The 137,002-nt window shown below is 52.5% G+C and overlaps 5 protein-coding genes, 1 non-coding gene and 1 pseudogene across 17 annotated transcripts; 4 read left to right on the forward strand and 3 right to left on the reverse strand.

Moving 5' to 3' along the window:
• Positions 1-1,356: 1,356 nt before the first annotated feature.
• Nppb (natriuretic peptide B) lies at positions 1,357-17,022 on the reverse strand. The gene is made up of 4 exons (XM_070036948.1): positions 17,014-17,022; positions 2,656-2,894; positions 2,288-2,537; positions 1,357-1,592 (listed from the first exon to the last, which is right to left on the reverse strand). The coding sequence occupies exons 2-4, from the start codon at positions 2,878-2,880 to the stop codon at positions 1,576-1,578; spliced, it is 492 nt and encodes a 163-aa protein (XP_069893049.1). The 5' UTR covers positions 2,881-2,894; positions 17,014-17,022; the 3' UTR covers positions 1,357-1,575.
• Positions 17,023-22,448: 5,426 nt separating this feature from the next.
• On the forward strand, positions 22,449-22,564 carry LOC138838491 (U5 spliceosomal RNA). Its single transcript, XR_011375628.1, has one exon. It is a non-coding gene; the product is annotated as a U5 spliceosomal RNA (small nuclear RNA).
• A 5,960-nt stretch (positions 22,565-28,524) lies between these two features.
• Positions 28,525-35,106, reverse strand: Kiaa2013 (KIAA2013 ortholog). The gene is made up of 3 exons (XM_070037389.1): positions 33,926-35,106; positions 31,436-32,289; positions 28,525-29,232 (listed from the first exon to the last, which is right to left on the reverse strand). Exons 1-3 carry the CDS (start codon positions 34,956-34,958, stop codon positions 29,215-29,217), a joined length of 1,905 nt encoding a protein of 634 aa, XP_069893490.1. The 5' UTR covers positions 34,959-35,106; the 3' UTR covers positions 28,525-29,214.
• A 5,241-nt stretch (positions 35,107-40,347) lies between these two features.
• Plod1 (procollagen-lysine,2-oxoglutarate 5-dioxygenase 1) lies at positions 40,348-72,689 on the forward strand. 2 transcript variants are annotated; one of them, XM_070037390.1, is made up of 20 exons: positions 40,348-40,497; positions 42,345-42,392; positions 48,366-48,457; positions 49,653-49,783; positions 50,205-50,368; positions 52,911-53,023; positions 54,330-54,393; positions 56,054-56,151; positions 56,464-56,565; positions 57,119-57,250; positions 58,821-58,942; positions 61,501-61,605; positions 61,957-62,082; positions 62,335-62,476; positions 63,972-64,085; positions 64,596-64,661; positions 65,360-65,464; positions 66,969-67,115; positions 68,318-68,443; positions 71,862-72,689. In XM_070037390.1, the coding sequence occupies exons 1-20, from the start codon at positions 40,422-40,424 to the stop codon at positions 72,015-72,017; spliced, it is 2,229 nt and encodes a 742-aa protein (XP_069893491.1). In that variant the 5' UTR covers positions 40,348-40,421; the 3' UTR covers positions 72,018-72,689. The 2 variants fall into 2 exon arrangements, with proteins under 2 accessions (XP_069893491.1, XP_069893492.1); XM_070037391.1 differs by lacking the exon at positions 42,345-42,392.
• A 3,035-nt stretch (positions 72,690-75,724) lies between these two features.
• LOC138838187 (ATP synthase subunit gamma, mitochondrial-like) lies at positions 75,725-76,898 on the reverse strand (annotated as a pseudogene).
• Positions 76,899-81,027: 4,129 nt separating this feature from the next.
• Mfn2 (mitofusin 2) lies at positions 81,028-108,313 on the forward strand. Of its 4 annotated transcripts, none has more exons than XM_070037393.1 (19): positions 81,030-81,119; positions 81,542-81,610; positions 85,690-85,868; positions 88,245-88,380; positions 93,197-93,359; positions 94,126-94,250; positions 95,580-95,688; positions 95,822-95,929; positions 96,728-96,881; positions 97,095-97,162; positions 97,278-97,399; positions 99,697-99,823; positions 100,198-100,302; positions 100,524-100,626; positions 101,019-101,239; positions 101,986-102,141; positions 103,233-103,429; positions 104,110-104,244; positions 106,546-108,313. In XM_070037393.1, exons 3-19 carry the CDS (start codon positions 85,694-85,696, stop codon positions 106,613-106,615), a joined length of 2,274 nt encoding a protein of 757 aa, XP_069893494.1. In that variant the 5' UTR covers positions 81,030-81,119; positions 81,542-81,610; positions 85,690-85,693; the 3' UTR covers positions 106,616-108,313. The 4 variants fall into 4 exon arrangements, with proteins under 4 accessions (XP_069893495.1, XP_069893494.1, XP_069893493.1 ...); XM_070037392.1 differs by having other exon boundaries at positions 81,031-81,119; positions 81,525-81,610; XM_070037394.1 differs by lacking the exon at positions 81,542-81,610 and having other exon boundaries at positions 81,028-81,119.
• Positions 108,314-111,648: 3,335 nt separating this feature from the next.
• Miip (migration and invasion inhibitory protein) lies at positions 111,649-120,867 on the forward strand. Of its 8 annotated transcripts, none has more exons than XM_070037403.1 (11): positions 111,649-111,761; positions 111,906-112,029; positions 113,167-113,349; positions 113,582-113,935; positions 114,543-114,627; positions 118,538-118,646; positions 118,730-118,779; positions 119,125-119,254; positions 119,647-119,743; positions 120,259-120,393; positions 120,608-120,867. In XM_070037403.1, exons 3-11 carry the CDS (start codon positions 113,203-113,205, stop codon positions 120,650-120,652), a joined length of 1,152 nt encoding a protein of 383 aa, XP_069893504.1. In that variant the 5' UTR covers positions 111,649-111,761; positions 111,906-112,029; positions 113,167-113,202; the 3' UTR covers positions 120,653-120,867. The 8 variants fall into 8 exon arrangements, with proteins under 8 accessions (XP_069893504.1, XP_069893499.1, XP_069893501.1 ...); XM_070037398.1 differs by having other exon boundaries at positions 111,680-111,761; positions 113,029-113,349; XM_070037400.1 differs by having other exon boundaries at positions 111,718-112,029; positions 113,163-113,349.
• Positions 120,868-137,002: the final 16,135 nt, after the last annotated feature.

Genomic DNA, 137,002 nt, shown 5'->3' on the forward strand with positions numbered 1-137,002 from the left:
CCTCCCCTTCATTAAGATGCCTTCAAATCTTCCAGAAAACAACAAAAACAAAAACCCACAGGTTTTGTGGTTTTCCTTTTTATTTGTTTATTTATTTTGTCGGTTGTGGGGCCTGAACTCTGGCCTGGGCGCTGTCCCTCAGCTCTTCAGCTCAAGGCTAGCACTCTACCACTTGAGCCACAGCGCCACTTCCAGCTTTTTCTGCTTATGTGATGCTGAGGAATCAAACCCAGGGCCTCATGCATGCAAGGCAAGCACTCTACCACTGAGCCACCTTCCCAGACCTTTTGGGTTTTTTTTGTTGTTGTTGTTCTGGTCCCAAGACTTGAACTCAGGGCCTAGACACTGCCCCTGAGCTATTTTGCTCAAGATTATCTCTCTACCACTTAAGCCACGGTGCCACTTCTAGCTTTCTGTTTTGTTTTGTTTTGTTTTGTTTTTGGGTCCGGTTGTGGGGCCTGAACTCTGGGCCTGGGCGCTGTCCCTCAGCTCTTCAGCTCAAGGCTAGCACTCTACCACTTGAGCCACAGCGCCACTTCCGGCTTTTTTCTTTTTGCTTATGTGGTGCTGAGGAATTGAACCCAGGGCCTCAGGCATGCAAGGCAAGCACTCTACCACTGAGCCACCTTCCCAGCCCCCACTTCCAGCTTTCTGTGGTTAATTGAAGATGACAGTCTCATGGGCTTTCCTGCCTGAGCTGGCTTTGAACCACAATCCTCAGATCTCAGCCTCCTGGGCAGCTAGGATAACAGGGCTGAGCCAACGGCATCCAGCTCATTTTTTTCTTTTTCTCTTTCTTTCCTTCCTTCCTTCTTTCTTTTTTTCTTTTCTTTCCTTTTTTTTTTTTGGGGGGGGGGGGTCCAGTCATGGAGCATGAACTCTGGGCCTGGGCGCTGTCCCTCAGCTCTTCAGTTCAAGGCTAGCGCTCTACCACTTGAGCCACAGCACCACTTTCAGCTTTTTTCTTTTTGCTTATGTGGTGCTGAGGAATCGAACCCAGGGCCTCATCATGCAAGGCAAGCGCTCTACCACTGAGCCACCTTCCCAGCCCTCTCTCTCTTTTTTGGGGGGGGGGGCCCAGTCGTGGGGCTTGAACTCTGGGCCTGGGCGCTGTCCCTCAGCTCTTCAGCTCAAGGCGAGTGCTCTATCCCTGGAGCTACAGCGCCACTTCCGGTTTTCTAGTGGTTTATTGGAGATAGGAATCTCACAGGCTTTCCTGCTCGGGCTGGCTTTGAACCGCGATCCTCAGATCTCAGCCTCCTGAGTAGCTAGGATTACAGGCGTGAGCCACTGTCACCCAGCTTATTAAGGGCTTTTTGTATACACAGAAACATCCATTTCAAGTAGAAAAAAAAAAAGGTTTGTGATGCTGACTTTATTTCACTGTGGAAAAGTTTGTGCTCCAAGGTAAGAAATCATCCAGTAGAAAACAGACAAATAAATACATAAATAAATAAATAAAAATAAATAGGAAGTTGATTCAAAGGGTGGGCGTGTGTCCTGGCTCAAACCGGGCAGGGATGGAGCAGGAGCCTCTCCAGAGTCAGAAGCCTACGTGTGCAACCAGCACTTCGCCTAATTCCGCTTCAGCACTGTGGGGGGGAAAAGAGAGGGTGAGAAGAGCCTCTGGGGGCGGAAACTGAGGCAGAAGCTGAGATTCTCTTGTACATCCTTTACCCCAAGCTGATCTGTGTGTGTGTGTGTGTGTGTGTGCGTGTGCGGTGGGGCTTGAACTCAGGGCCTTGCATCCTCCATGAACTCTTTCCTTCACTTATGCCACACCTCTACTTCTGGTTTGTTTGGGGATTTTTTTGTTGGTGGTGGTAGTGGTTAATTGGAGAAAAGAGTCTCTCGGACTTTCTCCTGCCAGGGCTGGCTTTGAACCGAGATCCTCAGATCTCAGCCTCCTGAGTAGCTGGGATTCCCCGTGTGTGCCACCAGCCCCGGGTGCCCCAGCTGATCTTGGTGCTCAAGGCTCTACAGTGACTCATCTCTCGGCCCTTCGTGGAATCCTCGCTGTGAAATGGGATTCCTTGATGATCTTGGCTCTCGGCTTTTGAGGATCTAGACAATTTAGCAGACGTGGAGAGGGAAAATAGGGGAGTCTTTCTCCTCCACGGACGAGCGTGCCAGGCAGTGGCTAGACACCCCCTGCAGAGCTCTGTCCCTTCTGAGGACAGGAAGCCGGAGAGGGATGGCAGAAGGTAGGTGGGGCCTGCGTCCTATTTTCTGAAGGTTTCCCACCCTGGGAGGTCAGGCCTGGGAGTAGCACCCGGTGGACACTCACCATTACAGCCCAGCCCAGTGGCAGCACTGATCCGGTCTATCCTCTGCCCGAAGCAGCTTGAGCTGAACACCTTCTTAGATACCTTCAGCCCCCGCAAGGCCCGGTAGGGGCTTCCTCTGTGCCCAAGGTGACCGTCCAGGGCGGCCTCCCCGGATCCCGAGGGGCCTTGGGATTGTTGGAGAGGTTCCACGGCCATCAGCTTGGCCTCCGTCTTGGATGAGACCTGGCTCCTCAAACGATCCAGCAGCTCCTGTGGTGGGCGAGGGAGCTGGGGGCCTCAGCACCACACCCTTGGGCTGCCCCGCCCCTCCCATTGCTTAAGAGGGAGTCAGTCCCAGGCCAGTCCTCCACGATCCCTCTGGGCTCACCTGGATTTCCCACAGCTCTGAGTCCTGGCCAGAGGCCACCAGAGGGTGAGACCGGCCTCCCAGAGGCATCCAGGACAAGAACAGGAGCAGCAGGATGGCCACAGAGGGCGCCGATGTGGAGAGGCCCATGTTGCGGGAGGGCTGTGCTGGCTGGTCCCAGGACCCCTGTGTCTTCTTCCAACTTCTCAGGGCGGGCTGCAGCCCTTTTATTGCAGGTCTGTGCATCGGCCAGCCCTTTCCTGGAGGGGAGGGGGAGTTATCTCTGATTTATCAGCCACATTCCCGCAGGCTGAGCTCAGGCCCTGAGAATGCACCACTCCAGGCCCGACTGCGAGGAGCACTGTGGGCCGGGGGTGGCGGCTGGGGCGATCAGGCCTTGTATAGAAATGGGCTGGGCTGGGCTGGGGGGGAGGGAGGAAGGGACAGGGCTCCTCCATCTCTTGCTTCTTTTCCTGCAGAAATCCGGGGGCCTCTCTGTGGCATTTTCTCCCTGTTCTTCCTACCCTAACCATAGCTTGGAGTGGCGGGGAGCACCCCAGGGGTTCCCAGGAACAACGGGAGTGTGGGGGTGCAGGGGGTGACTCATTCACCACAGCCCCAGCCAACACCTTCTACCACCCGTCTGTCTCCCCTCCCAGTGAGTGTGGTTTTGTAGGTTTGTGTTTCTGTCAGTCATGGGGCTTGAACTCAGGGCCTGGACACCGTCCCTGAGCTCTTTTGGCTCAAGGCTAACACTCTGCCACTTTGAGCCACCGGTTTTTTCGGTGGTTAACTGGAGATAAACCTCTCACAGACTTTCCTGTCCGGGCTGGCTTTGGACCGTGATCCTCAGCTCTCGGCCTCCTGAGTAGCTAGGATAACAGGTGTGAGCCACGGGTGCTGGGTCCCTGGCCCGTTTGGAAGGCGCCCCTCACTCAGCCAGCCCCAGGTTTGCTCCTGCCCCGCATGGCGCTGTCCATGGTGCTGACCGCCCCGAGCGAACTTGGCACAAACTCTGAAGATCTCCATCTCCCCACCAGATTGTCAGGCCAGAGAGACCCATGTGCTGCGAAGGGGGCAAAACAGCACTGGGACCTCACCCTGCTGTCCCTGACCACGTGCTGTGACCCTCTCCAAGGTCAACTGATTACAGCCAGAGGATGACCAAGGACTTGTAGAATACTGACCCTTCTGCCCCTTACTGATTTGACTGGAATTCTGACAGCACAGCCTGGAGATGAGGTCATTCAGGAGGCCTTCCACATGCCAGCCTCTCCTCCCTTCCCCCCCCCACCCCCAGCCAAACTCTCAGTGGAATTGGAAGGGATGGCTCTCTCTGGGACGCCAATAGCCCTTCCTACCCCTAGACACCCAAGACCCCAGTTAGGCCTGGGCTTCCCATCTGTAATTAGAAATGAGGCTACGAGCTAGTTGTGGTGATGCCCACCTGTAATCCCAGCACTTGGGAGGCTGAAGCAGGAGGATGGGGAGCTGGAGGCCAAGCCTGGGCTACATAAAGATCTGGTTTTCATTAAATAAATATACACATTTTTAATGAAGCCAGGGGCTGGGAAAGTGGCTCAGAGGTAGAGTGCTCGCCTCATATGCATAAAGCCCTGGGTTCGATTCCTCAGCACCACATAAGCAGAAAAAGCGAGAAGTGGTGTTATGGTTCAAGTGGTAGGACACTAGACTTGAGCTGAAGAGCTGAGGGAAAGTGCCCAGGCCAGAGTTCAAGCCCCATGACCAACAAAAAAAAAAAAAAAAAAAGGAAGAGACACAGAAGATATACCCCTTAAAAAAATCAAACCTGGAGCTGGGAAGGTGGCTCAGTGGTAGAGCGCTTGCCTTGCAAGCATGAGGCCCTGGGTTCGATTCCTCAGCACCACATAAGCAAAAAGAAAAAAGCCGGAAGTGGTGCTGTGGCTCAAGTGGTAGAGCACTAGCCTTGAGCTGAAGAGCTGAGGGACAGTGCCCAGGCCCAGAGTTCAGGCCCCACAACCGGAGCCCCCCCCCCCCCCAAAAAAATCAAACCTGACCTCACCATCCCTTCCAGAGAATTTGTGTTAACAAAGCACGTGGCAGCGGTGGAGAACTAAAGAGAGATGGGTTGGGCAGAGATGGGCAAGGAAGTGGCAAGAAAAAGCGGACCCTCTAAGAAAATCGTAACTTAAAAAATTAGCATCTGGAGCCAGGACTGTGGCTTAGCAGTAGAATGCTTGCCTAGCGCGCATGAAGCCCCAGGGGAGCCCATACATAGAAACAGCCAGAAGTGGTGCTGTGGCTCAAGTGGTAGAGTGCTAGTAGCCTTGAGCAAAAGAAGCTCAGGGACAGTGCTCAGGCTCTGAGTTCAAGTCCCAGAACTGGCCAAAAAAAAAAAAAAAAAAAAAAAGAGCTTCTGTCAGGTGCTGATGGCTCACATCTGTAATCCTAGCTACTTAAAAGGCTGAGATATGAGGATCATGGTTTGAACCCAGCCCAGGCAGTCTATGAGACTCTTGTCTCCAATTACCAGCAAAAAGCTAGAAGTAGAGCTATGACTCAAGTGGCAGAGCACTAGCTTAGAGCAAAAAAAAAAAAAAAAAAAATGTTCAGGGCCGGGCGCTGGTGGCTCACGCCTGTAATCCTAGCTACTCAGGAGGCTGAGATCTGAAATAGATAAATAAATAAATAAATAAAAATAAAAAAAGAAAGTTGAGATCTGAGGATCGAGGTTCAAAGCCAGCCCAGGCAGGAAAGATCATGAGACTCCTATCTCCAATAAACCACCAGAAAACTGGAAGTGGCGCTGTAGCCCAAGTGGTAGAGTGCTAGCCTTGAGCTGAAGAGCTGAGGAACAGCGCCCAGGCCCAGAGTTCAAGCCCCATGACCGACAAAAAAAAAAAAATGCTCAGGGACAATACTCAAGACCACCAGGCCAGCACACACACACACACACACACACACACACACACACACACACACACACACGTGTATGTTAGCATCTGAAAGACATTGAATGAAAAAGTACCACTATTATTCCTCATTTTTCAGACAAAGAAACTAAGTTCACATGAATTAATCTACCTGTGTGTGTGCACACACACGCATGCCAGTACTCTACCACATGACCCTTCTTGTCAGTTTTTTCAAGTTAATTGGACACAAGAGTCTCACAGACTTCCCTACCTGGGCTGGCTTTGAACTGTGATCCTCAGATCTCAGATTCCTGAGTAGCTAGGATTACAGGAATGAACCACTGGCTGTGAATGAAGAAGAGAGAAAGAATGTCTATGAAGCCTGGGGAAGGAAAGGAAAAGCCAATGAATGATCTCTCTCTTTCTCTCTCTTCCCTTTTTCCCTCTCCCCTTCTCTCCTTCCCCCCTCTTCCATTGCCATAATCTTCTAAGAAGGGATTCTACCTATATTGACCCCATAACTGACATTCTGATGGCATGCTAGAAGTCCCTGGATCCAGCAGTACTTGAAGCTAGATTACTTTGGACTTTCAAATTGTCCTGGGCTGACTAAACCAACTTCATTAAGTTAGCTTTCTGTCACTTCCATTTCCCACCTTCTTCCCCAGCAGTGCCCGGGAGGGACAGCCCGCCTTGTTCTCAGAACTGCCTGTCTTGTTTGGGAGAAGCCGCCGTCTCTGCCCTGGGTGGCAGTCTCAGCTCTCAGAATGTTCTGAACATTTTCTCATTTAGCTCTCATCTCTTGCCGTGCTTGTGAGTCCTCTGAATGCTGACAAAAAAAAAAAAAAAAAGAAGGGAGGGGGGAGGCTGGGAAGGGATATGAAGGATAAACAAAGGAGGAGGCTGCAATGCTTGGTAAGAAATGTACGCATTATTCTGCCCATGTAATTGTAACTCCTCTGTACAGTATGTTCACAAATAAAATTAAATTAAATTAAAAAAAAAAAGAAAAGAAAAGTAGAAAATATTCTTAATAACTAGCTTTCCAAAAGAGCTGCAAGAGCAGACAGAAAGAGCCGGAGCGTGGCTGCTTCTTCTTTTTTTTTTTTTTTGTCAGTCATGGGGCTTGGACTCTGGGCTTGGGCGCTGTCCCTGCGCTCTTCAGCTCAAGACTAGCACTCTACTACTTGAGCCACAGCGCCACTGCCAGTTTTCTAGTGGTTTATTGGAGATAAGAGTCTTACAGAATTTCCTGCCCAGGCTGGCTTTGAACTATGATCCTCAGATCTCAGCCTCCTGAGTAGCTAGGATTACAGGCATGAGCCACCGTGCCCGGCGGAAGTGTGGCTTTGTTGGTGGTGTCTTCTGTGTTTTTCTTTAAGTCCAGTCGGCAGGAGAGCACTGAGGGTTGGAGGGACAGGTAGAGGAAGTAGAAAGCCTAAAGTTTGACTTCCAGTTTCATCTGCCCAAATTGGGCACCCAGACGTCTCCCCACGAGGCCTAAGTGAGTTTATTCATATGAAGAGGTTGGTCCCAGTTAGCCTGAAATGGTGGAGAAAGGTACTGGGGCTTCAACTTGGGGCCTGAAGCTCTTACTTAGCTTTTCCATTCAAGGCCGTTGCTCTGTCCCTTGAGCCACATCTCTATTTCTGGCTCTCTGCCAGTTATCTGGAGATGAATCTGAAGATTTGTCTGCCTGGACTGACTTTGAACCCAGATCCTCAGCCTGGCGGGTGGAATGGCTGCCCTGCAGGACCCAGTCCATGCCTTCAGATGGGTAGGGAGTACCTGCGTGTGGCCAGGAGGGGGCGCCCATGAGACCTGAGCACACATAGCCTGTTCCCCAGGGAAGGCAATGGCCATCCTCCCATCCTCCTCCTGGGTGGCCAGTTCTAGTCCATCCGGGTGCTGGTGGCTCACACTGGGGATCCCAGCCATGCTGGAGTCTGAGATCTGAAAAAGCCAGAAGTGGTACTGTGGCTCAAGTGGTAGAGAGCTAGCCTTGAGCTGAAGAGCTGAGGGACAGCGCCCAGGCCCAGAGTTCAAGCCCCACGACCAACTAAAAAAAAAAAAATTAGGACGTGACCACGTGCATGCGTGCATGTGTGAACACACGCATGCTGGTACTGGGGCTTGAACTCGGCCTAGACACTACCCCTTAGCTTTCTTGCTCAAGGCTGGTATCTACCACTTGAACCACAGTTCCACATGTAGCTTTTGGCTGGTTCATTGGAGATAAAAGGCTCACAGACTTTCCTGCCTGGAAAGTCTTTCACCCTGGATCCTCAGATCTCAGCTTTCTGAGCAGCCGGGATGACAGGCGTGAGCCACTGGCGCCTGGGCTCTCTGGACAGTTCATGGTGTCAGGATCCCTGATGTGCAGGGGTGAGGGGTGGAGGCAGGCAGGCCCCAAGATCAGGCTCACGCTCATGAATGGCCTGGACTGGGGACACACGTGAGGACAGAGATCATGAATGGCTGTCCTGAATGTCCACGCAGGGTATTAATAGAGCTCTTTCAGAGGAGGACAAGATGTACCAGAGCAGGGCCGGGTGTCCCGGACGAGGCCCCATGACCGCCCCGCCCTGGGCCTCGGGGAGACACGGGCAGGGCCGGCGAAGGGACCATGTCTCCATTTCAGGAGACGCAGGGCTTTTGGGAGAGAGCACTTCCTGCCATTCCTCCAAGCAGCCAGCCTCCCCCGCGGCCTCCCGCCTGGCACCCGGCAGTGGCTCCACACCCCGTCACCTGCTGCCCGCTCCAAGGGAAGGCCAGGCTTCCGGATGCCAGCCCCATCCCCAGAGCCCCCCTCTGCCTGTGCCAGTTTGGGGCAGACTTCCTGCCAGTTTCACCAGGAAAGCGCTCTCTCTCTCTCTCTCTCTCTCTCTCTCTGTCTCTCTCTCTCTCTGTTCTCTCTTCCCCTTGAGGGTAGAAGAGGAAATGAAAGAAAGCACTTTATGGGGTACAAAATCTCTGGTTGTTGGGAGGGCCACAAAACTGAAGACAGATTGGAGGGTCTCAGGCTCTAGGAAGGAAAGGTCCTGAATTCCTTGTACCTGCTATGACCCCAGCGCTCAGACAGCGCCTGGCATACAGTAGGCACTCAATAAATAGAGTTGTTGAATGGACACCAGGCGCCGGTAGCTCATACCTGTAACCCTAGCTACTCAGGAGGCTGAATCTGAGGATTGTGGTTCGAAGCCAGCCTGGGGCAGGAAAGTTGGTGACATTCTTTTTTTTCTTTTTTTCTTTTTTTTTTGGTCATGGGCCTTGAACTCTGGGCCTGGGCGCTGTCCTTCAGCGCGTCAGCTCAAGGCAAGTGCTCTACCGCCTGAGCCACAGCGCCACTTTCAGTTTTCTAATGGTTTATTGGAGATAAGAGTCTCACGGACTTTCTTGCCCAGGCTGGCTTTGAACTGTGATCCTCAGATCTCAGCCTCCTGAGTAGCTAGGATTACAGGTGTGAGCCACTGGCGCTCGAACCAAGGACAATCTTTTTTTTTTTTTTTTTTGGTTCAGTCGTGGGGCCTGAACTCTGGGCCTGGGCTGCTGTCCCTCAGCTCTTCAGCTCAAGGCGAGTGCTCTACCACTTGAGCCACAGCACCACTTCCGGCTTTTTTTCTTTTTGCTAATGTGGTGCTGAGGAATTGAACTCAGGGCCTCATGCATGCAAGGCAAGCGCTCTACCACTGAGCCACCTTCCCAGCCCCCAAGGACATTCTTATCTCCAATGAACCACCAGGTTCCGGGGACCTCGCCTCAACTCAGTCTCAGTCTAACTAACTGCAGAGGTCCTGCTTACAGGCAAGGCCACACACAGAGGTTCTGGGCAGACACAAATTTGAGGGACATCATTTGCTGTAGTACAAGACTTCTTTCTTTCCTCCAGTGAGTGTGTGTGTGTGTGTGTGTGCGCGCACACACGCGTGCGCTGGGACAAGGACTTGAACTCAGGGCCTTGTGCTCATGCTTGGCTTTTTCAATCAAGGCTAAGACTGGACCACGAGCTCCATTCCACATTTTTGGTGGTTAATTCCCTTTAAGCGCATAAGGGTCTTGCAGGGTCTTCTGCCTAGTCTGGCTTTAAACCTCCATCCTCAGACCTCAGCCTCCCGAGTAGTGTGGTGTGATTACAGGCATGAGCCCCTGGCATCTGATTTTTCTGTTTCCTGTTTTGCTGTCGTGCTCTGCCTGCTCTTCCCATGCCTTATATTGGCCACACTGCATCTGGAACATCATTCCAGGAAAGAGCATTTCAACAGAGGACTGGAGGGTGGAAGGCAGGCCCGAGGAAGAGCGGGCCTAGTTCCTGGCTGCCCAAGGCTGGTTGCCTAAGCAGACTGGGAGATCTTCACCAGCAATGCATTCAACAAAGGCCTAATACCCAAAATATAGCAGGAGCTCAAGAAGCTAACCTCACCGGGCACCAGTGGCTTACACCTATAATCCTAGCTACTCAGAGGCTGAGATCTGAGGATCGTGGTTCAAAGCCAGCCCAGGCAGGAAAAGTCCACGAAACTCTTTATCCCAAATAAACCACCAGAAAAACAGAAGTGGTGCTATGGCTCAAGTAGTAGAGCACTCACCTTGAGCTGAAGAACTGAGGGACAGCACCCAGGCCCAGAATTCAAGCCCCACAACTGACGAAAGAAGAAAAGAAAGAAAGAAAGAAAGAAAGAAAGAAAGAAAGAAAGAAAGAAAGAAAGAAAGAAAGAAAGAAAGAAAGAAAGAAAGAAAGGGGCTGGCAAGGTGGCTCAGAGGTAGAACGCTTGCCTTGCATGCCTGAGGCCCTGGGTTCGATTCCTCAGCACCACATAAGCAAAAAGAAAAAAGCCAGAAGTGGCACTATGGCTCAAGTGGTAGAGCGCTAGCCTTGAGCTGAAGAGCTGAGGGACAGCGCCCAGGCCCAGAGTTCAGGCCCCATGACCGGACCCCAAAAAAAAAAAAAAAGAAAGAAAAGAAAAGAAAGAAAGAAAGAAAAAGAGAGAGAGAGAGAGACAGAGAGACAGAGACAGAGAGGGAGGGAGGGAAGGGAAGGGAGAGGGAGGGAGGGAGAAAGAGAGAAAAGAAAGGAAGGCAGGAAGGCAGGAAGGAAAAGAAAAAGAACCCCTCCCAAAGCTAAGAAACTATCCACTAAATGGCAAAGGAGCTAAGGAGAGACTGCTCAGCAGAGGTAAGAATGGCAAAGAAACACAGGAGGAAATGCTCATCTTCCCTAGCCATAAAGGAAATGCAAACTAAAACTACTCTGACTTTTCATCTCACCCAGTTTTAGATTGGCCAGCATCATGAAATCCAACAACAAATGTTGGCGGGGATATGGGGAAAAGGAATACTACTGCACCGCTGGTGGGCATGTACGTGAGTACAACCACTCTGGACAGCAGTCGGGAGGTTCAACATAGACCTTCCCCATGACCCAGCCATTCCACTCCTGGGCATCTGCCCTGAGCATTATGAACCAGGATATGAAGACAGCTGCACAAACATGTTCACTGCTGCACTACTCACAATAGCCAAGCCAGGGAAACAGCTCAGAGCCCCGCAAGAGATGAGTGGATCCAAAAACGTGGGACCTAAACACAATGGAATTTTACTCATCCATTAGAAAGAGTAAGGTTATGTCATTTGCAGGGAAATGGATGGACCGAGAACAAGTCATGTTAAGTGAAGTAAGCCAACCTCAGAGAGACAAGCTGTGCATGTTTTCTCTCCTATGTGAAAGCTAGATCTAAAATGCACTGGGACAGGACAAATTGTACAGGCCTCTAGGCATCCACACACAGTGAGACCAACGGAGGATGCGCTTAGCAGAGGAACACAAAGGTGTAACTCCCCTGAATATTTAAAAATACTCTTCATCAAAATGAATTCCAGGAAATGGAAACGATGATTTTATTGTTGTTGTTATTGTTAGTTTTATTGTTTTATTTTTAGGGTATTATTGTTTTATTTTTAGGGGCCGAGGCAGGCACAGAAATGGAGGAGGGTGAGCAAATGCAGGCATGGCTTGGTGCCAGTGGCTTGGGCCTATAATCTTAGCTACTCAGGAGGCTGAGATCTGAGGATAAAGGTTCAAAGCCAGCCCGGGCAGGAAAGTCCATGAGACTTTTGGTTTTTTTGGTCGGTCATGGGGCCTGAACTCTGGGTCTGGGTGCTGTCCCTGCGCTCTTCAGCTCAAGGCTAACGCTCTACCATTTGAGCCACAGCACCACTTCTGGCTTTTTTCTTTTTTCTTATGTGGTGCTGAGGAATCGAACCCAGAGCCTCAGGCATGCAAGGCAAGCGCTCTACCACTGAGCCACCTTCCCAGCCCTGATAGGTTTTTATTGGTGGGATGATCATGAGTGGCTTTGTCCTATGAGCTCATCATGATAAGAAAGTCTTTCTGGAGGGGGGGGGGTTGGGGAAATAAATGAATTGTCTCACCCTACACATGGGTGATAAAGTCCTGGTGACTTCCAGAGAGAAGCAAAGCTGGAAGAAGGGAAAACAGAGCCAGCTGGGGACAAAATGGAGTTGGTGCAGCCCAGCCCCGGGCTGGGGCTCTAGGCAAAAGGTCATTGTCCTCCCTCACCATTTCCTGCTGCTAGTGGCAGCCGAGGAATCAGAAGTCCTCAGAGAACTTCATTTCCTGTGCCTCTTGGGAAAATGAGATCAGTCTGAAAACAGACAAGTCCTTTAGTGACTAATGTGCTAACGTGCAGTTCAGCACCAACATTTTCTCCCTCTCCTCTTCCCTCCCCTCCATCCTCCCTTCCCCCTTTCCCCTCCACCTCCCTGCCTGTCTCCTCTCTCTGCTGATACTAGGGCTTGAACTCAGAGCCTAGGTGCTGTCCTTAAGCTTTTGTACTCAAGGCTCGTGCTCTACCACTTGAGCTCCACTTCCAGCTCTCTTGGTGGTTTCTTGGAGAATCCTGTACCTGTAATCCCACACTTGTAATCCTAGCTACTCAGGAGGCTGAGATCTGAGGATCGTGGTTCAAAGCCAGCCCAGGCAGGAAAGTCCATGAGACTCTTATCGCCAATGAACCACCAGAAAACTGGAAGAGGTGCTGTGACTCAAGTTGAGCTGAGGGACAGCGCCCAGGCCCAGAGTGCAAGCCTTAGAACTGACATACATAAATATCAATCAATCAATCAATCCTCACACTTTCCTGCCGGGGTTTGGCTTCAAACCAAGATCCTCAGATCTCAGCCTCCTGAATAGCTAGGATTACAGGTATGAGCTACTGCCCTGGTACCTGCTTGCAAACAATCTTTGATAGGCTGGGAGCCAGCGGCTCACATCTGTCATCCTGGCCACTTAGGAAGCTGAGGTCTGGAGGGTCTTGGTTCCAAGCCAGCCCAGGCAGACAAATCTATGGAGACTCTTCTCTCTAATGAACCAGCCAAAATCAAGAAGGGAAGGTGTGGTTCAAGTGGTAGAGCACTAGCCGTGAGCAAAAAACGCTACACAAGAGGCCCTGAGTTCAAGTCCCAGTATCAGCATACAAAACAAAGTCTTTGATGAGAAAAAAAAAAAAAGGAAAATCCAGCCCTGAGGCTCAGCTCCTCCCCGCTGTGTCTTCCTGTCCAGCCTCCCTGCGGCGGGGAGCTGGCGGGCCAGGAGAGACTCTGTCTCCTCCCAGCTTCTGACTGTCAGCGCCTGCCGCAGCCACAGGATTGAACTCTGTCACTCCACAGCTGATAAAGCCCTGCGGCCGGAGCGCTGAGCCGGGCCTCTAGGCCTGGATAAGCCGGAGCTGTCAGCTGTCAGCACGTGCCCGGCCGGCGCCTGCTCTGCCCATCCTTTCTCCTGTCCACCGCTCTGAGCTTCCTGCTGTCTGTTTACAGCCCAGCTCGGCCACCTTGACACGACCCGCAGCGTCCACCCTGGCCCTGGCCGGATGGGGAAGAAGTATTTCCCCACTGAGTTCCTGGTTCCCCGCAGCGTCTGCGTGTGACCACTGGAAAGGAGTGAACCCCAATTGCTCTTTGTCGTGGGGGCGCTCAGCAGCCTCGGGGTCCTCCCTAAGGCGTCTGGCAAAGCTGGAAAACACTGGCGATGTCTGAAATATCATCACCACGGTGGTACAGAAAAACAAGTGGCAAGCCAGGTGCTTTTGGCTCACGCCTGTAATCCCAGCTACTCAGGAGGCTGAGATCTGAGGACCTTAGTTTAAAGCCGGCCTCAGCAGGAAATTGTGAGAGTTTTATCTCCAATTAACCACCAGAAAACTCAAAGTGGCGCTGTGGCTTGAGCACAAACACTCAGGAACGGTGCCAGGCCCTGAGTTCAAACTCGCTGACCAATAACAACAAAGGTGATGGTGTTCTCATCTGAATCACACTTGGGCCTCTAAATGCCTCTCCCTCAGGGATGCAAAAGCCAATCCAAAGCTGGGCATCAGAATCTCATACCTGTAATCCTAGCTACTCAGGAGGCTGATTCAAAGATCTTGGTTCAAAGCCAGAGCTGGCAGGAAAGTCTATAAGACTCTTTGTGTTGTTGTTGTTGTCGGTTGTGGGGCTTGAACTCTGGGCTTGGGCGCTGTCCCTCAGCTCTTCAGCTCAAGGCAAGTGCTCTACCACTTGAGCCAGAGCACCACTTCTGTTTTTTTTGGTGGTTTACTGGAGATCAGAGTCTCACAGACTTTCCTGCCTGGGCTGACCTTGATTGGTGATCCTCAGATCTCAGCCTCCTAAGTAGCTAGGATGACAGGTGTGGGATTATAGGTATAGGATTACTATGTCCTGATGCCGGTACCCTGGATATGCTTGTTCTAGAAAGGACACACGTCTCTACAGTGGTCATTTCCTGGGCACCAACTCTGACCTGGGCTCAGTGCTTCTTCCTCGCCATATTTCCACGATGTGGCTGCCAGAGGGAGGACAGGACCATTACCAGCCCCATTTGACAGATCAGGAAATTGAGGCATGCCCAAGGTCCTTGTGATGGGCTACACTGGGTCTCTAAGCTGGGTACTGGTAGGTCATCTGTGATCCTAGCTGCTCAAGAGGCCGACATCTGGAGAATCACGGTTCTAAGCTAGCCTGGGCAGAAAAATCCAAAAGGCTTTAGCTATCGTTAATCAACAAAATGCCAGACTGTAATTGCAACTCATGTGGTAGAGCACCAGCCATGAGAAAGAAAGTTAAGGGAGAGCGCAAGCCTGAGTCCAAGTTCTGGAAACAACAAAATAATAATAATAATAATAATAATAATAATAATAATAATATAGGCTGGGCGCTGATGGCTCATGCCTATAATCCTAGCTACTCAGGAGGCTGAGATCTGAGGATCACAGTTTGAAGCTAACCAGGGCAGGAAAGTCCATGGGATTTTTATCTCCAATTAATCACACACACACACACACACACACACACACACACACACACACACACACACACACACACACACACACACCAAGTGCTTCTATAGGTCAAGTGGTGAGTGCTAACCTTGAGCAAAAGGAGCCTAGGGACAGCACCTAGGCCTGGAGTTCAAGGCCCAGGACCAGCAAAAAGAAGCAGCCAAAAGTGGCACTGTGGCTCAAGTGGTAGAGCACTACTAGGCTTGAACAAAAAAGAAACTCAGGGAGCCTCCACCGTGATCATCCTGATGCCCTGCAGCCAGATCATCTGCTCACCAGTAGCAGGCCCACCTGGGGCTGCTGCAGGCCGAGAGCCCCAGGGCGACGCCCTGACGCCCAGGGCCTGAGCGGCACTGCTGCCTCCCAGCACTGCGAGCACTGGAATCTGAGTGAGTCACGGCTGCACTCCAGGGAAGCGGATGCGAGTCCCGCCCTCCTCCTCTGGGGACCACAGGCAGTCAGCTGAGATGCTGGGGCGCGGGGGGCCCTGCCCGCAACACTGTGACCTCATAACACCCATTCAGGACGGAGAACCATCCAAAAACTAAAGCAAGCAAGCAGCTCAGGGGCAGAGCTCGGGCCTTGAGTTCAAGGCCCAGCATGGGAAGAAGAGAGAAGGTAGGGTAGGCGCTGGTAGGGGAGTTGTTAGCTAGCGCTCAGGCTCGCATTTGAATCCCACCTCTCCCACCCCCACCAGCTGTGTGAACCTTGAGCCCATCACTCGGGGGCTTCCCGGCCTCAGTTTTCCCAATCTGTCAAGTGGGAGTTTTGTGACTGAGACGGGCTGTGCAGTCGATCCTGGCGCCCGGGCGCCTCACCATAACCCCGCGGGTACTGTGAGCGGCCGAGATCCCACACCAGCCTCCCGGTCTCCACCCGTGGCGGAGAAGAGTCCCGGCGCCCCTTGGGTGTCCCCCCTGGGCTGCGACCAGAGCCGGGGCTGAGCAGGGGAGAGGCCCCCGGTGTCCGCGCCTCTCCTCACATGGCTTTGGAGGAAGTCACCGGGGAAAGTCAAGTGCTGTCAGCAGCTCCGGTGCATTCCTTGGATGCTGTCCGCGTGCCATCCGGGTGATGCAGGGCCAGCCTGCCACCCAGCACTGACCAGCACCTGGCCAGCACGGGGCCAGCACGGGGCCAGCCCGCTGCGGGCCGGGCTGCCGGCGGCGTGGTGACTGCACACGTCCGCAGCGCCCCCGCCTCCCCACCCCTCCAGGACGCCAGCCCCCCCCCCAGGAAGCCCAGGAAAGCTGGGAGAGGAGTGGCCAGGCCCACCGAGGACAGAGGCCCCTAGAGAGGCCGGGCCCGGCCCCACCCGGCCTGCTCCCCGGCTCAGCTCAGCCAAGGCGGTCAACCCTGCGAACGCCCTGTTCTGAGTTGCCTGTTCCCTTCCACAAAGGGAACCCAAAGGTCCCTGGCCTCTGGGATCTGTAAGTCAAGAAAGAGAGAGGAGGCTGGGAAGGTGGCTCAGTGGTAGAGTGCTTGCCTGGCAAGCATGAGGCCCTGGGTTCGATTCTTCAGCACCACATAAACAGAAAAAGCTGGAAGTGGTGCTGTGACTCAAGCAGTAGAGCGCTAGCCTCATAGTTCAAGCCCCACAACAGAAAAGAAAGAAAGAAAGACAGACAGACAGACACTAGGCGCAAGTAGCTCACGCCTGTCATCCTAGCTACTCAGAAGGCTGAGATCTGAGGATCACGGTTCAAAGCCAGCCTGGGCAGGAAAGTCTGTGAGACTCTTATCTCCAATAAACCACCAGAAAACCGGAAGTGGTGCTGTGGCTCAAGTGGTAGAGCACTCGCCTTGAGCTGAAGAGCTGAGGGACAGCGCCCAGGCCCAGAGTTCAAGCCCCACAACTAAGGAAGGAAGGAAGGAAGGAAGGGAGGGAGGGAGGGAGGGAGGGAGGGAGGGAAAAGCAGCGAGTGTGGATCCTCTGTGTCTCCCCCAGCCCCCTCCCGAGGGCCCCGCGCCTCGGCCCTGTCCCCTGAGGTTGGAGCACTGTAGTCTGGCCTCGTGATGAGCAGAGCAGTCTTGGGCCGGGGCCGGCCGCAGTCACAGGGATTCCTGGTGGTCGCGGGGACGCACAGCCAGCACCGTCCACGTCCGCCCCGTCGCCCCGCTGAGCTCACCGGCCAGGACCGCGGCCTCCGGAGTCACGTGCCCGCCCCGCTCCAGGTCTTCTTAGGAACCAGACTCTAATTTTAGTGTCCGGTGTCCCCACCTCTGGAGAGCCGCCACCTTCCCAGGGAAACGGAGCCCGCCAGAGGCCCGGGCCGCCGCCCCTCCTCCTCTTCCTCCTCCACCTCCTCCCCAGCATCCTCCCTCTCCCCTCCATCTGCCTCCTCTTCTCCATCCTCCCCTCCTCCTCATCTTCCCCCTCTCCTCCTCCTCCTCCCCATCCTCCTCCTCCTCCCCCCTCCCTCCTCCTCCTCCCACTCCTCCTCATCTTCCCCCTCTCCTCCTCCTCCTCCCCATCCTCCTCCTCCTCCTCCCCCCTCCCTCCTCTCCTCCATGCTGGGGTGATCCGAGTCCAGTCTCAGCCCTGGAAATCAAGGCTGTGTCAGCAACTCTGATTTCTGCCCGGAGGAGTGGGGAGAGGCTGGGGGAGCCCCGGAATCCCATGGCCCTGTCACACCAGTGGCCACTGCGAAGCTAGCCTGGACGTTTGCTGTGGTGTCAAGGGCCGCCATGAGCTGTCCTCAAAACCCTGCTATGGGCTGGGCACCGGTGGCTCACGCCTGTAATCCTAGCTACTCAGGAGGATGAGATCTGAGGATCCTGGTTCAAAGCCAGCCAGGACAGGAAAGTCTGTGAGACTCTTAACTCCAATTAGCCACCAGAAAACCAGAAGTGGTGCTGTGGCTCACGTGGTAGAGCGCTCACTTTGAGCTGAAGAGTTGAGGGACAGCGTCCAGGCCCAGAGTTCAAGACCCATGACCAATAAAAAGAAAAACAAAAACCCTGCGGTGGCCCAGAGATGGAACCCAAATTTGAACTCAGCCCACATGGTCCCCCGCCCTTTGCTCGTTCCAGGGCTCACCCGACTGTCTCAGGAACTAACAGCGGCATTGCCTCTGTACTGGCCCAAGCCCCTGTCAATGAAGCCTCTGCTCACATTCTCCAGTCAAGCAGACCAGCGAGGTTGTTACAATGGCCTAAGATCACAGGGCAGATAGAGCCAGCCCTGAAGTTCTACTTCCCAGTGTGGGATTCCTGGATGGAGCTTACGCCTCAACCAGAAATGATGGGGCTAAGACAGCTCACGGGCCAGCCCTCACCCAGCAAGGGAGCCTCTTCCCAAGCAGCCAGATGAGCATGTCATGCGTGCCCGCACCTGGGAAGGCAAAGCCAGCAGCCCCGGCCTGGTAACAAGCCCAGATCCTCAGCAGCAGGACAAGAGGCCTAAGGAGCCCAGTGGCTGAGCCATCAGTGGCCAGGACACCATCAGGGGACACAGATGCTGCCTTAGGATCCATATTCTTGGGCTGGGAAGGTGGCTCAGCAGTAGAGCGCTTGCCTTGCATGCATGAGCCCCTGGGTTCGATTCCTCAGCACCACATACACAGAAAAGACCAGAAGTGGTGCTGTGTCTCAAGTAGTAGAGTGCTAGCCTTGAGGTGAAGCGTTCAGGGACAGCGCCCAGGCCCAGAGTTCAAGCCCCATGACCACCAACAACATAGACACAAAGGGAAGAAGCTAGCCAGGCACCCATGGCTCATGCCTGTAATCCTAGCTACCCAAGAGGCTGAGATCTGAGGATCAGAGTTCAAAGCCAGCCCAGGCAGAAAAGTCCATGAGACTCTTTTTTTTTTTTTTTGTCGGTCGTGGGGTTTGAACTCTGGGCCTGGGCGCTGTCCCTCAGCTCTTCAGCTCAAGGCAAGCGCCCTACCACTTGAGCTACAGCGCCACTTCCGGTTTTCTGGTGGTTTATTAGAGATAGGAGTCTCACGGTCTCTCCTGCCTGGGCTGGCTTTGAACCGCGATCCTCAGATCTCAGCCTCCTGAGTAGCTAGGATGACAGGCGTGAGCCACCAGCGCCCGGCTTTCCATGAGACTCTTATCTCCAATGAACCATCAAAAAAGCCAAAGTGGAGCCGTGGCTCAAGTGGTAAAGTGCCAGCCTTGAGTGCAAAAGCCAAGGGACTGTGCCCAGGCCCTGAATTCAAGCCTAGGTACTGACACAAAATTAAATACATGAAAAGGACGGCGGGGTGAGGGTGGAGAAGGGCAGCCTACAGCCCTCAGCACCTGCCCCAAAAGCTGGAGGTGGAGACCGACGCAGAGGGCAGAGGCGCTGGCCGGCATGTGACAGAAGGCCTTTGCGACACTGTGGTGGAACGCGGAAACGCAGGGTCCACGACGTGGGGTGCTGGTGATGGACGGATCCCAGTGTCACACCCCAAAGCCTCAACCTGGGCCGGTCCAGCCTCAGGCCACCTTCTCCCTGCACGGGCTCCCCCCCCAACCCATAATATTCTGCTGCCCCTGAGCCAGGTGCCCTGGGCACCTACTTACCAGTGGGCCCTGTCTGACCTTTCCAAGAGACCTAAATTGAAATCTTCCCCTGTGTGTGTGTCTGTGTGTCTGTGTGTGTCTGTCTGTGTCTGTGTATGCTGGCACTATTGCTTAACTCACGGCCTTAGCTCTCCCTTGGCTTTTTTCCCTGCTCAAAGCTGGTGCTCTACCACTTGAATTATGACTCTGCTTATAGCTTTTTACTGTTAATTGGAGATAAGAGTCTCCTAGATTTTCTCGCCCAGGCTAGCTTGGAATCTTGATCCTCAGATCTCAGGTTCCTGAGTAGCTAGAATTATAGATGTGAGTGTGCCCAACTAAGCTGGTGTTTTGTCTTTTAAAAAAGGCAGTTCGGGGCTGGGAAGGTGGCTCGGTGGTAGAGCACTTGCCTTGCATGCATGAGGCCCTGGGTTCGATTCCTAAGCACCACATAAGCAGAAAAAGCAGGAAGTGGGGCCGACGCTCAAGTGGTAGAGTGCTAGCCTTGAGCTGAAGAGCTGAGGGACAGCGCCCAGGCCAGAGTTCAGGCCCATGACTGACCAAAAAACAAAAAACAAAAAAAGGGGGGTGGGGAGGGAACAAGGAATGTGGCTTAGCTGTAGAATGCTGTCCTAGCATGCATGAGACCCTGGTCCGATTCCTTGGTACCACATAAACACAGAAAATAAATAAAAATTATTTTAAGGGCCGGGAAGGTGGCTCAGTGTAGAGTACTTGCCTTGCATGCATAAGGCCCGGGTTTGATTCCTCAGCACCACATATAAGCAGAAAAAGCTGGAAGTGGTGCTGTGGCTCAAGTGGTAGAGCGCTAGCCTTGAGCTGAAGGGCTGAGGGATAGTGCCCAGGACCTGAGTTCAAGCCCCAGGATTGGCAAAACAAAACAAAAAACCAAGAAGGTAGACACTCATGAAGGTAGATTACTCATGTAATCCTAGGTATTCAGGAGGCTGAGATCTGAGGATTTACAGTCTGAAGCCAGCTCAGGTAGGAAAGGCCGTGAGACTCTTATCACCAATTAAGCACCAAAAAAGCCAGAAGTAGCTCAAGTGGAACAGTGCTAGCCCTGAGGGTGAAAAAAAACGCTAAGGGACAGCGCCTAGGGCCTGAGTTCAACTCCAGGACCGACACACACAGACACACAGACACACAGACACACAGACACACACACACACCACCATCACCAACATCACCACCACCATCAACAACAAGAGACCGACAGGGAGTGGTGGATTTGAACCACTGATTCCACATCAGAGGACCACCTCCTGCAGAGCCCAAGACCAAGATCTCCCATGAAGAGTCCCCTGCTTCCACTACTGGCCGGGGTAGGGGAGAGGGAGACCCCAGCCTGGCCTGGGGTGGGGTCACTGCCCTATCTTTTCACTTATGGCCGGCTGCTCTTTCCTAAACCAAGCCACAAGCCTACAACTGGGATGAGGAGTGGGTCTTCAGCGCCCCCTGCTGGAGGCGGGGAGGGGCTGGTGTGTGTGTGTGTGTGTGTGTGTGTGTGTGTGTGTGTGTGTGTGTGTGTGTGTGTGTGTGTGTGTGTGTGTGTGTGTGTGTGTGTGTGTGTGTGTGTGTGTGTGCGTGCGCGCGCGCGCAAGGTTTGAACTAGGGGCCTTGTGCTCTTGCTTAGTGCCTCTTTCTCTCTCCCCTCTCTCTCTGTGTCTCTGTCTCTATCGTCCCCCCCAGCTTTCCCTCTCTCTCTCCTGCTCTGTATCTTATTTCTGAGCTAGGCCCTCTTACCTTTGCCAGAGTGGACCCGGCACTGGACATCCTCTGCTCCTGAGCAGCTGGGATTACAGGCGTATGCCACCCTGCCCCTCTTCAGCTGGGATTACAGGCCTATGCCACCCTGCCCCTCTTCAGCTGGGATTACAGGCGTATGCCACCCTGCCCCAATTCACCACCACTCATGGGGGCGCCGCTCCAGTGCAGGAATGAGTGCCGCTGAGGGGACTGGAGGAGGGGAACGGGGTGGGGTGGGGTGGGGGCTCACAGGGCAGATCAACCCTCCATGGGGGAGGGAGGAGAACGCGGGGAGGGGGGTTTTGAGGTCTCGCAGTGGGTTTCCGGACATTTTGGAGGTACTTGTCCAAGATTTGCTCAGTGTTTTTCTTTCCTCTCCCCGAATCCCCCAACACACACATAAAGTTCAAGGAGCTGAACAGACAAGGTCCCGGGGGTTCCCAGGACAGGAGGAGGTGCTTGGGGGGGGGCCCAGCCAGCCCTCTCCTCTGACACCTGCTGAGACTCTAGGGGGCTTTGCCTGGGTCAATGTCCCCCGCTCCCCCCCATGCCTGGCCTGCCCGCCACTTCCTGTCTGCCCCCATCCCCCTGCCCCACCTTTTACTGGGCGAATGGGGGTGGGGTGGGGGGCTTCTTCCCTGCTTGGACTTCCCAGGCCTGGATTTCTCTCCCAAGCCTCCTCCACTCTGGGCAGAAAGGCGCCCCACGCGGTTCTCTACCTGCCCGCCAGGAGGCTCACCATCGCCTGCAGCAGGCCAGAGGTTTCTGCTTCCTAAAGCGGCACCAGGTGAAACCAAGGTGGGGCCCGGGGGGACACACCCCTTCGTTCACTCCGAAAACCGCTCCGTGTCTCCCGGAGAGGTTAAAAACCCGCCTGCAGAGACCAATTGGCCTAAAGCCACCTGCTCGCCAATTATAAACTTATAACTAGACTTTTCTCCCAGGGCCAGGCTCCGGTGCCCAGCCCGCGCGGCCTGGCTCTGCTCTGCCCCTAGTGGTGGCGGCCGGTCTAGCAGGGAGTCACGCGAGCGCTTTACGGCATTTCCGGAAACGGGAGTCTGGAGAACGAAGCCTTATTTGCATACCCACAATGCATTGCATAAGTTATTTCCTACTTTAAAGTTACTCGATTCTCCCTTTCGCTTTCCAATGATTTTTTTTTCACAAAAATGGAATTCCGGTTTTGTGTTTGTCTTCGGAATAAAAAGGCACATGTCACTATTTCTTTAGCAAAAATAATCACCATTAGAGAATTAGGGCTATCGGTTACCCGAGGACTAAGTGCTCAGCTGCAGAAGGCATACTCTGGTTTCTCTTCAGATCGTATAAATCTTTCGCCTTTTACTAAAGATTTCCGTGGAGAGGAACAACTCTGAGTCTTAAACCAATTTTTTGAGGCCTTGTGCTTGCAAGGCTGATCATGATGTTTAAAGATAGACTGGTTCTGTGCTCTGGTAGGGCCTAGTGCTGACCTTGAGGTATTTGCGTATTCCTTGTTTTTAGGAAAACTGGATAAGAAGCTCAAGTTGAGGTGTGGTATGGTTGTAGAGACTACTAGCTCATGGAGTAACTTGAGTTTGAGTGGTGGTCGTAACATATAATGGCATGGTTGTAGAGACTACTAGCTAATGGAGTAACTTAACTTTGAGTGGTGGTTGTAACATATACCTAGAATACAGCAAAGCTCAGGAATAAACAAAGAAAACAAACAAGTGAAGTTGAGGTGTAATTGGAGAGGTAACAGTAGTAACCAAGAAAGCAAACTGAGTAAGCAAAAGGCTGAGTTCAAAATTGAGGGAGAAGGTAGCTGGTGCCTGTACTCTTAGCTCTGCTGGAGTCCTGGCACACGGAGAAAAAAAGCAAAGACAAATTTGAAACTAGCGGATAGAGGGCAAGCAAATACTACAGTCCATTTTGGACAACAGTTTGGGCCACTGTGTGTGTGCATGCTCAGCCATAAGGGAAGCTGGGAAGTGTAGTCATTCAAGACAGCCCAGGGACCTGCGGGTGATGGAGGTTGCACGTTAAGGAAAAGACCTGTTAGGGTAGGAGGAACTGAGCCGGTTTTCAGGCACCCCCAGGCTCGGCATGGGAGCCGCAGATGAGGGAGGTACACAGTAGAAAGCATGGCTGTCCCATCGGGTGGAGCAGCGCAGGAGCAAGGTGTCTCCTGAGTTTTTGCCACACCAGATGCTTGCCTGAGTCTTTTTTCGTGGAGCTAAGGCACTCACGGAGATGACAGATGCCAGGAGAGCTGGGGACTCTTCAAAGTTAATTCACAGGCCCAGCAAAAGCATCTTTTAAGTTGCCTTTTTACAGAAGACAATCCCTCCCAAAGCCTCTCTGTGAGCTGTCAGGTCTGTCCCTGTGCTGGCCCTGGGATGCCCGGTTCAGAAAACCAAGCCCAGGCTTGGGGATCCTGCGCTGAGAGCCAGCTGCCCATGGTGGCACTCTCCCCTTCAAGCAGAAGAGAGTGATTTCCCCTTCTCTCCCCTGGGCCAGGGGCTCCAGCGCATGACCAACTCTAGCCTGGAGATCAGCCTGTCCCTCACAGCTAAATGCTGTGGTCAGTGCTTTCTTTGGGCTCAGGTCCATGTGGGTTCTCAAGCAGGGGTGAGGTGGTTGTGTTTGGGATCTCCTCGGAAAGCTCTTAGAAGTTTCAAATTAAGCTGGACGCCGGTGGCTCACACCTGTCATCCTAGCTACTGAGGAGGCTGAGATCTGAGGATCATGACTTGAAGTCAGCCTAGGCAAGAAAGTCCATGAGACTCTCATCTCCGATAAACCAGATAAACCACTAGATGTTGGGAGCCGACAGTAAAGCTCTAAGGTCATCTTGACCCCTGTGCTCACTTGAAGGCATGTACAAGGAACTGGCTTTCATGAAAAACTCCAGGTGCCCGGGATTGCTTTGCTATGTCTGCAGAGTTTGTTTTACTTTCTACCAGTTGACCTTGTCTTATTTTTACTGCACTTTGTTTTTATTAAAATTTTCCTTGTTTTTCTGCACTATGGTAACCTTATGTTACCTCTTGACTTCTAATAGTATATAATAGGGAAAGTTAAAAATAAACGGGGCTGTAGTCTTGAGCTGCAGCCTCCAGATTCCATCCTTTGTCTTATGTCTTTATTTTTCCGCATCCTCACCCTCTAATTCAGGATTCCCTTTCGTTGCCGGCAGGCTCCGGCAACTAGAAAACCAGACGAGATGCTGTGGCTCAAGTGGTAGAGCACTAGTCTACAGCTGAAGAGCTGAGGGACAGCGCCCAGGCCCAGGGTTCAGGCCCCATGACTGACAAAAAAAAAAAAAAGGAATTGAATTAATAATTAGAATTTCAAAATGACCAGTTATATTGAAACACAAGTGCACACCTAGCTTTTTTTCTTTCTTTTTTGCCAGTCTTGGGGCTTGAACTCGGGGCCTGAGCACTGTCCCTGGGCTTCTTTGGCTCAAGGCTAGCACTCTACCACTTGAGCCACAGCGCCACTTCCTTTTGGCTTTTTCTGCTTATGTGGTGCTGAGGAATCCAGCCCAGGGCTTTGTGCACTCTACCACTAAGCCATATTCCCAGCCCCACACCTAGCTTTTAAAATGACCTAGTATAAATGAGCACTCAAAGCACTGCTTCTAAGTATTCTTGTTTTTTGATTTTTTTTTTGCCAGTTGTTGGGCTTGAACCTGGGGCCTGTCCCTGAGCTTCTTTTGCTCAAGGCTGGCACTCTATCTTGAGCCACAGCATCACTTCTTTTTCTTTTTTTCTGGTCACAGGACTTGAATTCTGGGCCTGGGAGCTGTCCTTCGGCTCTTCAGCTCAAGGCTAGCACTCTACCATTTGAGCCACAGCACCACTTCTGGTTTTCTGAGTCGTTTATTAGAGATAAGATTCTCACAGACTTTTCTTGCCCAGGCTGGCTTTGAACCCCAATCCTCAGATCTCAGCCTCCTGAGTAGCTAGCATTACAGGTATGAGCCACCGGTGCATGGCTTTTTTTTTTTTTTTTGTCGGTCATGGGGATTGAACTCTGGGCCTGGGCGCTGTCCCTCAGCTCTTCAGCTCAAGGCGAGCGCTCTACCACTTGAGCTACAGCGCCACTTCCGGTTTTCTGGTGGTTTATTGGAGATAGGAGTCTCGCGGTCTTTCCTGCCCGGGCTGGCTTTGAACTGCGATCCTCAGATCTCAGCCTCCTGAGTAGCTAGGATTACAGGCGTGAGCCACCAGCGCCCGGCTTTTGTTTTGTTTTGTCAGTCATGGGGCTTGGACTTTGGTCCTGGGCGCTGTCCCTCAGCTCTTCAGCTCAAGGCGAGCTTGAGCTGAGCTTGAGCCATAGCACCACTTCCACTTCTGACTTTTTCTGTGTATGTGGTACTAAGGAATCGAACCCAGGGCTTTATGCATGCTAGGCAAGCACTCTACCTACACTAAGCTACCTTCCCAGCCCCTCTAAGTATCATTTTTGTTTCAAAGGCAGCCGGGCTCCTGGGAGAAATAATCACTGTGGCTTCTGAGGGACAGCCAGGAGCTAAGATGGGATTTATAATGCTTCTCTGTAGGCAAGCCAATAATTAGTTTATCCTGGGAGAATGCAGACCCTGCTTGACACCTCCCCCCTTCCCTGTCCCAGCTCCACTAACAACCTCCCTGTGACGATCTTGTTCAGTGGGTCTCAGCATGGTAAAAGGAGGTCATACATCATCCTCATTTGGTTTAGGAGGAAGCTATAAAGATTGGCTGAAACCATCACCCTTTGGGGAGAAGTGATCACTGCCCCCAACAAGGGCTGGCTGCTGAGCGAGCCTCCTGCCTCTGGGCGCTTGGGTTACAGTGTACCATCACCGTCCTGCCTGTTATTACCTCGAATGTCATCATTGCTGTGAACTGGAGCCCGCGACCCCTTGCCCTTAGAGGTCAGAGCTGGGGGTAAATGAACCCCAGCTCCCTCCCCTTACCACTCACCTTCTCTTACAGATGTGGCTCCTGACAAACAGATACTTGATACTTGTCTTTTGCATCCCGACCGCCCCTCTACTTCTGCTCCCCATGACGATCAGCAAACTGCTCACCCTCAGCAGGCTGCTCTAGGTCCCTGGACTTTCACCAACTGAAACTTCTGGTTAATCATTTGGCTCAGCAGTGTCCACTGAGAACCCGGCTCTTAGGATGGTGGCGGGGACAATGCTCCTGGTGCTAGGGCTTGAACTCAAGGCCTTGTACTCTTGCTTTAAAACTTTTTTTTTTTGGCCAGGTACTGGTGGCTCATGCCTACCATAGCTGCTCGAGGCTGAGATCTCAGGATCGTGGTTCAAAGCCAGCCATGGCAGGAAAGTCCAGGCGACCCTTATCTCCAATTAACTACCAGAAAACCAGAAGTGGAGCTGTGACTCAAAGTTTAGAGTGCTGGGCTTGAATGGAAAAGCTCAGGGATAGTGCCCAGGCCCACTTCAAGCCCCACAAATAATTTTTTTTTTTTGTGGGGCTGGGAAGGTGGCTCAGTGGTAGAGCGCTTGCCTTGCATGCCTGAGGCCCTGGGTTCGATTCCTCAGCACCACATAAGCAAAAAGAAAAAAGCCAAAAGTGGCACTGTGGCTCAAGTGGTAGAGCACTAGCCTTGGGCTGAAGAGCTGAGGGACAGCGCCCAGGCCCAGAGTTCAGGACCCATGACCGGACCCAAAAAAAAAAAAAAATTTTTTTTTTGTTTTCAAGTCAGGCATGGTAGCTAACATCTGCAATCTAGCTATGGAGACTAGAATACTGTTTCAAGTTCAGCCAGGCCAAAAGGGAGATGTCACCTTAACAAATAACCCAGGTGTGTTGGCACAGACCTGAATCCCAGCTACACGGGGGGCATGGGTAGGATTGCAACCCAGGGCCTCCAAAGGCAAGAGGCCTCTGTGGGGGGCGGGAGGGGGGACAAAACTAAACGAAAGGCCTGGAGATGTAGCTCAAGTTGAAAGTGCTTTAAAAAAAAAATCCAGACACAAGCAGCTCATGCCTACAATCTTAGCTGCTCAGGAGGCTGAGATCTGAAGTTCTTGGTTTGAAGCCGGTCAGCGTAGCAAGTGTGTGAGACCCTCCTCTGTGATTAACCAGCAAAAAGCCTAGAAGTAGAGCCGTGGCTTAACTGGGAGAGCTTTTAGGATAAATCTAAGGGACAGTGCTCAGACCCTGAATTCAAGCTTTAGTAGCTGTACACACACACAGACACAGACAGACAGACACACACACATTCAGCTATTCATTTCTTAGGCACCAGAGACACAGGTTCATTGTTACAATGGGAGTCTACACACTGGGTTCCAAGTTCAACAGAGAGCCGGAGCCACACATGGTAGTTCCTGGTGTCTGGCAGCTTGCAGCCTGGTGGAAATGGAGACCACGTCACCACCCTGCTGCACCCGACGTTCCCATCCCCACTCCCAGAGAGGAACCAAGCCAGCCTGCACCCTGGGAAGGGGCGCTAGTCAGCGCTGCAGTGGAGGGCTGAGGACGGAGGACGAGGTCAGCAGGGAGCCAGCAGGCGAGCTTGCTCATGCCCCTCACCGCTCTCCCCAGCCACAGCACGCGCTCCTCGGGGAGCACACTGCGCTCCCTAAGTCATGACTTTAAAAAGGCCTGGGAAGGGCTGGGAAGGTGGCTCTGTGGTAGTAAAGTGCTTGCTCAGCACGCATAAAGCTCAAGTCCTCAAGTACCACATACACAGAAAAAGTAGTGGTGCTGTGGCTCAAGCGAAAGAGTGCTAGCCTTGCGCAAAAGCAGCTTAGGGACAGCGCCCAGGACTGGCAAAAATAAATACTTTTTTTTTTTTTAGGCTTGGGCTGGGTGCCGGTGGCTCACATCTGTCATCCTAGCTAATCAGGAGGCTGAGATCTGAGGATCAGCAGTCCACAGCCAGCCCAGGCAGGAAGTCTGTGAGACTCTTATCTCCAATGAGCCACCAGAAAACCAGAAGTGCTGTGGCTCACATGGTAAAGTGCTGGCCTTGAGCTGAAGAGCTTGGGGACAGCGCCCAGGCCCAGAGTTCAAGCCCCACGACTGACAAAACAAAAAACAAAGACAAAGGCCTGGGACACAGGACTAGAGAACCTGCCTCAGGGGCGGCCGCGGAGTGGACAGCCCTTCTCCCCTAAGGGGAGAGACTGCTTACTTCTTCCCATGGCTGCCTACATCTAGGAAAACCCCCAGAGGACCTGGGGCAGGGAAGAACCCCGCCAGCCTGGAGAGTGGCGGGCAGCACACCTACAATGGCTCCTTTGAAGGACAGAAGACAGGGGGTCAGAATCGCCATCGGGGAGGGGGGTCCTGCTTCCGAACCCCAGAGTCTGGTGACAGGGAGCGGGCAATGAAGGGATCCGCGGCTGTCAAATACACACCAAGCACTTCACAAAGTCTGAAAGGTATTTATTTAAAAACAGAACGACAACAACAAAAAAAGCTTTGGTATTTCAAAACCAACCATCATCATTGCTAGAAAGTTAGACATCCCCCAAGCTGCAAAGTACAAACCCACAGACCCCACGAGCTCATGATAAGAGAGATGACGTGCCACCCGAGTGGCAGGGGACCCAGGCAGGGCCGCCGGGCCTCGGCCCCGCCCCGGGCTGGCTGCGCGGGGCGTCCGGTGCCGGGGCTCGGGTGAGCCTGCCCATGCTCACCCCCTAGGGTGGGTGCGAAAGCCATCCAGAGAAATCGCAGCAAAAATAAATTAGAAAATTCAAGAAAAGAACACATTAAGTTAGGAAAAGAACACCATTTTTCCGAAAGGAGTCTTTTTAAAACGGGGCCTATTTCCTGGGACAGGAGAAACGGGGCGGGGGGCGGGGGTTGGAAGGAGTGAGTTTGATTTCAAGTATTTTCCATACGGGTTCATTGATGGGGTGGAAAGCTTACAGGAGTCCGCCGGCCCCTCCCACGTCCAGTGCAAACTCGCCTCCCCGCGCTTCCGCCTCGCTGTCCCCGCAAGGCACAGAGGGTGGGTGCTTCCCGAGCCCTGGTCACCGCAGCGGCGGCAGAGGCACGGGGCTGGGGGTCTTGTGCAAATGGCGGCCGAGAGCAGGACTCGCAGTTCCCTCAGACACTGGGGTCTTCCTGTTCAGTTAACGAAACAAAACATTACTGACCGCTGCCAGCCGCTCAGACACACAAGGGAGCCGGCGCTGGTGGCTCCCACCTATAATCCGAGCTATGCAGAAGGCAGAGGCCTGAGGATGGTGGTTCAAAGCCAGCCCAGGTAACCACCAGAAATCCGCAGTGGAGCTGTGGCTCAGATGGTAGAGGTAGGGCAGTAGCCTTGAGCAGAAGAGCTCACAGGCAGTACGCACACCCCGAGTTCAGGCCCCAAGACTTACCAAAAAATAAAACAAAAAGCAGAAGAGGAGGGTGGGCGCCGGTGGCTCACGCCTGTCATCCTAGCTACTCAGGGGGCTGAGATCTGAGGATCTCAGTTCAAAGCCAGCCCAGGCAGGAAAGTCTATGAGACTCTTATCTCCAATGAACCACTAGAAAACCAGAAGTGCCTCGGGGCGGTGGCTAAAAGTGGGAGAGCTCAAGCCTTGAGCCAAAAGAGCTCAGGGACAGAGCGCAGGTCCAGAGTTCAAGCCCCACAAACGAAGCAGCACAGGGGAGGCCTGCCATGGAGACAACCCAGCTCGCCCGCCCCACCCTGCCCGGACCAGAATCAGCCTGGGCTTAATGGCCGTGGCCTCCTCAGGCCCACGTGGCACGGCCCAGCTTGAGCGTGAGGGAGACCCGGGTCAGTCCCCCTGTCGTGGCGTGGCTTCTGTCTGCACAGGCAGGATTGGGGCCCCACATGGACCGTGTGGCCCTTTTCCCAGGACAGCTGGGTGTGAGTTGGCCATCTAGGGAAGGCCTCCTCCACAGCTTTGTAGATAAGTCATGTTACACAGCCCAAGCTGGTCTCAAACTTGTGATCCTCCCAGGTGCTGGGATTACAGGTGTGCACCACACACCAGGCCAGCATGTACACAGTTGTTTTTGTTTTTGTTTTGGGTCGGTCGTGGGGCTTGAACTCTGGGCTTGGGCGCTGTCCTTGTGCTCTTCAGCTCAAGGCAAGTGCTCTACCACTTGAGCCACAACACCACTTCTGGTTTTCTAGTGGTTTATTAGAGGTAAGAGTCTCACGGACTTTCCTGCCCGGGCTGACTTTGAACCATGATTCTCAGATCTCATCCTCCTGAGTAGCTAGGATTACAGGCGTGAGCCACCAGCGCCCGGCTATGTACACTGTTTTTCGTGGGAGTTTTTTGTTGTTGTTTTGTGGTGCTGATTTTGAACCCATGGTCTTGAGGGTCTTAGTCAAGCACCCTTACTGCCTGAGCCACATGCCCAGCCTTTGCACACTTTTCTCTTGGCTAGCACTCTACCACCTGAGCCACAGTGCTACTTCTGGTTTTCTGGTGATTGATTGGACATAGAGTCACAGGGATTTTCCTGTCCTTGCTGGCTTTGAACACCGTCCTCAGACTTCAGCCGCAAGTAGTTATTAGCATTACAGATGTGCGACACTGGTGCCCCAACTTCTGCTAGCTTTTTCACTCAAGGCAGCCCTATGCCACTTGAGCCACAGCTCTACTTCCAGCTTTTTGATGGCAATTTAGAGACATTAGTCTCAGACTTCCTTGCCCAGGCTGGCTTCAAACCTCAATGCTTAAAACTCAACCACCTGAGTAGGTAGGACCACAGGTGTGAGCGCAGGTGCCCAGTATCAGGTTAACTCTCACCCTGATTTCACAAACGGCTTGTACTAGAGCCTCTGGTATAGGGATCTTTGGACCCCAAGCCAGGGTTTGGATTAGGTGCTGCTCTGCTGTGACCTTGAACAAGACAGACACCTGACTCCAGCGCTTTTCCCTTGTAAACTGGAGGACAGCCTTGCCATGAGTTACTTTCTGATGTCCTCTCAAAACACTTAATATTGAGGTTGGGACTGTGGCCTAGTGGTAGAGTGCTTGCCTAGCATGCATGAAGCCCCAGGTTCGATTCCTCAGCACCATATACACAGAAAAAGCCAGAAGTGGCACTGTGGCTCAAGTGGTAGAGTGCTAGCCTTGAACTGAAGAGCTCAGGGACAGCGCCCAGGCTCCAGGCCCAGAGTTCAAGCCCCATGACCGACAAAAAATAAAATAAATGAAAACACTTAATATGGAGAGCTCTAGGGCTGGCTAGGAAGGACGCCCCGCTCCTGCCCCGATCAGGCCACCTTTCTTGGGACCCAGGACTGAGCCAGCGGAAGCCTCTTTCTTTCTGCGGGAGCGCTAGGAGGGTGTCCTACCTTGCTCCTGAAGAGGGGCTTGGCTCCGGGCCCACAGTACTCATTGTAGATGAGCTTGAAGAGGAAGAGGTGGAAGAGGGTGATGAGGGAGGCCACGCTGAACCAGAAGAGAAAGGGCAGCCCGGGGTCCTGCTGGGCCATGTGTTCGTCATGGGCCAGGATGGCCTTGAGGTGCAGCGTGTGCCGCAGGTCCTGCAGGTGCATGAGGTCGGTGGAGAGGTACAGCAGAGGCGTGATGGGCTGGGTCACCATGACGGAGAAGGTGTGGCCGGCGGGCGCTGAGGTCAGCTCCACGGGGTCGTGCAGACAGCCGGCCTGGCACGCGTAGATCTTGCTGGGCTGGCCTCGGGGCTCCACGGACACGTGCAGGTAGGGTTTGCCCTCAGCGTCCAGAAGCACGGCCAGGTCAATGTGGTCGTTCTTGTAGCGGATGCCGTGCAGCGCATAGCTGTTGTGCAGCACGTCGGGGTCGGCCTGGAACTGCAGGTGGTTCTCGGTGAACTGCAGTCCCCCAAAGCTGAGCACCATGCCCTGCAGGATGCCCGGGGCGCCCACCTTCACCAGCCCTTTGCAGCCTCGCTTCTGGAGGGTCAGCTTCCATAGGTCGGAGAGCTGCAGGATCTGCTGGATCGAGGACAGCCGGCTGGGCCACAGGTTCTCGGCGTGCATGGTGGCATGGCCACTGAAGCAGTGGTCTTCGTAGTTGAGTGTCGACTCCATCTGGTCTCGCTCCTTGTGACTCAGGGCCGGGCTGAGCAGCGGGGCTGGCGAGCAGGACAGCATGTAGTACAGCGTCAGGTTCACAGTCAGGCCGGACGGCGTGTGGGCATCGGTGATCTTCTTCATCTCCACACCTGGAGCATCACAAAGGCTGCAGGTCAGCGGTGGTGGTGGAGCGAGGGCCACACCCCCAGCGGTGGGAAGAGCAGTTCCCTTCCCCCTCCAGCATGGGAGGAAATCATCTTGTCCAATGGGACCAGTGAGCCCACAGGCCTGAAACCTGAAGTCCCACTGGAACACAGTAAGGCCTCCTGCCAGCCCTGCCCTCTCCAGTGCTGTAGCCTTAAATGACACTGCCCACATCTGCAGGGATTCAGGTATCACTCACACACACACACACACACACACACACACGCACACACACACACACACGCACGCACACACGCATGCATGCACACATGTTGGGTAGCATGGGACATATCCCCAGTCCCAGTCACCTCTCCTCTTACCTGTCTGATTTTGTCCACTTTTGTCCCTCCACACACAGCAGCCAGGGGGATCTTTCCAAATGTACTTCAGCTCATATCCCTCTCCCCTCCCCCCCCCCCCCCCGCCCCTTCCCATCCTTCTTAGAATAAAAGGGTTCTCACCAAGGACTTAGAGGTTACTGCCACCCTGGCCTTTCTCACCAGCTGCCAGCCACTCAGCCTGCTCCTATCCTGGGAAGTACCCAGCCTGCATACCTGCTCCCCATCTCCTGACTGGCTACTTCCAGTCACCGGGGTCCCAGCTGTGTGTCTGTGATGGAGGACTGCCTTGAGGCTGGCTGCAGCCCCTGCCCCACCCCTTTCCTCTTCCCCTCCACTACATTTTGGACTCCTCACCATAGCAGTTTTTCTTCTCTAAGCACCGAGAACAGTGCTTTGCTCACTGCCCCCCCTCCCTCAGAACAGGATCAAGCAGCCGCATTTGAAAAATAACCTGTGGAGTCAATTCCCTGAACTCTAAATGTAAGATAATGCAGGAAATGTAACCAAATGCAGGAAAGCAAAACCCCACGCTCACTGCAAACAAGATTCCTTTTTCTTAAACCTCCCAGGGAGAGAACTCTGGCCATGCAGGGGATAGACACGGATCACTGGCCGGGCAGATGGGTCAGACCTGTCCCAGCAGCCAGAGAGAGAACCTGGGGATCCCCCTACTGCTGTTTTTATTTTCTTCCTCTTTTTGTGTGTTGGTATAGGGGCTTCAACTCAGGGGTGAGTGCTGTCTCTCCTTTTACCTTTTTAGCTCACAGCACAATTCCATTTCTGGGTTTGATTGTGTTTTTTTTTTGGGGGTTCATTGGAGGTAAGAGTCTCGCGGACTTTTCTGCCCAGGCTGGCTTTGAACTGCCATCCTTGGATCCTTGGATCTCAGCCTCCTGAGAAGCTAGGATTCAGATGCGAGCCACTGGCGGGCACTTGGCTTGCTTTTACCCTTTCTGAACTGACCCTAAAAAAACTCTACCTGCTCAAATCAGCCTTCACCCAAAACGAAGTAGCAAGACCCGACCTTTCCTCTCACTTTCTATCAATCTCATAAAAGCCTTGCTGTAGATGTTACTAAATGCAGGTCCAGAGAGAGAGGACCTGAATCCCAAGTCTCCTAGAGCCTAAGTCATTCAGCAGCGAACCAAGGACACAATCACTGAGCTCGAGTGACACCTTCAGGGTCACCTCTACAGAGGGCACGCGGGAGTGCACCAGCCGCCCCGCCCCGCCCCCTCACCTGGGCTGAACAGCTGCGCCCAGAGGTGCTGGTGGTCCTGCAACAGCTGCGCGGAGGGCATCTCCAACAGCTCCAGCATTTCCTTCCGGGCCAAGTCCTGCAGCGCCTTGAGCTCCTTGGCTGCCTTGCTTTTGAGCACCTGGGGGTGGAGGGGGCCGGAGACGTGCACCACCCACAGCACCGTCTCATCCAGCTGCGTCTTGGGAGCCACCTGCAGCAGGTTCACGAGTTTCTTGGCGGCCACCACCACCAGATGCACCATCCCCGAGGGAAGGGGCGGGGACCGGCCCGAGTAGAGGAGGAACTGATGGTCTCCGGCCTTCTCCAGGGTACTGGTGAAGGCCTTGGGGCCGGGGCCGGCGGTGGGCCCCACAGTCTGCAGCGCGGCCACGCGCTCCGTGGGGTTGTTGAGCTGGATACGCTGCACGTACACGTGGGGTCGGCCCCGATGGGCCAGAAAGTCCTCCTGCAGCAGCACGCAGTCACGGCCCGACCCCGAGGCGAGGCCCGAGGCCGAGGCGGGCCCGGGCCCGGCGGCGGCCGGGCCCGACGCCGGGGTCCCCAGCTGCAGGCAGCGCACCCGGCGCAGGAGCCCCTCCCGCAGCAGCAGCACGGCCTCCCCGGCCTCGGCCAGCACGTTCACCGGGCGCAGCTGCACGAAGGGGACGAAGTCCGGGGCCACGGCGGGCTCGCGCTCCCCGGGGGTCACCCACAGCCGGTTGGCGATGGTGTCCAGGGCCAGGAAGCCGTTGCCCACCAAGGCCGGCACGCCGGGGCCCGGGGCCGCAGCCTCGCCGCGCGCCCGCAGGCCGCGCCAGGCGCGCGCGGCCGCCTCCAGGCAGGCGGCGGGCTCGGCGGCGCCCGGCTCGCCGCGGGCCCAGGGCGGCAGGCGCAGGCCGCCCGCCGCGCGCCGCGCCCCGGAGCCCGCGAGCCACAGCAGCAGCAGCAGCAGGCCGAGCAGGCCGAGCAGGCGGCGGGCCCAGCTGCTCGACAGCAGCCCCGGCAGCCCCTTCAGCCGCTGCTGCAGCCACATCGGGCCGCCGGGTGCGGGCGACGGCGCGGGGGCGGCCGCCGGGCCCGCCGCCCCCGCCTCACTCCTGCGGCCCGGACCGCCGCGCCCACCGCGACGCCCGCCACGGACCGCCGAGCCTCCGCCACCGCCGCTTCCTCCTCCTCCTTCCCGGTCGCCTCCCCGTCGTCACACGACCGTAAAGCGCCTCCGAGTCGTTTACGACAAATGGAAAGGGGCGGGCGGAGGGCGGCAGGAGGCGGTCTGAGCCGCGCAAGGGGCGGGGCCCGGGCGGCCGGGGGCGGGGCCAAGGGCATCCGAGGGCGGAGCCCGAGCTACGTGAGCGGCCCACTGGTTTCCCAGTGGAGAGAGAGTGTTGCAACTTGTTACAAATTAAAGAGGAGGGCTGGGAAAGAGGCTCAGTGGTAGAGTGTTTTTGACTTGCATGCGTGAGGCCCTGGGTTCGACTCCTCTGCACCACCAGAAAAAGCTTGTAGCTCAAGGCTACAAGAGCTGAGGGACAGTATCCAGGTCCAAAAGAGGGGGCTGGAAGTGTGCTTGGCTTGCATGCATGAAGCCTCAAGGCTGAAGTTCAAGTGGTAGAGCACTACCCTTGAGCAAACAGACCAGGAAAAAAAGAGAGAGAAAGGAAGAAAAAAGAAATCTACCCATCACCTGACTTAAGTAAGAAAACTCTCTGTACATCACCTTTATTTATTTATTTTACTTATTTTATTTTTTTTGTGTGGGGGGGGTAGTCCACTCATGGGGCCTGAACTCTGGGCCTGGGCGCTGTCCCTCAGCTCTTCAGCTCAAGGCTAGTGCTCTACCACTTGAGCCACAGTGCCACTTCCGGCTTTTTTCTTTTTGCCTATGTGGTGCTGAGGAATCGAACCCAGGGCCTCAGGCATGCAAGGCAAGCGCTCTACCACTGAGCCACCTTCCCAGCCTGTACATCACCTTTATAACAACAACAAAAAACTTAAATAAATAAATCACAGAGCCAGCCAAACTGAACACATGCTGGGCTTCATTTACTAGCTGATGGATTCAACAGCTCTAAAAAATGATATTTACTGAGGGGGGAGGGGAAAGTGAAAGAAAAAGTAACCACTGGGAACTGGACTTCCTAGGAAATACTGTTGACAACTCCCAGACTCGTCCTGCTCCAAGTATACAGACCACATGTGACTTTTAATTTATTAAATAACATATGACACCAAAGTTTCATACTTCGAAATGCCTTTAAGTTGTAAATTGTTATTAAAGAAAAGGGGAAGGAAAGGAATGAAAGAGAAAACAACTTTGCTTTGAAAAAAAATTGATTTGCACTCAGGGACAGACAATGAGCGATTGTTTCCACTTGGGCTTCTGGACATTCCAGTGCCAGACAGGGATTCACAGTTTGGTTGAAAATTAAATACTCCTTTAAGGTGGCTCTTTGTGGGCTTGAGCAGACACAGGAAAGTTTGCTATTTTGAAAGATTATCATCAAGCTGGGAGCTGGTGCCTCATGCCTAATCCTAGCTACAAAAGAAGCTGAATTTTGAGGATTCTGGTTTGCGGAAAAGGGAAAAGTACGTGACACTCTTATCTCCAATTAACTACCAAAAACCTAAAGCGGAGCTGTGACTCAAGTGTTAGAGAGCAAGCCTGGAGTAGAAAAAAAGCAAAGGGACAGTGCCCAAGCCCTGAATTGAAGCCACAATACCTGCAAAAAATAGAAGAAAATTTAACAGATGTATATGCTTGCATCTTACTTTTATTTTTTGTAACTTAAAACAAATGGCTTAGAAATCCTACTAATATTATTACTGGGGCTGAGTGGCATCTTGAGACACAGTGTCCATCCCCGGGGCTGTGGCTCTTAGGCCAACAGAGGAAACTTGTAATATAAAGGGATGAAGGCATGAAAAGCCTCTCTGGCTCAGAGCAGCTGCCCACCAGGCCGGCTGGCTGGCTTGGAACCTTCTCAGTAAAGCCCTGTGCCTTTAACTGTGCACAGCACGTGTAGCACGTACTTGGAGCAACATCTGGGCCCCAGCCACTGCGGGTTAAAGAGACAGGCTTCTAGGATGAAGCTTGGAACACGTTCAAGTTCCAGCAAACAGGAAATAGGCACCAAAGGATGGAGGGTGGGCTTCCCCCCAAGCAAATCCTTTCTCTGCCAGTGGCCTGCAGAATTAATTCTCCCCTACTTTACCACTTGCCCAAGGATTGATCTTTCTTTTATTTTTATTTTTTATTTTTTTTATTGGGAAAATACTGTACAGAGGGGTTACAATTACATGAGCAAGATAATGAGTACATTTCTTATCAAGCATTGTAACCTCATCCTTTGTTTCCCCTTCAAGGATCGATCTTTCTTTCTTTCTTTCTTTCTTTTTTTTTTTTTTTGGTCCAGTCCTGGGGCCTGAACTCTGGGCCTGGGTTCTGTCCCTCAGCTCTTCCACTTGAGCCACAGCACCACTTCTGGCTTTTTTTCTTTTTGCTTATGTGGTGCTGAGGACTCAAACCCAGGGCCTCAGGCATGCAAGGCAAGTGCTCTACCACTGAGCCACCTTCCCAGGTCCTCTTTCTTTCTTTATAAGGCTTGAACTCTGGGCCTGAGCACTGTCTTTGAGCTCTTTTGCTCAAGGCTTTTGAGCTACAGTGCCACTTCAGGTTTATTTTATTTATTTATTTTTTTTGGGTCTGGTCATGGGGCCTAAACTCTGGGCCTGGGTGCTGTCCCTCAGCTCTTCAGCTCAAGGCTAGCACTCTACCACTTGAGCCACAGCGCCACTTCCGTCTTTTTGCTTTTTGCTTATGTGGTGCTGAGGAATCCAACCCAGGGCTTCAGGCATGCAAGGCAAGCGCTCTACCTCTGAGCCACCTTCCCAGCCCCAAACAACTATTTTTTTTTTTTTTTGGTTGGTCGTGGGGCTTGAACTCTGGGCCTGGGCACTGTCCCTCAGCTCTTCAGCTCAAGGCGAGCACTCTACCACTTGAGCTACAGCGCCACTGCCACTTCAGGTTTTTGAGTGATTAATGGGAGAAGGTGGCTCAGTGGTAGAGTGCTTGCCTTGCATGCATGAGGCCCTGGGTTCGATTCCTCAGCACCACATAAGCAAAAAGAAAAAAGCTGGCCAGGCGCTGGTGGCTCACGCCTGTAATCCTAGCTACTCAGGAAGCTGAGATCTGAGGATCGCAGTTCAAAGCCAGCCCGGGCAGGAGAGACCCTGAGACTCCTATCTCCAATAAACCACCAGAAAACCGGAAGTGGCGCTGTAGCTCAAGTGGTAGAGCGCTCGCTTTGAGCTGAAGAGCTGAGGGACAGCACCCAGGCCCAGAGTTCAAGCCCCACGACCGACAAAAAAAGAAAAAAGAAAAAAGCCGGAGGTGGCACTGTGGCTCAAGTGGTAGAGCACTAGCCTTGAGCTGAAGAGCTGAAGGACAGTGCCCAGGCTCAAAGTTCAGGCCCCATGACCAGACCCCCCCAAAAAACAACAAAACAACAAAACAACAAAAAAAAACAAAAAACCAACAGTCTCATGGGAACTTTTCTGCCTGGGCTGGCTTCAAACCACGATCCTCAGATCTCAGCCTCCTGAGTAGGTAGGATTACAGGCATGAGCCAACAGTGGTGCCTGGCTAAGATTTCTTTCTACCCGTCTGTAATCCTAGCAGATTAGGAGCTGAGATCTGAGGATTAAAGTTTGAAGTCCACTGGGACAGACAAATCCTAGAGACTCTTTTTTGGGGGTAGGAGTGTCCGGTCATGGGGCCTGAACTCTGGGCCTGGGCGCTGTCCCTCAGCTCTTCAGCTCAAGGATAGCACTCTACCATTTGAGCCACAGCACCATGTCTGGCTTTTTTTTTCCTGCTTATGTGGTGCTGAGGACTCGAACCCAGGGCCTCAAGCATGCAAGGCAAGGGCTCTACCACTGAGCCACCTTCCCAACCCATCCCAGAGACTCTTTACTCATAATTACTTTTTTTTTGGGGGGGGGGTGGGTCCACTCGTAGGCCTGTACTCTGGGCCTGGGTCCTGTCATTCAGCTCTTGAACTCAAGGCTAGCGCTCTACCACTTGAGCCACAGCGCGACTTCCATCTTTTTTCTTTTTGCTTATGTGGTGCTGAGGAATCGAACCCAGAGCCTCAGGCATGCAAGGCAAGCGCTCTACCACTGAGCCACCTTCTCAGCCCCCCCCCCCCAGAGACTCTTATCTTCAGTTATCCACCAAAAAGCTGGTAATGGAGATGTGGCTTAAATAGTGGAACACTACCAACCTTCAGTCGGAACAGCTAAGTGACAGTATAAAAGCCCTGAGATCAAGCCCCACGATCAGAAACACACACAAGAAAGATGCTATCCCACATCAGGCTGACTGCTTCCCTTTTCTGAGCCCCAATCTCCTTATTTCGCAAGTGAGGGCAGTACTGCCTACCACACAGGGCTGTGAACCCGGAGTAAGATAGAGATTTAAAAGTGGTTCCTTTCTCTAGCTGGTTCTTTTTCTGCTCATCCCTGCCTTTCTCTTCAAGGAGTTGAACCCTCAGTTCTTATCCTCCTCATTGAAAAACATCCGGTGGATTTTGGCATCAAGTATTGTCACCAGCTGCACAAGTCCCACAGGGGCTCCCAGCTGGGAGTCAGAGGCTGATGTGTGTCTCTTCCTCTTCCTTTTCCTTGCTGTTGGATCCTGAGCTGCTTGCTGGGTCCCTCTGGGCATGGCTTCTACCACCTATAGAGCGAGCAAATCTCATAAAGGAAAGGACCCCAAGATTCCCAGAGATGGCACTGCTGGTTTTGTGTCGTTGTTCAACTAGAGAACAGTGTGAAAAATTAAGGAAAGATTATCCAGAAAGATCATCTATACCACATAAATTATGCGTATAGACGGGTAGCATAGGAATGTACTGCCTAGCTTTCCTATGCATGTGCAATGCTTTGGAAATCCCGGCGTTTCTAGCCCTGTCTCCAGTGCACACTTCACACGGGATGAATCTACTTTGAGCCCAGTGCCAGCGGCGCACCCTGGGATCCTAGTTACTTGGGAGGCTGAGGTCTGAGACTCGCGGTTCCAAAACAGGAAAGAAAGCACGCGAGACTCTGATCTCCCATGAAACACCGGAGTGGGGCTGTGGCTCAAGTGGTGGAGCGCCAGCCCGGAGCGAAGACGCCCAGGGACAGCGCCCAGGCCCTGAGTTCAAGCCCCAGGACCCGCACGAAAAAGAAAAAAAGAAAAGAAGATGAAAGAGAGAAAGAAAAAAGGAAAAGGGAGCGGGGGGCGGGCCGGGCCGGGGCGGGACGCCGGCGCCGCCCTCCTGGGGAGGCGGCCGTAGGAAAACCCAGCCCCGGGGCGGCGGGCGGGGACGCGGGGCGCCGCCCCCGGGGCGGGTCCGGTGCGTGGCAGCGGCCGCCCGCCCAGTCGCGAAGTTTCCAGTCCCGGAGCAGCGCGGCGCGGGCGGATCGTGCGGGCCGCTCGTGTCCGGACCCGGCCATGAGGGCTCCGCTGCTCCTGGCCCCGCTGGGCTGGCTGCTCCTGGTCCACGCCAAGGACGGCGCCAAGCCCGAGGGTGAGGGGCGCGCGGGGGGCGCACGGGGCGGGGGAGGCGCGGGGGGCGCCCGGAGCGGGGGCCGGGGGGGAGCGCGGAGGGCGCACGGAGCGGGATCCGGGGCGGGGGAGGCGCGGGGGGCGCACGGAGCGGGATCCGGGGCGGCGGGGGGCGCACAGAGCGGGATCCGGGGCGGAGGGGGGCGCGGGGGGCGCACAGAGCGGGATCCGGGGCGGAGGGGGCCGCGGGGGGCGCACAGAGCGGGATCCGGGGGCGCGCGGGAGGCGGGGGGCACAGAGCGGGGGCCGGGGGCGCGCGGGGCTGGCGTGAGGGGGGAGCAGAGGGCCCAGCCCTATGGCTCCGTACCAGGGCGGAGGCAGAGGTGGGTCGGGGCAGGAAGGCAGGGGAGGGGGGGGGGACGGGGGAGGGGCTGGGCTCCCCTCACTGCGCCCCCTTCACTTCCCCTCCTGGGGTCCCACGTGCGGGCGGCGGGCTGCGGTGGGTGACAGCTCAAGGCCCCACTCAGCCCGGCCAGGCACTCACCATCATCCCATTGCCAGCCTTTTCCGCTTGGCCGACTGAGGCTCCGTGGTCAATTCATTTACCCAACGTCCCCCAGGTTCTGGGCCTTGGAACAGAGTTCAACGCCCCCCCCCCCCCCCCCAGCCCCAGCTCAGAGCCGCTAGTTCTCATCACTTTGAAAGGCTGTGTGAGAGGGGAGTGGAAGGGGGAAGCTTACCTCGGTGGAAAAGTTCCAAGTTCCATCCAGTCCCTGGGCAGCTCTCTGCCAGGCCCTTCTCTGCTTCGCACGGGAGGAAACTGAGGCCCAGCCAGAGGAACTGATTGATTGTCCAGGGCTGTCCATCCCTGGTTGGAGATAGTCTGAGGTGGGCTGGACTCCTGGTCTCGTTCTGTTCTGCTTCGCCATGTGTTTTTTGAGCTCCCACGCGTGGCCCACCACCCAAAGTGGGTGCTCCTGTTTCCCCAGCCTTGCCCTCCCCCTCCCCTACAGGCCACCCCCACAGCAGCTGGCCCGGCATTGGAAAGCCCCAGGGGAGGGCAAGGTGGACATCACAGTGAAGCAGAACCAGACTGGCCGCCACAGTCTTGGAGGATGTCTGTGGCCTTCAGCCCACCCTCCTGGGAGAACCTGGGAGCCAGTGGGGCTTGGGGAACCTGGAATAGAACCAGGTCCTGTGGTCCTTGGGGTAGGAGGACTGGAAGTAGTGTTTCTTGGATTCCTCCTTTGTGACAGACTGTATTCAGGGCCACTCAACTGCTAGCATTACTCAATCTCCACAATACCTGGTGTCCTTACTGGTGCCAGAGGCCCACGCCTGTAATCCTAGCTACTCAGGAAACTGAGATCTAAGGATCGTGGTGCGAAGCCAGTCTGGGCAAGGAAGTCTGTAAGCCTCTCATCTCCATTAAAGTACTGAAAAAGCCAGAAGTGGAGGTGTGACTCAAGCAATAGAGCATTAGCCTTGAGCAAAAGAAGTTCAGGAACAGCGCCCAGGCTCTGAGTTAAAACCCCCAGGACCAGCACAAAATGAAAAGAGGTGCTATAGCTGCAGAGATCTTCTGAGGGTGCCAGGGGTGAAGCCAGGCTTCCGGAGCCCCGCTCAGAGCCGTGCCCATAGGAGATAGGACCCTTTTCTCTCTTAGACCCAGTGTTTGGACTGCATGGTAGCTAGGCAGTAAGACAGATCAAAGAAATCTGTAGAAATGCATGGATCCCAGGGGCCAGCAGCCAGGCTGGGTATGTCACTGGCTGGGAGCCCAGAGCCCTATAATATACCTTGTTTTTCCTCCCTTGGGGCCTGGCTTCCTTCCCCTGCTTCTGCTGATGTGGGTCCCCTCCACCCCAGACCAACCCAGGAGAGAAACCGCAGCTGCCCATGATGAAACCCAGACAGGTGAGTCAGAGATGGATGAAACCGGGACAGGCTTCAGGAGCTCTGTCGCCAGCGGTGACAGCAGAAGGGCAGCTGGTGCCGAGGTTGGATGGAGGCTGGACTCAGGAGGATGCTGAGGTAGCTGGGGTGAACTCGTAGGCAAGAAGTAGGGTGTTAATGGCAGGCCATTATTTCAAGTTGAGGGGTGTGTGTGTGTGTGTGAGAGAGAGAGAGAAAGAGAAAGAGAGAGAGAGATGCAATGCTGGAATCAAACCTTAGGTATGTTAATAACTCAGGTAACTCCACTCCACCAAGCTATATCCCCATCCTCATTTTGTCTGTCTGTCTATCTGTCTCACACACAATCTGTACTCGGAATTAAATCCAAGGCTTTGTACTTGCTAGGCAAGCAGACTACCAATTGAGCCTTTATTTATTTATTAAAATTTTTTTCCCTCTGGCAGGTTAATTGAAGATAAGAATTTCACCTGTGTGTGTGTGTATTTTTTTTCTCCAGGCTGGGTTTGAACCTTTTTTTTTTTTGTCATAGGACTTGAACTCAGGGCCTGGGGACTGTCCCTGAGCTCTTTTCCTCAAGGCTAGCGCTCTACCACTTTCATTCACAGTGCCACTTGGGTATTCTGGTAGTTAATTGGAGCTGAAGAGTCTCATGGACTTTCCTGCCCAGGCTGGCTTTGAACTGCAATCCTTAGGTCTCAGCCTCCTGAGTAGTCAGGATTATGTCTTTAAACCTTAATATTTTATATATATATATATATATATATATATATATATATATATATATATATATATATATATATAGTGAAAATACTGTACAGAGGGGTTACAATTACATGAGCAAGATAATGAGTACATTTCTTATCAAGCATTGTAGTCTCCTCCTTTGTTTCCCCTTCCTATCCCATCCTCCCCCCCCACCCCCCAAACCTTAATCTTAAGAGTTCATTCTTCTAAGTAGTTAGGATTTACAGGCAGGAGTCACTGATACCTGGCTTAATTTTGTTTCTGAGAGTGTCAGTAACTTTGCCTGGGCTGTCTCGGAGCTCACAGTCTTCTCAACTTTGCTTGAGTAGCTGTGTTTACAGGTATGCGCTACTGTAGACACCTGGCCCCAATTAGACTCACCAGGCTCACTTTGTAGATGGGAAGGCTGAGGCCTGGAAGGGTTGCACACCTTCCTCTGCTGTTGCTGGCTGGAGTAAAGTCATTTACCCTCAGCTCATTCCTTCTGGGTCCCACCTCTGCCTGGAGGACTTATGTTTGAAAATACTGCTTGGAGAAGCATCTGAGTTGTATTTATTTTGTGTGTATGTGTCCAGCCTCTCACCTGAACATCCATGGACTGGGCACACGGACAGCCTTCACTTTTCAGGGGCTTCCAAAAGGCTCCTCACCCCAGTACAAGTCTAGTCTGAGAGCTTCCAGGGAACATTGTGGCTTTGTCCTGTCCTGGAGGAGCCTCCAGACCCAATGTGGGAAATGAAGAAAAGCATTCAAAATGCTGAGCACCTGTGGTACACAACTGTAATCGCAGCTACTCAAGGAGGCTGAGATCTGAGGATCAGGGTTTGAAGCCAGCCAGGGCAGGAAAGTCCAATTAACCACCAAAAAGCCAGAAAGAGAACAGTAGCTCAAGTGGTAGAGTGTGAATGCTTGAGCAAAAAAGCTCAGAGACGGGCTGGGAAGGGGCTCAGTGGCAGAGCGCTTGCCTTGCATGCAGGAGGCCCTGGGTTTGATTCCTCGGTACCACATAACCAGAAAAAGCTGGAAGTGGCGCTGTAGCTCAAGTGGTAGAGTGCTAGCCTTGAGCTAAAGAGCTGAGACACAACACCCAGGCCCAGAGTTCAGGCCCCAAAACCAGCAAAAAAAAAGAAAGAATAAAAGCTCAGGGACAGCGCCCAGGCACTGAGTTCAAAGTCCTAGGACCGGCACCCAAAAACAAAACAAAACAAAACAAAACAAAGAGTCTGGAGGAAGATGCTGTTATGATTCCCAGAGTACAGATGAGGAAAGTGAGGCCCAAGGGGCTTTACTCCCTGTCCTGACATCTTTATTACCGTTGACCCTGCCCCAGGGGGTTATCCATTTGGGGAAGTCATTGCAGAACTTGGGGCAGCAGGTGGAGAGGTTTGAGTTCTCTGGGTCTAGGCCCAGGATGGCCCTGGCCTGGAGCCCAGGAGTCTGGCAGAACAGACAGAAAGCAGGTGGGCGGGCCCTGGTGCTGTGAAGCCAAATCTTCCACCTTGAGGCCCTGCTGGCTGGCCAGAGCTCTTCTGGGACTGACAGGAGACTGCGACAAGCCTTCCCAAGTGACTGGAAGGGGGTGCCTATCCTGGGGAGACCTGGAAAAGCCCCAGAAATAATGCATTCCATCCTTGGCCTGCATCTGGCATTCTGGGATGTTGGCATTCACTCTCTCAGGAAGCTGTGAGGTCAGAGTTCAGACACGTGAAAGACCAGCCAGGAAGATCTGCGACCTTAGGCAGGCACTTAGTATGTCAGTGACTCGGTTTCTCCATCTATAGAAGGAGGACAAAAGGCAGATACCAGTGGCCAAGCCTGTAGTCCTAACTACTCAGGAGGGAGAGATTGCAGATTGAAGCTAGCCCAGGCAAGAAAAGCTGCAAAATGTGGACTGTAGGACATGGCTCAAGTGGTAGAGTGCTACCCAAGCAGGTAGGAGACCCTGAGTTCAAATGCTGATACTGGCACAAAGAAGGGGAAGGGGATAAAAGTTCACTGCCCTCCTAGGGCTTAAATGTAGTGATGAAGCCAGATACCTTACACTTATACTTGTAATCCTAGCTACTCAGGAGGCTGAGATCTGAGGGTCACAGTTCAGAGCCAGCCTGGGCAGACAAATCTGCAACTTCTTTCTTTCTTGTGCCAGTCCTGAGGCTTCAACTCGGCCGAGTATTATCTGTTAGCTTTTTTTTGCTCAGGGCTGGTGGCTCCCAGCTCCATATCTAGATTTTTGGTGGTGAATTGGGGATAGGAATCTCACTTTCTTTCTTGCCAGGCTGGTTTGGAGCCTCAGATCTCAGTCCCCTGAGTAGCTGGAATTATAGATGTGCGCCACCAGCGCCCAGCACGTGCTGGCAGGTTTGAAACCCACTAGACTGCATCACAGGCAAGAGAGTCAGCCATCGTATGGCCCAAGGAACCCAAGATTTGTTAGGGTCCTGACAGAGCAGAGAGAGAGGAAGAGATGGAGGAGAGGGAGCACTGAGTGTGGGAGCATGCTTGGCCACGGGTCTCTCTTCCAGCCCAGTTAGACGGCTTCCCGAGACAGATGGAGGTCGTGTCCCTTTCAGCAGGTAGCCTAGCACTGTCAGGTTATGAGGGCACTTTGGGGCCTGGCTGCTTGTGTGCAAATCCTGGTGTTGCAACTTCTTTTTTTTTTTTTGGGTCTGGTCATGGGGCCTGAACTCTGGGCCTGGGCGCTGTCCCTCAGCTCTTCAGCTCAAGGCTAGCGCTCTACCACCTGAGCCAGAGTGCCACTTCCGGCTTTTTTTCTTTTTGCTTAGTGGTGCTGAGGAATCAAACCCAGGGCCTCAGGCATGCAAGGCAAGCGCTCTACCACTGAGCCACCTTCCCAGCCCTTGCAACTTCTTTTCTCATGACAGAAACTTACACGTCCTCCCTGATTCTGGCTGCTGTTGAGAGCTGTGTGTGTGTGTGTGTGTGTGTGTGTGTGTGTGTGTGTGTGTGTGTGTGTGTGTGTGTGTGTGTGTGTGTGTGTGTGTGTGTGTGTGTGTGTGTGTGTGTGTGTGTGTGTGTGTGTGTGTGTGTGTGTGTGTATAAAGTTCTTGGAGCAACCTGTGACATGCAGAATGCAATTCACTATAAGGGACTATAAGGGAACTGTGTACATTATTGCTGCTGTTTCTTGAAAGCAGGAATGGAGCCTGAGACTCACAAGTCCCTTTGTCTTCCCGCCCTCCTCTGCCACCTGGCTGGCGCGCGCGCACACACACACACACACACACACACACACACACACACACACACACACACACACACACACACACACACACACACACACACACACACACACACACACACACACACACACACACACACACATATACACGCTGGCTTTTTCCATCCATAAATGAAATATGATACCCTTCCTGTCCCCAGCAGCTCCCGTTTGGCCAGAGGGCCTCAGAGCTGGTGGCTGGGGTTCTCCTACTTTTAGGGGGAGTCCCTCCCAGATGTGAACAGCCCTCTTCTTCTCTGGACCGGGGTGGGGGAGTTAGGAGAGGAGGGTTTTCCTTTCTCCACCTACGTATGGTATCCAATCCCTCCTCTCTCCTCCCCCACCCCCTGCCCAGGTCATGAGCCAGCACTGGTGCTGCCAATCCCTTCTGGGCTGCCTGGCGCCAGCCCCCTGCTCTGAGGAGGGCCAACCACTGTCCAGCCTCAGCCAGCTCTGGCTAGCTGGTCCCCTTTGTTTTTCTAGCAGGGGCTCTTGAGGTCCTGGGATGGAGGAAGGGAGGGCCTTACCTGTCTGTCACTGGCCTGGCTGTTTGCTGGGTCTGTTCTGGAGCAGTGGGGGGCGGGGCCCTGGGCTCTGAGGGAACTGAGACTCCTGCATCCAAGTTGAGTGCTGCTGCCCCTGCTGCTGCCCCAGAAGCCAGGGGGTTGGTGGCAGGGAAGGACTGTCATTATTAATGGCCCTGGGTTCTGGAGAAAGGTTAGACAAAAGGGACACAGAAGGAGCCATGGCAGGAGAGGAGCCCCAATGACAGGGAAGCCAATGACAAGGAGGAAGACCAGAAAGAAGGAAGAAAGTATGGCACCTAGCGTAATGGCCTTGGGTACCAGAGAGGGAAGACACTGACTGGCTCTTAGCGCATGCTGAGTGTGGACTTTCACAACTCATCTCATTTAACTGGTCCACTAGCCTGGGAGATGGTACTTCACTATCCCTACTTCACAAGGGGGAAACTGAGTCTCAGGAAGGCTAGGGACTTACCCACATTCACACAGCTGATAGGAAGCCGAGCTGCAATTGGAAACCAGTAAGGCCAGCTCCAGACTTCCCACATCTCAGACTTCATAGCTCCCACAGCTTTTTCTGGGGAATTTTTCTAGAAGGTTCTGTCATAGAAGGGAAGCTACACTTCACAGCACGAGAGATATCCTAGCTGCTGCCTTGTTAACTCGTGATCTAAGAACCATGGTTGAAAGCCCCAAACTGGGCAAAAAAGGGTGGGACTTTATTTTCTAATTAACCAGTGAAAAACCAGAAGTGGAGCTGCGGCTCAAGTGATAGTGTGGCAGCTTTGAGCAAAAAAGTCATGGGAAAGTGTAAGGCCCTGAGTTCAAGTCCCAGTACTGACATGCACATACCCCCTCCCACCCTGCCTCAGGTAGCAACAGCTGATCTGGCCAAAAGATCAGGAGTAGACTGATGAAAGCATTTCAAGTCAGTGTCAGCCTAAAACATTCTATTTGGAAATCTAGGGCCATACTAGACTTGTGAGAAAGATTGTTGGAGTAGATTAGCGATGTCTACTCTGGGTATAGAAATGGAGGTACTGGAGTGGATTAGTAATGTCTGCTCTGGGTATAGACATGGAGAATATTGACTTCTGAGCTTGTATTTGCTGTCTGACATTGCCCAGAGAATTCCTGATGGTCAGAATTTAGAGAAAAATCTTTCTGTCCACCCCATGCAAAGCCTGAGCCCCCAAAACCTAAAGACTCAGCCCCACAGGGCAGGGTGCAGAACACCTCTCCTGTGGGTGCTGATTGACGTGTCAATTACCAAGTGGAAGACCGCCCCCCCCCCCCCATGCAAGAGCATGTGAGGAGACTTGGGTGATGACCCAGTGTGGTCATTAACCTGAGAAACCTCCAAACATAACCTGTCCTGCCAGGATTTGATAGGTCACCGCACACAAGATCCCTCTTACTTTCTCCCCTACCCTCATTTCTGTCTTTCTTGCCCTTCCCTGTCCACAGATAACCTTTTAGTTCTCACCGTGGCTACCAAGGAGACGGAGGGGTTTCGTCGCTTCAAGCGCTCTGCCCAGTTCTTTAACTACAAGATCCAGGTAAGCGGCTTCCCAGACAGGCAGAGACTGAGAAGTGTGGACGGTACCTGGAAGCTATCATCCTCTCTTCGTACACATCTCCTGAGACAGAACTAGTAGGCCACAGGGAAGTTTCTGGAAGTCTGACAAGGGGAACATGAGTCAGGACAAGGAAGGACCAGGAATAAGCAAGTCCTAAGAGGAGAGCACGTGTAGCCAGGCTCTAGTGGCTCACACTTGTAATCCTAGCGACTCAGGAGGATGAGATCTGAGGATCATGGTTTGAAATCTGTGAGACTTTTACCTCCATTAAATACAAAAAAAGCCAAAAGTGGTCTGGAGACCTTCCTTGTAAAGGAACATTCTCAGTCCACTGGGGGTTGGGGAGACAACGGCTGGCGACTTCCATGTGCAGGCCACAGGGCTTAGAGAAATTCCTCCTCTTAGCTCTCCTGGTGAGTGTTTAGTACAGGGATAGAGTGGTGGGTCCAGAAGGAAAGCATATTAGTTCACAGGAAGTGGGTGCTAAAAAGCAGAAGGTTGCTTCAGGCATAGCTGGATCCAGGGTTTCAAGCCATAAAGACGGGGCTCAGACTTTGTATCTCTAGGAATTCTGCTTGTTTTCCTTTACAGGCATGCTCTGTCTACATTGTGGACAGATGATCACCAGCCACAGACTATCTTCATAGAACAGGATAGCCTTCCAGTCATGGGGCTTGAACTCTGGGCCTGGGCGCTGTCCCTCAGCTCTTCAGCTGAAGGCCAGCGCTCTACCACTTGAGCCACAGTTGTCACTTCCAGTTTTCTGGTGGTTTATTGGAGATAAAAGTCTCATGGCCTTTCTTGCCCAGGCTGGCTTTGAACCTCCATCCTCAGATCTCAGCCTCCTTAGTAACTAGGATTACGGGTGTGAGCCACTGGCTCATATATTTTAAAAGACTAGTCCCAGGGACAACTTTGATAGATTGTGGTTGGGTCATATGCTCAGACCTAGCTGTGGGCGGGACAGGAAGGATTGGGCATTCTGATTGGCCAGGTTTTGTCACATGACAGCTTCAAGAGGCAGGCCAGCTTTGAACAGTGTAGGATCTTTGGTTTACCTGCAGAGGTGGGCCAGAGATGCAGGAGAATCAGAAGCAAAGATGTCCACTGTCTAGGTGGGGAGTGGAAAAGCATTTCTTTATCAGAAGCTGACATTAAGGGCCTATGTCTCCAGGCACTGGGCTTGGGGGAGGACTGGAATGTGGAGAAAACGTCAGCAGGTGGTGGGCAGAAGGTTCGGCTGCTGAAGAAAGCTCTGGAGAAACTTGCAGACAAGAAGGACCTGGTCATTCTCTTCACAGACAGGTCGGTGGCCTGGGTTTTTGTTGTTCATTTTGTTTTGGTGCTAATCCTGGAGCTTGAACTCAGGGCCTAGGTGCTGTCCCTAAGCTTTTTTTCCCTCAAGGCTGATGCTCTACCACTTTTGCCATGCCTAAAATCCAGCCTTTTGCTAGTTGGCTTTGAACCACCATCCTCAGATCTCAGCCTTCTGACTAGCTAGGATTATCAGCACCAGACACAAGCCATGTGCTGAGTGTAACCAAGGCACAGTCAATGGTGACCATCTCTCTGACTGGGGTTAGGAAAATGTGGCAGACCTGAGGGCGGATTCATTTCATAGATGGTGGCCTGGGGCTGTTGTGGGAAACAAGGGGTGTGTGTGTGTGTGCATGCGCGCACGCACACGCACATCACTATGTCTGTCTTCTCCCTGTTCTGGCTACAGCTATGATGTGGTCTTTGCTTCGGGGCCTCGCGAGCTCCTGAAAAAGTTCCGGCAGGCCAAGAGCCAGGTGGTGTTCTCTGCTGAGGAACTCATCTACCCAGATCGTAGGCTGGAGGTCAAGTACCCGGTGGCCCCTGATGGCAAGAGGTTCCTGGGCTCTGGAGGTGAGAGGTCAGGCACAGAGCACGAGGCCCAGCAGGGGGCCGCTTTGGGAAAGCCCCTCCCCCCAACCTGGTACTGCACAGATCTCAAATGCACATCCCCACCCTGCACTACCGCTGGGGAGTCCAGGTCACCTTTCAGTGGCTGCCGGGAGGAGTGGAGTCACCTGTCTCTTGCTTTGTCCTCACCTTCTGTCCACTGTGGATCACATTCCTGCTTCCAAAAGACCCCCACATCTTCAGAAAGATTTCAGGCGTCTCCCCTGTGCTCTGTACCCACCATCTACCAGGCCTCAAACTCTCCTGACTCCTGGTACTTTCTAGTTGTCTGCCTTCTTCTCCCTCCTTCCCTCTCCTTCTCCCTTCTCCCTTCTCCCTTCTCCCTTCCCCCTTCTCCCTTCCCCCTTCTCCCTTCTCCCTTCTCCCTTCTTCCTCCTCTCTCCCTTCCCCTTTTTTCCATTCTTCTCCTCCTCCTTCTCCATTCTTCTTCCTCTTCTTCTGCCTTCTCCTCCTTCTGCTTCCGCCTTCTTTCTTCTTCTTTTTTTTTTTTTTTTTTTTTTTTTTTGTCGGTCGTGGGGCTTGAACTCTGGGCCTGGGCGCTGTCCCTCAGCTCTTCAGCTCAAGGCGAGCACTCTACCACTTGAGCTACAGCGCCACTTCCGGTTTTCTGGTGGTTTATTGGAGATAGGAGTCTCACGGTCTCTCCTGCCTGGGCTGGCTTTGAACCGCGATCCTCAGATCTCAGCCTCCTGAGTAGCTAGGATTACAGGCGTGAGCCACCAGCGCCCGGCTTCTTTTTTTTTTTTTTTTTTTTTTTGGTGCCAATGTGGGACTTGAACTCTGGGCCTGGGCGCTGTCCCTCAGCTCTTCAGCTCAAGGAGAATGCTCTACCACTTGAGCCACAGCGCCACTTCTGGTTTTCTGGTGGTTTATTGGAGATAAGAGTCTCACAAGGGCTGGGAAGGTGGCTCAGTGGTAGAGCGCTTGCCTTGCAAGCCTGAGGCCCTGGGTTCGATTCCTCAGCACCATATAAGCAAAAAGAAAAAAGCCGGAAGTGGCGCTGTGGCTCAAGTGGTAGAGCGCTAGCCTTGAGCTGAAGAGCTGAGGGACAGCGCCCAGGCCCAGAGTTCAGGCCCCACAACCGGACCAAAAAAAAAAAAAAAAAAAAAAGAGTCTCACAAACTTCGGGGCTGGGAAGGTGGCTCAGTGGTAGAGCGCTTGCCTTGCATGCATGAGGCCCTGGGTTCCATTCCTCAGCACCACATAAGCAAAAAGAAAAATAGCTGGAAGTGGCGCTGTGGCTCAAGTGGTAGAGCGCTAGCCTTGAGCTGAAGAGCTGAGGGACAGCGCCCAGGCCCAGAGTTTAGGCCCCCCCCCCCCAAAAAAAAAGAGTCTCACAAACTTTCCTGCCCAGGATGGCTTTGAACCATGATCCTCAGATCCCAGCCTCGTGAGTAGCTAGGATTACAAGCATGAGCCACCGGCGCCTAGCTAGAATGTTAACCTTGAGTACAGAGAGGCTCAGGGACAGTGCCTAGGCCCTGAGTTCAAACTCTAGTACTGGCAAAAAAAAAGCCTCACATATTTGTCTTCCCAGTCTGGCTTTCAACCTCCATCCTCAGGTCTCAGCCTCCTGATAAGCTAGGATTACAAGCCTGTGAGCCACCAGTGTCTGGCACTTTGTACTTATATTCTGATTACCCTGCCAGCCTCTGTCCGCAGCCTCTTCCAGTTCTCTGTTTGGCAGCTGAGGAAGCTCTGAAAGAATGCAGGTCCCGGGGCTGGGAAGGTGGCTCAGTGGTAGAACGCTTGCCTTGCATGCTCGAGGCCCTGGGTTCGATTCCTCAGCACCACATAAGCAGAAAAGGCCAGAAGTGGCGCTGTGGCTCAAGTGGTAGAGCGCTAGCCTTGAGCTGAAGAGCTGAGGGACAGCGCCCAGGCCCAGAGTTCAGGCCCCACGACCGGACCAAAAAAAAAAAAAAAAAAGAGTGCAGGTCCCCACGGAGCACTCTAGTTTCCCACTGGATGGAGGGTTTCCCACAGGGTCTGCCCCTTCAGAACAAGGCCCTGCCCTGCTAGCCACCTGTCTTATTGGCCCACATGGGCTGCCCTGCCTCTGGCCTTTGTCATATTCAGGGGTCAGGTGTCCGGTTTCTTTTCTTTGTCTCTCAGCTTATATGCTAGCCAGGGAGCCTGGGTGGACTTTGCCCATTTTCCAATGCGGAATTCCCCAGAACACACTGTGGTTTGAGTTTGGCCTCTACCTGCCTGGGCTACATTTCTCTGAACATTGTCTACAGGGTGCTTCAAGCCTGAACCCTATCAATCCCATGTGTTCTCTAGGGGGCTCCTGGTTTAATCCATTATGTACCACCTCTGTGGTTCTTAGCACCCAATGGGTACAGCTTTGTATCAGCTGATGGCCTTGACCAGCATGACTTGAGAGGAAGCAGGATCTGTAGGTGAAGAAAGGCGTGGGGAAGGGGGAGGGAGGAGGCCCCAGCTTAGAGGCTTAGCGTTCTGTCGCTGTGTTTGCACTCCCCAGGCTTCATTGGTTATGCCCCTAACCTCAGCAAAATGGTGGCTGAATGGGATGGCCAGGACAGTGACAGTGACCAGCTCTTCTATACCAAGATCTTCTTGGACCCAGAGAAGAGGGTAAGAGGAAGTGGGCTGAGGAGAGGATTATGGGAAATCCTAGCCCTGGATCCCACTGGCCAGGCTGCACTGGGGACATTTCCCTGGGCTTGAACCCCCTGGCTTGCAGGTTGCTTTTTTAATCTATTTAGGCTGTTGTAAAAATTTGCTGTACACCAGAAGGCTTCATGAACAAGACATCCACTGATCATAGTTTTTGTTTTGTTTTTATGTCCATACTGGGGCTTAAACTTAGGCCTCAAACTCTTGCTTGGCTTTTTCACTCAAGGCGAATACTCCACCCCTTGGGCCACATCTCTACTTTTGGCTTTTTGGTAGTTCATTGGAGCTACTCAGGAGGCTGAGATCTGAGAATCACAGTTCAAAGCCAGACTGGGCAGGAAAAGTCCATGAGACTTTTTTGGGGGGGTTCGGTCGTGGGGCCTGAACTCTGGGCCTGGGCGCTGTCCCTCAGCTCTTTAGCTCAAGGCTAGCACTCTACCACTTGAGCCACAGCACCACTTTTGGCTTTTTTCTTTTTGCTTATGTGGTGCTAAGGAATCGAACCCAGGGCCTCATGCATGCAAGGCAAGCGCTTTACCACTGAGCCACCTTCCCAGCCCAGAGACTTTTTTTTGTCAGTTGTGGGGCTTGAACTCTGGGCCTGGCCATTGTTCTTCAGTTCTTCAGCTCAAGGCTAGTGCACTGCCACATGAGTCATAGCTTTACTTCTGGTTTTCTGGTGGTTTATTGGAGATAAGAGTCTCATGGCCTTTCCTGCCCAGGTTGGCTTTGAACTATGATCCTCAGATCTCAGCCTCCTTAGTAGCTAGGATTACAGGCGTGAGCCACCAGTACCGGGCTCATGAACTCTTATTGCCAAGTAACTACCAAAAAGCTATAAGAAGTTATAGTTCAAATAGTAGAATACCAGCCTTGAGCAAAAAAGCTCAGGGACAGTGCCCAGGCCCTCAGTTCAAATCCCAGGACTAGCAGATGTGCAACACATGCACATACATACAACTTAGTATGTGTGTCATAAGTTGCTTGGCCTTAGATAAGGTACTTCATGAGTGTGTGTGCATGGTGTTATTGTGGTTATTAACGCACTGCTTCCTTAGCTTTCTTCTGGTCCTGCAATTTCCTGGCTCTCTGTGGATGTTGCCTCTAGACCCATAGATCCTGTGGCCTTGGTGACTGGCTGGCCTTCTCAGGGCTCCAGGCTGTCCTGATATAACAAGGCAGAACATGGGGACAGACTCCCCACACTGCGGGTGCTGGGCCCAGCAGGCCCATCCCTGCTGCAGCCTGGTGCCTTGTTCTACAGGAGCAGATCAATATCACACTGGACCATCGCTGCCGGATCTTCCAGAACCTGGACGGGGCCTTGGGTAAGCAGCCATTTGCAGGAGTTCCCGTGGCTGGTAGGAGGGGGCGGGGCCTGAGATAGACCGTGGGAGGGGTGGGGCTATAGAAGGAAGCGGGGCCTGAGTGGGCTGTAGGAGGAGACAGAGTCTGAGTTGTACCATTGGAAAAGGGTGTTCCAACAGGGCCTGAGCAGGACAGGAAACCGGGGAAGGATCTTCCCTGGGCCTTCTGCTGGGAGACTTGTCAACCTCTTGCCCATCTGTGTCCATCTGGGAAGGTGGGCGGGGAAGAGCTGTGTGGTGCCCACAGTAGATGCCAGACCCTGGCCCTGTCCCAATGCCATGTTGGTACAGATGGGCCCCTCTGTCTTCTTCAGCCCTCTCTTCTTCTGATGAAGGATTCCTGGGCTGATGATGGGGACAGAGGGGGACAGAGGCAGGGAGGAGTTGGTAGATGAGTGGCTACTTGCCTTGAGGCCACAAAGGCCCTGGAGCTGAGCCTTGTGTCGATGCCTCTTTGCTCTATTTCTGGGTGACCCAGAGCATGTCACCTGCCTCCCAGGCAGGTCGGTCTTGTGGGGCTTGAACTCTAGGCCTGGGCTCTTCAGCTCAAGGCTAGCGCTCTACCACATGAGCCACAGTACCATTCCCAGCCTTTTCTGTGTATGTGGTGCTGAGGAATGGAACCCAGGGCCTCAGGCATGCAAGGCAAGCGCTCTACCACTGAGCCACCTTCCCAGCCCCATCATTGGTGGTTTTTATGGGCTCTTTCAGGATCTGGTGAAGTGTTGGCTTCTCTCCCAGCAAAATGCAGAAACTTCCTTTCCCTTCTTGCCTGGGGTTTCTGGGGTTCATGGGCCTTGCTGGAGAAGTGGGGTCACTGGAGGTACTTAAGTTCTCTCCGGGAAGAGCCCCCTCCCAGCAGCTATGGGTTTCATAATGCCATTAGTTTCCTATTGTCATTTCTCCTTTTTCTTTTTCTTTTTTGGTTGTCAGTTCTAGGGCTTGAACTCAGGGTCTGAGCACTGTTCTTTAGCTTTTTCATTCTTTACCACTTGAGCTATAGCTCCACTTTTGGCTTTTTGGTGGTTAATTGGAGATAAGACTCTTACAGACTTCTGCTTGGGCTGGCTTAGGAATATGATCCTCAGATTTACCCTTCTGGCTAAGATTACAGGCATGAACTGCTGTTCCCTGCTTCCCTACCTGTTTTCTTTTCTTTTTCTTCCTTTTTTTAGTTTTGTTGATTGTGGGGCTTGAACTCAGGGCCTGGGTGTGATCCCTGAGCCCCTTTGTGCTCAAGGCTAGCAGCACTCTACCACTTAAGCCACAGCACCACTTCTTTTTTGTGAGTGGTTAATTGGAGTTAAGAGTCTCACTGGGACTTTTCTGCCTGGGCTGATCTTGAACCACAATCCTCAGTTCTCAGCCTCCTGAGTAGCAAGGTCTACCGGCGTGAACCACCGGTGTCTAGCTCCTACCTGTTTTCTTATATACGGGACTGGTGGGGTCAGAGCATGAGTGAGCCGGGGAGGTCCCACTTGGGTGCTTCCATGGCCAGGTTGGGAAACTGAGGCTCAGAGGGGGTCAAGTAACCTTGCCTCAGGCCATGGTCTGCTTGCAGCCTGTCAGCCCTAGGCTTGCATCCCTGGCTGACTCTGGGCTGGGCTTTCTTGACCCTCAGATGAAGTGGTACTCAAGTTTGAAATGGGCCACGTGAGAGCACGGAACCTGGCCTACGACACTCTCCCAGTCCTGATCCATGGCAACGGGCCCACCAAGGTAGGGAGACAACGCTGGACACTTGGAGCAGGCACAGCTATCTCCTAGGGGTAGAACCTTTTCCCCTCTACCTGCTGGGTGGGAAGGTCTGAGTGTGCTACCCACCAGAAACTAGGGGAGATGGGCTGGTGTTAGGGAGTGGGCGGGGCTAGGCCTGCTCCTGTCCAACCCAGGTGATGTGGGCTGGTAGCTAGGAGTGGGTGGGGCTGGGCCTGCTTCTGTCCAATCCAGGTGGAGGTGGGAGTGGCTCCTGTCCAATCTAGGTGGCTGGGAGTGGGCGGAGCCAGCTCCTAACCCTGTGTCTTCTGACAGCTACAGCTGAACTACCTGGGCAACTACATCCCACGCTTCTGGACCTTCGAGACAGGCTGCACCGTGTGTGAGGAGGGTCTGCGCAGCCTCAGGGGCATTGGGGTGAGGCTGCCCACCCAGGGGACCTTTGGGACCAGTCCTTAGAGGAGGGAGCGGAGGATGGGTGATTCTGAATAGCCTGTTCTGAATAGACTGTCTCTGACGGTAGAAAAAGAAGTCACCATCCTGTCAAGGGTCCCATCTCCTTTGTTCTCCCTTCAAGTGCCTCCTCCTAGAAGCCCTCCTAGATTCTCCAGGCTCCAGCCTCCTTCCAGAGGCCTGTTTAGGTTTCTTCCCTCTGGATCCTCCAGCTCCTGCGGCCCCGCCCCATGCCAGGACCTTCATCCTCCCCAGCCCATCTTGAGCACCACAGGAGGCTCCCCCAATAGAATGCCACCCGCCACCCCCTCCGAGCCCCAGTTCCCACCGCTCCCTCCACTCTGCCCTGCCAGCCCCACCTCTGCCCACCTGCGCAGAGCTTGGCACTCCAGGGCCCAGGCTCTCCTGTCCTGCTGAGGCCACCGGCTTCTGGTTGCGGCTCAGGGCTCAGCAGTGCAGCAGTGCCGTGGTTGGACCCTGCTGAGCTCGGGTCCCCTGCCCGCCCGCCCCCACACAGGATGAAGCCCTGCCCGTGGTCCTGGTCGGTGTGTTCATTGAGCAGCCCACGCCGTTCCTGTCCCTGTTTTTCCAGCGGCTCCTGCGACTCCACTACCCTCGGAAACAGATGCGGCTTTTCATTCACAACCATGTGAGTAGCGAGTGCTCTGGGGCATTCTGGGTGGCTTGGCTTAAGAGCTCAGCCCCATGAGGTAGCCTGAGACCCCTGAGGGTCCAGCTGAAAGACATTTGCTTGAGCCATGTGGGGTGGTGGGCTGAATCTTCCAATCAGTAGGTCGATTCTGGAGCCAGACTGGTGTGGCTTGGATCTCAGCACTGCTGCTTCTAGTGGCTGTGTGACCACGGGCAGGGACCTAACCATCTCTGTGCTTCTTTTTCTTCATTGATGAAATAGGGGTAATCACCAGGTGTGGTGGTACACCCCTGACTTCCCATCCCAGCACTGGGGAGGCTGAGGCAGGAGGATCGAAAGGGGTTTTTGTTTTGTTTTGTTGGTTGTGGAGCTTGAACTCAGGGCCTAAGCACTGTCCCTGAGTGCTTTTGCTCAAAGCTAGTGCTCTACCACTTCGAGCCACAGTGCCACTTCTGATTTTTTGGTGGTTAATTGAAGATGAGTTTCACAGACTTTCCTGCCCAGGCTGGCTTTGAACCATGATCCTCAGATCTCAGCCTCCTGAGTAGCTAGGATTACAGGCGTGAGCCACCAGCACCCAGCGAGGAGACTCTTTATCTCCAATTAACCACCAAAAAGCCAGAAGTAGAGCTGTGTCTCAAGTGATAGAGTGCTATTCTTCAGTGGAAAAATCTAAGGGACAGTGCCTAGGCCCTGAGCTCAAGTTCCAGTATTGGCACCCAAAAATACTTTGTTCCCAATTGGCAATAATGGCACTTTGGCCAAACTTAATTGGCTACAATACTGACATTGTGCAAAGCTAGGATCAAGAGTTTGAGGCCAGCTGGGCATGGTGGCTCATGCCTGAAATCCTAGCTACTCAGGAGGCTGAGATCTGAGGATCGCAGTTCAAAGCCAGCCTGGACAGGAAAAGCTGAGAGACTCTTATCTCCAATAAACCACTCAGAAAACTAGGAGTGGTACTGTGGCTCAAGTGGTAGAGCGCTCGCCCTGAGCTGAAGAGCTGAGGGACAGCACCCAAGCCCAGACCAACAAACAAAAAAAAAATTGAGGCCAATGGGACATCTGTGGTTTACACTTATCATCCCAGCTGCTCAGGAGGCTGAGATCTGAGGACTGAAGTTTAAAGCCAGCCTGGGCAGGAAAGTTGATGAGACTTTTATCTTCAGTTAACCAGAAAAAAGCTAGAAGTAGAGCTGTGGTTCAAGTAGTAAAGCACTACCCTTCAGTGAAAAAGCTAAGAGACTTTGAGTTCAAGCCCTAGGACTTGCGTGTGTACGCACACACATACACACTGGAATCACTCCCAGACCTCTAGGGTCAACAATCTCTAGATGTGGGGCTTGCAGAGCTAGGGGTAGCAGGGGCTCTTGAGAGGCCTGTGGGTCTGGGTCTGGTCCAAGGATGGCCAGGAAAGGACACTGACTGAACATTGGACCCAGCCTGGGCAGAGGTCTAGAACATACCAGAGGTGAAGAGGACAGCCAGGCTGCGATCCATGGGTGGGTGGGACCCATGCCCTAGTCCTCCCCTTCATCTTCCCCCTCCACATCCTCCTCCCTCTCAGGAGAAGCACCACAGGGCCCAGGTGGAGCAGTTCCTGGCAGAGCATGGGGGCGAGTACCAGTCTGTGAAACTGGTGGGTCCCGAGGTGCGGATGGCAAACGCGGACGCCAGGAACATGGGCGCGTGAGTCAGAGATGGGGTTCCTTTGGCTGGTGGTGGTAGGCATTTGACCATGGCGGGCAGAGGACAGGAATGCACAAGGCCCTGCGGTCTCCTCCGGGCACATTCTGGCCCCTGTCTGGGCCTCACTGTTCCCAACTGCCAATTGGGGGGAAGTAGTCTCTCCCCCACAAACTCAGGACTACAGGGCAGGCTGAGCAGTGGCATTTGAACTCAAGAAGCAAATGAAGAAGACATACCAGCACCCATGGCTAACATCTGTAATCCTAGCTATTCAGGAGGCTGAGATCTGAGGATCCCAGTTCAAAGCCAGCCCAAGCAGACACATCTGAGAAACCCTTTGTCTTCAACTAACAGAAACAGGAGCAGAGGTGTGGCTCAAGTGGTAGAGCACCAACCCTGAACAAAAACCAATGAGAACTTGAGAACTTTGGGCTCTGAGTTCAATGCCTAGTACACACACACACACACACACACACACACACACACACACACACACACACACACACACACACACACACACACACACACACACACACACACACACACACACACACACACACACACACACACACACACACACACACACACACACACACACACACACACACACACACACACACACACACACACACACACACGCAGTAAATTAAAGAAAGAGGAGGGGCTGGAGTAGGTAAAACTGATAGAAACAAACTCTGTTTTTTACCTGTATTATTAAGAAGCCAGTCAAGAGTGCTAGCCTTGAGCGTAAGAGCTGAGGGACAGCGTCCAGGCCCAGAGTTCAGGCCCCACGACCAACAACAACAAAAAAAGCTAGGTGCTGGTGGTACCTATAGTCCTAGCTACTTGGGAGGCTGAGATATTAGGAGGCTCAAGGTTTGAGGCTAGCCCAGGAAGAAAAGTTCAAGAGATCCCTTCTCAACCTACAGCTGTGTACACTGATGTGTACTTTTTATTCCTGTGGGAAGCTGAGATTGGGAGAATTGAATTGTGATCCCAGGCAAGCCAGGAGAGAAAAGACTGAGAGACCCATGTTAACATAGGGAACTGGACCCAGTGGCACATACCTATGATCCTAGCAACACTGAGAAACTTAAAGGAGTTAGATTTTGGCTCACAGGTGTGTCTGAGCTAGGAATGAGATTTTATCCTAAAAATCACCAGAGACGATCAGGGCTGGAGACATGGCTCTGGTGGTGGATTCAACCTAGGAGTCATGAGGCTGTGAGTTCAAGCTCCATTACCACCAGAAAACAAGGAAAAAAATTGTTTTTTTGTCTGTTGTGGGACTTGGACTCGGGGCCTGGGCACTGTCCCTTGAGCTCTTTTACACAAGGCTAGCATTCTACCACTTTGAGCCACAGTGCCACTTCTGTTTTTCTGGTGGTTCATTGGAGATAAGAGTCTCTTGGACTTTCCTGCCTGGTCTGGCTTTGGTCAGCGATCCTCAGATCTCAGCCTGCTGAGTAGCTAGGATTACAGGTATGAGCCACCGGTGCCCAGCAGATGCAAATAATGTGTGTTGACTGTCGAATTGTTTTGGGTCCAGACTCAGGGTTGGCAAACTCCTTGTGAAGGATAGGACATAGGTCAGTCTTTGCAGGCCCCATGGCCACGCTGTAAGGCAGCTCCAGATGAGACGAATGAGTTTGGCTGCAATCCAGCAAAACTGTATTTATGGATACTGAAATTGAGCTTGCTCAGAGGAAGGCATCCTTTCCATGTGTTCTTTCAATTTCTCCCTCTGTCATTTAAGGATGGAAAGCCATGTTTAGCTGTTTTTAGCTCACTGGCCATACAAAACCAGGCAGAGGGAACATCTTCACCAGGCATCATTTGTTAAGCTCTGAACCAAAGGAGCAAAAAGGACAGCTTTTCTATTTGTTTCTTTATTTTCGTTAACTTGACTTGCTTGTTCTGCCATTTAAGCCATACTTCCAAGCTTGGCTTTTTGCCGGTTATTTTGGAGATTGGAGTCTTTACAGACTTTTCTACCTGGGTTGGTCTCAAACTATGATCCTCCAGATCTCAGTCTCCTGTGCAATTAGGATAACAGGTGTGAGCACACTGGTGCATGGCTGATATACATTTTTATTTCTGTATTTCTGTTGGCACTGCTTGGGATGGAAACCAAGTCATCTACCAAAATCTATGCCAAAATAACTGGCAAAAAGCCAGGCTGGAAGCATAGCTCAAGTGGCAGAGCGCCAACTGAGCAAGCAAGCTGAGCTAGTTAAAGACTAGCTCCAACTTGGGTACCAGATGTATGGTTTATTGCTCTGCACTAGCCCCATGCCCACCCTGTGCAGTGTTCTACAGGCCTATGGTGGCCTGTGCTCTTCCCGGAACCAGCTTTTGTCATTTGTCTAGCTCTGGGCCTTCATGTTGAGAACAGGAGCTCAGATGTGAGCCTCAGTGTTAGGAGGGACCTCCAACAATTCCCAGTGTGCACTGGGACTTCACAGGCCTCTCTGCAGCTGCTCCACTGGTGTGTCATGAAGCCAAACCATGGTGACCGATGTGGGCAGAGGCTGACCTCAGGGACTCTTCCTTCACAGAGACCTCTGCCGCCAGGACCTGACCTGCACCTACTACTTCAGCGTGGATGCCGACGTGGCCCTGACAGAGGCAGACAGCCTGAGGCTGCTGATTGAGCAGAACAAGTAAGCAGGGCCACCCCCACTGCTGATGGACCAGATAGGCCAGCTCCATCCCCACGCCTACTGGGAGAGGTCTGGGCAGGCTGCAGCAGCCCCTGTTTCTATCTCCTCCATCTGGGCCTCTCTCACGACTTTTGGGCTGTGGGATCCTCACCCTGACAATAAGGGCTGATCATGAATGGCCACACCCCGCCCCACCCCCTGCACGGGAGGGAGAAAGAGGCTGATGGTCAAGCCCCGTCCAGGCCAACCCTCCCCCCCTCCAAGCGAGGTGCAGAGACCCCTGCAGAAGGGCGGCCGGGCCCCTGTCCCTCCCCATCGCCAGCTCAGTTTCCGGGTCCTCCCTTTCTTCAGGAATGTCATCGCCCCACTCTTAACCCGCCATGGGAGACTCTGGTCCAACTTCTGGGGGGCATTGAGTGCGGACGGCTACTATGCCCGCTCTGAGGACTACGTGGACATCGTGCAGGGCCGAAGAGTGTGAGTACCCCTGGCATGGGGGCTGCTCCTCCTCTCCAGTGGGGCCTCCCTTCCCAACCTGTCCTGCTCACCTTCCGATTACTGCCAAACGTCAAGCAAGGGGGACTCCAGTTAGACATAGAGGAGGACTTCCTGACACATGTTCCTAGGCCCAGGTGTGGAAGAATCAGATCACTCTCCATCCAGCCCTCCTAGCCTGTGACGCTACCTGCCAGCCTGTTGACCCCTTTTGCCCCCCTCTCTGTCCCTCAGCGGGGTATGGAATGTGCCCTACATCTCCAACATCTACCTGATCAAGGGCAGTGCCCTGCGGGCCGAGCTGCAGCACAGCGACCTGTTCCACCATAGCAAGCTGGATGCCGACATGGCCTTCTGTGCCAACATCCGGCAGCAGGTGAGCCCCTGGCCTGTCGGGGCAGACTGCCCTTCCCCGTCCCCACCCCCACCCCCCCTCGCCGGCACTGGGTGGAGCCAGTCCTCAGGACTGTGGGACCAGTGTGTGGACCAACACGTACCTGTGTTGGTTTGCCTCTTACTCTGTGTGTGCATTTCATCTCATACTGCTCTCTTTTCTTTTCTCTATTTTGGCAGTCCTAGAGTTTGAACTCAGGGCCTGGGTGCTGTCCCTGAGCTTCCTTTGCTCAAGACTAGCACTCTACCACTTTGAGCCACTTTTGGCTCTTGGGTGGTTAATTGGAGATAAAAGTCTCACAGGACTTTGCTGCCAGACTGGCTTTGAACCAGTATCCTCTGATCTTCACATCCTGAGTAGCTCGGATTAAAGGCATTGGCTACCAGTGCCTGTTTTTGTTTGTTTCTTTTTTTTTTTTTTTTCCTGTCAGTTGTGGGGCTTAAACTCTGGGCCTGGATTCTGTCCCTCAGCTCTGCAGCTCAAGGCGAGCACTACCACTTGAGCCACAGCACCACTTCTGGTTTTCTGGTGGCTTATTGGAGATAAGAGTCTCATGGCCTTTCCTGCCTGGGCTGGCTTTAAACTGTGATCCTCAGATCTCAGCCTCCTGAGTAGCTAGGGTTACAGGCGTGAGCCATTGGCACTTGGTTTGTTTGTTTCTTTCTTTCTTTTCTTTTTCTTTTTTTTTTTGGTCGGTCATGGGCTTGAACTCTAGGCCTGGGCACTCTCTCTCACCTTTTCAGCTCAAGGTGAGCGCTCTACCGCTTGAGCCACAGTGCCACTTCTGGTTTTCTGAAAGTGGAGATAAGAGTCTTTCGGACTTCTCTGCTCCGGCTGGCTTTGAACTTAGATCTCAGCCTCCTGAGCAGCTAGGATTACAGGCATAAGCCACAGGTGCCTGGCTTGTTTGTTTCTTTTTAAATGATATTATGCTAAGGTTTTCTTCCGTGACCCGAACTTCAAGATGAGAATAGTCTTTAGCCAAGTGCTTGCTCAACATGCATGAGGCCCTGCCTGGCTTCAATCTTTAGCACAGAAAATACTAAAACAACCAAAAAACAAGAGAAGAGCACAGCCTGTTCTTCTATTATCTGATCAGTCTTCCAGGGGCTTTCCCTGATCCCATTTCCTTGTGGGGAGAGCCGGGTGCTGGGGATCCGCACTTAGAAACTTGAATCATGGTGGGGCAGGCTGGTGGTGCGTGGGAAGAGTCTTCATCACAGGCTGCAGGGGGAGGGTCTTCCCAGTGCATGGGCTGTAGGGGTGGGGTGAGAAGGGTCTTCTCTATCCACAGGCTATAGGGGTGGGTTGAGGAGGATCGTCTCCATTCATGGACCTCAGGGGTGGGGTGAAGAGAGTCTTCTCCATCCATGGAGTGTAGGGGTGAATGAGGAGGGTCTTCTCCATCCATGGTTCGTAGGGGTGGGGTGGGGTGGGGTGAGGAGGGCCTTCTGCATGCTTGGGTTACTCTCTCCAGGAAGTGTTCATGTTCCTGACCAACCGGCATCCCTTCGGCCACCTCCTCTCCCTGGATAACTACCAGACCACCCATCTGCACAACGATCTTTGGGAGGTGTTCAGCAACCCTGAGGTGAGATGCTGGGTGGAGGAGGGGAGGGACTCCCTGGTCTGTGGGTCTCCTGCCCTCTCCCTCAGGGCAGAGTTCTGTTGGATGGCGCAGGGCAGCGCCATCTAGTGGAGGTACCAGGTGTCAGCTGGCATCAGCTGTGTCTGCAGCCTCTCAGCTTTTGGAGACTTATTTAGCCTTAATGTGGGTGTCATCCCAGTCTGCCTTCTGAGGGTGTTGTGCGGACATGGGAGGGGACAGTATGACGTATCTGAACGGTGGAAGTTTGCAGCTGATGTGAGCCTTTGTGTATACCTGCATAGACATGTGATACACCAACACACATATGTACATAACACCTTCAGTGGGCCCAGGCATGCACCCACCTGCCTCTCAAGCATGTTCATATCCACTCAAATTAGGTGGGGGTGGGGGAATGGAGGGACTGTGGAAATAAGACCTTCCTTGAGCATCCTGAGCCCCCACTGGCTCAGGCTAGGCCCAAGGACCCCAGCCTGCTTTCCCTTCCTGCAGGACTGGAAAGAAAAGTACATCCATGAGAATTACACCAAAGCCCTGGAGGGGAAGCTGGTGGAGACGGTAAGGGCTGTGGGTGTCCCCTGCACTGCCGCCACCGGGGTTGGGGGTGGGCAGCTCCTTCCTGTCCACTCTGGCAGCACTTGGAGCAGAGGAATGAGCGGGCCAGCTGCGTCATCCTGGCTACTCAGGAAGCTTAGATCTGGGGCTCACAGTTCAAAGCCAGACCAAGGAAGAAAGTCTGTGAGACTCTTAATCTCCAATTAACCAACAAAAAGCATAAAGTACAGCCATGGCTCAAGTGGTACAATACCAGCCTTGAGCAAGAAAGCTAGGGGACGGGACCCAGGCCCTGAGTTCAAGCCCCAGGATGAGTATGACAACAACAACAACAAAAAGAGGAGGGGGTGGGGAGGTGGCTGTGTTGTCCTGTTGGCAGTTTATCTCTGTGGCTTCCATGGAGCGGGAGGGAGGACAGAGATTCCTGAGTGGGATGTGTAGGCCGGAAGTCCTCTCCATGTCTGCAGCCTCCTTCCTGAGCACGCGCCTTCCTTTCCTTATCACGGCACTGGTGGTTCTGCCACCTTGGCTGAGCAGCACTGTCTGAGCTCTGCCTTCAACAGTTCACTCAGCCTGCACAGCATGCACTGAGCCCCTGCTTCACAGAAATACTCCAAGGACTGTCGGTGTGGGGAGGGCAGGCAGTGGATGCCACCACAGAGGAGGGGGCGGTGCTATGACTGAGCCCTCCCTCTTCCCAGCCCTGCCCAGATGTCTACTGGTTCCCCATCTTCACGGAGGCAGCCTGTGATGAGCTGGTAGAAGAGATGGAGCACTATGGCCAGTGGTCCCTGGGCGACAACAAGGTACACACCCTCTAGACACTGGGGTTTGGGGGCTGCAGGGACACTGCCCACCCATCCCATGTCACCACGCTGGGTCTTCTAGCTACCCAGACTGTTTTTTAGAAGCCCTCTTGTGTTTGGGGGTGCCTGCAGACAGGAATGAAGGGGTTGAGAAGGTAGGGGTGCAGTGTTGATTCCCATGCTGTCACTGACTGACTTTGAACTGCCTTAACTGTGAGTTGCTCCTGTCTGTGGGCCAGCAGGGTGAGATGGGGGGGAGCAAGGGTGTGCTGTAGGGCACCCGGATATAGCAACAGGTGCATCAGACACCGACACAGGCGGCAGGAAAGGCTGTTCTCCGGGGAGAGGGGGAGAAATCCCTGCCTGCACCTGATCCTGGTCAGTTCACACACTGCTTTTAGGATTTTTGTTTTTTCGATTGGTCATGGGGCTTGAACTCTGAGCCTGGGCGCTGTCCCTCAGCTTTTCAGCAAGCTCTCTACTACTTGAGCCACAGCGCCACTTGTGGTTTTCTGAGTTTTTTGTTTGTTTGTTTGTTTTAAATGGAGATACGAGTCTCATAGACTTTCCTGCTGGGGGTTGGCTTTGAACTGGGATCCTCAGATACCTCCTGGGTAGCTAGGATTACAGGTATGAGCCACTAGCACCCAGCTTTAGTTTTATATTATTATTTTATTTATCAATTTTTGAGCTTGAACTCAGGGCCTCCTGCTCTGATTTGGCTTTTTCACTCAAGGCTGACAATCACCCACTTGAGCCACACCTCCACTTCTGGCTTTTTGTTTGTTTGTTTGTTTTTTGCTGGTTCCTTGGAGATAAAGAGTCTCACAGACTTTTCTGCCTGGGCTGGTTTCCAACTGTAATCCTCAGACCTCAGCCTGTGGCCCATGTGCCCGTGTCTCTCAAAGCTATAGTGTAAGCTTTTGGGGGTACTGGTGTGTCCTGTGAAACTCGGGTTCTTATCCATGATCACGTGGTTGTCGGCAGAATTCAAAGCAAGTGGGTGACATGGTTTGTCTCTTCCAAGCCTCTTCATCAAAGTGCTCACCCAAAGCCGCCTGTCATCCTAGCCTCTCAGGAAGCTGAGATCTGGTGATTGTGGTTCGAAGCCAGCCAGAGCAGGAAAGTCTGTGAGTCTTTTATGTCCAACTAACCACCAAAACACTGGAAGTGGAGCTGTGGCTTCTGTGGTAGAGCCTCAGCCTTGAGTGGAAACAGGTAAGGAATAGTGCCTAGGACCAGAGCTCAAGCCCTAGTACTAGTACAAATAAAAAATAAAGAAGACCCATCTGACAGACGTGGCCCACCTAGGCTACCCTCTTGTTTGATGAATGAATCAGGGCTTTAATGACAACGGCAAAACCCCTCCATAAAACCCTATGTAATGCGGTGTAGTCCAATCCTGTGCTTTAGGGGAGGGCCCTGGAGCCTGCATCCGGGGCATGGGGATCCGGAAGCCGTCTCGTAGCTGGCTGCCTGCCCCACTGTGTGTGGTCACTTCCAGGACAACCGGATCCAGGGTGGCTATGAAAATGTGCCTACCATCGACATCCACATGAATCAGATCAACTTCGAGCGGGAGTGGCACAAGTTCCTGATGGAGTACATTGCTCCCCTGACGGAGAAGCTCTACCCAGGGTACTACACCAGGGTAGGTGTGCCTGGGGTGCAGCCAGGAGCCTCTGGAGGGAGCAGGATGGGGTGTGGGAGGGGGCAGGGGGAGCACTCCCAGTTTTGAGGAGAAGGCTGGAATTTGGACCCTAGGAAGATGGGTTCTCCCAGCATCTGGGGGCGGGGTTTCTGGGAGGTGGGGTCTGGGGGCGGGGCCTGGGAGGTACCTATGGTCCCAGTACATTGCCTTCGTTTCTGACCACACCTTTTTTTAATCCTGTCTGGTTTGACTCCACTGCTCCCATGCCAGCCCATAAAAGATGTGTGAGGGCTGGGAAGGTGGTTCAATGGTAGAGTGCTTGCTTTGCATGCATGAGGCCCTGGGTTCAATTCCTCAGCACCACATAAGTAGAAAAAGCCAGAAGTGGCGCCATGGCTCAAGTAGTAGAGCATTAGCATTGAGTTGAAAAGCTGAGGGACAGCACCCAGGCCCAGAGTTCAGATCCCACAACCGAAAAAAAAAAAAAGGGGGCTGGGAAGGTGGCTCAGTGGTAGAGCGCATGCCTTGCATGCCAGAGGCTCTGGGTTCGATTCCTCAGCACCACATAAGCAGAAAGAAAAAAGCCGGAAGTGGTGCTGTGGCTCAAGTGGTAGAGCGCTAGCCTTGAGCTGAAGAGCTGAGGGACAGCGCCCTGGCCCAGAGTTCAGGCCCCATGACCGGACCCCCCCAAAAAAGAAAGAAAGAAAAAAAAAGATGTATGAGCTTTCTCTCTTGTGCTGTCACTGGGTGGATCTGTGCTCTGTACCTCCATCTGTCTCCCTCCCTCCTGAGCTCAGTTACTTCTTTATTCATGTGCTTTTCTCGACATACCTGCTCAGGTGTGCCTAGACCCTGTGCTCAAGGAATCAGTAGTTGCTTAAAAGGGTCTTGAGGATTGGGCTCATTCATTCCTGATTCCCTCCTTGCTTTTCTTTTCTTCGACCCTTTCTGCTCCTTCCCCTTCCTTTCTATCCCTTTTGATTCCCTCTTTCCTTTTAAAAATAAATGTTCTTTTTTCCTTGAATCTTTTCTGTCTGGGCTGTTGTACACTGGAGGGCCTGGTGTGAAAAATTACATTTTTCTTTTGGAAGCTGATGTCCCCACACATTGAACAAGGCCCCCCGGCTGCTGCCCCCTGCCCCTTCAGTCCTCCGAGGCCTCTCCTGACTGACCAGGTGTCCCTGTTGCCTGCCCCTACACAGGCCCAGTTTGACTTGGCCTTCGTTGTCCGATACAAGCCGGATGAACAGCCCTCCCTGATGCCACACCATGATGCCTCCACCTTCACCATCAATATCGCCCTGAACAGGGTCGGGGAGGACTATGAGGTGAGCAGGGCCACCTGGGGCGTGGGAGGGGTCTGGAGGGAGCACTGAGGCTGGCTGGTAAGCAGTATACTAGGTGGTGATGGCAGACAGGCTCAGACTCAGTGACAGGGCTAGAAAGCCAGAGAAAAGCGATGCTGTAAGCGCATGGAGGGCTTCCAGGCAGGTGGGATCAGGGCACAAGTTATCAGGAGGGAGAGACTCCAAAGGGAGCAGAGCACAAACTGCAAAAGGTTCAGGGCCAAAGTGCTGATTCTGAATCCTTCCTTCCACTATACCAGTTTCTTGTGCACGTACTAGGACTTGAACTCAGGGCCTGGGCACTGCCCCTTAGGTGTTTTGCTCAAAGCGGGTACTCTACCACTTGAGCCACATCTCCACCTTTGGCTTTTTTAGCGGTTAACTAGAGATAAGAGACTCATGGGAGCTGGGCTCCGATGGCTCACGCCTGTAGCCTGTAATCCTAACTACTTAGGAGGCTGAGATTGGAGGATGGCGGTTCAAAGCCAGCCCGGCCAGGAAAGTCCATGAGACTCTTATCTCCAGTAAACCACTAGAAAACCGGAAGTGGCGCTGACCTTGATCTGAAGACCACAGGGACAGCACCCAAGCCCAGAGTTCAAGCCCCACGACCAACCAAAAAAAAAAAAAGACTCATGGAGGGGCTAGGAAGGTGGCTCAGTGGTAGAGTGCTTGCCTAGCATGCTTGAGGCCCTGGGTTCAATTCCTCAGCACCACATAAATAGAAAAAGCCAGAGGCAGTGCTGTGCCTCAAGAACTAGAGCACTGGGGCTGGGAAGGTGGCTCAGTGGTAGAGCGCTTGCCTTGAATGCTTGAGGCCCTGGGTTCGATTCTTCAGCACCACATAAGCAAAAAGAAAAAAGCCGGAAGTGGCGCTGTGGCTCAAGTGGTAGATCACTAGCCTTGAGCTGAAGAGCTGAGGGACAGTGCCCAGGCCCAGAGTTCAGGCCCCACGACTGGACCCAAAAAAAAAAAAAAAAAAAAAGAACTAGAGCACTAGCCCTGAGCTGAAGAGCTGAGGGACAGCACCCAGGTCTAGAGTTCAGGCTCCATGACCAAAAAAAAAAGAGAGAGAAGCCGGGCGCTGGTGGCTCACGCCTGTAATCCTAGCTACTCAGGAGGCTGAGATCTGAGGATCGCGGTTCAAAGCCAGCCCGGGCAGGAGAGACCGTGAGACTCCTATATCCAATAAACCACCAGAAAACCGGAAGTGGCGCTGTAGCTCAAGTGGTAGAGCGCTCGCCTTGAGCTGAAGAGCTGAGGGACAGCGCCCAGGCCCAGAGTTCAAGCCCCACTACCGACAAAAAAAAAAAAAAGAGAGAGAGAGACTCATGGATTCCTCTGCCAGGAACTGGAGTCCTCAGATCAGCCTCTCAATAGCTAGGATTACAAGTGTGAGCCACCAGTGCTAGGAAGCCCTTCTGTCAATTTATGTGTGCAGAGTTAGGAAAACAAATGAGTTCACAGGTCTTTGCTCACAGGGAGCCCAATAAGCATTTGAGGAATGCAGGCTGCTATGAGAAACCTGGAGTTTTCCTTACGTGGGATGTGGCAGGGTGCTTCTGGCTTAGGATACAGGACACAGGCTTGGGCTGAAGGAAAGAGCTGGGGAAGGACACCAGGGTGGGGCAGGAGCAGTTCTGGAGTTTCTGCATATGGTGAGTGAGGGAGCTGCTGGCTCTGCCTCCATTTCCTCCTTAAGTTTCTAGTTTTGGACTTGGCCCAGGCCCAAGCGCAATGAAGGATCCCTTACAGCTGAGAACTTAGGGAGGGCTTGTGATTATCAGGTGTTGCCCTGAGCTGGGAATCTCAACAAAGAGAGATTTTTTTTTTTTTTTTTTTTGGTCCATCAGGGGCTTGAACTCTGGGCCTAGGCACTGCCCCTCAGCTCTTCAGCTCAAGGCTGAAGAGCCACTTCTGGCTTTTTCTGCTTATGTGGTACTGGGGAATTGAATCCAGGGCTTCATGCATGCTAGGCAAGCACTCTACCACCAAACCACCTCCCAGCCCAGGAGAGAATTTTTACCCCCAACCCAGAAGCACATTGGTAATGTCCCCTGGAATTGTCACTGCTGTGAGGGTACCGTTGGCATGTAGTGGGGAGGGGCCCAGGATGTCAGGATACCCCCACAACAGTAGGTGAGGATTGAGTAAGTAGTAAGTAGGTAGTAAGTAAGTAGGTAGGACTGAATGAACTTTTTATTTTTTGTCAGTCATGGGACTTGAACTGAGGGTCTGGGGTACTGTCCCTGAGTTCTTTTTGCTTAAGGCAAGCCCTCTACCACTGGAGACATAGCACTACTTCTATTTTTCTGGTGGTTAATTAGAGATGAGTCTTATGAACATTCACTCCTGGGCTGGCTTTGAACCATGATCCTCAGATCTCAGCCTCCTAAGTAGGTAGGATTACAGGCGTGAGTTACCAGCTTATTGTTTTGGACCTGTACTGGGGTTTTGTGCTCTGGTTTTCTTACTCTTGTTTGGCTGGTGCTTTACCACTTGACCCCTGCCTCCAGTTTGGTGGGGTTTTTTGCCAGTTAATTGGAAATGGAGCTTCTTCGACTTTTCATCCCCAGGCTGGCTTCCAACCATGATCTTCCAAGGCTCAGCCTCCTGAGCAGCTGAAATTATGGGCATGAACTACTGGTGTCTGGCTTAAGCTTTTCTATTAATTAATTAGGATTGGAGGTGTGGCTCAAGTGGTAGAGTTGCCAGTCCATGAGTGAAAGTATCAGATAGTGAGTTCCAGTCCTGGTCTCAGAAAAAAAAAAAATTTAGGCTAGGTGCCAGTGGCTCACGCCTGTAATCCTAGCTACTCAGGAGCCTGAGATCTGAGGATCACAGTTCAAAGCCAGCCTGAGCAAAGAAAGTCGGTGAGACTCATTTCCAATTAACCACCAGAAAACCAGAAGTGATGCTGGGGCTCAAGTAGTAGTGCTGTCACCTTGAGCTGAAGAACTGAGGGACAGCATGTAGGCCCAGAGTTCAAGCCCCATGACCACAACAACAACAACAAAATTTTAAAATATATATTTACGTGCTTGTTTATTTACTCATTCATCCATCCATTCATTCAGCTGGGGATTAAACCCCCAGCATGCTAAGCAAATCCTCCTACTACTGAGCCACCCTCCACAATAAGCTCTTATTGTCTCATTTTACTTTTCACAACTCTCCAGAGGCTCAATTGGTCACACCCTTAGTAAGGACTGACTTAAAGGCCAGATGCAAGATCTTAGTGTTTGGTTAGTATCTTCCAGAGGCAGCTGGCTGCCACCAGTCCCTCCTTAGTCCCTCCCAGGCCAACTGAACAGAGAACAGAATAGGTAACAATCCTAAGAAAGCACAGCGTTGGGAAAGGCCCAGCTTCCCTGTGGCACTGACGGCTCCTCTCTTCCAGGGTGGTGGCTGTCGCTTCCTGCGTTACAACTGCTCCATCCGAGCCCCACGGAAAGGCTGGGCCCTCATGCACCCAGGACGGCTCACTCACTACCACGAGGGACTCCCCACCACCCGGGGTACCCGCTACATCGCCGTGTCCTTTGTGGATCCCTAACCAGCAGCCTCACTCCCTCGGGCCTTTCTTCTGCAGATGACCACTGCTCAGCAGCTCTGAGGGCCTCAGGGCCCCAGGAGTCTTGGTCCAGCCTTGGGGCTCTTGACTGACAGTTGCTTTCAGAATTGCCAGATGGAAGGACTGGCACAAGCCAGAGATGGAGCCCCCCTCTGAGGCTGGGAGCCTTTCTGTGGTCTCCTGCCCAGCTTTGGGAGACCAATCACCTTGATCCTCCCCAGATGTCTTCCTGGAACACACACTTCACTTTTTCTGACTCTCTCATAGGGAGAGACTTGACAGCTCCCAGAACTGTCCAGAGAGACTCCACACAGGCAGAAGTCAGCTGGTGGCAGAACTTCCTGCCACCCCACTGGCTTCTGCTTCCAGCTTCCACAGAGACCCATGCAAAACCCAGCCCCCTCTGAGCCCAGGACCACCGAGGCCCCTTCTGCCAGGCTCCCATCACCAAAGCACACTATTGTCTCCTGGGGACAGTGGCTCAGACTTTTCTCCTGGGGGACAAGAAAAGCGTCCATGTCCCAGCTCTATCCTATACTTGATCCTTGCTGGGGAGAGGAGTGACCTGTCCACATTGCACTGGGTGACCCTGTCCCCCCGCCTCTGGAGGAGGGACAGAGACAGGAGAATTCTATTAAAGGTCGTTCAAACCACTGAGTTGGGAGGTGTATGCACCTGTCTGAGCAGGTGTCCAAGGGGGACAGATTCCCAAACCCAGTACCATGTGACCGCTGCAGTGTGTGTGTGTGTGTGTGTGTGTGTGTGTGTAATCATGTGTGTATTCCTGTGAGCCAGGGCACACATCCTCATCCAGGAAAACCTGAATCACAGTTACCTGCCCTCTATAGTCCTGGTTGACTACCTTACCAGTAACTGTGAACATGGGAGGAGAAGAGAACTTCCGGAGGCCTCCACCACACCCCTGAACATTGTCCCGGCAATCCGTCTCAGGGCTTGAACTCTGAGCCTGGGCACTGTCCCTCAGCTCTTCAGCTCAAGGCTAGAGCTCTAGTGCTTGAGCCACAGCGCCACTTGCAGTTTTCTGGTGGTTAATTGGAGATAAGAGTCTCACGGACTTTCCTACCCAGGCTGGCTTTGAACCCCAATCCTCAAGTCTCAACCTCCTGAGTAGCTAGGATTACAGGTGCGGGTCATGGATGGCCAACTTACTTCTTTTTTACAATTGAGGAAACAGGCTCAGAGAGGCCATGTAATTGGCCAAAGTTCACACAACAATGTGCTGTCAGGGTACTGGTTAGTAGTGGAGGGTGGAGCAAAGAGCTAAATATAGTTTTTGTGGGCTGATAAATGGCATGACTAGCCAGGTCCTGTGGCTTATGCCTATAATCGCAGCCAACTTGAAATTTTTTTGGGGGGAGAGGTCCAGTCGTGGGGCCTGAACTTGGCCTGGGCTCTGTCACTCAGCTCTTCAGCTCAAGGCTAGCGCTCTACCACTTGAGCCACAGGTGCCACTGCTGGCTTTTTTTTTTTTCTGCTTATGTGGTGCTGAGTAATTGATCCCAAGGCCTCAGGCATGCAAGGCAAGCGCTCTACCACTGAGCCACCTTTCTAGCCCTGAATTTTTCTTAACTCAATCAACTTCCCCTGAAAATAGGCTGCCTTTCAAGAGATCTAAAAATTTTACTTTATGTGAGAAACACACCTATCCAAGCTCAAAAGATGAGGATAGGAAAGGCAGCCAGGAGTTTCATGACAGTCTTACAAGATGGGTGTCTGATGGCAGGCACACACTGAGATTATGAACAACTTTATCTCTAGTGCCTAGAGATTCCTCCTCTAGTTCTCATTGGTCTGAGTTCTATGGGAATCACATTCTTTCCTAGATGTTGACAAGTCACATTGTCTTCTGGGTAATTTGAATAAAGGCACCTTTTGAGGTTGGATGAATTTTAGAATTTTCCACCTGACCTTTGTGCTTTTATGCTTTCTGGCATGTACACAGTTCCTACCCAATTTATCATTTTATTGCTGTTTATTCTCCCTGCTAATCGTTACCCTTCTAATTGCTCCTGTTTATCTATAGGGCTTTCCAATGCATGGACTCTTGTTATGGCTGCAAGCAAGCTATAGGTAATTTTCCATTCAGAACCAAATGCTTTGTCTTGAAAACAAACCACCTCAGACTTCTAGTACTTCATTACTCAAATTAAGCACATTCACTTTTTCCATGTGAGTGTGTGTGCACATGTATGCCCGAACTGGGGTGTGAACTCAGGACCTGGGCACAGTTCCTTAGCGTTTTCTCTATAGGCTGGTGCTCTACCACTTGCCATACCTCCACTTTTGATATTTTGCTGGTTAATTTGAGATGAAGTGTTGCAGACTTCTCTGTCCAGGCTGGCTTTGAACCTTATTTCTCAGATCTCAGCCTCCTGAATAGCTCAGATTTACAAATGTGAACCATCATGTCCACCTAAGCACATCCACTTTACCCTGTACTTTGGGTACCTTTTTTTTTTTTTTTTTTTTTTGCCAGTTATGGGGCCTGAACTCTGGGCCTGGGCACTGTCCCTCAGCTCTTTAGCTCAAGGCGAGCACTCTACCACTAGAGCCACAGTGCCACTTCCAGCTTTTTCTGCTTATGTGGTGCTGAGGAATCGAACCCAGGGCCTCATGCATGCAAGGCAAGCACTCTACCACTGAGCCACCTTCCCAGCCCTGGGTACCATTTTTTTTAATGTATTTTTTTTGCTGGGCACTGGTGGCTCATGCCTGTAATCCTACCTACTCATGGGGATGAGATCTGAGGATTGAGGTTCAAAGCCAGCCTGGGCAAGAACGTCTGTGAGACTTTTTTTTTTTTTTCCGGTCATGGGGCTTGAACTCTAGGTATGGGTGCTGTCCCTCAGCTCTTCAGCTCAAGGTGAGCGTTCTACCACTTTAGCCACAGTGCCACTTCTGGTTTTCTGGTGGTTTATTGGAGATCAGGGAGGGTCTCACGGATCTGATCTGATTCTCAGATCTCAGCCTCCTGAGTAGCTAGGATTACAGGCGTGAGCCACCAGCATCCAGCCCGAGTGACTCTTAATTTCTAGTAAACCACCAGAAAACCATAAGTGGCACAGTGGCTCAAGTAGTAGAGTGCTAGCCTTGAGCTAGCACTCAAGAGCTGAGGGACAGAGCCCAGGGCCAGAGTTCAAGCCCTGTGACTGGCAAAAAAATTTTTTTTTAATTTTTTATTAAGTAGTTCTACAAAGGTGTTTCAATTTCACAAGTCAGGTGCGAATACAATGTGCCTTGATTGATGTCACCCCTTTCTTATTTCACCCTTATATTTCCCCATTCCATTCATACCTTTAAGTTGCTATTTTTTACATAAAGTACATTGAGTATAATGACTGTGTTTACTCATTCTATTCCTCTACTCATGTGTCCCCCTTTTGTTTTCCTCTCTTACCCTCCCCCCCCACACATAGAACATGTTTCAGCTTCATTTTGTTACTTTTTTTTTTTTTTTCTGCCATTCCTGGGCACTGTCCTTGAGCTTCTTTTGCTCAAGGCTAGCACTCTACCACTTGAGCCACAGCGCCACTTTTGGTTTTTTCTGTGTATGTGGTACTAAGAAATAGAGCCCAGGGCTTCATGCATGCTAGGCAAGCACTCAACCACTAAGCCACCTTCCCAGCCTGGAATTAAAAGTTTTATTTATTTTTTCTTATTGTAAGTCATTTATTGTAATTTACAAACATCTTGCTGTCTTTAGTAATTCAAACAATGAAACAGGTTTCTTCTGACAAAGACAGCAATAAGCTAAAAACAAAATCAGCTTGCTGCATTTTCCTTCTTTACCTCTTGTCTGAGGATGGAAGTTGGTTTTCATTAATCCAGAGCAACAGCCCCAGAGATAATTTCAATCAGCTCCTTAGTGATGACAGCTTGGCGGGTGCGGTTGAATGTGAGTTAGTTTATCTATCATTTCAGAAGCGTTCTTGCTGGCATTATCCATGGCTGTCATCCTGGCACTCTGCTCACTGGTAGTAGACTCCTTCAGGGAGTAGTAGATGATGTTGGCCAGGCTGTACTCTTGGTAATTTTGCAGCACATCTGAATCAATATCATCATAGATGCTCATGCTCTCAGCACTTGCAGTAATATCAAGAGAAAAGATGGGTTTTTCTTGTCTTATAGGAAATAACAGATCTGAATTGATTGAAGATGATAGAGCCTTCATCAAACTCATATCCAGAATTTAATAATTCAAGAGCAATGACTGATGCATCTCCAAAAGTAGGGGGCTTTCTTCCCACATCTGTGGATGTCACCAGAAACTTGTCAGAATGAGTACTATGGAGAATGCCCCTGAGTTTATCACCAACTCCAACAAGCATGACCTCTTTTCCAGCTGCTGTGAGTGTAGCCGCCTCATTTTTTTTATCAGTTTAGCAACTGATGAGTGATTAGCACCACAGAACCCTCGGTCTGAGGACACACCAATAAGCAGGTGTTTCTTCTTATCTTCAGTTACCTTAATATCAGCTTTTTTTTTTGGGGGGGGTCCGGTCATGGGGCCTGAACTCTGGGCCTGGGCGCTGTCCCTCAGCTCTTCAGCTCAAGGCTAGCACTCTACCATTTGAGCCACAGTGCAACTTCCAGCTTTTTTTCCCCCTGTTTATGTGGTGCTGAGGAATCGAACCCAGGGCCTCATGCATGCAAGGCAAGCACTCTACCACTGAGCCACCTTCCCAGCCCCAATATCAGCTTTTTCCATACAGAGCCAAAGATCCTATTCCATATACTGGAGCCGGCTTCAGCTCCCTCTACGCACGGGAATATTTTGCTGCTGCTACCATTTTCATAGATTTGGTAATTTTCTGGATGTTTTTGACTGACTTCAGTCACCTGGTTATATCTTTCTTTTTTTTGGGGGGGGGGGTCCGGTCATGGGGCTTGAATCCTGGCCTGGGCGCTGTCCCTCAGCTCTTCAGCTCAAGGTTAGTGCTCTACCACCTGAGCCACAGCGCCACTTCCAGCTTTTTTTTTTTTTCCTGCTTATGTGGTGCTGAGGAATTGAGCCCAGGGCCTCATGCATGGCAAGGCAAGCGCTCTACTACTGAGCCATCTTCCTAGCCCGCCTGGTTATATCTTTCAATGTCACCATCCTTCAAACTTGGATCCTTGCTGAAGGTCGAGCAGGTGGACCTAAAAGTTTTATATCTTTGATTTTTTTTTTTCTTCTGGCTATGCTTGATCAAAGTCATTGTAAAGCTGAGTAATGGTGTGATTCATGCCTGTAATCATAGCAACTCTGGAGGCTGAGACCTGGTTCACAGCTAGCATAGGTAGAAAAGTCTGTGAGATTCCATCTCTAAAATACTAACCAGCAAAAAGCTGGACTAGAGGCCTGGCTCAATTGGTAGAGGGCCAGCCTTAAGTGAAAAAGCTAAGGGATAACACCCAGGCCCTGAGTTCAAGCCCCAGTAACCACCTTACCCCCCCCTCCCCAACAGGAGGAAGTGGACAAGGACAGATGTTTAGGAAATGTTTTTCCTTCTGACAAAGCGAAATGGAAAGTTCCTGCCTTGACAGTATCCCTTCGGGAGCTCAAACAATCACTGACAGTTCTTGGAAGTCCCCAGTGCCGGCCCCAACTCAGGAACCTGCCTACAGCCTGAGGTGGAGGCTGGGCGTGGTTTCACAGTCTACAGTGATGCATTCAGAACAGTCAGACTCTGGTGACTGGAGGGGATAAGCAGGTTGGTCCCTGGGGTACTGAGGCCATTATGGCCTGAGAGTGTGTGGCAGAGGCCTGAGAATCACTAGTTAACAAGCATAGGGTTTCTTAAGGAGACCTTGAGTCTAAAACTAAAAAGTAACAAATACAATGTGAGCCATTTACATAATTTAAAAGTCCTAAAAAATAAAGCCATCTTTTTTTTTTTCTTCCAGTCCTGGGGCTTCAACTCAGAGCCTGGGCACTGTCCCTGAGCTTTTTCTCACCCAAGGCTACCACTCTACCACTTTGAGCTACAGCACCACTTCCAGTTTTCTGCTGGTTAATTGGAGATAAAGAGTCTCAGACTTTCCTGCCTAGGCTGGCTTTGAACCATGATTTCTAGATCTCAGCTTCCTGAGTAGCTAGGATTACATGGGCGAGCCACTGGTGCCCAGCTAGTAGCCACCTTTTAATTTATTTATTAATTTATTATTATTATTATTTTGTAGTGGGGCTTGAACTCTGGGCTTGGGCGCTGTCCTTGTGCTCTTCAGCTCAAGGTGAGCGCTCTACCGCTTGAGCCACAACACCACTTCTGGTTTTCTAGCGGTTTATTGGAGATAAGAGTCTCATGAACTTTCCTGCCCGGGCTGGCTTTGAACCCTGATCCTCAGATCTCAGCCTCCTGAGTAGCTAGGATTACAGGCATGAGCCACTGGCGCCCAGCTTATTATTATTATTATTATTTTTGTCAGTCATGAGGCCTTAACTCTGGGCCTGAGTGCTGTCCCTGAGCTCTTCAGCTCAAGGCTTGTGCTCTACCACTTGAGCCACAGCTCCATTTCTGGCTTTCTGGTGATTAACTGGATATAAAAGCTTTATGGCTTTCCGGCCCAGGTTGGCTTTGAACCTGGATCCTCAGATCTGTCTTTTAAGAAGCAAGTATTAAAGGTGTGAACCACCAGCACTTGGCGGTACCTGCATCTTGATCATTGTCACCACTTCTATCATTCTCCCTCACCTCTCCCAACCCCCCCATCCCTTCAAGTCACTGGGTTCCTTATTACATGGAATATGACTGTGCAATCAATGCAATGTATTCCCCCACCCTTCCTCTTTCCTTTTGTTTCCACTCCTTTTTACCCCACACCAAGTATTATTTCAACATGTCATCAATATAAAAGTATTAACACAAAGGTTTCCATTCTTTTTTTTTTTTTTTTTTTTGTCCAGTCGTGGCACCTGAACTCTGGACCTGGGCGCTGTCCCTCAGCTCTTCAGCTCAAGGCTAGCACTCTACCACTTGAGCCACATTGCCACTTCCGGCTTTTTTCTATTTTGCTTATGTGATGCTGAGGAATCAAACCCAGGGCCTCATGCATGCAAGGCAAGCGCTCTACCACTGAGCCACCTTCCCAGCCCCTCCATTCTTTTTTTTTTTTGTACTGAATCTTGAGCACCTCTGTTTTCCCTAGTCAAACTCCAGAGGCCATGTAACCACAAGCAGCTGGTAGCTGGCTGGTAGTGCAAGGAGGGTCCAGGCTGAGCCCTTTCTGCAGAAGCCGTTTCCTCTGTATCCTTGTGCCTGGCAGACAATGAGGGGCCAATGACTGACAGCCGAGCTTGGGTGGCCTCCTCTCTGCGCTTCCTGGGATGCTGTGTGGGTTCAATAAAAGGATGCATAAGTGGTGCCTGGTGCAGTGGCAGGCATTTAGGAGCCTGAAGCATGCTTGCTGCTGTTGGAACTTCCTCAAAGGCAATTCAAGAGTAGTCTGCCTCAGGGTCCCTTAGATGAGTCACCTCACTCCACCAGGTGGAGGGTGCTTCTCTAAGATTACTAAATGCATTCATTCCAGAGCTGAGAGATGCCCTGGGATCATGTTTTGGGGCAATGAACTCTCACATCCTTGCCCACGTCTTTTACCCTGTGACAGCTCGAGGCCCTGCCCCGCCCCGCCCTGCCCCGCCCTGGCAGACGCCGGCCAAAACTACAACTCCCAAGCTGCACTGGGCGTCTCGAGGTTGTACGTCATCGGCTTGGGACGCGGTGAACAGGAACTCCAAGGCGCATTTCGAAGCGCAGAGCCGCGGGACCCTGAGATAAGGAGAGGTCGGGGTGAACTGCCGGAGCTCGGAATCTACCGGCTGACCCGGGCGAAGCAGCCAAACCGCAGCGGCCGGTGACGCGCGCGCCCGCCCGCCCCTCCCCCGGCCTCTCCCGTGAGTGGCGCTCGCTAGTGACGTATGATGTGATGGCCGCCGCGAGGCCGGGAAGGTGAAGGTGAGAGGGAGAGCGAGCCGGGTTGGTGGGACCGGCCAGCCTCGACTTGGAAAGTCCTGAGCAACCCGACCTGGGTGGGTGGGACTCCGGGGTCCCGGGACTCCGGAGGAGGCCAGGCGGGCGTCTGTCCCCGCGCTCCCGCCTGAGCCGGGGAGGCCTCCGCCGCCCTGAGGAAGGGGCGGGCCGCGGGCTGGGGCCTGGGGGCCCTTGAAGCTCCGTCGCCCGTGCTTCCCCAGCAGCCACGGCCTCATCCCCGCCCCGGCCCCCTGCTTGTTTTTCATCCAGCCCCCTTCTTTGCCCAGCATTTACTCGGCACCAGTTGGTGGCTCCGTTCACTGCCCGAGAGCCCTGCCCTTCCCTACGTTGGGCGCCCATTGCGGCCCATCCTGTGTTCCCTTAACACTGCACTGTAAGGCCCTTGGGGACAGTGACTGTTCTTGTCCAGCCCTAATCCTAGGGCCTAGCATAGAAAATGATGACAGCCGTGACGCTCCTGGGATGTGGAAAGACAAAGCTGCTTGTCCCCCTTTGATGCTCCATCATCTCTCTCCCTCCTCTCCCAAGAGGACTCTGATGGTCCCTTAGAACAGAGAATGAAGATTCTTCATGGGACACTCTGGCTTTCAGTCGGTTCCACTTTTCTTCCTCCAGTCACCCTTCCCATCTCTTTTTGGCTTTTGACCACTCACCAAGCCCAGGCCTTGTCCTGGTTCTGGGATCTCCTGCCCTTCCTGGCTCTACATGTGCCTTTGCCTCGGCCCCTGCAGGGGACCTCCCTCCCTAAAGCCTTGCCCCAGCACATGGCTGAACACGTGTTTGTGCACACCCAGGGCTGTTCCTACACCTGTGTGTTATTTTTCCCAGTACCCGAATGAGTAAGCTTCCCTCGGGGATGATTTGTTTGGCTTTAAAACTTGATTAGACATGCTATGCATACCAGATTTTTTTTTCTTCCCCCTTCTGTTGACCTCTTTTTCTTTCCAATACACTGGGACAGGTGGAGTCAACACAATCACTAGCCAACCACAACCTGAAACAGCACAAGAGGAGAAATCAACTTCTTTCCATCTTTTTGACTACAGCTATGTCTACGATGCCCACCCTGTGAAGGTGTCTCACCATCCAAAAAGTAAGTGTTCCCTGGACCTGGGTTGAATAAAAGGGCCATGCTCTTGCCTCTATTCTTGGGTGGCAAGCCTCTTGGAGGGGTCCTCATGAGGTCCTCGTTGCTGAGAGCTGGTGCCTCCAACCTGTGTAAAAAAAGAAAAAGAAAAAGAAAACTACTGTATCTCCTCGCTACTCCCACAGGCTTTCAGTAGTGACTGAAAGCCTGTTTATGGATAGACAGTTGAGAACGTAGCCAGCATCTCCTGGGCTTCCTGAGAAATTAGTCTGTCTTTCTCCCTTGTCTGTTTCTTGCCTGCACTGGCTCTCCTCCCCCTTCTCTGCCCAGCAGAGGTTGGCTCCTTATCACAGCTCTTCAAAGAGTGCCCTGCCCCTTTACCCTGTATACTCTTTTGTTTCAATTTCTCAGCATCTCCTCTGTTCCAGTTGTGCCAGCAGACGATCCGTGGATCCATTTTATTTTCCCTGCTAGGAGTTGGCTGTGCATAAAACTGGGTAAGGAGGTAATGTGGATTCCGGGACTGAGCTTGGGATCCAAACACACCTGGCGGTAGATTGTGCTACTGCTCTTCCTGTACCCTACATACTTAATACTCCTCAACTAATAAATAGCCTAGGTCAATGTAAAACTTCTGATCAACTGGAGTAGTACTAGCAGCTTCTGTTCTGTTTGTTTCCAGGCTTAGGCTAATATTTGTTGGTTAATGTAAAGCTTCTGATCAACTGGAGTAGTACTAGCAGCTTCTGTTCTGTTTGTTTCCAGGCTTAGGTTAATAGTTGTTGGCACAGAATAGATGAACTTTTCCCAAATAGGATCCTCAGAATTTTAAAGCCTGTTATATAGAAGATGAGTGTCTTTCTTGAATAAGTTTGTTTAATGCTGATCAAATATGGTTACACTTTTTAAACTGGTTACTCTGTTTTTAAACCTTTCTTCCCAAGCATTTACTATGTTCCTATGTGCCCATGGAGAGGTTTGGTGATGTTTTGTGTATTACATTGCTTTTGTAGTGTGGAACATTGGGTGCAACTAGAGTTCCATGGGCCACACTTTGGGAAATGCTCTGAAGCCAGGGTCTCCAGAACACTTGGAGGTTGTCATAGTGTCAATTAGTGCATAACTGATACTGGAACTGAGTGGTCTGGTTCAGCTGTGGTTAGGGAACAGGTCCCAAGTGCTTGTGGTCAGTCTCTTGCTGGCCTGGAGCCTATTAGGGCTCCCAGAGCAGGCACGAGAGCCCAGCTGCCTCTCACCACCCCTGGAGAGGGAGAGCCAGCAGGCAAAGCCTCAAGATAGTGGGGCCCTGTTGTGGCTTTTATAGGTGTATTTCACAGCTATGGACCTTTTGTGCGTTTGTATATAGCCAGTTTGTTCTTTGGAGGGATTACATGTTAACTCTTGACTCATTGAGCTGCAGATAACTTAGCAGAAAACAGGTTTTTTGTTTTTTTTTTTTAAGTGAGTTTGTGTGTTCAGGGCTGGCAGGTGTGAGATGGCTCCCCCTAGAGGGTTTGCACTTACCCCAGAGCTCTGACAATGACTGGCTCTCTGGAGGCTCAGGGTCTCTGCAGGGACATGGGGTGTGATTTATTAAAAAAAAGTAAGGTTGTGTGTGTCCTATGTGGAGTGGGTGACACTTGAGCTCCTTTGAGTAAGAATGTACCAAGTGGGTGAAAAAGAGATAGGGTTCCAGGTAGAAAGCAGGATTCAATGCAGAACCTCAGCTTGGGAATTAGGCAGGCCGGAAGAATCTGACAACTTGGAGGTGTCGCTGGCAGCTTTCGTGTGGTATAGCACGTGGCGGGTAGTGTGAGAGCAGAGTGGATCCTGGATGGGCTGAATGCCCAGCAGGCCTGTAACCTGTAACCCTGTAACCTGTAACCAAGCTTTCAGTAGCGTGCATGCCCTTGACTCCCACACTTAGGAACGCTGATGCTTCTGTGTTTGTATCCTTGGAGCTTGAAGGCAATGAACAGAACTTAGGAGCACTTGCTTTGAAAAGCCCGGCTGCTCTCAGGGAACTTTTTCCTGCAAGCAAGTCACTTGTGGGTCTGGGCACTGCCGATCTCCATGGCAGGGGGATGGGGAGTGGTGAGTTTGTGTCTTTGCTTCCCTGAAGGCTGGTGTTGGTGGGGGAAACATCCTGTGATCTTGCTGGTGGGGTTTATTATTGTTGTTGCTTTAAACCATGTAAAGCTACCTTTGAGCTCTTACTGTGTGCTCAGAATGTTGCTTTCTGCTTGTACACATGAAGAAACCAAGGTTTTGAGGTGAAATCACCTGCTTAAGTTCATGCAGCCCACGAAGAGTACAATCCTGACTTGCACTCAGCCCTGCCTAATTCTCAGGTCTTTGATGTGCTGTCCGTCCCATACCCCTTTGCTTTTCCCCAAAACCCCTGATCTCAGTGACTCTGAGAGGAGCTGGAGAATCATTTTATTCCTGGTGCCTTTGCTCAGGGCCCCACTGGCTTTCTTGGTTAAGTCATTTCTCATGGTTGTGATGTTAACTGGAGGAGAAACAGAAATGGGGACTCTAGCTGCGCCAGAAAGCATGGAGTTGAGCACGCTCACTGTGGCATCCCCTTGTAGAGTTATCTGTCTGCCTACCTTGGGTGGTTGATTCTTAACAGTCAGTTCTGGCATTCAGTTGGTGTGCTTTTTCTAGATGCTCTTTCTTTCTGTGTCTCAAGGCCTTGTTCTACAACCTTTGGCATCCTTTGGAAGTTTCTCCTGTGCTTGCTCATGAACAACACTTTCTTGTTGGGGCATAGGCCAGTGGCACTGTGATGAGGGTGATTAGGGAGAGAGAGGACCTGTCACATAAAGCTGCACATGTGCCTCAGGTCCAGGGAGGAGCCTTTTTCCTTTCCCTTCCTAGAGTCTGCAGAAATGCTGGGGAGGTAGTGCTATCTGTGATTGGAACTCTGGGAAGGACCAGGCAAGGCTCTATTTTGGGGAGTAGGCGTTCCCAGCCATACCCTCTCTGGTATGTCTGCCCTTGTTTCTTTGACCAAAGGCCTGTAGAATCTTGGAATCAAGTCAATGATAAAAGACAGCAAGAAGCTGGGTGCTGGTGGCTTATTCCTATAATACTAGCTATTCAGGGGACTGAGATCTGAGGATGTTGGTTCAAAATCAGCCTGTGCAGGAAAGTCTGCATGACTCTTGTTTTTTTTTTTTTTTGGGGGGGGGGTCTGGTCGTGGGGCCTGAACTCGGGGCCTGGGCGCTGTCCCTCAGCCCTTTAACTCAAGGCTAGCTCTGTACCACTTGAGCCACAACGCCACTTCCGGCTTTTTTTCTTTTTATGTGGTGCTGAGGAATCGAACCCAGGGCCTCATGCATGCAAGGCAAGCGCTCTATCACTGAGCCACCTTCCCAGCCCCCACATGACTCTTATCTCCAATGAAATACCAAAAAGCTGAAAGTGGAGTTGTGGCTCCACTTGAACACAAAATTTCAGGGACAGAATCTAAGCCCCAAGATTGGCAAAAAAAAGGGGGGGGGGCCAAGAGACACATAAATAAGAAACAATAAACAAAGTGTTAGTAGGGCTTATTACAAAATGGCAGCTATGAGCCAGGCACCAGTAGCTCAAGCCTGTAATCCTAGCTACTCAGGAGGGTGAGATCTGAGGATCACAGTTCAAAGCCAGCCTGGGCAGAAATGTTCATGAAACTCTTATTTCCATTTAACCACCAGAAAACCAGAAGTGGCACTGTGGCACAAGTGGTAGAACATTCACCTTGAGCTGAAGAGCTCAGGGACAGGGCCTAGGCCCAGAGTTCAAGTCCCATAATCGACCCCCCCCCAAAAAAAAAAAAAAAAAGGCTACTATGGGCTGGATGCTGGTAGTCTATAATCCTAGTTAATCAGGAGGCTGAATGAAATTTGAGGATAGTGATTTAAAGTCAGCATAGGCAGACAAATCTGAGAGACTCTTAACCTCCAATTGACCAGTAAAAAGTCAGAAGTGGAGCTCTGGCTCAAGTGGTAGAGTGCCAGCCTTGCATGAAAAAGGCCAAGTGAGAGTGGGAGGCACTGAGTTCAAGCCTCACCCCCTCACAAATGGTTGCTATGTTGTTTTCCTTTAGTTTCTACAGTGCACATAGCTCTGCTAAAAAAGACCAATACTAACCCTGTTTGGAATTAGGGTCACTGGGTTCCCAGGCAGCAGTGACCAGGAAGATGCCACTGGGTGGTGTCACTTTGTTTTCACTGTTTGCTGCTGCTTCTCACATGGATGGTGAATGGGAGAGGTCAGGGCTTCTCTATATGTTACTTGCAATTCCTGCTCGTCCCTTTGTGAGGTGCTGGGCACTACTGAACAGTCAAGGAATTGCCAACACTAGCGCTGAACTCAGGGCTGCTCCAGACTCCTGTGTGGCCACAAGTGTGACAGGAAGAGCGTCCTGGGACACACTGGGTCTTACCTGAGTGAGTCTTGGAGGGCCCTGTGTTCTTGGTGGAGCCAGAGCCAGTCCTGGTTCTTCCTCGCACCACTGCTGTACCCCTAGAAAAGCCCCATGCAAAGCAGGAGATCCTGTGGGCCTCACATGGTCTCCCCTTGCAGCGCGATGTCCCTGCTCTTCTCCCGGTGCAACTCCATCGTCACGGTCAAGAAGGACAAGAGACACATGGCTGAGGTGAACGCGTCCCCACTCAAGCACTTTGTCACTGCCAAGAAGAAGATCAATGGCATCTTTGAGCAGCTGGGAGCCTACATCCAGGAGAGTGCCACCTTCCTCGAAGGTGAGCTGGCCACCTGCCAGGCTAGGTCCCCTTTGAGCCTTTGGGGAGCTCATGCTTGGGCAGCTTGTCACGCTTAGCATTGCTCTGTGCTTGGAATCCTGTGAACTGGGCTCCAGAAGATTGGGCCAGGAGGACAGAAGTACAGTTTAAGAATTAAGATTTCCAGGGCTGGGAAGGTGGCTTAGTGGTAGAGTGCTTGCCTCTCATGCATGATGCCCTGGGTTCCATTCCTCAGCACCACATAAGCAGAAAAAGGCTGAAAGTGGCTCTGCGACTCAAATGGTAGAATGCTAGCCTTGAACTGAAGAGCTGAGGGACAGTGACCCAGGCCCCGAGTTCAGGCCCCATGACTGACAAAAAAAAAAAAAGAAGAAGAAGATTTCCATGTATTTTCTTTACTTTAATCATGAGAGGCATGTGAATCCTGTTTCTATCTGGAAGGCAAGCAGATCCACATTTGAGAGCTGAAACCTTGGGAGTGAACAAGCTGGCTGTATCCAGGTGCCTCCTCCTCCATGCCTGTGTTGTCTCCTTAGCTGCCTTAATTCCAAGTACTTCGAGTGTTGGTTATCCCAGGCAGGCAGGGCGCCCTCTCTGCTATTTTTAGATTGTTGACAGAACTACAAATAGGAAGCCCATGTCCCTGTGCCTTTCCTACTCGTTACTAATTTGAGCCCAGTCTGTCATCCCTGCCCTATCAGCAATGAGCGCCTGTTTTCCGCCAGAGCCTCTTGATTTCTCATTGCCTTACATGGCCAGCTGCTGCATGAGGCTCCTTGGAAGAATGAGAGGGGCCCAGTTTCAGTCACCAGTCGGTGTCCTGCCCTCTGTATGGGGCTTGATTTAATAGAACATATCCCCTAAGTATCTGTTTACTTTTAGTGGTATATGGTTTGAGGTTGAATGAGCATTAGCTGTGCTCTGCGTGGCCCTGTGCCAGGCTTAGGTATGCAGCGCGGGCCAGCTAGGCTTCCAGCCTCCCAGAGCCCAGCCCAACCTCTGTGAGGGCCTGAGTTACTCCCTCAGATGGCACTGTGGACAAAAAGGCATGCGTCATCATTTCCCTCTAGGACATTCTGAGGTCCTTGCTGATTGGTCACAGGGAGGAAAAGGGCAGAGCCATCCTGAGCTGCGTTTGCAGTTGCTCCAAGGAGGGGAAGAGAGGAAAGGTCATCCTTCCCACCTGGGCAGAAAGTGAGAGTGGGTCACCTGCTGGTTCTTGCTCTCTGTGCGGTCACATGCCTGGCTTCTGGCCTCCTCCCAGGGGCATTGCGAAGGCTGGGCCCATGTGCCCGCTTGTGTATGGAAGAAGTGTTGTCAGGCTGGGCACTGGATTGGCCACTTCCTTTCATGTCACTAGCTCCAGGGGAAGCTCACTGGCTTCTCCCTCATGCTCCCTCACATGCTCCGCACGCCTGAAGAATGTTCTCAAGGCTGGGACCTGCCAGCCTGGTGTTTGGGAGTGTTCTCAGATGAAGCCTTGCTAATGGAAATGCTCAGAGGGGCAGGCTAGGACCTTGCCTGGGGCTTGCTCCTGTAAGGGTTCCCTAGCTGTCTCCCTGTGAGGGCACTGGGGAAGACAGGGCAGTGAGCCACACGCCCATTCACGGAGCTGCACTTTCCTGGGTGCAGAGATGGCTCGTTCAGCCCTTGTGGAGTGGACGGTGCACACTGTGCTGTGGGTGCACCGACAAGGCGGGCCTACCTTCCACAGGTGGGGTGGAGTCAGGGAGGGTGTCTGGGCTCCAGGGCCCTGAGGCCAAGTGGGAATGAGCACAGCTCCTTCAGGGTCAAGGCCCAGAGGGGGAGGAGGCTGGCAGGTTTGGGGTGAGAGTGTGAGGAGTGAGGCCGGGTGAGGAGGAAAGTGGTTGGGAGAGGCTAGCAGGGCCCAGTCAGGAAGGACATGGTGAAGTGACACAGAACGTTTAGGAGCTCAGACTCCACAGCAAGGGTGCCTGGTTCAAATCCTGCCTCTGCCAGTGACAGACTGTACCATGAACATAACAAGACCATGTTTGACACGAGAGTGGGGTGCTCAGTAAAGGGGCAGCTCACGCTCCCCTGCTCAGACTCGTTGCTGGGCCTTTGAGTTCTGTGGATGAGGAAAACAAGACCTGCAGACACTCACTTTCCTGGCGTCACAGAGCTAGGAGGTGGTCACTGCCATCGTGGGATTCCAGTCAGGCTATTCCCCAGCCCTGTCCATAGCTGGCCACAACATGGCCACAGTTGATAGCAGAGCTCAGCAGTGACAGCAGGAGCCACAGAGGTGGACTTGGGATTCAGGTGAGCGAGGTTGCCACTCTGACCTCTCCAGGCTTGTGATTGTGGAACTGCTGTGACGTCCTGGTGACCCATTTTGATCCCTGCCTCCAGATACCTACAGGAATGCAGAACTGGATCCGGTGACCACAGAGGAGCAGGTGCTGGACGTCAAAGGCTACCTGTCCAAAGTGAGGGGCATCAGTGAGGTGCTGGCCCGGCGGCACATGAAAGTGGCTTTCTTTGGTCGGTGAGTCCTTGAAGAGTCCTTCTTCCTGGCTGGAAGGGTGGGAACAGCACAGGGGAAGGAGGCCCTCTGTGTGGCAGGGACGGCCCTTGTACATGGTTGGTGAGAATACAAGTTAATCCCGCCATTATGGAAATCAGGATGATGCAGCCTTCCAAGGCTGAACTGCCACATGATCCAGCTGAACCACTCCTGGGCATTTATCCGAAGGAATCAGTCAGAATACAGTAGAAGCACCCACACACTTATATTTATTATATCCCTTTTCACAGTAGCCAAAATATGAAAACCAACTGTGACCCATCAATAGATGAATGTATATAGAGAAGGTGGTTGTGTGTGTGTGTATGCATAATGGAATATTATTCAGCCATAAAGAATAAAATGCTTAGCCAGGTGCCAGTGGCTCACTCCTGTAATCCTAGCCACTCAGGAGGTTGACATCTGAGGATCACGGTTCAAAGCCAGCCCGGGCAGAAAAGTCCGTGAGACTCTGATCCCCAATAAACCACTAGAAAACCACAAGTGGCCCTGTGGCTCAAGTGGTAGAGCGCTTGCCTTGAGCTGACAAGTGCAGGGACAGCACCCAAGCCCAGAGTTCAAGCCCCACGACCGACAAAAAAAAAAAAAAAAAAGAATAAAATGGTGTGTTTAGCAAGAAGATGTATCATCATGTTAGGAGAAATAAGCCAGCCATGCATTGGTGGCTCATACCTGTAGCTAATTGGGAGGCTGAGACAGCAGAAAAGTCCTAAAAAAAATACTGGGCTCCAGGCATGGTTTATGTGGTAACTATTAGCTGTTAGCCAGAACTGATGGAAACTATGAAGCCCTGAATTCAAACCTGGTACCAACATGTGAGAGTGAGAGAAAGAAAGAGGGAGAGGGAGAGAGAAAGTGAGTGAGATAAGCCAGACTCAGAAAGACAATTGCATGCTTTATTTTACATATGGAATCTAATTAACAGAAACAAAAAAAACGGGGCTGGGAAGGTGGCTCAGTGGTAGAGTGCTTTCCTTGAATGCATGAGGCCCTGGGTTCGATTCCTCAGCACCACATAAGCAGAAAAAGCCAGAAGTGGTGCTGTGGCTCAAGTGGTAGAGAGCTAACCTTGAGCTGAAGTGCTGAGGGACAGTGCCCAGGCCCAGAGTTCAAGCCCCATGACCAAACAAAAAATAAATGTAGCTTACTGGTAGAGTGTTTACCTAGCATGCATAAAGCCCTGGGTTTAATTCCTCAGTACCACATAAACAGAAAAAGCCAGAAGTAGCGCTCTGGCTCAAATGGTAGAGTGCTAGCCTTGAGAAAAGAAGCTCAGGGACAGTGCCCAGGCCCTGAGTTCAAGCCCCAGGACTGGCCAAAAAAAAGAGAGAGAAGTGTAGTTTTCATACTGGAAAGAGGCAGAAGTAGGACCATGAGACAGAAGATCATGAGTTCCAAGCCAACATGACTACTCAGTGAAATGCTGTTTCAAAACAAAAAGAAAGACATAGTAGCTCCTTGAGAGGCTGAGATTTGAGGATTCCAGTTCAGAGCCAGCCCCAACAGACATCCACTAGAGTCTTATCTCCAGTTGGCCACCAAAAAGCTGGAACTGGAGATGTGGCTCAAATGGTAGAGCACTAGCTTTGAGTGAAAAAGGTAAGCAAGAGTGTGAGGCCCTGGGTTTAATTTCCAGTGGCAGCATATGTGGGTGCGTACACACACATACAACATAAAGTAGAAGGGGAACTATTTGGGAAAAGAAAGGCAGGAGTGGAAGGACAGAGAGGTCAGGGAAGGGTAACAGGGTGGTGACTATGATCAAAGCCCATTTTCTTCATATATAAATGATAGTGAAACCCAGTATTTTGTATCATTAGTATACAATAAAAAGGAAAAAAGAGTTTTGACTCGTGTAGATTCCTCGTATAAGTAGAATCATGCAGTATTTAGTTGTCTTTGTGTAAGTGGCTCACAGTTCACCATGTGGTAGGTAGCATGTATCAGAATTTCCTTCCTTTGGGAGCTTGGCTCCAAACCAGCTGCTGTTCATCTGCCATCCATAGACACCTGGCCATAAAGAATAGTGCTGGTGTAAATGTGCATCCATGCCCCTCTGGCACCCACGTCCGCTCCCTTGGCTCTGTGCACCCATGGAGTTGCTAGGCTCATCTGGGAACTCTGTCCTACTTTGTTAACCCTGCATGGTTTTGCACGGCAGCTGCTGCACTGACCGTCCATACCAGCGGTGTTCAGGTTTCCGTTTCTCCACATCCTTGCCAGGACTGGAGGTTTTCTGTTTATTTTAGTTTAGTGCTGTTACTGGCTCCTGCTTGAACCCAAGGCTCCTTGTTCTTGCTTGGCTTTTTCACTTATGGCTGGTGTTCTCCCAGCCTAGCCACACCTCTAGTCAGGTTTACTTGCTGGTTAATTGGAGATATTCTTACGGATTTGTCTGCCCAGACTGGCTTTGAGCCTTAGTCCTCAGATGACAGCCTTCTGAGTTTTCCTGTGTTTTGATGGTGGCCATGCTACTGCTATGAAGTGACATTCCACTTGGGATTTTTAAAATTTTAATTATTTATTTTTGGTCAGTTGTGGGGCTTGAACTCAGGGCCTGGGCACTATTCCCAAGCTGCTTTGTGCTCAAGGCTAGCTCTCCGCCACTTGAGCTATAGCACCACTTCTAGTTTTTGAGTGGTTAATTGGAGATAAGAGTCTCACAGGAGGGCTGGGAAGGTGGCTCAGTGGTAGAGCGCTTGCCTTGCATGCATGAGGCCCTGGGTTCTTCTTCAGCACCACATAAGCAGAAAAAGCCAGAAGTGGCACTGTGGCTCAAGTGGTAGAGGGCTAACCTTGAACTTAAGAGCTGAGGGACAGTGCCCCGGCCCAGAGTTCAGGCACACAACCGACAAAAAAAAAAAAAAAAAAAAGTCTCACAGGAACATTTCTGTCCAATCTGGCTTTGAACTGTGATCCTCAGATCTCAGCCTCCTGAGTAGCTAGGATTATTGGGATGAGTCACTGGCTTCTGGCTTATTTTTTTAAATTGTTATTATAAAGGTGATGTATAGAGGGTTACAGTTATATAAATCAGGTAATGAGTACACTTCTTTTTTTTTTTTTTTTTTTGTCGGTCGTGGGGCTTGAACTCTGGGCCTGGGCGCTGTCCCTCAGCTCTTCAGCTCAAGGCGAGCGCTCTACCACTTGAGCTACAGCGCCACTTCCGGTTTTCTGGTGGTTTATTGGAGATAGGAGTCTCACGGTCTCTCCTGCCCGGGCTGGCTTTGAACCGTGATCCTCAGATTTCAGCCTCCTGAGTAGCTAGGATTACAGGCGTGAGCCACCAGCGCCCGGCATGAGTACATTTCTTTTAAGACAATGTCACCCCTTCCCTTGCTTGTCCAGGTTTTTCTCTCCTGTCCCCACTCACAAGTTGTGTTTTTTTTTTTTTTTTTTTTGGTCATGGGGCTTGAACTCAAGGCTTGGGTGCTATCCCTGAGCTCTTTTGCTTAAGGCTAGCAATCTACCACTTTTAGCCATAGTGCCACTTCCAGTTTTCTAGTAGTTAGTTGGACTTTCTTTCCCAGGATGGCTTTGAACTGCAATCCTCAGATCTCAGCCTCCCAAGTAGCTGGATTTATTTAAGGATTATAGGCGTGAGCCACCAGTGTCTGGCCCCACTCAGTTGTATAGTTCATTTTCAACATAATTGTCTAGTGAGTACCACTGCTGCATTTCCACTTGGGTTTTAGAGATGGGCTTTTACTGTGTTGTGAAGGCTAATCTTTTCTACTTCCTGTTCCTCAGCTCTTCAGCTCAAGGCAAGCGCTCTGCCACTTGAGCCTCAGCGCCACTTCCGGTTTTCTGGTGATTAATTGGAGATAAGACTCATGAACTTTCCTGCCCTGGCTGGCTTTGAACTGCGATACTCAGATCTCAGCCTCCTTAGTACCTTAGTAGCTAGGATTTCATGCGTGAGCAAGCCACCAGCACCCAGCCTGTAGGCTAATCTTCAATTCCAGGTTCAGGAAGATTCACTCAGCTTCTGAGTACTGGGACCATAGCTAGCAGGAGCTGAACCGCATTGCATTTCTGGGTTCTTCATGACCATGTAATGCAGAGAATTTTCTAGGGCCTGGTCCTTCAGTGTCACACGGCATCTTGTGTTCCAGCTGCCTGGATTATTTGCATGGCTCTTTTCCTTCAGTCCAGATGCTGCTCTGGGCCCCGGTCCTCTCCCATCTCAGGGTAGTTTCCATGATCCTCAGATCCTGTCAGGAAGGAAGCCCTGCCCCACATCCTGAAAGCAGATCTCTTCACAGAGGCAGCCCGGGGACAGGGTCCAGGGAGGTCCTGGGCTCAAGGAGGGGCGGGTTCTAGGGTGGTTGAAGCTCAAGGAGGGGTGGTGTTCCAGGGGGTTCCAGAGAGGTCCATGGATTAGGGAGGGGTGGGGGGGTCCAGTGAGGTCCAGAGAGGTCCAGGGTTCAGGGCAGGGTGTGGCCAGGGAGGTCCATGGCTAAGGGAAAGTGGGGGGGGGGTGGTCAGGGAGAGGTGGGGGGTCCAGGGAGGTTTGGAGAGGAGTGGGCTGTACTTGGAGGAAGCAGTCTCCGTGCAAGCTATTGCGGGCTGGTTCAAGGGCAGCTGCCGGGCTGGGCTGATGCTGCACTGCACGAGCCCCTGGCAAGCAGTCTGAGGAACATTTGCCTGAGCATCTTTATAAACAGGAGCCCTCCTCTTTGTGCTGTCCAGGCACTGTTGGCCTTGTGGAGAATGGCGATGTGGCCCGTGCGTCATGAAAGCCCACATGGCAGCTGACCGCTCTTCTTCCTCCTAGGACGAGCAATGGGAAGAGCACAGTGATCAACGCCATGCTCTGGGACAAAGTGCTGCCCTCTGGGATAGGTCACACCACCAACTGCTTCCTGCGGGTGGGGGGCACAGATGGTCACGATGCCTTCCTCCTCACAGAGGGCTCAGAGGAGAAGAAGAGTGTCAAGGTGGGTGCCAAGGACCTCGAGTCCGGGCTAGGAGCAAACAGCATACCCACCTAGTAGGGGCAACAGCACCTCCCTTCCTTTCCCTAGCTCCCCCTGCTCTGTGGAGGATGTGAGGGCATGAAGAGGGTCAGAGAAGTGGAGCGTGAGAACACGGGCCATGTTGCCTGTTGAGGCTAAGCAGGCCTGGTTGACTGGGCACTGCATAGGAAGGTGGATGCACACCCATCTTCCTTGGGACGCTGCCAGGAGATAGCTTCTGCATTCACTCTGGAATTCTGCTGTACCAGCTAAGACTGACACAGTTGTTTTTTTAAGAGGCAGCTCATTCAGTCAGGTCCCATTTGGGCCCAGGTGCTCATTTCTTCTTCTTTTTTTTTTTTGTTGGTTGTGGGACTTGAACTCTGGGTCTGAGTGCTGTCCCTGCGCTCTTCAGTTCAAGGCGAGCACTCTACCACTTGAGCCACAGTGCCACTTCTGGTTTTCTGGTGGTTAATTGGAGATAAGGCTCTCACAGACTTTCCTACCCAGGCTGGCTTTGAACCTTGATCCTCAGATCTCAGCCTCCTGAATAGCTAGGATTAAAACATTACAGAGCCACCAACGCCCAGCTTGAAGTGGGTTCTTCTCAACAGCTCCCAGCTCTTAACTGTGTGTGAAATAAAAAGAGTAGCCAGTTGGGCAGTCACCACAGAGTAGCCAGCTGGAGCCGTGCTGTGTCTGGTTGGTGGCTATTCCTCAGCCTGGTCTCTCTGTCCTCCACCATCAGACTGTGAACCAGCTGGCCCATGCCCTGCACCAGGACGAGCAGCTGCACGCTGGCAGCCTTGTAAGCGTGATGTGGCCCAACTCCAAGTGCCCGCTTCTGAAAGACGATCTGGTGCTGATGGACAGGTGAGAGGGGAGGAGCCTTCCTTGGAAGGCTCCCTGGGTACCGTGTACCAGGCTTCAGACCCCTGGTCCCTGCCTTTGTTTCTGCTTGCTTATTGCTACCTTTCAAATGATTCAACCAAATCCTCCTACTTCTTGATTTTTTTTTTTTTTTTTGGTCCAGTCGTGGGGCCTGAACTCTGGGCCTGGGCGCTGTCCCTCAGCTCTTCAGCTCAAGGCTAGCGCTCTACCACTTGAGCCACAGTGCCACTTCCGGCTTTTTTCTTTTTGCTTATGTGGTGCTGAGGAATCGAACCCAGGGCCTCATGCATGCAAGGCAAGTGCTCTACCACTGAGCCACCTTCCCAGCCCCCTACTTTCTTCATACTTTCTTCAAGTATCTTCATACTTGCCAGTATTGGTGACCTGCCGCTGTCCCTGGATGGGCTAGGAGGGGGTCAGAGCCAGAAGGGCTCCTAGTCCTAGCCCAGAGCCATCCTAGGTGTTATGTGTTGTTTGAGGGCACATGGTAGTGGATGCCATGGTTGGTGTGTGTGCGCGCATGTGTGTGTGTGCGTGTGTGTGTGTGTGTGTGTGTGTCTGTGTGTTACTATGGATCAGATCAAGCCGCATGCTTGAAGGCAAATACTCTACCACTTGACACATTCTTTCAAGCCTTTGTGTTTGTATTCTTCTCCACCCACCCCCCAGTACCAGGGTTTGGACTCAGGGTCTTGCCCTTGCTCTGCTTTAGCTCGCCTGCTTATCTAGTGTTCTAACACCTGAGCCATGCCTCCAACCCAGCTTTCTGCTGGTTATTTTGGACTTGGAGTCTTGTAGACTTTACTGCTTGGACTGGCTTTGAACTATAGTCCTCCAGATCTCAGTCTCCTATGTAGCTGTGATTACAGGCATGCCTTACCATGCCTGGCTGTTATTCTTGGAGGAATACCCTGCTTTATGGACACTTTATGACCATATCAAGAAATATATTACAGTAGGATTTTTTTTAGGTTTTTTACTATAAGTTTTATTTAAGAATTTTTAATTCTTCACAATGATTCTTTTCATGGTCCCGGTGCTGGAAATACAGTAGGATTTATATCAGTGATTCCTCACATAAAATTACAACCTGGAAGTTGTTACATTTTTGTAAAAGTGATCGATGCATTTGCAAGCAATCTGGAGGGATATGAGGCGGGAAGTAAAAATGTCTCAATACAGGCTAGGCAGGCCTGTGTCCTTCCCTCAGCCTTCTCATCCGGCTACCCTACAGGCCCTAGGGCTGTCTGCTGCAAGAATACGAGGGCTGGTCTCTAGATGATGGTGTTGGTTTACCCCTGCCTCCTTTAGCCCTGGGATTGATGTCACCACTGAGCTGGACAGCTGGATTGACAAGTTTTGCCTGGATGCTGATGTGTTCGTGCTGGTGGCCAACTCAGAGTCCACGCTCATGCAGACGGTAACTCATTACTTACCTCCCCCGGACTTGGCAGGCCTCGGCTGGGCAGTGGCTGAAGGGGCCTTGGCTGGGCAGAGGCTGGCGGGCCTAGGCTGGCAGGGCCTCTCTTCACCAAGGTCTGGTCACTCTCTAGGAGAAGCAGTTCTTCCACAAGGTGAGCGAGCGCCTCTCCCGCCCCAACATCTTCATCCTCAACAACCGCTGGGACGCATCTGCCTCGGAGCCCGAGTACATGGAGGAGGTGGGTTCCTTGTTCAGCATCAGATCTGGTGGCTTCTGTGAACTGGTGTCGTGGCTAGACTCTGTCTCTGCTGTGTCCTTCCCTTCACTCCCTCACTGTGCTTCCTTCAACCCCTTTTCCTGCCTTCCCCTCTCCCACCCAGCCTGAAGAGTGTCCCCAGGCTGTGTCTTTGTTTGGGGCTGGTACTCATTTTGGTTCATAAAAATTGATTATGTAAGCCGGGCACTGGGCACTGGTGGCTCAGGCCTGTAATCGTAGTTACTCAGAGGCTGAGATCTGAGGATCATGGTTCCAAGCCAGCCCAGGCAGGAAAGTCTATGAGACTCTTATTGCCAATTAGCTACCAGAAAACTGGAAATGGCACTGTGGCTCAAGTGGTAGGGTGCTCACTTTGAGCTGAAGAGCTCAGGGAGAATGCCCAGGCCCACAGTTCAAGCCCCACAACTGACAGAAAAGAAAAAGCCAGGCACAGTAGCTTGGGTGAATCGTGATTGGAAGCCCATCCCAGGCAAAAAGTTTGCAAGACTCCATCTCAACCAATAAAAAGCTGCATGCATGTGTGCACACACGTTATTCCAGCTGCAGTGGGAAGCATAAATAGGAAGATTACAGTCCAGAAGACCCTGTATCTCAAAAATAAAGTCAGGAGGGTTTGAGGGGCATGGCTCAAGTAGTAGAGTGCCTGCTTAGTAAGCTCAAACCACAGTAATGCAAAAAAAAAAAAAAGAGGGTGGGGTGCTATGGGCTTCAACATGAGACCCCTGACCACTCGAGTCACACTGTCTGCTTGGGCTCCAGGTGCGGCGGCAGCACATGGAGCGCTGCACCAGCTTCCTGGTGGATGAGCTGGGCGTGGTTGATCGAGCCCAGGCCGGGGACCGAATCTTCTTTGTGTCTGCCAAGGAAGTTCTCAATGCCAGGATCCAGAAAGCTCAGGGCATGCCAGAAGGAGGTAAACACAGAGCAGAGGTCCTCCTCTTCCCTGAGGTTCCAGATGCTGGGTCTCAGCCGAGTCAGGTGGTGGAAATTGCCCAGGGATGGAATGATATGAGCTGGACATGTGAGGCCCCTTCTGTTTGGCCAGTACCTGCTGGCTGTGTCTCTGATACTTCATTTTCCTCTCCTGCCAAGCTATTTCCTAGCTAATTCCATGCCATCCTCCTAGGGGGCGCTCTCGCTGAAGGCTTTCAAGTGAGGATGTTTGAGTTTCAGAATTTTGAGAGGAGATTTGAGGTAAGTCTGATTCTGGTGTATCTCGCTGTCCAGGTCCTGGCAGTGAAAGCCAGAGGCTGACCCATGGTCCAGGTCCTGATGACCTTTTCCTCCTCTTCACTCCTGTGCTTTCCAGGAATGCATCTCCCAGTCTGCAGTGAAGACCAAGTTTGAGCAGCACACGGTCCGGGCCAAGCAGATTGCAGAGGCCGTTCGCTTCATCATGGACTCTTTACACATCGCAGCTCAGGAGCAGCGGTAAGAGCCTGCATGCTGGGAGATGGCAGTGTGCCACCCTGCCTGTGCAGCCAGGATCTGCCTGCGCTCACACCTCAGACCATGCCAAAGCCGTGTAGACAACCTGGTGAGGAGAGGCACCCCTGGGTGCCTGAGCACCCCACTGGCTGGGGCAGAGCAGTGCCCGTGCTAGAGATCTCAGTCCTCACTCTGTGGATATTGCAGCTATGTTCAGCACCTTTCCACGTTTGTTTGTTTTTTTGTCAGTCATGGGGCTTGAACTCTGGGCCTCGGCGCTGTCCCTGCGCTCTTCAGCTCAAGGTAAGTGCTCTACCACTTGAGCCACAGCGTCACTTCCAGTTTTCTGAGTGGTTTATTGGAGATAAGAGTCTCACAGACTTGGGGCTGGGAAGGTGGCTCAGTGGTAGAGCGCTTGCCTTGCATGCCTGAAGCCTTGGGTTCAATTCCTCAGCACCACATAAACAAAAAGAAAAAAGCCAGAAGTGGCACTGTGGCTCAAGTGGTAGAGCGCTAGACTTGAGCTGAAGAGCTGAGGGACAGTGCCCAGGCCCAGTTCAGGTCCCATGACCGCACCCCCCCCCCAAAAAAAAAAAAAAGGTCTCACTGACTTTCCTGCCCTGGCTGGCTTTGAACCGAGATTCTCAGATCTCAGCCTCCTGAGTAGCTAGGATTACAGCCACCGGCACCCGGCTCCTTTCCATGTTTTTATAATTCATTTATTTTTTATTTTTGTCAATAGTGGGGCTTGAACTCTGGGCCTGGGCGCTGTCCCTCAGCTCTTCAGCTCTAGGCTAGTGCTCTACCACTTGAGCCACAGTGCCATTTCTGTGTTTTGGTGGTTTACTGGAGATAAGAGTCTTGTAGACTTTCCTGCCTGGGCTGGCTTTGAACCATGATCTTCAAATCTCAGCCTCCTGAGTAGCTAGGATTATAGGCATGAGCCACTGGAACTCGGCTATATATTTTTTTTTTTTTGTCGGTCGTGGGGCTTGAACTCTGGGCCTGGGCGCTGTCCCTCAGCTCTTCAGCTCAAAGCGAGCGCTCTACCACTTGAGCTACAGCGCCACTTCCGGTTTTCTGGTGGTTTTATTGGAGATAGGAGTCTCACGGTCTCTCCTGCCCGGGCTGGCTTTGAACCGCGATCCTCAGATCTCAGTCTCCTGAGTAGCTAGGATTACAGGCGTGAGCCACCAGTGCCCGGCACTCGGCTATATTTTTATTTTTGAGATATGCTCTAACTGGGGTTGGGAAGGTGGCTCAGCAGTAGAGTGCTTGCCGTGCATGCAAGAGGCCCTGGGTTCGATTCCTTAGCACCACATAAGCAAAAAAAAAAAAAAAAGCCGGAAGTGGCACTGTGGCTCAAGTGGTAAGAGCGCTAGCCTTGAGCTGAAGAGCTGAGGGACAGCACCCAAGCCCAGAGTTCAGGCCACATGCCCGGACCCCCTCCCCCAGAAAAAGAAAAAGATATGCTCTAACTGTTTAATCCAGGTGAGCCTGGAACTCTCAGTCCTCCTGCCTGAGCCTTCTGAGTGCTGGCATTACAGGCTTACACAGCCTCACAGCACATTTGTAAGGCTTCTTTTTAATGTCACTACTGGGGCTTGAATTCAAGGCCAGGATGCTTCCCTTAGCTTTGCTGCTCAAGGCTGGTGTTCTATCACTTCAGCCACAGCTCCACTTCTGGCTTTTTGGGAGATGAGTCTCATGAACTTTTCTGCCCAAACTGGCTTTGAACTTCGGTCCTCAGATGTCAACTTTCCAAGTAACTAGGATTGCAGGTGTGAGCCTCTGATGCTCAGCTTCCTAAGAAGGTCTTTATACCCTGCTTTTCCCGTGTGTTGCAAAACCCACACAGTGGACACATGTAGGTCGCTTTGTGCCCCTCTGTAAGTCTTTCTAGGGCTGGTTCCGAGATGTGCAGCTGCCCGCCTTAGAGGAGGTGCACTTTTGGTTTGACTCCGCTTGACTTTGTTGGTCTTGGGAGCAGCTATCCCTTGCATTGCCCGGCATGGCCTGTCAGCTCCCACTGCCACAGTTTCTGGTTCCCAGGTGTTAGGTAGACAGTAGAGCCCTTCCATTAAAAGATGGAGCATTCTTTCTCCCATATTAGTTGGAAGAACTTGTTCTTTTTCTTCTCTCTCATCACCTTGTCTCCCTCCTAGAAGGGAAAGGGGTATCTAGGGTACATATGTGGAGCCTACTCCCAGCAGGAACATGGTGGGCTAAGGGGGGTCTCCAGAGACCCTGCCTGCTCATCAGGGACCACAGGTCTTCTGACCAGTATTCTTGACTCTCAGGGTTTACTGCCTGGAAATGCGTGAAGAACGGCAAGAGCGGCTGAGGTTTATCGACAAGCAGCTGGAACTCTTGGCTCAGGACTATAAACTTCGAATTAAGCAGATAACAGAGGAAGTGGAAAGGCAGGTGAGGAATGAGGAGGCACTGTGGGGACATTTGGGCACAGAGTTGAGTCCAAGATGCTGGAAAATATGTCAAATAAGACCTCCTTGTGATAGGAGCCTTCAGAGCTTTCCGGAGGGAAGTGGCGGCCTTGTTTCAAGAATACAGAGCTTCTTCTTGGCTTCCCATACTGGGACAAGGACCTGGGCAAGGGCCTGTCCTTTGGGCCTCTGCCGTGGGTCAGCTAAACATTGTTCAGATCCTTCCACCTCAAAAGCTTTGGTCCCCTAGGTGAGCAGAAGAGACTGCTGCACGCAGCGAAGGAGACACTTAGCCTCTCATGCTGCAGGATGGAGCCATGCCTTCCTAATATCTAATGGTGCTTCCCTTGGCTGCAGGTGTCCACAGCGATGGCCGAGGAGATCAGGCGCCTCTCTGTGCTGGTGGACGAGTACCAAATGGATTTTCACCCTTCTCCCGTGGTTCTCAAGGTTTACAAGAATGTGAGTCAGCCCTTGAAATTCTTCATTATTGGGCAGAGTCACATTCAGACAACCGTTTAGCCTTGGCCAGCCTTTGTCAGGGCCCCTAGTAGTGGAGGTAGATGCCTGGGTCCCCTTAGTGGGTCTGGCTGACCATCCCCTTACCCTCTCATCCTGTGACTCACAGAAGGAACTCCTAAGAGAGTGCTGCTACTCTTCTTAACCTCTTTCTGCTGCTGCAGGAACTGCACCGCCACATAGAGGAGGGACTGGGCCGAAACATGTCTGACCGCTGCTCCACAGCCATCACCAGCTCCCTGCAGACCATGCAGCAGGACATGATAGGTCAGTGCATGGGAGAGCTGGGGACTTGGGCCTCTGGGGCTGCCTGGGGTCAGGTGACTCAGCACCTGCAGGTTCTGGGTGTGTGGGGAACTCATTCCATACATAAGTGGAGAATCCGTCACGGGCTGTGGTCTCACCCTGCTCCTGCCGTGCACAGGAGGCCCCAGTGTTGGCAGGTTGGCGCCTCGGGTTGCACAGTTCTTGGGAGAGCTGGCCGGCCTGACACAGTGAGGCTGTGCCATGGCCCCACTCGTGGTGTGGCTTCCGGGCAGAGCTGTTCATAATCTCTGGCAGCAGCTGGCATGGCCATTGTTGCTAAGGCATGGCAGTGGTATGGCCCAGGCTCCAGGCCCCAGGTTGATGTGCTCCCTCCCCATTTGTGTCCCTGACAGATGGCTTGAAGCCCCTCCTTCCTGTGTCTGTGCGGAATCAGATAGACATGCTGGTCCCTCGCCAGTGCTTCTCCCTCAGCTACGACCTGAATTGTGACAAGCTGTGTGCTGACTTTCAGGAGGACATCGAGTTCCACTTCTCTCTGGGATGGACCATGTTGGTGAATAGGTTCCTAGGCCCCAAGAACAGCCGTCGGGCCTTGATGGGCTACAATGACCAGGCAAGCGTCATTCCTCACCCTGAGGTATCGAGGGAGGTCAGGCTGTTCCCTGACTGCAGACATGCGCTCAGCTGTATTACGGGAGTCCCCAGGGCAGACCTTGGTGGCCGCCTGGGCCCTGCGTGGCAGGCCACAGTCACACCAGTGCCATAGCTCAGCCCAGACTTACCCTAATTACAAATGTGAGCTGAGTTGTTTTTCTAATTTTAAAGTAACTGAGTATTAAAAGTAAGTAGGTATGGCTTAGGTTGGTAGTGTTTGCCTGATATATGTGATGCCCGGGGTTCAATCCTCAGTACCACATTTTTTTTAAAAGATTTTAAAACATTTCTCTCAGCCAGTTGGGTTTCTGCTCATGTGAAGCTCATTCACTTTTTTTTTTTTTTTTGGTGCTGGTCCTAAGACTTGAACTCGGGACCTGAGTACTGTCCCTGAAGTTTTGTGCTCAAGGCTGGAACTCTACTTCTTGTGCCATAACTCCACTTCCAGCTTCTATGGTGGTTAGTTGGAGAAAAGATTCTCATAGACTTTCCTGCGTGGACTGGCTTTAAACAGCAATCCTCAGATCTCAGCCTCCTGAGTAGTTAGGATTATAGTCAGTGCTTGGCTCATTCTCCATTTTTGCCTATGGAAAATCGAGGAGCCACTCTGTCCCTGTGCTTGCTCCCCTGGCCTCGTGGCTCACTGCGGGCTCATTTGAACAGGAAATGCTACATCCTTCTCACCTTTTGCCGCCTCTCTCCTAGGTTCAACGTCCTGTACCCCTGACACCTGCCAACCCCAGCATGCCCCCATTGCCACAGGGCTCGCTCACTCAGGAGGAACTCATGGTCTCCATGGTTACTGGCTTGGCCTCTCTCACATCCAGGACCTCCATGGGCATCCTGGTGGTTGGAGGAGTGGTGAGTGAAGTCCAGTTCAGGAATGGGCGGCACAGTGCTGGAGGTGGCCCCACACCACTCAACATTCCCCAGTGAGCAGAGAGGTTTCTGGGGGCCCCCAGATCTCTGACAGGCATGGACTGGACCATAAGGAACCTTTGACAGCACGGCTCCTATTTCCCGGATGAGGAACATCTGCAGTGGCTCATTAGGGACACACATGGGGACTTGGCAAAGAAACATCTCCATTTGTAGCAAGAGCTTAAGAGGAAAAGAGGCTATGCTGAGCCTTGAGCCCTCTCCCCACCTTTCACCCCAAGGCCTTGGTAGCAGGCTGCCCTCCAGTTCACTGCGGGTCTCCCCATGTCCTGACTGAAGACCAAGCAGCCAGAATCCCTTAGACCTGAGCTTTTCGTGATGATATGGGCAAATTCTCCTGTGCATGTCAATGGGTAGAGTGGTGGCGGAGGGTGACTGTCCTGCGTACATCTCCCCCCTGCAGGGCCTCCCCACCCCCGGAGGCAGCAGGTGCCACATGGTTCCATTTAGCAGACGTGATAACAGCCATGAGCTGAGAGACGGACACTTGATGCTTACGGAGCCCTTCACAGCATCTTGTCCACCCCCACAACCCTGCCATGCCTCTTTTGTGAACAAGAAAACTGGTCGCCTGAGGTCACAGCTGGTGCCCAGCTCTGCACCCTGTGCCCAGCCAGCTCCTGAGGCAGGATGCAGAGTTCTGCTGGTGTTTGTCATCCAAGTGGGGTGCCGCTGCAGAACATGCCAGCATGGCGTGTCAAGCATGCCTGCAACCCCAGGTTCTATTCTCAGCACCATAAGACAAAGCAAACCTAGGTCACAGGTTTGGTCTTAACCCACACTTGGCATAAGTCATGTCTTGTGTCTGACACCCAGGTTCCCTCGTTTCCAACTGGAGATAGTCCCTGCCCCTTGGCCTCCCTGGAGCCAAAGGAGATAGGAAGAAAAGAGCTCTTAGTGGAACCTTAAGGCTCCTTGGTTGGGGTTTTGGGCATTCTGGTAGTGACAGGCCCAAGAGGACAGGGATGGGTGACAGAGGGCCTCTGCTCCCAGCTGACCTTGCGTCTCTGCAGGTGTGGAAGGCAGTGGGCTGGCGGCTCATTGCCCTCTCCTTTGGGCTTTATGGCCTCCTCTATGTCTATGAGCGTCTGACCTGGACCACCAAGGCCAAGGAGAGGGCCTTCAAGCGCCAGTTCGTCGAGTATGCCAGCGAGAAGCTGCAGCTCATTATCAGCTACACCGGCTCCAACTGCAGCCACCAAGTCCAGCAGTGAGTGACCCTGGTCCCCAGGGAGGGTGCTTCTCTGGGTGGGGTTACCTGAGTCCCTTTCAGCCTGACGTGAGAACTGCTGTGTCCAGGGCATTCTGGGTCCTGGGCCTTTGTCTGTGTAGTGTCAGCTTTGAAGCTGGGGATGGGAGTGGGGTCTCAGCCCACCTAGTATCCTGGGGCTGGGCCCAGGTAAGTCCCAGTTCCCCAAGCGGGAGGCACAGGAAGAGGAGGGACATGCCCAGTAGTTTTTTTAAAGGCCCTTAAGGGGCTCTGGGCTGTGGATGCAGCAGTGAAATCTTAGATTAAAGCCTCCTCATGGTACCCCTATTTTGCCTGATCGGTGCTCGCATCCTGTTGCATGGCAAACCCTCCACCAGCCACTTCAACCTACCTTTTCATTTATCTCTCCAGCTGTTTGGGCTAGTTGCTGTCTCTTGGGGTCGGTCTCCTTTTTCAGGATAGAACACAGCTGAGATTTGGAGAGTAATGCCTTGTCTCTTCCCCTCATGCCCAGGTGGGCTGGGGTGGGGTCAGAGTTCCTCATTGTGGCCCCAGAGTAGGACTAGGCAGGGCAGAGCCGCTGCTGGGATGTGGCAGGCCCTGCTCTGGGAGAATTGGCATGGAAGGAGGCCTGCCTAAAAAGTTGCACACCCAGCTGATGCCCTCTCTGTCTCCCACAGGGAACTGTCTGGGACGTTTGCACATCTGTGCCAGCAAGTGGACGTCACTCGGGAAAACCTGGAGCAGGAGATTGCTGCCATGAACAAGAAAATCGAGGTTCTTGATTCACTTCAGAGCAAGGCAAAATTGCTCAGGTGAGGCTGGCTCAGTGGGCGTGAGGCAGCAGCCCCCAGGGTGCAGCCAGGCGCTCTGGGGCTCACCTGCCATCTTGTGTCTTGAAAGTAGACACCTGTGTCTCCGGCAGGGATTTAGCTTATTTGTGTCAGATGATCGTCAGGCACTGCTGGGGGACAGGCAGTGCTAGCACTGGAAGCTCAGCACGACACAGCTCCATGGCCCTCGTGGACTTGCAGTTAGGGGCGAGGTAGGCCCAGACCACGCAGCCTTAGCATTTTACCTGTGCTGTCTCACTCAGTCTGCACCAGCCCTGAGGGGCAGGAGAATGAGCCATGGGACATGGCACAGAGGGTATGGAGTGCACAGCAAGCTCTGGTCTATGTGTTGTTCTCACACTGCTGGACCCCCTGCCCAAATCTTGTCCAATTTCTCTCTGAGCCCAGAAAGCACTATGTCCACCCACGGGGACAGGATTGGAGCCAAGCCTCTGGATACACAGAGCTTCCACTAGCACTTTGCCGGGAAGAGTGTCAGTGGGGTTGGAGGGGTAGACTTGGCTTCTGGGCCAGCACTTACTCAGCTGCAGTGTCTCATTGTCCTTACCTGTGAGGTAGGAGTACGATTTCATGACCACCATAGCTGCACGTGTGTGGATGAGCTCTGGTAAGTCCTCCACCTGTCCAGCCCATGGAAACATTGGCACCTGGGCATTCATACTTCTTGTCCTGCTTCTGATGTCAGGGGCCTGAGGGGCCAGAGCCGAAGGGGTTCAGCCACAGCCCCAATCAGATTTGTAGACTTTCCCTCCCTGGGTGGGTGGACATCCCCCTACCTCCCTAGGAAGGCCTTTTCCCAGGATGCTGTTCACTGGGGCAGCCGCTGTGCAGCTGCTTGGCCTTGGCAGGGGCTGTGAACTGGAACCCCAGGCCTGAGCTTGTCATGCAGGAAAGGCTGGCTTCCTGTGACTCAGAGACTTGTCCCTGGACTTCAGGAAAGGAGACATGGCTCTTTCTTTTCCTCATTTGTAAAAGGGGATAAAGAGGGTCACTGGATGCTGGATGCTGGTGGTTCAGACCAGTAATCCTGGCTACTCAAGAGGCTGAAGTCTGAGGATCTCAGAGAAGTCTTTAAGACTCTTACCTCCAATTAACCAGACACCCCCTCCCCCCCCAAAAAAGGTAGTGGGGAGGTGTGGCTCAAGTGGTAGAGGCCTGGCCTTAGGTGAAAAAGCCAAGGCTGCTAGGTGCTGAGGGTTCTTGCCTGTAATCCTAGCTGTTCAGGAGACTGAAATCTTAGGATTGCAGATCAGAGCCAACACTAGCAGGAAAAGTCCATGAGATTCTTCTCTCCAGTTAACCACTAAAAAGCTGAAAGTGGGGCTGGGAAGGTGGCTCAGTGGTAGAGTGCTTGCCTTGCATGCCTGAGGCCCTGGGTTCGATTCCTCAGCACCACATAAACAGAAAAAGCCGGAAGTGGCGCTATGACTCAAGTGGTAGATGCTAGCCTTGAGCTGAAGAGCTGAGGGACAGTGCCCAGGCCCAGAGTTCAGGCCCTACAACTAACCAAAAAAAAACACAAAAACTCAGGGACAGCACCCATGCCCTCAACGAAGCCCTAGGATGGGCAAAAGAAAAAAAAAAAAAAGCCAGAGCAAGGAGAACCTTACTTCAAACTCTAGCACTGGCTCCAATAATACCCCCCTCAAAAAAACAAAACAAGCTGGGCGCTGGTGGCTCACGCCTGTAATCCTAGCTACTCAGGAGACTGAGATCTGAGGATCGAGGTTCAAAGCCAGCCCGGGCAGGAAAGACCATGAGACTCCTATCTCCAATAAACCACCAGAAAACTGGAAGTGGCGCTGTAGCTCAAGTGGTAGAGCACTCGCCTTGAGCTGAAGAGCTGAGGGACAGCGCCCAGGCCTAGAGTTCAAGCCCCACGACCAACAAAAAAAAAAAAAACAAAAAACCCTGAGCACTCTAATCCTAGCTGCTCAAGAGGCTGAGACTAAGGATGATGGTTCAAAGCCAGGCCGGGCAGGAAAGTCCTTGAGACTCTCTATCTCCAATAAATTACCAAAAACACTGGAAGTGAAGTTGTGGCTCAACTAGTGCAGTGTTAGCCTTGAGCAAAAGAAGCTCAGAGACAGAACCCAGGCCCTGAATTCAAGCCCAGGACCAGTCAGAAAAGAAGGGGGAGGGGAGCTGGTAACTAGCAGATCAAGTGAGGGTATCTGTAGTGTCCTTAGAGGGGCATGTGGGGGACAGTGCTGGTGTGACCTGGCCTGGACTGTCTGGTACAAAGTAACCGTGTCTTTGCAGGAATAAAGCTGGCTGGTTGGACAGCGAACTCAACATGTTCACACACCAGTACCTACAGCCCAGCAGATAGTGGGCAGCGGGGGGCGGGGCCGCCCACCCTCAGAGCTTACGGCCCCCAGGGCATGGGCCTCAGTCCCCGGCCATCACTGGAGAGGAAGAAAGCACCCACTGTCTCTTGCCATTTTGAGCCCTTCACCAGTTATCCCGGCCCCTGGCCTGCTATTGCAGGAAGAAACTCTGTCTCCCACCCCAAAGGAAATATATATCAACACGCGGAGAGCATGGTACCAAGGAGTTGTGGCAAGGCCCTTCTCTGCTTTCATTGAAGATAAGGGATCTCAGATACCAGCTCTGCCCTTCATGGTATCAGGCAGACACCCCACCTTCTCCACCCATACATACCTGCCCTCCTTATACCCCAGGGCACCGTACTACGATGGAGTGACAGGATTTTCTTCCCAGAAGCATCTAACCTAGTTCCAGGAAGGCCTGGGCTCACCGGGGCTCACCTGGCAGGACTGTGGCTTGTGTTGTGTGGCCTGCAGCTTCAGCACTCTGTCCTGCTGTGGACAGAGTTAATGGTTTGGTAGCCAGGCTTCTCGTGGAGCCCCGAGGCAGCCCTGTGCATGAGGGGTGGGATGCCTCACAGCCAGCAAGAGTAGTGGGAGGAGCTCAGGAGAGGGGGTGTGGTTGGTGGGTGTGGTTGGGAGAAGGTGGTGCTGTCAGAGCTGGGGGAGGGGGTCACCGTGAGGAGGAAGGCCTTGCCGTCTCCCTCCCTCTTGTTTCAGTCCTTGGCCTGCATAGTTCTGGGTTATTACTGGTGAGGACTGCTTTGGGTCAAGCGGCAAAAGTATGTAGTAGAAGGGACGGTGAAAGATGGAGACTTGGCATCAGGCTGGGGCAGGGGTCCCTGCCCAGCACAGCTGGAGAATGTGGTTGGTACAGAATAGGGTCTCCACCTGACTTGCTCTGAGGGGATCATGGGCCTGAGAGCCCCCACCCCACCAGCTAGATTGCGTCCCCACCTTACCTCAAGCTACTCTTGGCCACCAGTTCTCTGGACCGTTCCCTGTGCTGGTGACTGCAGTGATCATACAGCCTGAGGAACCCAGCTTCCATCCTCCCGCTCACCTGCCTTTCAGCTTCGCCAGTTCCCAGAGCTTCTCCTGATATATCAGGCCTCATGTTGACATTGAGAAATGTTCCCTGCTGTTGAGTTTTGGGATTGCCACTGGTCCGAGTGGGAAAGTTCTGGTCGTCACCAGTGTTCATGTCCCAGAAAGATGAGCTTTTGGAGAAAAGGTCAGAGCAGAGAGAGTGCTGAGACCAGAGCCCCAGGGCGGGGCCGTCCCAAGTGTGGGAGGTGGGGGGTGGTCCAGCGAAGGGCGTGTCCTGGAGCATGGCAGAATCAGTGTCACACAATCCCAAAGAATTCATGTTCTTTTTAAAAAACAAAATGATTTAGAATAAAAATGGATTTGTTTTCAGTGTAGCCCCTTGGGAATGAGTGAACTTTTGAGCTTCTTATACAATAAGAGACATTAAATTTGTACCACCAAGGGAGAGACCGTTTCTGAGAGAAGTGTGTGGCTCAGGGCACTTTGATTTCTGGCTGCTGACCTTGCTGTTTTCATGTTCACTTCCTGGAGCGCAAGACATGTTTGACGTGAGTTTCCCTTTGACATATGTAAGGTGATCTATGTGTCTGAATTACTCCTGTACCATTGCTGATAATATTGGAAAGAAATAAAACCCAGTTGGAACCCTGTGTGAGCCCACTGGCAGCTCACTGTCCAGCCTGAGAACCAGTGCCCACCTGACCTCCAGGGGCCAGGGCACCCAGAGGGAGCCCTTCAGATCCTCTCTGTCCCAGTTTACCTTCTGAGAATTTGCCGTGACATACCTCCCTCTCACCCCTTTTCTTTTGAAGGGTCTTGGGGAGTGGGTTCCCTGCCCTTCCTCACCTCTCCCTTTTGAGGCCCCAACCCCTGCCTGTCCAGTCCCCCAGCCCAGCCTCCTCCTCGATTCCCAGACGACAGCAGATAAAGGCTGCATGTTATACGCCACTCCTGTCTCCTAAGTCTTCCTCGACCTGGCCTTACCCCACTTCTACCACATCACCCCAGGCTGACCCCTACCCTCCTCTGCCCTTTGTGACATTTCTGGGCAGCAGCCCAGGGTGGCCTTAGTACCTAGAGCTCAGGTCTGCTGCGGCCTGTGCTCCTGCTGGAGTCCACCCAAGTCGGCCCTAACCCTACTCCCCTAGTCAGTTCCTTGCTGTTCGGTACCCTGAGCAGGGCTTCTGCCCTTGGCCTCGGCTGGCCTGCTGCCTGACTTCCTGCTGCAGGCCCAGCTGACTCACCCTCTGTCTCCAAGTTGGCTGAGCTGTCACCTTGGAAAGTGAACTTAGACCACCCTGTTGCTAGTCTCCTGTCCTTCCCCAACATTCACCTCCATGATGAAGTCTGTGCTTCATTAAGTCATCTTGACACAAAGGAACATGTTTGCCTTTGTTATCTCCTGCTTGATGTACACGTGCTAGGCATGAACCCAAAGTTTGGGTTTATTGACTTTTTTTTTTTGGTCAGTTGTGAGGCTTGAACTCGGCTTGGGCACTGTTCCTGAGCTCTTCAGCTCAAGGTAAGCACTCTACCACCTGAGCCACAGCACAACTTCCAGTTTTCTGGTGATTAATTGAAGATAAACATCACACAGACTTTCCATCCTTGGCTGGCTTTGAACCATGATGCTCAGATCTCTGGCTCCTGAGTAGATAGGATTACAGGCGTGAGCCACCAGTGTCCTGCTTGTTTTTTTGTTTTTGTTTTTAATATAGTGAGGTTTGAACTCAAAACCTCATGCTTGCTAGGCAGGTCTTCTGCCGCTTGAGCCACCTCCCCCCATTCCCCTACCCCCCTTTATACCAGGCATCTGGACCTACATCTGACACAGAGACAGAACTTTGTAAACCCTTGATTAATGACCTTGACAACATAGGCCACATATTTATGAGCCCTCTGTCAATGGGGAGTGAGGGCAGAGCTACCAAGTGCTATAAGAAACCTGTTTATGGGTATAGTTTTTTTTTATAATTAATTTACTGTTATTACAGAGTTGATGTACAGAAGGATTACCATTAGATGAGTCAGGTAATGAGTACATTTTTCTTTCGTACAGTGTCTTCTGTTCCTTCATTCTTTCCCAGTCCCTCCCTCCTGTCTCTACCCATGAACTATATAGTTCACATTCATCAGTGTCCAGTGAGCTCCACTGTTGTACTTTTTCACCCTTTCTCCCTTGAGCTCTGTGCTCTTTCCCCCACTCTCCCAAAGATATACATGTGACTACAATATACATAAGGTAAAGAAGACAGAATCATAAAAAACTGAAAAAAGTCTTCTGTTTCCATATCCTGGAGTTTGTTTCAGTACATATATCACTTCATATAAATATGAAGAGGCATCTCCTAAGAGTATCCTAGTATCCTCTTTTAGTCTCACAATGTGTAGCTAGGATCCTGTATAATTTGTCATATATCCCTCCTAGTGCATTTTAGATCTAACTTCTTCATATCAGAGAATATGCACCACTTGTGTCTCTGAGCTTGGCTTACCTCACTTAACATGATTTGTTCTAGTTTTTATTCTAATGGCTGTGTAAAAATCCATTGTATATAGATACTTTTTTTTTTTGATCATCGTGGGGCTTGAACTCTGGACCTGGGCGCTGTCCCTCAGCTCTTCAGCTCAAGGCTAGCACCACTTGAGCCACAGCACCACTTCAGGTTTTCTGAGTGGTTTACTGGAGATAGTCTCATGCCTTTCCTGCCCGGGCTGGTTTTGAACCATGATCCTCAGATCTCAGCCTCCTGAATAGCTAGGATTTCAGGTGTGAGCCACCAGTGCCTGGCTAGATACCACATTTTTTTTTTTTTTCGATTGTGGGGCTTGAACTCTGGGCCTGGGCGCTGTCCCTCAGTTCTTCAGCTCAAGGCGAGCGCTCTACCACTTGAGCTACAGCGCCACTTCCGGTTTTCTGGTGGTTTATTGGAGATAGGAGTCTCACGGTCTCTCTTGCCCCGGCTGGCTTTGAACCGCGATCCACAGATCTCAGCCTCCTGAGTAGCTAGGATTACAGGCGTGAGCCACCAGCACCCAGCTGATACCACATTTTTTTTAATCCACTGGAAATATGGGGCATCTGGGCTGTTTCCATATCTTGGTTATTGTGAATAGTGTGACAATGAACTCTGGCTCTCGATGTTCAGGGTAGATCCTAGGAGTGGGTCCTAGGGAAGGTCTATGTTTTTTTTGAGGAGCCTCCAGACCGCTGGTGTGAGTATAGTTTTAAGGACTAATTTATTTTTGCTAGTCCTGGGGCTTGAACTCTGGGCCTGGGCGCTGTCCCTCAGCTCTTCAGCTCAAGGCTAGCGCTCTACCACTTGAGCCACAGCGCCACTTCCGGCTTTTTTCCCTCCCCTGCTTAATGTGGTGCTGAGGAATCGAACCCAGCCCTTTAAAGACATTTAAAGCGTAGTTTTAAGGACTTTTAGGGACAAGTATACCGAGCATTCAGCACTTAACCCATTCAGCTCCATTGTGGGTACTGAGGCTCAGGGAAGAAACAGCCCAACTTTAATCCAAACCCCTGGGTGTGGTGGTAGGTGTGGGGAGACGTCCCGCTGCTGTCCTGCTGCTGTCCCGTACGACGCGACAGCGCTGGCCTTCACGCACAGGCCCGCGGAAAGGGCCGGGCACACGCGGGCCCCCCGCGGACACACAAGCCTGGACTAGGCGCGTTCGTTCTAATCTTACCGCCTCCTCCGCTGCTCCAGAGCCTCGCATTAATACCTCCAGAAACAAAGCGGTCTTGAGCACAAGTACACAAGAAGCGCGCACCGCCGCCGCGGCCCGTAGCAACCCGCAGCATCAGAAGCCGAAAACTGCCGCAGCCCTCGCGGCGAACTCGGCTGACCAATCAGAACCCGCTCTTTCGGGTTCCGCTCATTCCTAAATTCGTCCTCGGCCTCAGACTCTGACCAATCAACTGTGGAGGATGCCATCAGTTCCGCCCCCAAATTGAAACTACCGCCTGGCTCCGCCCCAACGACCAATCAGAGGCCTCGTGAAGGCCCCGCCCCGGGGCGTGGCGAGAGGAGAACCCAGCGGCGCGGCGCGGGCCGGCGGCTGGTCGAGCGGGTCTGGGGCTTCCGGGCGGTGAGTGCCGCGGCCGCCGGACTGAGGAGGAGGGGAAGGAGGAGGGGGGAAGGGTCCCCACGTGCGTCCCCGCCGGGGCGCTCGGGCCTGCGTTACCTCTGCCGGCCTGTCCTCCGGACGCCCCCCTCTCTGGCCTCCGCGCAGGTCGGTCTTCGCGAGCGCGGCGCGGCGCGGCCGGAGGGGAACCCTGCCTGCCGGCCGCGCGCTTCACTCCCGGGCGGAAGCCGACCTCGGGCCGGACGGGCGTGGCCCCGAGTCTCCGGACCAGGTAACGGTGGGGCCTGCGCGTGTGTCCCGCCGCCGGGAGGGCTTCCCCGGACGTCTCCCCACTCCCGGCCCCGGTGCCCGGCCTGGCCTGGCGTTCACTGCCCGGTTGACGTGGGGCAAGTTCCTAAACCTGCTTCGTGGTGAAAAGCAAAGCTGAGGCTGTAGAGCATGCCTAGCAAGCTGCAGCCCCGGATTCAACACCAGCGCTGACTCGACAGCAGTAACAAACCCCCAAACGATGGCTGCCATTGTGAAGATTGAGGTGTCTGTGACCCTAAAATTAATTAGAAGAAGAGAGGGAGGGAGGGAGGAAGAGGGAAGGCAGGAACGGGTTAGGAATCAAGCTGCAGATACGCTACATATACATCTGCAGACTGCCACTGGTTCCTCTGTAAGTCAGGGAGTCTCGATTTTTCTAGAAAGGCCTTAGGAAGTTGCTCTCTTGAGGGGGCCGGATCCCATTTACAGTACAGATGTGCTTGCTATGTGACTAGCACTGCTGCCTTTTTTTTTTTTTTCCCTTTTCTTGTGCTAGTCCTGGGCCTTGACCCTTAGCTTTTAAGCCCAAGGCTGGCACTCTACTTAATTTGAGCCTCAGCTCCACTTCCAGGTTTTGGTAGTTAATTGGAGATAAGAGTCTCATGAACTTTCCTGCCTGGCTGGCTTCAAACCATGCTCCTCAGACCTCAGCCTCCTGAGTAGCTGGGATTCTAGTTCATAAGCCACTGGTGCCTGGCACTCCAGTTCTTTTTTCTTTTTTTCCTTTGCCAGTTGTGGGGCTTGAACTCTGGGCCTGGGTGCTGTCCCTCAGCTCTTCAGATCAAGGCTAGCGCTGTACCACTTGAGCCACAGCACCACTTCTGGCTTTTTCTGCTTATGTGGTGCTGAGGAATCAAAGCCAGGGCCTCATGCATGCAAGGCAAGCACTCTATCACTGAGCCATCTTCCCAAACCCTCCAGTTTTTCTTAATCAGGTAGTTACTGCTACCCTGCTCGACAGGTGAAGGAAATACGCACAGAGAAGTCATGTAATTTGCCCAAGGCTGCACAGGAGAATTCCAGAAAGGAGTTGGAATCTGGGCCTCTGGCACCAGGGTGCCCTTCCCAGCTTTCATGATGCCATCTTGGCTCCAGGTAGAACCCACCCCCCAGTACCTGCAGTGAGGGGTCACCAATGCCGAGGTTGGAGCTGGGGGCTGTGCCTGGCCTGGGAGAGACCAAAGACCTTGAGCAGCTTCGGCTGCTCAATTTGGAGCTACTGAAGCAGCTGTGGATTGGGCAGGAAGCTGTGCAGCGTTCGGTGGCCAAGGCCTTTGCAAAGGTGAGTGGCTACCATGGGAACCCTGGGGGGTGAGGGAGGGGCTGCCTCGCCTCAGGATGGTGCCCAGGGTCATCTTGCCCAACACAGTCTCTATATAGATCTTGGGAGGGAAGGGACCGGGCCGAGGGACACTGCAGAGACCACAGCAGGAGGAGGCCCCTGGACCCAGTTCAGGCAGGTCAGGTGGGCGCTGGCTGAGCCACCCCGGGGTGACCTGGCTCATCTTCTCCAGTCAGGCCTGGACTGTCCCCGACGTTACAACTCAGAGATACCCGTGTATCCAGATACGTCCTCAGCCTCCCCCAGCACCTACGGCTCACGGGACAGAGGGCAAGAGGGGGACACAGAGGACACCCTTGGAGATGACCCCCATAAGAGGGCCTGGCTTGGCAGGGCCAGCTCCAGGGCGGCCTCTCTACCACCTGCCAAGTACCAACACCCGGAGTCTCTGGACGTACCGAGGTTCCGCTCGGCTTCCTTGCCTGTCCCCAGGGAATGGAAGGAGCCGGCACCTTTAGCAGGGCCGGGAGACCTGGAGCTCCCTAAGGCACAGACCGCAAGGTCCAGACGGAGCAAGCCATTCAAGGTAACACTGAAACATTTGGGCATCCACCCATGGGGCTTGCTTAAGCCTTAGTTTCCCTATCTGACAGAGGTACTCCTCATCAATAGCCCCTGTAGAAGGAGAGCTTTCATGGAGGTGCTGTGTGTAGCACCAACAAGTGATTAATGCTAGTTTTTCAGATAGCACAGTGGGAAGTAAGACGATGATGGGCCCCATTGTACAGGCAAAGCCTCCCCTAAAAACTAGGGCCACAGCCGGGCACTGGTAGCTCACACCTGTAATCTCAGGAGGCTGAGATCTGAGGATCATGATTCAAAGCCAACCAGAGCAGAAAAGCCCATGAGATTCTTATTCTTACCTCCAATTAGCTAACAGAAAACTAGAGTGGAGCTGTGGCTCAAAGTGGTAGAGTACTAGCTTTGAGTGATAAAGCTTAGGGATTGTGCCCAGACCCTGAGTTCAAGCCCCACGATCAACAACAAAACAAAAGAAGAAGAAAAAACTGGGGCAAACCTTTATCTTCTGGGTCTTGATCCCTCAGCTGAGGACAGCCCCTTTGTTCTTTTGAGGAGGGGTCCCCTTTGGGCTGGGCTCGCTGTCCTAGCCCTTGCCCTTTTGGCCTCCCCAGCCCACAGTGACCTTCGGCCAGGGGACTGCAGTGCCTGAGAGAAGCTGGCGCCTCCGGCCATACTTGGGCTACGACTGGATTGCAGGTAAGGCCCCTCCTAGCCAGCAAGAGCCCCTGGCCTGGAAGGGGGACAGGCCCTGGCTGGGCGAAGCTAGCCACAGGCACAGGCCGCGTCTCTCGATGCATGAATGAGTCAGGGCTGCTGCATTCTGAGCGCAACTCCACGTGGACCGGCTCTTCATTTTCATGCCCACTTCTCACCCCAGCCACCTCAACAGCCTCCCAGCTGGTCTTCCAGCACCTTCTGCCTCGTTACTACCCACTTGTTTCAATAATGCAGAGTAACATTGACCACTTGAGGCTGTTCCTTTTGGTGATATTGGGGTTTGAACTCAGGTTCTTATGCATGCTAAGCAGGAGCTGTACCCCTGGAGCCACTCTGCCAGCTCATTATGACCTCTTTTTTTTTTTTTTTTGTCCTGAGGCTTGAACTCGGGGCCTGGCACTGTCCCTGAGCTTTTGCTCAAGGCTAGCACTCTACCACTTGAGCCACAGCTCCACTTTGGGCCTTTTCTGTGTATGTGGTACTGAGGAATCAAAACCCAGGGCTTCATGCATGCCAGGCAAGCACTCTACCACTAAGCCACATTCCCAACCTGGACAGAGTCTTACAGACTTCTTTCTCTTCTGGCTTGAAGCTATGCTATTCCTGATCTCGGCTTTCTGAGTGGCTACAGGTGTGAGGCATCAGTGAGTGCCTGGCTTTCAAGGTCTTAAATATGGGAACAAGGTTATGTCACTCCCTTCTCGGACCTCCCCAAGATTTTCCCCAGCACTTAATATCAGTGCCTGAATCCTCACTCTGCTATCTGGTCTACCTGGCCTCTGACTATCTACTTCTTCATTCCAGCCTCACTGATCTCCTTGCCAGTTATTGAACCAGGTGTTCTTTTAACTCAGGGCCTTTGCACCTGCTGGCTCCTTGGCATTCAGAACTCAGTTGCACTGATAGGTCTTCTGCGAGTATCATGTCACAGTTCAGCACCACCCAGCACAGCCTGTACCACTTCTTACCACTCTCAGGAATGGTCTCTGGACAAGTACTCTCTGAACTGCTGGTTTCTTTATTCCTTGGGAAGAAGGCAACCCTTACTGAGCAGAGATAGGGCTGTTGGCCTATTCTCCAAGGGAGCTCGAATTTTGCCTGGCACATGACAGGTTCCATGGTGGTCTCTGGGTGCTCTGAGGTGTGGAGGTTGAGTCGCCGGAGTGTTCTGTGTGGTAGCTGGGATGCCACAGGGTCGTGGTGGTGCAGACACAACCCCTGCCACAAGGACTTCTTGGAATCCTAGCTTCATGGCTTCTTTTTTCTGGGAAGGGGGACGCCGCTTCCCTGCCCTGAGTCCTTGTGGATGCCGCTTCCTCCTTTCCCTCAAGCCAGGCCCACATCCCTGTGTCCCGCCACCGGTACTGGCCTGCCCCACCTCTGCTTTCTGGGATTCCAGTCCCCTCTGATGCCACCACCTGCATCATCATCTACATCTCCTCCTACATCATCTGCATCTTCTCGCCTACATCACCTACTACAACATCTCCATCTCCATCTCTCATCACCATCCTTTCCTATACCTCCTCCATCATCTCCCTCATGCCCTGAATCGTCTCCATCTTCTCCTACAATATCTGCTTTAGCTCCATCTTGTCTCCTATATTACCTCCCGCATCATCTCTTACGTCACCGCCTGCATTGTGTCTGACACCAACTCCTGCTTCATCTCCATCACTTCTGCATCATATCTACCATCATCCTGGACATCACTCCCTGCGTCATCTTTCCTGCCCTGTCTCCTCTGACCTCATGGCCTTCACCATCTACATCATCTACCTTGTCTCCATCATCGTGTTGCCCTGTGAGGCTGAACACAGGAGAGTGCTGGAGTGAGTCTGCAAGCTGGTTTTGTCGCACGCTCTGGGGTTCTGGCCCTTGTCCTATGAGCTTTGCTGTCCTTCGCTCCTACTGACTCCTCTACTTCTCAGAATAGTCCCACAAGGCAGGCGCTGCAGAAATCTTGGTGACACGGGAAGCTGAGGCCTGGAGACATAGAACCTTCCAAAACTTCACACTGGGCATGGGCAAGCTGCTGCCATCTTTCTCATCCAGATGAAACAGGAATAGACGTCTGCCTTTGCTCATGCGTGCTTCAGTTACAGCTCCGTTTCTTGGCCTTCCTTTCCTTTTTTCCCCCCTTTTCTTTCCCCTCCCTTCTTCCTTTCCTCTTTATTTGGCCTTCTACTCTTGCTTGGCTTTCTTGCTCGTAGCTGTTGCTTTACCATATGAGCCACATCTACAACCCAGTATTTTGCTCGTTAATTGAAGATGGAGTCCCATGGACCTTTCTGCCTGGTGTAGCTTTGAACTTTGATCCTCCAGGTCTCAGCCTCATGAATGGTTAGAATTACAGGCAGGAGCCCTTGGAACCCGCTCCCCTCACCCTACTTTATCTCTAGCCCCTCTAACTCACACCAGTCCCCTGACTTCCAGACTCAATTATCCCAGCTTCTCTACATTGCCATAGTTGTCTTTTCTTTTTTGTTGGCTGTGGGGCTTGAACTCTGGGCCTGGGCGCTGTCCCTCAGCTCTTCAGCTCAAGGCTAGTGCTCTACCACTTGAGCCACAGCACCACTTTCAGCTTTTTCTGTTTATGTGGTGCTGAGGAATTGAACCCAGGGCCTCATGCATGCAAGGCAAGCGCTCTACCACTGAGCCACCTTCCCAGCCCCATAGTTGTTTTCTCTGTTCCCTAAGCAACTACTTGAAGCTGGGAACTTCATAAAGAAAAGGAGTTTATCTAAAGGTTCAAGAGCATGATGCCAGCATCTGGTTGGCCTTGCTGCAGCTCTGGCCATGTCACAGCCCAGCAGGTAGCATTATGCCTGTGGCATGTGCAGGAGAGAAGGGACAGTCATATAGCCAGAGAGGAAGCAAGAGCGCCATAAGGCCAGACTTGTTCTTTCTATAAGAACCTACGTACCCATTGCAAGAGCTGAACTAGGTCTTATGAGAACTACATTAAAAGTCTCAGACTTTTCTGTCATGATACTCAGATCTCAGCCTCCTGAGTAGAGGCAAGCACTGTACCACTGAGCCACCTTCCCAGCCTCTCCATGATACTCTTTTTTATTTATTTATTATTTTTGGGTCTGGTCGTGGGGCCTGAACTCTGGGCCTGGGCACTGTCCCTCAGCTCTTCAGCTCAAGGCTAGTGCTCTACCCCTTGAGCCACAGCGCCACTTCCGGCTTTTTTTTTTTTTTTTGGGGGGTCCGGTCGTGGGGCCTGAACTCTGGGCCTGGGCGCTGTCCCTCAGCTCTTCAGCTCAAGGGTAGTACTCTACCACTTGCGCCACAGCGCCACTTCCAGCTTTTTTTTTTTTTTTTCTTATGTGGTGCTGAGGAATCGAACCCAGGGCCTTGAGCATGCAAGGCAAGTGCTCTACCACTGAGCCACCTTCCTAGCCCCCCAGCTTTTTTCTTTTTGCTTATGTTGTGCTGAGGAATCGAACCCAGGGCCTCATGCATGCAAGGCAAGCGCTCTACCACTGAGCCACCTTACCAGCCCTCCATGAGACTCTTATCTCCAGTTAACTACCAGAAAACCAGAAGTGGCGCTGTGGCTCAAGTGGTAGAGCACTCGCCTTGAGCTGAAGAGCTGAGGGATAGTGCCCAGGCCCAGAGTTCAAGCCCCACAACCGACAGAGATGAGGGTCATCTAGCTTACCTCAAATAACGCTTGGCCCATGAGATGGGCCATGTCAGAATTATGTCCTCTCTGATTAGGAGCAGCGGGGCACACAGGTGCTAAGCAAAGCTGCAGGCACAGTGAGTGATAGGTTCCACCCAGTCTATGCAAGGCCCACCAGACCCAACCAGGGCTTCGTGTCCCCATCCTCAGCCAGTGGCCTTGGCCCTTCAGCTCCTGGTGTTTTGCTCACACCAGGGTCTCTGGACAGCGCCTCCCACATCACCGATGAGCCTGAGGCTTTCTTCTCCACGCTACAGAAGTTCCGGGAAGCCAACAAGGAACAGTGCATTCATGGTTACACCGAGTGAGCAGTGGCAGGCCGGGGCGGGCGAGGGTGGCCAGGGCACCCCGCTGCCTGCCCGCCTGCTCAGCGCTCTCCTCTCCCAGAGGGCAGTCCCAAGGCCTGCACGGGGACGGCGCGGAGGACGACCACCAGTGTGAGTGTCCACTTCCACCGGGCCAGACAGCCCCGCCCACCCACCCTGGCCCAGCTCCCCGAGTGGAGATCCTGGCAGGACTCTCAGTTGTTGGGGGCCTCAAGGGAAAGCCTGGGGAGTGGATCCCTCTGGAGCCTGCCTGTGTGACCCCCGGGGGCCTGCAGCTGTCACAGCTGGCCAGGCTGGCTCTGGAGCTCTGGAAGGTTTTGCTCCCCAACTGTAGGAGTGGGCTTCTTGGGTCCCAGAAGGAGAAGGAGGGGCCCTTGCTTCCCAAAAGCTGATGGCCAGTGTGCACGCACACTACCTGGAGCTCCTGCTCAGGGAACCTGCTCTCCGGCCTCACAGGTGTGTACTGCTACCGCCTCAACCGGCGCTTGTTCCCGGTGCCCGTGGATCCCGGTGCCCCCTGCCGCCTGTGTGGGACACCACGGGACCAGCGGAGCCCTGAGACCCTGCGAGAGCCCGCACAGGTCAGGTGAGCGCCAGAGCCTGACTCCTGATGCTTTTTATTTTTTTGGTCAGTCGTGGGGCTTGAACTCTGGGCGCTGTCCCTCAGCTTTTCAGCTCAAGGTGAGTGCTCTACCACTTGGGCCACAGCACCACTTCCAGTTTTTCAGGTGGTTTATTGGAGATCAGAGTCTCATGGACTTACCTGCCCGGGCTGGCTTTGAACCGTGATCCTCAGATCTCAGCCTCCTGAGTAGCTAAGATGACAGGCGTGAGCCACTGGCGCCTGGCTGATGCTCTTTTTAAAAATTTATTTATTGTTACTGTAAAGGTGGTGCACACAGTCCTGCTGCTTTTTCTGGGGAGCGGGGGTCAGGCGGGGCCCCTCCCCCATCAGTGTCTCCTTACACCCCTGCACAGGGTGAGCGTCCCGCTGTCCATCCTGGACCCCCCGCACCAGTACCGCATCCACCGGCGGAAAAGCTACGATTCCTCAGACACGCTGGCCCTGCCCCGGGTGAGCAGCCTCACAGATCCCTGGCCCGTCTCTCTCCCCCATGCCGAGCTGAGGCCCCCACCGGCCCGGATGAGTGTTTCTCTTGCACTGTCAAGTTGGGTCCCAGTTCTTGCTCTCAGGCCACACACAGGGAGACTGAGGCAGAGCTGGCAGGAGAGCTGGATTCGAACCCAGATCTTAGGCTCCCATGGTGAATGTTGGCGAGACAACCTCCCTGCATTTCCTGTTGTGATGGGGGGTGGGGGCGGCGGGCTGGGGTCGGGGAGAAGGGAAGGATTGGCCCTTGCTGTGGTTAAGGCACAGCCCTGGGTGTGGAGGGTTCCGTGGATGCCACTTAGGTGATGGATGCCCAGAGCAGAGCAGGGTCACAGCGCCCCATAAACGTCTGCATCCCCTCACCCAGCTTCCAGTCACCCCCAGGTGGCCAGAATGGTAGGATCAGGGGAGGGGGAGAGAGGGGATGCAGACCAGTGGTCCTCCCCCCTCCCCGGGCTGAGAACCCCTCTTCTCCATAGCACTGCCTGCTGGGCTGGGGCTCCCTCCCTCCCACGTCTGAGCGGAGATCAGCTCCTCAGAGCCTGGATCTCTGGTCCTCAGTCTCCTCCAAGGCCCAGCACCGGACGCTGTCAGCCACTACCCCTTCCCACCTGGTAAGGGCCTTTGGGTGCCCTGGGAGGGACGGGTCTGATTCGAAGGAGGACATGGGGGGGTGCGGCCTCATCCACCTTCGTCTCATCTGCCTGTGCCCCCCCCCATGATGGTGACCCTAGCTCCAAGACACAGGAGGGGCTGAGGCTGGAACTAGGCACGGCCCGCCTCCCATGCAGTGCTGTGCTCCCCGACCTCTCCCCATCTACTTCCCAGACCCTGCGGGCGCCACCCTCCACTCCAATCTGGTCAGAACCCTAGGTACCCCGCGGCAGGGCCCCAGCAGAAGCTCTGAGGTCGGCTGCCCAGAGGAGGAGAGCACTCCTGCCTGCCAGGTGCCCAACCCCATCCCTCACCAGGCAGGACCTCTGCCTGCCTGCCTACCCACATGCCTGCCTGCCCACCCCGCCTTGTGGCTTCAGGAGGAGGAGGAGATTCCATAATCAGTTTGTAAATAAAGTTCAGGACTCCACAGCTCCTGCTCCCCTGTGTTCACTGCTTTGTCCTAGGGCCTTCCCTGTCTGAGTGTCTGTTCCCTGTCTGGGGCCTCCAGCCCCCATCCCTGAAGCTGGGATCCATCACTAGGACTCGCCTGAGCTCCCTGGGCCGGGCGCCTCCCACAGGCCCAGGCTAGCTTGGTCCTGGAAGGTGGATCCAGACCCTCCGGAAGGAGAGATGAGAAAACAGGGTTGTGCAGTGCACGGGAAGCAGCTTTGACAGCTCAGGTGTCTCCTTTCACCTGGGATTAGTTACTAGCGTTGTTTTCCTCATCTCTCATATGTGTTAGGTTGAATAGTAGTAAGTTACTATATTAGTGGGGCAAAAGGAATAAATGCAAGGAGGGGACTAAAACTCCAGTTTTTTTTCTTTTCAGTCAGTCATGGGGCTTGAACTCTGGGTCTGGGTGCTGTCCCTCAGCTCTAAGGCTAGCGCTCTACCACTTCAGCCACAGCACCACTTCCAGTTTTTTGGTGGTTAATTGGAGATAAGAGTCTTACAGACTTTCTGCTTCAGCTGGCTTTGAACCGTGACCCTCAGATCTCAGCTTCCTGAGGAGTAGCTAGGATTACAGGCATGAGCCACTGGCACCTAGCTCTTCTCCTTTTTGTGTGGTGGTACTGGGGCTTAAAGTTAAGGGCCTGGGTGCTCTCCCTTAGCTTTTTCACTGAAGATTGGAGGTCACTCCTCTGCTTCCGGCTTTTTGCTGTTACAGACAAGAATTCTTGGAGTGGGCACTGGTGGCTCACACCTACCCAGCTACTAAGGAAGCTGAGATCTGAGGATCGGATTGTGGTTCAAAGCTAGCCTAGACAGGAAAGTCCAAGAAAAGAATTCATCAGGCTGGGAAGGTGGCTCAGTGGTAGAGTACTTGCCTTGCATGCATGAGGCCCTGGGTTCGATTCCTCAGCACCACATAAGCAGGGGGAAAAAAAGCTGGAAGTGGCGCTGTGGCTCAAGTGGTAGAGCACTAGCCTTGAGCTGAAGAGCTGAGGGACAGCGCCCGGGCTCAGAGTTCAGGCCCATGACCGGACCCCCCTTACCCCCTCCCCTCCCCCCCCCCCCCCCCCCCCGGACAAAGGAATTCATCACCAAAAAGCCCTAAGTAGAGTTGTAGCTCAAGTAGTAGAGCACAAATTTTGAGCAAAAAAATTCAGGGACAGTACCTAGGCCCTGGTTCAAGCCTCAGGATCAGCATACACATTTGTGTGCATGCACACACACATACACACACACACACACGTGCCACAGGTACTGTCTTTGTCACGGTGGGCCCCAGGACTGAGTCATCAGCACCCGCAGGAGCAGCAACAGGGCTGTCACTGGCTTCCTCTCAGTCTCACTTTTCATTCTGACTGCTGAGGACTTTTTTCGGTCTCTCTGTTTTGTGGTTTTAGCAGTGCCTATGGCTGTCACCCGAACCCCAACCTCCCAGGCCACCATCTGCCTCCCCAGCCCGTCACCCGGGCTGGGAAAGGCCCAGGGGTGGCTGCGGCTCAGCGTTCCCCATGGTTTTGGCCCAGAAGGTGGGGAGGAAGTGGGAACAGGGCCAGAGGTGACATCACAGGGAGGAGGGGACGAGGGGATAGACCCCAAGCACCCATGTGTCACATCTGAGATGTGTGTATGCACCGCAGAGGTACACTTGGGGTCATCAGCGGACCACAGAGCTCCCCCAGGACGCTGCTACTACCTGGTGTCCCAGATGGGTCTCCTTCCCCTACCTCAGGTCTGGGGGTCTCCCTGCTAGCATTTATACCACATCTTGGTACTATGTGTGTGAGGGGGGAATGTTTGGAACTGAGTTCAAGTCTAGCTTTGCCATTGTTGAACTGAGTGACTCATTAAGGGCTTCTATTGTCTTATATGGGGTAGAGGAGAGGGTGACAGGCATGCATACCAGGTTGTAACAGAGCCTTCTAGAACAGCTCTGGGACAAAGTAGATTCACCTGCTTAGAGACATTTAGACCCCAGACCCCAGCTTCCTCCTGCCTTCTAGGTGATAACAGGTTGGGAAACAGTCTTGGAGAAGTTATTCCAGGAAGAGCAGGAAATGTAGGCTGTCTTTCCTTCTCTCCCTTCCTTCCTTCTGCCCTCCCTCCGTCTTGCTCTCCCCTTTCTCCCTCTCCAGTGTTGGGCTTGAACCCAGGGCCTCATGCAGGCTGGACAAGTGCTCTGCTGCTGAGTTACATCCCCGCCACTTTTTTTTTTTTTCTGATATGCACCGGGATAATTCCCTCTCAACTCAATTTCCTATTTATAAAATGGCTTTTATAATGCCCAGCTCATGGGCTACAGGAGCAAAGACCTATTGTGGACTGAGTATGGGGCACCTGTGGCTCACGCCTGTAATCTTAGCTACTCAGGAGGATGAGATCTGAGGATCACAGTTCAGAGCCAGCCCAGACAGGAAAGTCCATGAGACTCTTCTCTCCATTGAACCAGCAGAAAACCAGAAGTGGTGCTATGGCTCAAGCGGTAGAGTACTTGCCTTGAACTGAAGAACAGGGACAGCACCAAGCTCAGAGTTCAAGCCCCATAACCAACAATGAAAAAAGGTTCAAGGGGGTCAGCAAGTTGTTGTCTAAAGCCAGCAGCAGAAGGCAGAAGGCAGCAATGTGAACACACAATGCACACACGGGACAGGTGAGGAGCCAAAGACAGCATCCTCAGGAAAACTCAAACCTGCCGACACCCGGACCTCCAGCCTCCAGAACCTGAGAAAATAGCTTTCTGTTAGGCTGCCCAGTCTGCATGGTTCAGTTTCACAGCCCTGGTAAAGAGAGCCATTACACGGTAAAATGCTTGCCTTGCATGCATGAGGCCCTGGGTTCGATTCCTCAGCACCGCATAAGCAAAAGAGCTGGAGAGAAAGAACAAAAGCCATTAGGTTAAGAATCTCTCATCCAAACGCTCATAGATTTGTGTGTGTGCATGCACTAGTACTGGGATGTGAACTCACGGCCTCGTGCACTTGGCTTTCTCTGCTAGCAGCCAGTGCTCTGCCATGCTTCCAGTCTAGCCCTTTTTTTCTGGTTCATTGGGGATGGGAGTCTTGGTATATTTTTCTAACGAGGCTGGTCTTGACCCTCCGTCCTCCAGGTTTTAGCCTCCTGAGTAGATAGGATTATAGGCATAAGCCACCACCAGCATCTGGCTGGCTTTTAAAATTTGAGAGTAGGGACATGCAACCTGCACCACAGTGGCCAGCACTCAATAAATGGTCACCAGGGTTTCTGGTCACCCCAGCTCACCCTGGGAGCTTGAAACACCAGAGAACATACACGCCATATTAGGTATTTAGCGTCTTTAAGAGGTGTACAGCCTTCTAACATGAAAGCCATTGTTGCTGCCATATGACAGATGAGAAAACCGAGGCCGAGTAGGGTTGACCAGCTTGCTCCTGCTTGTTCAACAGTGGCCACAACAGAGGTAGGATTCAAATGCAAGTCCATCTGCCTTTTCCAAATGCTTCTTTTGTTAAAACACATCTACATACTCCAACTACATTTTATTGGTATTAGTACAAAGCTTTTATTATTATACAGAGGGGTTACAATTACATGGGCAAGGTAATGAGTACATTTCTTATCAAGCATTGTTGCCTCCTCCTTTGTTTCCCCTTCCCATCTCTTCCCATCTCCCCCCCACACACACACACCCTTATTATTTTTTTAATTGGAAGCATTCATCGTGTTTTCTGAGGCCGGGCACTAGTGGCTCACACCTGTAATCCCAGCTATTCAGGAAGCTGAGATCTGGGATAGATGTTCAAAGCCAGTCTGGGCAGGAACGTCCACGAGACTCTAATCTCTAATTAACCGCCTAAAAGCCAGGTGGAGCTATATAGCTCGATTGGTAGAGTGCTGGCCTTGAGCAAAAGAAGCTCAGGAACAGTGCCCAGGCCCTGAGTTCAAGCCCCAGGACTGGCAACAAAAATCAGTCCTAGGGAAGGCAGGGGGACCGGGTGCTGCAAGGAGAAGCAGCCTGCCACACAGGGCTACGCAGCTCCTGCCCCCTCCCTGCGAGGGGCCCTGGGGGGCTGACCCGGTCATTTTGAAATCTGGGGCCCCTCCTGGGCAGGATGAGCAGGGCAGGGCCGGGGAGCGGGGCTGTGAATCAGGAGTGAGATGATTCATGACCGCTATTTCTTACCCGTCCCCTTTTCTCAGTCTGATTGGGCTGCTTGCTGGCACAGCCTTCTTCCTTTTGGGTGCTGACTAAGCAGCAGGCCTAGGCCCCCTGCACGCTGTGGGTCTGCCCTCGAACTCTGTCCCCTTCGATGACACCAGGGCCTTCTGGAGTTGCTGGAAATCCCCTCAACTGTGCTTTGTCCTCGTCCTTCCCCGGGGGGCTCCCTCCTCAGGGAAGCCCTCCCTGACTGCCCACCCCACCGCAGTGAATTAGGCCCTCACAGGTCATTTTCCTTCTCGGCCCAGTGGAAAGCAAGCAGCCTTCCTGGTGCCCGGGCCCCCAGCACACTGCACCCACGATCTGTCCTCTTCTCGTCTTCCTCATCTTCCTTCCCCTCCGCCTCCTTCTCCAGCTTGAACTCAGGGCCTGGGCACTGGCTCTGAGCTTCTTTTGCTCAAGGCTAGCACTCTGCCACTTGAGCCACAGTGCCACTTCCAGCTTTTTCTGTGCATGTGGTACTGAGGAATCGAACCCAGGGCTTCCTGCATGCGAGGCAAGCGCTCTGCCACTGAGCCACCTTCCCAGCCCCCTTCTTATCAGCCTAGTCTGGGTCTCCATCCTTTCCCTGGATGTACAGGGCTGTAGAGGATGTACCTGCCCTCTCCCCTCTTCCACCTTCCTCCCATCCCCTGATGTGTGTGTGTGTGTGTGTGTGTGTGTGTTTGCTGGTACTGGGACTTGAACTCCAGGCCTAGGTGCTGTCCTTTAGCTTTTTCACTCAAGGGTAGCACTCTACCACTTGAGCCACAGCTCCACTTCTGGCTTTTTGCTGGTTAATTGGAAATAGTCTTGTGGACTTTCTTGGCTTCAAAATTGGATCCTCAGATCTCAGCCTCCTGAGTAGCTAGAATTACAGGTGTGAGCCACTGGTACTGGCAATAGAATCCAGGGCCTCATACATGCTAAACACATGCTCTGCCATTGAGCCTCTACCCGCTCCCCCTCCCCCCCAGCCCTCTGAGCTCTCCCCTCCCTTTCTCTCTACCATGAAGGCCTATCAACCTTCGCTATTGTCTTCCCTCATGATCTTTCCCTTTGCCTCCTCCCTTGGACTGGAAAGTTTCCCATGGTGCAGAGTTCACTAGTGTCTCCCCAGCATTCATCCCCAGGCCTGGCCCCCAGGAGCCTGTAGTGTTTGTTGAATGACTAAGTGAATGGAGACCATCTGAATCACTCTCTCCTTTAACAAGCAGAGAAAGGTCCTTAATACTCACATGTTCTAGCCAAGACGGGCGCGTGAGATACCAGGCGGGGCCCTGGACGAGTTCTGGCCAGCACCTAGCTCTCCCTCATCTGCCCTCGAGGCCACTGTGGGTGCACCCTGTTCCCCGCAGCACAGCATGGCAGCAGCCTCTAAGCTGGAGTCTTCCTGCTCCTATGGACACTGCCCAGTTTCTTTCTTTTTTCTTTCCCTCCACCCTCTCCCCATTTTGTGCTAGTACTAGGGCTTGAACTCAGGGCCTCAACCCTTGCTTAGTTTTTTCTTTCTTTTTTTTTTTTTTTAGACATGGGTCTTGAACTCTGGGCCTGGGCGCTGTCCCTGAGCTCTTCAGCTCAAGGCTAGCGCTGCTCTACCACTTGAGCCACAGCGCCACTTCCTTGCTTAGCCTTTTCTGTTCAAGGATGTCACTCTACCACTTGAGCCACAGTGACTCTTCTTGCTTTTTGCTGGTTCATGGGAGATAAAGAGTTTCATGGACTTTTTGCCTCTCCAGGCTGGTTTGAATGGTGATCCTCAGATCTCAGCCTCCTGGGTAACTAGGATTACAAGTATGACCCACTACCCTGCACTCACACAGACTTTTTTTTCCCCCCGGGGCTGAGGACCGAACCCAGGGCCTGACGCACGCCAGGCAGGTGCCCTTCTGCTGAGCTAAACCCCCAGCCCATACAGACTTTTTTTTTTGTCGGTCATAAGGCTTGAACTCTGGGCCGGGGCGCCATCCCTCAGTTCTTCAGCTCAAGGCTAGCACTCTACCTACCACTTGAGTCACAGCACCACTTCCAGTTTTATGGTAGTTAATTGGAGATAAGAATCTGACAGACTTTCCTGCCCAGGCTGGCTTTGAACTATAATCCTCAGATCTCAGCCTCCTGAGTAGCTAGGATGACTGGCATGAGCCACCGGTGCCTGGCTTCATTGTGTGACTTAAAAAAATTTTAAATGACGCCGGGCGCTGGTCGCTCACTCCTGTAACCCTAGCTACTCAGGAGGCTGAGATCTGAGGTTTGCGGTTCAAAGCCAGCCCGGGCAGGAGAGACTGTGAGACTCCTATCTCCAATAAACCACTAGAAAACCAGAAGTGGTGCTGTAGCTCAAGTGGTAGAGCGCTCGCCTTGAGCTGAAGAGCTGAGGGACAGTACCCAGGCCCAGAGTTCAAGCCCCATGGCCGACCAAAAAAAAATTTTTTTTAAATGTTATTGTAAAGGTGACATACAGAGGGGTTACGGTTACATAAGTAATGAGTATACTTCTTTTTGAACAGTGTTACCGCTTCCCTCATTTTCTCCCACTTCCCCCCCCCCCCCCCCGCTCCCTCCATCCCAAGTTGTAAAGTTCACTTCCAACATAGTGTGTCTAGTGACTATTGCTGTTCCATCGGTTTACCCTTTGTCCCATTGTTTGTTTCTGTGATTCCCCTTCCTTTCCCCAAATCAGATAACGTTGTGTGACTTTGATCTTGGGGTCCCGGTGGACTGGGGCAGGGCCTTCCCAGTCCGGTGGAGCCCTAGAGGCCCTATTCCAGCTTGCAGGTTCAGAGCTCCCATTTGGGTGCAACCAGGAGCTGGTGACATCCTACCGTGTTGATGGAGATCATGGGGGAAAACGGTTGGGTTTTGCCGGGTGCCGGTGGCTCGTGCCCGTCATCCTGGCTAATCAGGAGGCTGTGATCAGAGGACCGCAGCACACAGCCCCTGGGGCAGAAGGTTTATGAGCCTCTTCACTCCAATTAATCACAGAAAAAAACCTACAGTGGAGCTGTGGCTGAAGTGGTAGAGCGCTAGCCTTGAGCAAAAGGAGCTCTAGGACAGTGCCCAGGCCCAGAGTTCAAGGCCCAGGACTTGCAAAACAAAAACAAAGCGGTTGGGTTTTTTTCCCTCCTCTGCCCAGATCTGGAGCCCTGACTCAGTGGGTGATCTAAGAGTCTCGTCCAGCTTGAGACAAAATGGGGGCCATGCCTCAGTATCTCCACATCTCCGGGATTTCTAGCTGGTGTCTCAGAGAGCAGGCCAGTCAGGCCACTAGGCCCTGAAGTCAGTGGAGGGGAAGCCCAGAGGGTTTTCCGCATACGCATGCGCCTGGCGTGCGGCCTACCTCCAGTGGTGCTGAAAATCCAGATGTGCGCATGCTCAGTACCGGCTTCCACCTTGACAGCCCTGTCTGCCCTTCCGGCCTCTACTCTGCAGCCCTGGAGGGAGCTGAAAGGCAGGACTCACGTCCTCCATGCTGTTATGGTCCTTGTCCGTCATGCAAAGATGTCCCTGTGTCAAGCTCCTGTAGGCCCAGCTCCAAGGAGCCCCATCATCAGGGGAAAGTGGGCCACAGGCTAATGATGGCAATGGGGTTCTTATGGGGAGATGGACAGGTGGCGTCAGAGTAGGGGATAGGGCATGGAAGTTCTCCTGGGGTGGGGGGAGGATGAGAAGGGGCAGACTGGTAAAATGTGTTCGTATTCTGCTTTTGATAATTGGTATACAATAGACTTGACCTATTTAGAATATATGATTTTTATGAGTTTTGGCGTATGGTGTGTGAGTGTGTGTGTGTGTGTGTGTGTGTGTGTGTGTGTGTGTGTGTGCTGATACTAGGGCTTGAATTCAGGGCCTGTGTGTGTGTGTGTGTGTGTGTGTGTGCTGATACTAGGGCTTGAATTCAGGGTCTAGGCGCTGTCCCATAGTTTTCTCTCTCAAGGCTGATGATCTACCACTTGAGCCACATCTACTTCTGGCTTTTTGCTGGTTAATTGGAAATAAGAATCTCACAGACTTTTCTGCCTGGGCTGGCTTCAATTGGGTCCTCAGATCTCAGCCTCCTAAATAGCTAGGATTACAGGTGTGAGCCTCCTGTGGCTCGGTGAAGCAGTTTTGAAGACCAGTGATGATAGATAGAGGGACCAGCAGGTGGAAAGGCCCTGTGGCAGGGACAAGGCTGGTGGTCTTGACAAGGAAGGAGGCTGGTGGGGAATGTAAGAGGGGCCAAGGCCACATGGCTTTGTTTGACTGAGACAAGGAACTCAGATCTGAACCTAAGCATTTGGTCCATACCGCTGGGCCTGTGTTAAGCAGCACCTTCCTTGTGACCGTCAGGGTTTTCTGACCTTTTTCTCTACCAAGGTTCTTCTGAGAAAATAGCCAGTGTGGAGTGCTGACATCTGCCAGTGGCTTCATGTGCGGTTTCCCCAGAAATGACTTCATAGTAGGGGGGACCTCTAATAACTCATTGGTGGTACTTCAGGACTGATGAGCTGGTTTCTTGAAAGTTCTGAATTGTCAATTATGATTTGAAGACAAGATTGCCTTTTGATCCTGAAATCTCTCCAGGGCAGGACCTCAAAGGACCAGATCCTCCTGCAGCAGAGAACAGGTCACGGAAATGCAGGCCACTTCCCAGAGGGCTCATTCCTTCACACTGGAAACTCTGAGCCGAGGATAGTTTCCCTGGCAACCCGGGTTATGAGGCCCCCTTGGCCAGCGTCTCATGCATGTTAAATGTGTACTCTGCTCTGGCTACTCCCAGCCCATGGGCAAATCTCTGTCCTGTTTTCTGTGGAGAGACCAACAGAAGCCGGGCCTTGGTACCTCACACCTCTAATACTAGCTACTCAGGAGGCTGAGATCTGAGGATCATGATTTGAAACCAGCCTGGTTAGGAAAGTCCATGAGACTTTTATCTGCAGTTAATGCACAAATGCTCAGGGACAGAGCCCAGGCTCTGAATTCAAGCCCCAGGACGAGCACACGTGCATGCACACACACACACACACACACACACACACACACACACACACACACACACACACACACACACACACACACACACACACACACACACACACACGAGGCCAGCCTCCTCCCTTCTGGCCACCTGTTTTCCCCTCTGTAGCACAGGGGCAGAGCTCCCTAGAAGGGGAAGGAAGACCCTGCTAGAGGGGACCCGCGCCTTCCTGAGGCGGCCCAGGGCTCCGCAGGGCCACACCCGTGGGACCTAACTGTCCCCAGTGGCCGTTGTCTGTTTCTTCCTTAGTGCTTGGAGCCTCTGAGTTGGTGATTAGAACTGGGCCAGGCTTGGTTTTCTGAGCGGCTGAATGACTCAGTTCCACCCCGCAGCGGCTCTGCTGAGCCTGGGGTTTGGGGACGCCAGGGATGCCTTGAGGGGAAATCTCAGCCTTGGGTTCATGGAGCTGTGTGTCTTGTAAGAACAGGGGCAGAGGAAGATCTGGGCCTTGTTGGGACCTTGCTTCCGTTCCTCCTGCAGGGGAGCCATGGGTGCGGCTAGTGGGCTGGCCTGTGCTGGGGGGGGGAGGCGGGTCAGGGACACCCACCTGACATCTCATGAGGGCTCTGGGAAGACCCCAGCCTCAGGTTCTTTCCTGTGGCTTGGCCACAATCCCCCAAACTTCCATCTGAATCAGTCTTTGGCTGGAATGGGGGTGTCCTGAAGCCAGGACCACTGGAAGGGGAAGCAGGCTTCCTCTGCATTTTTGCTGTGGTCCTGGGCACTGAGGGCTGACGTTATTGTGGGAGATTGGACTGGGGGTGGGACAAAAGGAAGTAGAGTCCTTCTGGGTGTGTGTGTGTGTGTGTGTGTGTGTGTGTGTGTGTGTGTGTGTGTGTGTGTGTGTGTGTGTGTGTGTGTGTGTTGGATTTAGGCAGATACTCTATCCACTGAAGTCATGCCCTCAGCCCTTTTCCTTTTAGTTTATTTCTTAGCTAGACTCTTCTGCTGCTAACTTTGCCCAGGGCCGGCCATGAACTTTGATCCTCCTGTCTCTGCCTCCTGGGATTATAGGTGTGAGTCACTGTCCTGGGCCCCTGGGCAGTTCTCTTCCTTTGTATCTCCTAAATCTTTCTGTTTCCTTGAGGATTCTGCACAGCTGTACCAGCCACTTCTGGCAGAAGGGGGCACCGTGTCCCGGGCCCCTGGCTCTGGCATCCATGGGCAGCCCCCTCCTGACCTGGGGACAGGGGGCATTGGGGGTGGCACAGTATGATATGTGAGGGTTGGACACAGGAACCGTGGCACGGTGGCTCTGTCTTGTCACCTGGAGAGGATGGCACTGTCCTGCCCGCAGCTGCAGAGTGGCCGGGGGTTGGGGGTTAGGGAGCAGGTGTACCCAACTCGGGTAAGGCCTGCTCATAGCTCGACTGCCACTTTGGAGGGACCCTGAGTCACAGCCACCCACAGAATCTGCCTGATAACTACTTACTGTCAAATGAAGTCATTAAGATCAGATCTACATGCAGAGAGGAGAAATGACTTGCTAACAGCCACAGGCCCAGCGCGGGACTCCTCCCCTTGTGCTCCTTCTCCTGGGCCAGAGCAATCACAAGTCAGACAGAGTTGGGACCGAATCCCAGCGCTGCCTCTCTCTCCACCATGTGCTCTCAGCTAAGCTACTTAACAACTCTGAGCTTCCACTTGTCCATCTAAAAAGTGGCGATGGCAATACAGACATAATTCTGGTGCTAGGACTGGGAATGTAGCTTAGTGGTAGAGTGCTTGCCTAGCATGCATAAAGTCCTGGGTTCGATTCCTCAGTACAACATACACAGAAAAAACTGGAAGTGGAGCTGTGGCTCAAAGTGGTAGACCGTTAGTCTTGAGCAAAAGAAGCTCAGGGACAGTGCCCAGGCCCCGAGTTCAAGCCCCAGGAATGGCAAAAAAAAAAAAAAAATTGTGACAGGATTAAATATCTAATCAAGGGCCTGATACAGAGCAAAGACTTAATGCTTGACCTGTTAGCTGTGAAGCGTGGCCGAGCGCCAGCCCCAGGGCCTCCTGGCCTTCCCTCCCACCACGGAGAGGTGGCAATCCTGGGAAGGTGTGCGTGCTGCTTCCAGCCAGGCTGGGCAGTGGGTGTCTGACAGCCTGCTGGGAAGGATGCCCTCACAGGGATACTAACACGTAGATGGGGGCGGGGAGTGTGTCGATGTGCAGCCGGACGCCCTCATGGGTGCCCCAACCCAGCACTGAGCAGCTGTTTTTCTCACCCCGTGAGGGTCCAGAGCTGGTCTGCTAGGCTTGCGTCGGAGACAGCCCGATGAGTGACCCAGCTGTGGCCAGTGGTGACTGAGAGAAGGTGCCCCAGGAAGGAGCTCAGGGAAGTTCCTAAGGGAGAGCCACTGTGTTTCTCTCTCTGGTGCCAGCCTCGATCTGCCTGCTTCTGCTGGAGGCAAAAAAGCAGTTCTGTTTTGCAACAGAACAGGGGTATTTTGGGGTCATTTGAGGCTGGGGTTCCCAGCTGGTAGGGGAAGTCCCTGAACTTCCTGAGCTCATCAGGACCTGGGTGTCTTGCTCAGCATCCCATTGGTGACACGATTTCTGTCCCCTTGAGAGGGCTTCCTCCCACCCCCCGGGCCAACTCCTCATCTCAGCTGCTTCTGAGAACAGGATGTTTACTGCCTATGCTCAGCCTCGCACGCACAGTCCTCCCTGCTTGGCCTCCACAGCATTCTCTCCACTCTGGAGCAGTGGCTCAACACAGGGTCGCTGAGCTAAGGGACTTCCCCTGCTGCTCTTCAAAGCACTTTCACACCTGGTTTGGAGCTTCACAAACTGCCTGGAGCCTTCTGGAGACATCCAGAGCCTCTGTTGCCTGTCTCTCTGGGGGCGGGGATGAGAGCGGGGTACCTTGACACCCCAAGGCCCATGCTTTCCCAGGCCGTGGGGTTACACAGCCACTCATTATGGTCTTAACACAATGAGATCAGTTCTAGAATTAAGGTGCTGATAAAGAAAAGGGCAGACAGACACTACACTCACTTTGACTGGGAAGATGGCTGGGGGGGGGGGCAGTACCAGGAAAGCTACAAGGGAAGTCGGCATTGGGGCAGGTTATAAAGATACAACACAACTAGCTGGATGCTGGTGGCTCATTCCTGTTGTCCTAGCTACTTAGGAGACTGAGATTGGAGGATCCTGGTTTGAAGTCAGCCCGGGCAGGAAAGTTCCTGAGACTCTTATCTGTAATCAACCCGCAAAAAGCTGGAAGTGGAGGTGTGACTCAGTTGGTAGGGAATGAGCCTCGAGTAAACGAAGCTGGGGGCAGTGTGCAGGGCCAGCGCACACAGGAGCTGGCTGCGCCCCGTGAGTGGAGGATGGAGGTGGGCAGAGGTACACAGAAGGCCTGGTCCATTCTGCAGGGGCAAAGGTGGGGGAGGGGAGCCGCGGTGCCCCCCCACGGACTGTGTGCAGCCCTGAACACTATGGGACTCTGTTGACGCTATTGACTCTTTCTCTAGTCACTGCCGGGTCTCACTTGTTCCTATGCAGAAAGGGCGTGGAAGCGGGATCTGTGCAGATTCAAGCCTGCAAGTTTGTAGCTCAGAGGTAACCAGCAGCATCATAGGTTGAATCAGAATCACAGTCCTTAAGGTGGAGAGCCCCGCGCCAACATGTGCCTAGGAGAGTGTGGATCAGAAGCTGGCTTTTAGCTGGGCGCTGGTGGCTCACACCTGTAATCCTAGCTACTCAAGAGGCTGAGATCTGAGGGTTGCGGTTCAAAGCCAGTGCAGGCACAAAAGTCTGTGAGACTCTTATCTCCAATGAACCACCAGAAAACCAGGAGTGGTGGTGTGGCTCAAGTGGTAGAGCGCTAGCCTTGAGCTGGAGAGCTGAGGGACAGCACCTAGGTCCAGAGTTCAAGCCCCACGAAAGTTGGCTTTGGAGACCTGAGAAGGAAAGAATAGGATGGAGATTAAATATTTACAGTATCTTCAGCAGTAGCATCATTGATTATTATTACTATTCTTACCATTATTATTGCTGTTGCTGCTGCTGCTACTACTAGTACTACTACTATTTTGCTAGTACTGAGGTTGAATTCAAGACTTCAACCCCTTTGACTAACAAAAATCACTTTGGTTTGTTTTGCAGGCAGGGTCTTGTGCTTTTACCTGAGCTGACCTTGCATAGATATTCTCTCATCTCTACCTCCTGAAGAGCTGGAATTACAAGCATGAATCACAGCCAGCTTGTTCTTTTTTGGGGGGGTCTGGTCGTGGGGCCTGAACTCTGGGCCTAGGCACTGTCCCTCAGCTCTTCAGCTCAAGGCTAGTTCTCTACCACTTGAGCCACAGCGCCACTTCCGGCTTTTTTCTTTTTTTGCTTATGTGGTGCTGAGGAATCGAACCCAGGGCCTCATGTATACAAGGCAAGCGCTCTACCACTGAGCCACCTTCCCAGCCCCTCTTTCTTTCTTTCTACCTTCCTTCCTTCCTTCCTTCCTTCCTTCCTTCTCTCCCTCCTTCCCTCCCTCCTTTCCTTCCCTCCTTCCTTCCTTCCTTTCTTTTGCCAGTCTGGAGACTTGAACTCAGGGCCTGAGCACTGTCCCTGGGCTTCTTTTCTCAAGTCTAGCACTCTACCGCTTGATCCAAAGTACCACTTTTGGCTACTAAGAAATTGAACCCAGGGCTTCATGCATGCTAGGTAAGCACACTACCACTAAGCCATTTTCCCAAACCTCCCTAGTTTTTCTTTCTTTTTTTTTTTTTTTTTTTTTGTCAGTCGTGGGGCTTGAACTCTGGGCCTGGGCGCTGTCCCTTAGCTCTTCAGCTCAAGGTGAGTGCTCTACCACTTGAGCTACAGCGCCACTTCCGGTTTTCTGGTGGTTTATTGGAGATAGGAGTCTCACAGTCTTTCCTGCCCGGGCTGGCTTTGAACCGCGATCCTCAGATCTCAGCCTCCTGAGTAGCTAGGATTACAGGCGTGAGCCACCAGCGCCCGGCCCCTAGTTTTTCTTTACTGGTGAAATAATTGAGCCACAAGTTGTTGTAAACTTTTTTTTTTTTGCTTTTGCTAAGAATTGCTGTACTGCTTTCTGGAAACAGTTGTGCGACTTACTAGCAGACTAAGAATGAGTGTTCTTACTAGCAGACTAAGAATGAGTGTTCTGGCTTTACCAGAATTTTAGGGCTTGATTTTCCCCCCAAAAATTGTTTTTATAAATAGAAAAACACTATTGATGACCTAATAGGTGTAAAAAATATGGAAGATTTACTTTAATTTGCATGTCTTCGATTGCTAGAAAGATCAAACTCGACTTGTAATCAGTTTTTGTTTGTATTTCCCCTTTCATAAGCTATTTTGATGCTGTTGTTTTGTTCTGTGTGTTTCACAAGTGCCTGTTTATTCAGAACACCAGCTCTTCTATGGTTGGAGGCTCTAGTCAGGCATGCAAGCCAGCATCCTAGGCTCCTCTGCCCCCCATGGTTCTGTGGCTGTCATGGTCAGCTGACCTCCATGGTCACTGCAGGGCAGAGGCTACAGTGGCTGCTGGGAAAGAATACCCTAGGAGCTCAGCAAGGACTGGTCAACTGTGGAGAGTTAGCCCAGAAGGTTCTGGAGGGAGGTGTCTGTGCCCAAAGGCAGAAGATCCTTGAACAACCAGGCTTAGGAAAGCAATGGGACCACATTTAGTTACTAGAGTCCACGAGGATCAGCTTGCTCCTTCCTCAGTCTTGCTTTCCATGTCTGAAAACACAAAATGCATGCATTTTGTGGATGCATGCATGCATTTTGTGGATGCATGCATGCATGCAACCACCCACCCACCCACCCATCCATCCACCCACCCACCCATTTATCCATCCATCCACCCACCCACCCAGCCATCCACCCATGCATCCATCCATCCACTCACCCACCCATCCATGAATTCATCCACCCATCCATCCATGCATCCATCCACCCACCCAGGCATGTATACATGCATCATCTACCCACCTATGCATGCATCCATCATCAATCTATGCATGCATGCATGCATCCATCCATCCACCTATCCATCCATTATGCATCCATCCACCCACCCACCCATTCATCCACCCATGCATGAAGGCATGCATCCATGCATCCATGCATCCACAGAGTAATTTCTCAGCAGTATTTATGAAGGGGCATGGGGGGGATAGCCGCTTTCTCAGCCTGTGGTCTACCCAAGGAATGGTAAATTAATATGCATCTAAGGTAAAATGAAAGAAACAAAGAGAAAAGCCATGGCATGGGGGAACAGTGGAAGGGAATAGCAGCCCCATCCAGAGGAGAAACAAATCAGAATGCAGTTGATGGTGCCTCTTTCTTTTAGATAAGAGATCCAGCTACCTCCTCCAGGTAGAATACCTTAAGGGACAGGGGAACACCTATGGATTTGTAAGAAAATGTTCTATTCTGTCCTTAAGTCCCTCCAGTAGTCTGTCCACCCATCCATCCGTCCATCCATCCATCCATCCATCCATCCATCCATCCATTCATGTATCTTTTCACCATGTATCAATCTGCCCATCCATTCATCCAACCACCCATCTGTCCATCTGTCTGTTCATCCACCCATCCATCCATATATCCATCTCTCCATTTGCCTGCCCACCCATCCATCTATTTATCAATCTGTCCACCCATCCATTCAGCATTTATCTATCCATCATTTATCCTTTTATCTATCTCTCCATTCTCCTTCCCATCCATCTATCCACTCACCATCCATCCACCCATCCATCCATCCAGCCAGCCATCCAGCCAGCCACCCATCCATCCACTCATCCAACCAGCCATCCACTCATCCAACCACCCATCCACCCATCCATCCATCCATTCACCCACCCACCCATCCATCCATCCATCCATCCATCCATCCACCCACCTATCCAGCCTTCCAGCCAGCTTCCCGCCTCCCCACCCACCCAGAACGATTCCTCGG

This window comes from Dipodomys merriami, unplaced genomic scaffold (assembly GCF_024711535.1).
Source record: "Dipodomys merriami isolate MVZ:Mamm:240054 unplaced genomic scaffold, mDipMer1.0.p SCAF_28, whole genome shotgun sequence".
In the NCBI taxonomy this organism is placed as follows: Eukaryota; Metazoa; Chordata; class Mammalia; order Rodentia; family Heteromyidae; genus Dipodomys; species Dipodomys merriami.

Coding starts and splice junctions, on each gene's coding strand:
- Nppb (XM_070036948.1), bottom strand. CDS start 2,880: ATGCACAGACCTGCAATAAAAGGGCTGCAGCCCGCCCTGAGAAGTTGG. Junction 2,538..2,655: donor CAGAGCTGTGGGAAATCCAG/GTGAGCCCAGAG, acceptor CGCCCACCACAG/GAGCTGCTGGATCGTTTGAG.
- Kiaa2013 (XM_070037389.1), bottom strand. CDS start 34,958: ATGTGGCTGCAGCAGCGGCTGAAGGGGCTGCCGGGGCTGCTGTCGAGC. Junction 32,290..33,925: donor GGCGCAGCTGTTCAGCCCAG/GTGAGGGGGCGG, acceptor GTGATGCTCCAG/GTGTGGAGATGAAGAAGATC.
- Plod1 (XM_070037390.1), top strand. CDS start 40,422: ATGAGGGCTCCGCTGCTCCTGGCCCCGCTGGGCTGGCTGCTCCTGGTC. Junction 62,083..62,334: donor ATCGTGCAGGGCCGAAGAGT/GTGAGTACCCCT, acceptor TCTGTCCCTCAG/CGGGGTATGGAATGTGCCCT. Junction 64,662..65,359: donor AGGGGAAGCTGGTGGAGACG/GTAAGGGCTGTG, acceptor CCCTCTTCCCAG/CCCTGCCCAGATGTCTACTG.
- Mfn2 (XM_070037394.1), top strand. CDS start 85,694: ATGTCCCTGCTCTTCTCCCGGTGCAACTCCATCGTCACGGTCAAGAAG. Junction 101,240..101,985: donor TGATGGGCTACAATGACCAG/GCAAGCGTCATT, acceptor CCTCTCTCCTAG/GTTCAACGTCCTGTACCCCT. Junction 103,430..104,109: donor TGCAGCCACCAAGTCCAGCA/GTGAGTGACCCT, acceptor TGTCTCCCACAG/GGAACTGTCTGGGACGTTTG.
- Miip (XM_070037396.1), top strand. CDS start 112,267: ATGGCTGCCATTGTGAAGATTGAG. Junction 112,291..113,166: donor CTGCCATTGTGAAGATTGAG/GTGTCTGTGACC, acceptor GGCTCCAGGTAG/AACCCACCCCCCAGTACCTG. Junction 120,394..120,607: donor CCACTACCCCTTCCCACCTG/GTAAGGGCCTTT, acceptor TCTACTTCCCAG/ACCCTGCGGGCGCCACCCTC.